Source organism: Haliotis asinina, chromosome 7, assembly GCF_037392515.1.
Source record: "Haliotis asinina isolate JCU_RB_2024 chromosome 7, JCU_Hal_asi_v2, whole genome shotgun sequence".
NCBI lineage: Eukaryota > Metazoa > Mollusca > Gastropoda > Lepetellida > Haliotidae > Haliotis > Haliotis asinina.
The window spans coordinates 15,238,055-15,358,074 of NC_090286.1; the positions used below are offsets into that span (position 1 = coordinate 15,238,055).

General features: G+C 38.9%; 2 protein-coding genes across 2 annotated transcripts; one reads left to right on the plus strand and one right to left on the minus strand.

Moving 5' to 3' along the window:
* Window positions 1-1,889: 1,889 nt before the first annotated feature.
* LOC137291797 (adrenodoxin-like protein 1, mitochondrial) lies at window positions 1,890-41,117 on the minus strand. Its single transcript, XM_067823327.1, has 6 exons — window positions 40,960-41,117; window positions 18,969-19,023; window positions 11,671-11,777; window positions 11,249-11,336; window positions 10,477-10,529; window positions 1,890-2,832 (listed from the first exon to the last, which is right to left on the minus strand). The coding sequence occupies exons 1-6, from the start codon at window positions 41,102-41,104 to the stop codon at window positions 2,729-2,731; spliced, it is 552 nt and encodes a 183-aa protein (XP_067679428.1). The 5' UTR covers window positions 41,105-41,117; the 3' UTR covers window positions 1,890-2,728.
* A 228-nt stretch (window positions 41,118-41,345) lies between these two features.
* LOC137291795 (VWFA and cache domain-containing protein 1-like) lies at window positions 41,346-115,126 on the plus strand. The gene is made up of 29 exons (XM_067823324.1): window positions 41,346-41,927; window positions 55,803-55,865; window positions 56,064-56,212; window positions 65,472-65,578; window positions 71,108-71,246; window positions 91,776-91,920; window positions 92,180-92,315; window positions 93,379-93,459; window positions 93,720-93,857; window positions 95,160-95,260; window positions 95,881-96,013; window positions 97,018-97,179; window positions 98,344-98,467; window positions 98,622-98,727; window positions 99,273-99,351; window positions 99,505-99,594; window positions 100,831-100,973; window positions 101,245-101,342; window positions 105,690-105,773; window positions 105,906-106,016; window positions 106,176-106,298; window positions 108,023-108,122; window positions 109,032-109,130; window positions 109,270-109,335; window positions 109,538-109,740; window positions 109,915-110,031; window positions 110,372-110,517; window positions 110,775-111,005; window positions 111,752-115,126. The coding sequence occupies exons 1-29, from the start codon at window positions 41,586-41,588 to the stop codon at window positions 112,165-112,167; spliced, it is 4,032 nt and encodes a 1,343-aa protein (XP_067679425.1). The 5' UTR covers window positions 41,346-41,585; the 3' UTR covers window positions 112,168-115,126.
* The last annotated feature ends 4,894 nt before the right edge of the window (window positions 115,127-120,020 follow it).

Genomic DNA, 120,020 nt, shown 5'->3' on the forward strand with positions numbered 1-120,020 from the left:
CCTAATTGTAAGACTGGACATGTACAAAGATTTTTTGATAAATGTATTGCATGTATAGCATGTAAAGTAATACTATTAACAGTACATAGAAGTTATAGTAACTTGTAACTTGTATGATGTGACACCAAATTTATGAAAATAATAACGCAACTTATTACTGACAAGAGTCATTCATTTCAAATGAGTTAAATTGTTCGAGCAATGCATCTGTCAATATCCACATAAAGACACAATATCCCAAACACCTGCAGCTATCAAATCTTTTATTCTAATATTGTTAAATATGTAAGGTGTTTCACAAGTTGTGTCTGTTTCTGGACTAGTCACCTATGTTTGTTTGAGGTCTTTCACCTGCACATAAAGTGTCACGGGTACATGTGACAACTATTTTCATAATGCCTCCTAATCTTTGATATACTTTAATGTCATTGAGCAATCAATCAATCCATCAATGATTGGTTAATCTTTTGAAGAAAGTAGGTTGGGCTGACATGGGCACTTTACACCAAGATATTCATGTATTTCATCTGTTTCAGTAAACCTACACACATAAACATAAAAACACTGTAACTGATCACTCGACAATTTATCTGTTAATAACTTTGATTATTAATAGTGTGTTAAACTCTGTTAAATTTCTCTCCTTCTATGCTTCCATGTGCAAATTACATAACACAATACATTCACCACATTAGACCTGAATGTATAACGTTGAGCAGTTACCCAACAGAATGCTTCGAGGTGTGCGTGCGTGCGTGCGTGCGTGCGTGCGTGCGTGCGTGCGTGCGTGCGTGCGTGCACAAAATGTCTGTAATATCTCAAAGCAAACAGCAATTTTATTGCGGTAACACCTTTCGTGTAAAGTATTACTCACTCACTTTGTAAATGATTTGGTAAATAACCTAATCTATATGGCTATACACATCCAGTTCCATCTCTGTAATAATCACAACAGATCTCTCACTTATTATGATTATGATATTATGATGTCTCCTTAAAGGTCACATGCAACCAAAAAATCAAACATAAATATAACACAATTATCACTTATTCATGACATATAATATACATTGCTGCTTGCAAAAAAACAAATAAACAAAATCATAAATGTACAATCGCTATTCAAAAGTGCAATATTTTGTACTTGGGCTTACTTCCCGCGAAACGAAGCCCTCTGGAGACCGAACCCAGTCGTTGCGGGTGGATGTGCACTCAAGTGTAATGATGGCTTCCGATTGGCGGGTTCATTTGCTGATAAGCTGAGGGCTCGTGTGTACAGACAGATGATATGTTTGATGTTCATTTTAGAAGTATGGTGAGTCACAAGAGAGATTCTTTATGGATAACAACTTCTTTTATTGTACTTGACGAGTCGTTTCAGTATAGAATCATATACCATTGTCAAACAAAATCATATACACTAGAAGAAGTTGTTATCCATAATGAACGTATATAGAGATACTGGCTTTTGTAAATACATGTTCTCTGAATTTCCAGTCAAAAATCATCTCAGTAGAGATGGTGAACTACTGCATGGCTGGAAACTGTCATTCATCCAAGTACAAAGCAGGACTTGAAACTGACAAGAGTTTGCACCAGTTTCTGTCAGATCCAGTCATCCGAGAAAAATGGACGTAGTTTGTTTGCTACCCACAGACATAAAATCATGTCATGTGTAAAAGTATCACACCCGCCTAATTACATAATGTGGTAGAGACAGAAGTCAGGTGCAGAAGTCATAAATCAATGGGTTTGGGCACAGCGCAGCACAGCTGTTGAAACCACTTTTTCCCCCAGCGCTGGGGGAAATTTAGTGAATCATTTGAACTCCAATTTTGCAGGCTTTTTTTTCATCACGTTTTTTTTCAACTTTACAGGTTGAATTGGCATTTTTGATGATTTGTTTCAGTAAGTGCATACCATATCAAAGGTATCAGAATCAGCAAAGTTGTGTTTTACGTTGCATGTGACCTTTAAGTTTTAGTCTAAATAAGCAGAATGTTTGGTTTAGTGATGGTTATCCCTTCCATTTCTTTTGTTACAAAATGAAGATAAAGATCTTTACCATGAAGATGTTATGTCTCATTACTTCTAGACGGTGAGATGCACAACTAGTGTTGACTGTTTGAATCAGAAGATACTACTGTATGTATTGTACATGTATAAGAAACAATAACTGAGGTTATAGTAAAGAATAAATCTCTTTTATGTATCTGTACAAGAAAAATGGATCAAATTAACTTTCATTTGCAAGTGTCAAGTTCTACATTTGAAGTTGTTATCTATGATTTATGACATGACCATGACAACAGTCTCTCCATATAGCATAGCATGGCTCTGGTCCAGTGAGTGTTTGTCAAATCATAATCCTGATACTGTTCTTCAACCAAAGACATCAGAATCTGACTCAAGATTTACACACCTCGGCTGTGAGTGTAAAGTGTCATTGGCACACACTGTTCACTGTATACAATGGCATGCTAAAAACAAGACTTGAATATTTTTAGCCTCTCAGAGGACATCTGTAAGGAATGTCCTTTGTTCACATAATTGTACCTCACAGTAAGGTACTGTCTGAAATCCTGTATTACTTGCAAATGAGATCATACCCTGAGGAAAATGTTCTTTAGTTAGTCACTCCTAGTTGGGATAAGGACACGTGAACACCTCTTGCCTGAACATCATGGCAATCAGTTTGTACAAAGTTTATCTCTTCCATATTGTGCCTTCAATGAGGTTGTGGGACATGTCCATCAACGTAGAAGTTCCGTGTGGCTTTAGGCAGTGTCAGTTCTAGGCCTTCCATTTCTTTGCTGAGGATAATCTGACAACCTGAAATCACAAACACAAATATACTCCTTCTTATGGGAAGCTGGACCTGAAACCACATATATCCTCCATCTCACAGGACACAAGACCTGAAACCACATACACAAATTTACTCCTTCTGGGACCCAGGACTGGAGATCACTTACAGCAAGACCTGTGATATCCAGACACATTTGTTTTTGTGTAAATCGTCTGGATAACAGAATATCCAGATATCTGGATTTCTGTCTTACAAGCTTTGTTGTTGAAACGGTAGCGAGCATACACTTCTGGCTTAAAATCACTTCCAAAACAGCTTGGTGACTTCAATCTGCCAATTACAATCAACTCAGTGTGAGATAGGCTTGCTAATCACCACCAATTGGTCATTAAGCCGGATTAGCAGATCTTGTCTCATGAGAAAACATATGAGGTTCTTGCACCTCACTTTACATGATCAGAGGAAGATCAAAGCTTCTTGCGAATAAGTGAGTCAATTTTGTGTTGATTTAGGTGGTTGGTTTGCAAAATTTACCATAAAGAAACGGAAACTGAATATCCATTATAGACAGTCAATTTTATAACAAAAGACATTGTTGTTTTTTCCTACGAAATTGACCAAAAGGTGAGGTTTCCAGATATTTGGGGTCCAGCTATTCGGGGTCTCACAGGACCCAGGACATGAAACCACAAACACATATATACTCCATCTCAACAACAAAATATAAACTAAAGACACATCTACTTCATCTCACAGTATGTTCTGTTTTGGAAAAATATGTATCAGTACAACATTTAAACATAAGGTTATACCTAGCTAATGTAGGAGCTTGTAAACACTCTGAAGTATATCCAAAGTTTTTTAGTGTCCAGATGACTGACATGATCTTGATGCCAAGTAAAGGAGAAAGTACTTACGTAATGAGTATAAACATTGGAAAATGGTTGTAGTTCTCATGCATTAAAATCATTATTCCCCCTTTTAAGAATACACTTTCTGGTCACATGAACCTTTAGTGGAGATCATCAATAGCTCTCCTTAGTAAAGACCCAAACCTCAAATCAATATAATAAATTATCCAGATATTGTCTTCATTAGCTGCTTGGAAAATATGTTTCACACATGACCTTCAATGTCATCTATGTTCATGAAGGACATTACTTGTTGCAAACATAGGTTGTGATATTGACTCTTCAGGAAATTATGCTAAATCAACAGAGCTACTGACACTGTATCAGAGAGATATAAATATGTAACATATATATATAAATTCATGAACTTAAGTACCTTTATGTTTGTTTATAGTCCAATGGCTTAGGTCCAATCTTAAGTTTCATCATTACATGACCGACTAAAGCATGAAACATTGCAAAGTGCTGGAGAATATCCTGATAAAACATAAAATCGATTTTGGGGAATCACTGTCCCAAAATTCAAGATGGCTGCCAAAAATCAAAGATTTACATTTCTAACACTGTTTGACTTTTCCTTGCTTCATCACAGCAGAAAACCTTGCACAATGCTAAGGTAGATCATGATCAAACAGATTTTTTAAGTGTGCCCAATTTGGGGGAGCTATTAACCTTTAAATCCAAGGCGGGCTCTAAAAATCAAAGAGAGCTGAAGTTTACCCAGAATGGTCTTCATTTGCGTCAATATGAGAGGTATATTTACTGCTCAAAGGGTATTTCTACTTTCAAGAAATCTAACAATCAAGATTTATGCTTGGTAGTAAAAGATATAATTCATCACCCAATTAATGAAAACTTTTGAAATTGCTTTCATCAGTCAATCATCACCATACTGTCAATCACTGAGGTTGAGATTTGAAAAAGCAGCAAATTCTTGAAATGGTTAGGCATGGGTGTATCCTCAAGACAATCACAGGTCTTCACATTGAAATAACCTTATGGAAAATGTCCTCACTGGACCATCATGTTCAATAAGCATTTAAAGACTGGCTGGAAACATTGGAAGTCAGAAAAGATTCCAACATCCAAATGGTGGGATTTGATTCTTCAACTTGAGACAATGTTACTGATCTTTATGAGGTCCCATGTCTCTGAATATCCAGGTAATGGAACAGCTTTTCTCTTGGCTCTTGATCTCACCAACTATGCACACTTGCTATCAGTTCACTTCAGAGATGAGAGAGCCCTTCAGAGAAGTTTCTCAAAACATCCAACACATTGTCTTCCATGCTTCTGGCTCAAGCTCATGAACAAAACAGCAAAGTTGTAAAACACTCAGGTGGTATAGTTGGATTAACAGAAAATCTGTTATCTGCCTCAGCCAGATGGATGATATCTGGACCAGAACAAGAGAGAATTCAGTAAGTTTGAGAGGTAAGATGAACAAGGTTTTGTTACACAGCAGACATTTAAGACTCAAGTCAGCATCTCCTATGTGTTACAGTTGCTTTGATTGGAAACCCTTTCCTAGAAAAGTCTCTTGAACTGATGACGTCTTGATGAGTATCACTGCGTTGGTGAAGCTGTCATAGCATCTATGTCATCAAAGGAGATAACAGGAAAAGACACATTTGGAAATTTAATTTTAAATTGTATATTTATACACGTAACCTATCTCATGATTTGCACTTCTCCGTCTTGCTTCAACGCTGAGTGGAACGAATGAGAACTTTTCCCATAGGCCTCTTTTGTCCATATGAACTCCCATAAATAAATACACAATTTATAAATATTAAATAAACATACAATTTACAGTTAAAATTTCCAAAATGTTAAACTTATTCTATCTCACGATTTGCACTTATCCCACGATTGGACAGCAGGTTGCAGATTACCCTAAGTCAAAAAAGCACTGACAGTATACCCTGTATTGGGTAATGACAATTGTAGATAGCAATGAACAAGGGACGCTGGATCCAACTGGCAGAGTAGCTATGCTAGTGATGGGTTCTCCTGAACCCCTTGGCTTACTAGGCAAAATTATTCCATGGACTGGGTGCTCTCAAGCGATGTGGTGTTCAGCCGCAACCCTTACATATGCAAGGGACTGTAAGCAAGTGAGTCATCTCACTTCGTCGCAATTTATCAGAGTACCTACGTAATTAAAGTCTCATGATTAGTAATCGGGCCTGCAACTGTTCTAAACAGCCCCCCAGACCCCACTGCAAAGAGGGAAAAAGGAAACTGAATCAGAAAGCTCACAATTTTATGTAGATATTTAGAGAAACCATTAGGAATAGCTATGATTTTGAAGAAAAAGTTTGATCTCTTTCATTCTGTACACCCACATGAAACTGGCAACCATAATCCAGAGGGAGTGTTTACGACATAATTATGGCTTTCTTGTTTACTTCCAAGACAGAAAGTGTCAGAGTCAGATTTGTTTGGTTGGACAGACCACACATGGCGACAAGTGTGGATGACACTGACAGGAGCTTCTTGAGGTTGTCAAGAACTTATCAAATATGGCTACAAGTCTCAACCTCTATGCTCAAAAAAATGCATTTGTAAATCTTCACAACTTCTATGCAAGTCATAACCACAGAGGTTTGACAAAATGATGTCACATGACTGATCAAAACTGTAACTTTTTCATAAATTGGATGATGAATTTATATATATTTACTACCAAATATAATTTTTTTTTTGTTAGATTTCTTAAAAGTATTAGGAATAGCCCTTTGAACAGTGAATACATCTCACACATTTTTTAATACTTGGCAATACATTCTGAATGGACTTCAGCACTCTTTGACTTAGGGAGGCCATCTTGGACTTGTGGGAAAATAGGCCAAAAAAATTGGGCACACCTAAACAATATGTTTTAACATGTTTTTCCCTAACATTGTGCAAGATTTTGTGCTATAATCCAGCAGGGAGAAGTCCTTTTGGCGCCCATCTTGGATGCCATCTTGGATTTTTGGGAAAATTGGCCCCCAAAATTGGGCATACCCCAAAAATATGTTTCATCATGATAATCCCTAGCACTGTGCGATGTTTTCTGATATTATCCAGCAGGGAAAAGTCATGTAGAACTAGTGTTAGAACTAGAAATCCTTGATTTTTTATGGCAATCTTTGATGCCATCATAGATTTTTTGGGAAGTGGGCCCCCAAAATCGGGCCCCCTCAGAAATATATGCTTTACCATGATATTTCCCATCACTTTGCAAAGTTTCATGCTTTAGTCCATCAAAATTTGATTTTCACCCTTTGCCACTGTGCTGTTAAGAGAGATATTGTCCTTGGAATAAATTATGTACAGGCTCTCTTAGTTTTCATAAATGAAACTTTGTAGTGACATCCTAAAGGGAGGAGGTTTTATTCCAAATGTAAGAAATGAGTTGGGTCTGACCTAATTTTGACTGCTTGATTCACAATTTGCCACTTGTATATTGATGATAAACATTTAATTTGACACCAGCAATTTTACTGGCAGTGACAACGATTTTGTCAAATTTATTTTTGAGATGAACTGAGAAAGACCTGTGCCAACAGTGGAAAATGTTAAAATATTCTGAACAAGCATTGTCACTAAGGTGACAAAACCCCCTGCCACATATCATCAAATCAAACTTAAATGAAAGTGAAGGTCATAGTTTAAGATGAAGTAAAATGTCAACAAAGACATTACTCTCAAACTCTCTTGATATCTTGTCCTGTAGTTGTTCAAACACCAAATTAGTTTGAACAGTCACTTACACCTTGACCAATGTATGAAACTCCTAAAAAGGACAGTAGCTGCGACCTTCCCTAGATAAAGCTTGGCTAACAACATAAAACGCTAAAGTCCCCTTGTGACCTTGAGATGAAGGTCAAGGTCACCAAACCTGACTGAGACCTTTCTTTTACTGTGATAAACATAAATACCCAAATGAAAACAATACTTTAGATATTCCAATCCCTCCGTACGTATGGACAACCTTCAAAATTACCTGAAGATCACCAAAATCAACTGGGCCCTCAATAAAGCTAGGCGTTGAATATGAAGAAAATCCAGTGAACAGTTCTTGAGAAATCTCGCTAACAAACTTAACATGCAGTTTACGTGGTGAAATCTTCAAAGTGTTGCCATGAAAATTAACTTAGGTCATCCAAATTGATGATCAGTCGAGTACTTACAATGTTTGCTGTGATGCAACACACACCGCTATAGCGCGGGTAAACACATTTTATTTGATATTCAATCCCATTTTCATTCATTAAAACTGTTGACAGTAACAAGAGACCCTGTGACACTGTGAGAAATGGCATTGCCTCATTCCATACATGTACAACTTCCGCTTACCACATTCGTGTTTTTCACGCCTACCCCGATAGCACCACTTTCACATCATTCCTTGCATCACAAACAGAGTACAGCCTTGTAATCCACGGACTCAAACACCCGCGCTATTGACTCACTGAAGTCATATTTGACAACATTTGTTTTTACAATCAAAGTTGCAAGTATAGTATTCCCAGAAATTATTGAGAATCATGTTGCGTCATGTAACTCATTACGTTTATTAACTTCTGGCGTTTTACTTACATAAACATGTTAAAACATCATCCTTTTACAGTCTCAGTCTTGTTTAAGTACTTTGTTAGACCTCCTTGCTCAGCAATGCATGCCTGAATACGACTAGGCACACTACCCATCAAAGTTTGTAGGTAATCGTGTGACAGGGTATCCCAATATTGGACCACCTCGGCCTTCATATCTTCAATATTTCTCAGTCCCTTTTGGTTTATTCTGTCCTTCATGACTCCCCACACATTCCCAATTGGGTTTAGGTCTGGACTGTAACTGGGCCAGTCTAAAACTTGAACATTTTCGCCCGACAACCACTGTTTTGTGTAGTGCGCAGTGTGTTTTGGGTCATTATCATGCTGGAAAAGCCAATCATCTTCATACAATGTTTGTGCTTTCGGAAGAAGGTGACGATTTAGAATGTCAACATATCTTTCTTTTGTCAAGTTTCCCGTGAAAACACACAATGGCGTCACTCCGCGAGCCGATATGCCACCCCACATGTGAAACTTCGGGCTATGTTTTGGTCGCTGGTAGATAGGTTTAACAGTACCTTTGGTCCAAATTTTCACACAATTAGGGAAAAGCCAAACAGAACTTTCATCCGAAAAGAAAACATTATCCCAATCTTGATTTTCATGAGCACGACACCAGTTTAAACGTTTTCCCTTTTGTGCATCTTTCATCAACGGCGAGGGAATTCCACGTTTTTTCACCCAATTAAGTCTCTGTAATTCCTGCCTAACTGTTTCATTGCATACCTGAGGACTTCCTCTGCTAATCATTTCATTTCTGATGTTCTCAACACTTTTCAATTTGCCCCTACTCACAATCTGCCCAAGTCTTCGGCGATCCACAACACTGAATTTCCTAGGCCGACCTGCCCCTGCTTTGTGCTCTATCCCGGTTCCTGTTTGAATATTCTTCAAAGTTCTGTATACTGTAGACAGAGGAATGCCATGTCTACAAGCTAACACTTTAGCATCAGCCTCACCCCTTTCAAAATCATCTAGAATGAGCTTTCTTTTCTCTCTTGCTGTAAATTCTGCCATGTCAACACAGGAAGCCGTCTGCTCAGACAAGGGAGATAACTCTTGACGTAATGAGCTGCCTTCTAAGCCTTCAAGAGTTGTCTCCCTTATTTAGTAGGCTTAGTGCATAGTGAAAGCCCTTTTTCCAATCTTAGCATCATTAGAAAAAAACCAAAGATTTTCTCAATAATTTCTGGGAACACTGTACCACAGGAAGTCAGCGGTGACTTGTCAAACTGTCTCCTATGTAAAATGTATCCAGACAGGTAACGGCCTGTGTTCATTGTTATGTTAAATATGTTTGTGGAAAACATGCATTATATACTAATACAATAGCAATAATAATAATCTGTTACAATAACTGCTGAATATATAAATTATTCTCATAATGGAATAGAAATTCTTTGATGTAATATTATAGGATCACCTTCAACTGAATCATCGGTACATTGGACCAAAACATCTGTGCACAGCTGATCGTTATTTCTGGTTTAGTTGAATAACAGGTAGCACAACAGGAACAACAATTAAATTATCATGTCTAGTGATTTTTTATTGCAAGTTTCTCGTACATATATATATTTTCATTTTCAAAGTTGGTTTTTCACTTTCAACAATATGATACAGTTTTGACTGGGCACAATACACAAACAAGCAGTTTTGTTATGTCCTTGGAAAATATGTTTTTACATGGCCTTTGTTCCACGTTATATAATAGGTACTACAAAACGGATGTCTAATAACTTAGGGGGTCATCAGGTGACCACAAGACCCACATTATGGCGAGGGATGACTGTATGTTCGGATAAGATAACCATCAAGTCATTTTCCACTTAAATAGCATGAAAATAAAATTCTGATAAACTTCAAATAGCAAAAGGAATATCCATGAGTAAAGATTACAGAAGTTTGGTTAACTTAGCATGTAAACTTAAAGAGATATGCTCCTGACAAAGTTCATAGCCAGGGTATAATAATATATAGAAAGAATAAAGATATGTTACTATGTATATTCAATCAACATTTCTGGAAAAGTGTGCTTGTGTGCACAAAGACTGATAGAACTTCATGGATCTATAATTAACATATAATTATACACAGACTGCATGTTTAAAATTGAGACTAGCCAATTATAGTGGCTAATGAAACTTACTTAATCGGGAGTTTGGCTTGAGAAACACAGCAAGATCCAGCATGTCTTCCTCTCTAGAACACGGAAATAAAGACAACATTAAGCTTGAAAATGTTGCTTCAGACTACAGTCAGGAAATTTCTATCTATATCATAGCATTAAATCAGAATGGATGAACAAGACAATTCATGCAGAATGATCAGGGGTTCAAACGAAATATTGAATGGTGGTCACACAAGTGTCAGCTCTCAATATATTGTAAACAGTGTCAACTTGAACGTCTAGACAAAATGTTTTTCAAAGATTAAAATGGGGGTGTCCTTTAAAAACAGCCTTGTCTAAATATAAATCAAGCAATCAAAATCTGTAAAAGGTGATTATGACATGAAGTCATCCATACTATCCTGAACATATTTTATATCATATTATTTGAGCGCATGCCATCATCCAAGAGGTACCAAATGACAGATAGTTTTTCACTTTCTGCAATGATTAAAGAAATATAATGTTTTACAGTCCAATGTGTTGTGATAACAAATGTCTTGTTAACCGCATTAACCACATATGTGAAATTCTAGATACAGCTTTGCTAATGATTCCTTCAAAATAAAATGGAAGCTTTTCTAACATTGGACATCAAGAATATAGTGAGGCCGACCACTTTTGGGACATGCCTCATACTTCTGCTTCAGTCACATCATAAAAATCATGAAATTTCATTTCAAATGAACTATATCTACAAAACAGAAAGTCCAATGAAAGCAGAAAATTTAACTTAAAAGTAGGAACTTACTTTTCATCAGGCTCTTTTAAAGTATTCATGTATTCTTCTTGAACATAGACATGACATGTTGAACAAGCCAGAGATGCCTCACAAGCTCCTGCAACATGTCCATCAGTAGACAGAGTGACACTAACATGTTTACCTCCCTTGCCACCCACCAAACACAAGTCATCAGTAGATAGCTTGACACTAACATGCTTACCTCCCTCGAAGGCATCAGTAAACAGCTTTACACTGACATGTTTACCTCCCTTGCCACCCTCCTGACACAAACTATCAACAGTTAATGTGCCGTAAACATGTTTACCTGACTATATTAAGTGCACTTTTCAGTTGCAAGCTCAGCCATGATATAACAGAAACACAAAGTTTTATTATATCAAACTTTGTCCCACGCTATTATGAATTACTGGTATGATACAAATTCTTACCTTCAATTTCTATGTCATACCTATGTGCTAAATACATGGCATTGTCGCCAACCTTTCCTCGTACAGGAATCCTCTTTCCAGACTTGTCTATATACACAATATTTACTCTGAAAACAAGAAAAATCCTTTTACACCAACAAAATGCAACACTTCTGGTCACAGACCATCTATGGCATACACCTAGTGACTACACCTGTATCCACATCTAAGATTCACCACCATCGTATTGGCAGCTAAGCTGGACATAGGATTCTATCTTGGGTTGTAAGATAGCAAACATATGACTGATGATGATGCAGGACAGTTGCTGCTTACTGATCCTACATAGAACTCAACTATGTCACATGTCATACTCTATGCACATGCTTTACAATGTGTTTTCAATTATATATGAACATGTTTTACAAAACCTGAATGAGTGCCTTGACTTGACCAAAACTTTCTCAAACCAGTGCCTTATAGTAGCAATATCAAGTTAAAATAATATCTGCATGAATGTGTTTTGAGAAATTGTAATCATAAGCTTTTCGGTGAGGTTTTCTAACTTGACTCTGATAATATTTTGACACAAGCTGAAGATTTTTCCCATGACCATATGGAAGAGGTACGCCTCAGAAGAATTGTTTCACATATCTGTAAACCTGGTTGTGAATCATACTTTTGAAAAAATAAAGAATACCACACACTCAGGTTCTCAATATTGAATATGAACAGTTTATACTTTTCCCAACTGTTGGTGGCACAAAAACATGGATTGTATGATATTTCATTACTGAGATAGTGTGGAGAGGACATGACGATGCCATATCATTCTGGTCCAGTTTTTGTTGAGCTAGTGTTTATAACATGTAATTTTCTGAATAAAACTGATATTTTATACTTATCCTGACTCATGTGTATTACGCTTATCTCCTTCCTCTATGTGAAGATAGTGGAACACTTGAAATCTGTTTCAAGCTCCCTTCTTTTGAAGCGGCCATACAATTGCACTCATCCACAGGAAGCCTCCCTGTTTTCCTTCTTTTACTGTGAAATCTTACATGCCTGCGTGGGCTGTTTGGGAGGGCTTGTCATCATGAGTCAGGTAAGTATGATATATCAATTTTATTCAGAAAATTACATATTTTTCATTATCCTGACTCATGCTTATTATGCTTACAGAATCCAACAGAAATGGCGGTGGGTCAGGCCACGATGGATTCTGATGGTTGCCATGTGAGTACGCCCATTACTTTTTCCCCTTCAGGAACCATAACAGCGGTTGTTCAGTCCTGTTCTTCCAGTATTCATTCGTGAATTGGGGGACCACAACCTGTCAGTAAGGGATCATTCCCATTATGACTACTCCCAGTTTGACTACCTGTCCAATATACAACTTGTTCCAGTCCAGTGTTTCTTAATTGCTAGCTCTCTCCCCTCCATCAATGGTAGACTGTTCAATCAATATCTTCCCATTGTGACTACTCCAAGTTTCTCATCAACATACTCTTACACATACGTTCCAACAGCACCATAAACAACTATAGCTGTACCGGGTTCATAAACATTTATTCAGCTAATTACATACGTAATTATATTTAGATACATATGTAGCTATACATGATGTACACCTTATAGTAAGTGAATTAAGAATAATGATTGACATCTCAATGAAACTTCTGGCGTCAACATTTCTTCGTCTTCAGTTTACAATTTGTTTTTACAAAAACTGTTTTGCAACACAGCCTGCTGCCCGAACAAATTCAATCTAAATCTCTGTACATTCTTTTCCTTGGTGGTACAGGTGCTCCATACTCCAGTTGGGCAATTCTTCTTCTATTCGTGGCCTCGATGAATTAAAAAATGTTAGGGTGACTGTGTCTGACGCTCTGGCTGAGCGAGTGGTGAAAACACTCGAGGTGATTATTTGTCCGTGGACCATCTGTTTCGGAATGGTTCCACAGAGCAATGGGGAAACGTGCATCATCATCAACCCAGACACTCACAACATAGTCCTTGAATGCTTCACATCCCTGGACGTCTGGTGCTTGGTCCATGGCCTCAAGCCAGGTGTCTTGGACAAGTTCAGGAGGTAAAAAGGGAAGGGCTAATGGAGATCTAAACAGCTCAGATAAGTCATCATTCTATTTGTACATTGTAACAAGCCCTAGGTCCTGAATTTTGCACCACAAGCACTGCATGTAATGACCCTCTCATAGATGTGTTAGGGAATTCATCAGAGATAGCTTTATGAACAGTAGAAGAGGTCTGCCAGTTGTTTGTTGAACAGCATTCTTCAGCGTATAAAAAAGTCTACAGTAGGTAGCACGTTGATGATAAGGCATGAGACAGAAAGCTAAGGGAATCATAGTATTGCCAGTGAGAGAGTGAATCACGTACAACTGATGCCAAAGTCTTGGACACGGAGAGAAAGTTCCATCCATGAAGAGGACATCAGTCTGCTGTAACGTTGAAAGTGCTTCTTCTGTAGAAAACACCAGCAGTTTGTCACCATCTCCGTCTTCAACAGCAAGAAAACGACGACCATCAGATGTAGTAGTCCATCTTCCGTCAAGGTTGACATCTCTACGATGTTCAGGCAATGCAGGAGTTGTCTTCCTTCTGTGTCTATACAATGCTGACTTTACACTGGACAGAGGTTGTGCAACAGCAGCAGCATCAACAGGCAGTTGGCAGAGCTCTTCATTGTACATTTGGGGCACTGGTGTTGACTCATTTCTGGCTCTTTTTCACAGTGTGCTCATGATTCTAACTGTGGCTGGATTGTTGGGCCCGTGATTGTGCTCGCCAGTAATTGCTCTGATGAACTCTCCAGTTGTTGACAAGTTGCTTCTACACCTAGGAACAACACATTTCCAGTAGTCAGACACATTTCAAGACTTGTTCAGCTTGTACCGAAATCCAGCATGCAACACTTGTTGGGCTCCTCTCTGTGATATAACAAACTCTGCTCTCTGAACACCAGCCATAGCATATGGTAGTTAAAACGTTTTATTTTTTTAATCAGAGTAGAAGGATTACCTTAGCTTGGGTTGTACAGGAGTGATCTCCAAATATGTCTGGTTTTCAAAACAAATGAGAGTATGGATGAAGCGTGAGTATCTATATCTTTGATCAGAGTAGAAGGATTATCATAGCTTGGGTACAAAACAATCAATCTGTATTTTAAATTTTCAAAGTACCTCAGTTTGGGTTGTAGAGGAGTGATCTCCAAACTGGGAATAATCAGCTATACGGGTACAGTACATTATTAAGTGCAGGGGTGGTCCATTATATGTGTATTTTAATTAGTAGTCATAATGAGAGTAGTCATAATGGGAAGATACCGTCAGTAAGTAGTGGTTAGCAAACACTGTGTTTGATTTTCAAAAGCACTCCTCCACTATAGCTGTAAGTGAGCAATTTCCATGTAGAGAAAGTGTAGATGCCAAGGCTGTTATTTCGTGTGGAATTGAGGCTCACAGAGGGTCAAGTCCTCTGCTTTGTAGGTCCTCAGTTTAACGACTCTCATCCATACTGAGATAGTGTTGCGGGATACTTTCGTTGGTGTCTCAGTAGTCTCTGTAGATATGGGGATAAATAGCTGCTCATCGCCTTGTTTTAGTTCAATGCTCTGACTGGGCATAATGATAAATCCTGTGTAATGCTGGATGTGGAATTGTCTGTACAGTTGATTGATTTTTTTTGACAACAAAATCCTATCTCAGTCCTAGATGTACAATCTCACGATGACTGGATTCAAATCGTGTACGTCCAGAGCATATATTGCTGACAACCATGCTGCAATTGCTAAGGCAAGTACAAACAGTGTTTTCTATGTTGACAGTTCAAAGGATGTCTGATATGGAGGCTCATAGATATCACTGGTGAGATGTTATAGTACAACTTTCAAATCCCAAGCTGGTGCCTTAAACCTTCGTTGTTGGTCTTCCACCTTGAACTAATGTAGCAGGGCAAGTAATTCAGGTACTTCAGTCACCTTGATCCTGGTTTTCATGGTGATAACGAAGCTGGGTGCTGTCAAATAAGGTGATGACGCAGAATGTTTCAGTCTTCTTGTATGTCTGGTGACTGCCTTTGCTAGGAGAATATCCTCAATGTTTTAAGCAGGCTTTGATTGGATCCATATGTGAAGCTGGAACAATGATGGATTGACATGAGCCTGTTTGGTATGCACATGTACGGTTCTTCTACTCTGGTAGTCCTAGTTCCTCTATGAGCACTGGGAACCAATCTCTCTCTAGCCAGTAAGGTGCGACCAAAATCAGTTGCAGCATCGTCGTCTGTATTATCTTTCCAAAAACTTTCAGTAGTAAGACTGGAGGTGGAAACACAGAAGCATTCATTCCTTCCCATGAGATGTTGAGAGTATCTGTTGCCCATGCAAACGAATCAAGTACTTGAGATACAAACATTGGAACCTGTTGAACCTGGTAGCAAATAGATCTATCTGCAGTGATCCGAATGTCTGACTGATTAGTCAAAACGCCTCTTGATGTAACATCCACTCTGCTGGAGATGGTTGTAGAGAATGTGATAGAGCATCTGTCATGACGTTGCATGCACCTGGGATGTGGCATGCCCTTATGAGCAGATTCAAGTCATCAACAATGACAAAGACTTGAAAGGTTAGGTGTAGCAGCGGGTGAGACTGTGTTCATCCTTCCTTGTTTATGCAGAATGAATACTGTGGAGTTGTCAGTGTGGACCGTCAGTGGTGTGTTTCTCAGTGCTGTCAACCAGTGTCATACTGTGTTGATTAAAGCTTTCATCTCTAACCTCATTGTCTGGGTGGGCCCTTGAAGCGACGCTTCCTGCACAGACATTCAATTCAGTGAATTCACCACAGTTGATGTGGTCTCAAGTTGTCCAGTAGGGCTATCCGATCTGAGCTGGTGAGGTCAGTAGTCAGGAACCGTTGTAATGGGCATAGTTGCAGTTGTCCTATTCTGGTCAAATCCTGCACTGAAATGAGAAGACCAAGAAGACACTGCCACTGTCTTAGTGATAGTGGAGAGAGTAGTGCTTGTTCTGTCATAGCCTGATCCAATGATCTTCCGTGATGATGATGCAGTTCAATGGTGTGAATAATCAAATCTCAAGAAATTGAAGATCATGTTGTGGCTCCAGGTCCAATTTCAGTAGATTCACAGGCCATCTGAGTTGAGTGAGCAGTCTGATCGTGAAGTCTAACTGTAGTTACACTTGCCTCATGATGAGCTTGAATGCCACTCACAAGACACCCAGTAATCTTCGTGTATGTCAGGGATCAACTAGACAAACGAGTCAATGCCATATTACCTCTACAGGAGCTGCGAAACCCTCAACAATTGATGTTTACAATGTAATCAGTTGGATGGATGAAATGCCGGAGCTGTGGTAGACAGATCTTTCATGTTGAATTCTTTCATGTTGTAGATGAGCCGAAACTTTTCTTTGGAGTTTTTTTTAGTACAAGAAAAATTGGGGAGTAGAATCTGGGCCTTGCTCCTGTAGAGGTGATATGGCATTGGCAAGTTTGTCTAGTTGATCCCTGGTGTACATGAACAGTGCTGGGTGTCTTGTGAGCAGTGAGTGGTTATGCCTGTTGGGGGATCATGTAGCCGTCTCTTAAGATGCTCATGACGTAATCGTCGTTGAGGATGCCCCAATTCCTCCAGTAGCATTGTAAGTGTCTACCCACTTGTGATGGTTGTACGGGACACAGCTGGGAGTGGAAGACTCCAGTTGTTCCAAACCTGATCTTCAGTGCTTCCCTTCCTCCAGTGCAACTGGAAGGCCTTCCTTTCCCAAGGGAGCTATTGTTTCGTCCAGATGAGCGACAAAAAGAACATTGTACTTCTTGTCTCTAGTTCTCTGTACCTTAGAGAACTTGAATTTGTAGTGGTGTGATGTCTGCTTGATGACTGTGAGTATAGAATGACTTGATTATCATCACTTTCCTGGAGTTGTGGGTTACTGTCTTAGCGACGTCCTCAATTTTTCCGCCAAAAAACATTGTGCCGACCAGGAAGCCCATAGCAGCAATTTAATAAAACTGTCTCCCCAAGATGACCCTGATAAGAAACCTTGTTGATAAATTAGATTCAGACCCACAGATATAGAGGCCAGATGTTCCGATATGAAGTGCTGAACCTTCTTCTAAGTGATGAAGGGAGAGAGGATGATCCTATCTTTTTCGGTCTCTGGGTTGCTGAACCATAAGATGAGAGCCTCGCTGATGGGCCTGAAGCAGGCGAGTCCAAAGAATGTGGTCATATGTAGCTGAGTCAGACGTCCCCCTTGTAGGAACAGTTGCATGCCTTGCTGATGAGTTTACAGTCTTCACCTACATCAGGTGCTTTTGAAAAGGGCTCCATATTATGTAAAGAAAATCATTGAGCATTGAAGGACAGGATGTGTTGATGCTGATACTTCGTCGTAGTATGGAAGGCTGTAGATAAGTTGTACTGTAGATATTTGCGCAATAGGAGGTACGGTCAATGTAGTCATTGATCATCTTGCAGGTGAGGGGGCCGTTTGACTCCTTTGGTGAAGTGAGGTCTAGACCATTCAAAATCCAAGATGTAATCTCTGAATCCGAGAAGATGACTTTTTTCTCATCCTCTGATGCAGGCTAGCAACATGTATCCCTGTCTGGTGAGTCATCTCTATCCTTCCGTGAATGTGTTCCGAAGTAGTCCAAGTAGGTTTGTTGAATGTCGTCGAACATCGGAATGATCATCAGGTCTGTGTGCATCTCTGGAGTGGTCATCATTCAGATCTGCATATGAAGTGTGATGCGTGCATGTTGTCGCAGAAGGACTTCATAGAAGAGTTGGTCCGTTGTTTCAGAGATGATTTAGTAGCTGAAGACGTAGTCTTGGAAGACATAGATGACTTAAACTTCTTTGGTTGAGACGACATCAGCTCTGCAGACAGTCTCCTCTGGGACTTGGACGTAGTGCCCATGCTATCATGGCCGTACCCCAAGGGCTTACAAAAGCCAAATATGACAAAATTTGGATTAAAGGACCGAAATGTAAAGAGAAATAAACACCATATCGGGACCCCAAGTTGCCTCCAACCGTCTCATCGGGGGATGAGAGTGATAAGCATGGCAGGTCTGGTGGGAAAACTGGGAGGCTTCCTGTTGGTGAGTGTCATTGTATGTCCACTTCAAAAGAAGGGAACTTCAAAGGGATTTCAAGTGTTCCACTATTTTCACATAGAGGGAGGAGATAAGCATATTAAGTATGAGTCTGGAAACTTCACATACATTTACCAGATAGGTTTACATCAAATTTTAAAATAATTACACTTCATCTTCAGATTTTGGATCCTGCCATTCATATTCACCAGAAAAGAGGGAACCTGAAAATGGAAAGAGACATGAGACACTGCAGTACCACACATGCATAGGCCTTAAAGGTCACATATACTCTAATAGGGTACAAATGCAAAATCACTTGCTGGCATCGTTACAAATGAAACCCCGTCATTCAAACTGCTCATTTTGATCTTTAATTACCTTAAATCGACCTTTTTGTCAACAGTGTACAATTCTCAGCCACAAACAAAATTTCAATCAGAGTCAATCAGATTGGCACGTCTCCGTGACATAATAGTGGGTATAGAAATGAGGGTCTGTGCAGAATTCATCTACATTTCAGGGGTTAAACTATTTCGTATACAGGTTTGTACAAACCTGAAATCGTGGAAAGCTGTTGAGAAAAATGAAAGCTATATGTTCTCACAAATAGTATCATTTAGTTTTTGTCTCCTGCTTTGCCCAGTTTTCGAGTTACAACCCTTGTTTTCATAGACGATTCTGTCAAAATCACTTGGTGTCGCTGGGTTGTAATCCATGTTAAGTGGTATAAACCTACACATTATTTGTCATCATTCACTTGATGCTCAGTTAATGAATTTATAACAGGTATAATTAGTGGTAACGCCTCTTAGATTACCCGACAAAGGCCCCCATTTGGCATTTCTTTGTCTGGATCGATCAAAGGATTAACCGATGACACGCTGATTGATTCATTAGTTTTATGGGGATTTAAATGGGGGATTTGTCAAAATGTAGTGTTTATGTATGTACATTTACTAATCTATACTGAATACACTCTGTCATGTCTGTGTCTATGTAAAACAACACCCTTCTTTCAAAGGATTAACCGCCAATACATTGATTGATTGCTCATTATTGGCTAACTAAATAACTTTTTAAAAAGAATGATGCACATTATGCAATTAGTTGCCAGGTGTGCTATCTTGGGTAACCAATGAAACTATACAGCAATGTAAAAAACCTGAAACGATACATCACGTTTTCTTATATTAGACTGTTAAAAGACACATCACTTGGGATATCTGCAGATGAATTATATATCACTTGTTTTTGTGGATATTGATGGATACATTCCTCGAAGAAGGTAATAGCCTGGCATTGCTCCTATAACTTTAATTTTATTATTTGCATTTTTCTTTTTAATAAGTTGTCGTAGCTTTCAACAGAATCATTGTTTTCGTAGTTAAGTGTAATGATGCAGACCACATACACTAGGGTGTGTGTGCGAATTATGATTCATATAGGAAAACTATGAAATGTCTACATATTACATTCCTGTTAAACATTCGCAGATCACTTCTTTTTATTAAGTTTCAAAATGCATACAAGTATGATTATAAAGTAATTAGGATTATGAGACAAAGTATAAAGACGTATATTGAGAAGTGTCTACATGCTGGTGAGTGAACGTTACAAACCAAGTAAATTTAGCAAGTGAAGAAATTTATCGCACAGTATTTTCACTTCGACCGCGACCTTGCTTGGGTTATGTTACAGGCTGTGTCATGCAAACTGCTTTTGGTAACAATTTCACTCTTGGAAGTGAGGTGGAGGTCAATATAACATTGCTTGCAATATAAATGTCACTTCGACCCCCACCTTGCTTCCTTGGAGGAAGTCCTTATGTTAAAAGTTGTGTCGTGCAAAATCCTTTTGGCCATGATTCAAATGCACATTTAACTACCAGTAAAAAGTAGTTTGATTTTCTAACTTGATGAGAACAAATCATAATCTCAATAATTCTAACGGACTTTAGACTGTGACTTCAGGATTTTCAAAAATGGCGGCACCCTGTCTGAGGATGAATGCTATTTAAGTTTGTTTTCACCGACTTACAAAATCAAAATTACTTTCTACTGGTAGTAAAATATGTATTTTATTGATGGACATTAGGATTTTACACGCCATTGCTTAAAACATAACAATTTCACTCTTGGAATCGGTCAATATAAGGGGTCAATATAAGATAACTCACGATAATATTGTCACTCCGACCACTACCTCGTTTCCGAGGAAGAAAGCATTATATCCGTGCAAAATCCTTTTGGTCAGCAATGTGCAGTAAGCAGTCTTAATTTTATAAACTTGATGAAACTTAAACTCCATTTTCTATCCTGGAAGTGTGGTAGGGGGCGAACCATCCAATTTAGTATACACCAAAGGCTTCCACAAAGCTCATTTCGCACACACTAACAACCAATTTAAGCACAAACTATGGAGTCTGGTGGAAATCTGTGCATAGTGACACCATCACCCGACCCCAAGGAACAATTGACGGCAACACAACAATTCTGCATGTCTTTGGTGACGTCGAGAAATGAGCAAAATGACAAGCTTCCTACACATTTTCTATACATTTAACTGGAAATTGTTCCTTGTATGACGTCATGGTAGGGCTCTAGGGACAGAGTTACGTAGCCTGTCTGCGGTTTCGTTTGTGGGCGGAGAAGCAGACGGCTTTTTAACAACTTTTAAGCGCTTGGTATTAATTAACCACAAGTTTGTTTTTTTTTTTAAAAAATGGTGTTTCGTTTATGACTAACCAGAAGTCTTTCATATGCAGTGATGAAACGAGTACCAAGAAATTGAGTTTAGTGGTCCTTTAATGTTAGAAAAAGCCAAAGAATGTTGGCAAGGCTCACTAATGTCCCTGACTGTGACAAGCTATTTGAGCTGAACAACAATTAATAATGATTTTCTTGAGAAAAATATAATACTTATACATCTGTATTGATGTTGGACTGCCCATTTCCTATAAAAATAGACCATTACCTGAATCTGAAAATAATCAATGTTTATTTATTGATGGAACAAACTTGATGTGGGACCTTTTTCCAAATTGCAACATGTTAGTGAGTATGGTTTTATGCCACTTTCAGCAATATCACAATGGGGACACCAGAAATGGGCTTTACGCATTGTACCCATGTCGGGAATCAAACCCATTTTTTTGTGCTTGACAAGAGAATGCTTTAACCAAGAGACTATCCCACTGCCCTTAAATTGTGAGTTATGGAGAGTGATCCCGAAATATGATATCCATATCCAGCACAAATGTGTCCATGTGTTGTTGGTTGAACAAAAGTTCCCTTTGGCCTCTTAGAATACAAAATATGCTAACTGATTGAATTCTTTCCAAAATAAGAAATCACAACCAACCTTTCCACTTTAGGCAAAACATACTGAAAACATATTGATCGAACAATCAAGTTACTGGTTGAACATCTTTTTTTAAGTTCACTATAATACTCAGAAGTTGTTTATGGTCTGAAAATGCTGCTAGTCTTGAACTCCTCTGTTCATGAATCAAAGCCTAAAGAATGTAAAAATATTTGAACACGTAATTTTCTGAATATAATTGACATTTTATATTTACCCTGACTCATGCTTATTATGCTTATCTCCTCCCTCTATGCGAAGATAGTGGAACAGTTGAAAACCTTTGAAGTTCCTTTCTAATTGAAGCAGATATACAATACACTAAACCATTGGAAGCCTTCCTTTCCCATAAATACGGTGTCATGACCAGCCATGCTTGGCACTCTTTCCGAATCTCATCAGCCTGACATGAGAATTACTGGGATTTCAGAGTGCCTGAGATGGGCGGTTGGGAGGGCTTGACACCATGAGTCAGAATGTAAAATATCAGTTTCATTCAGAAAATAACATGTTTTCCATTATCCTGGCCCATGCTTATTATGCTTACAGAATCCGACAAAAACGGCAGAGGGTCAGGCCACGCTGGATTCTGATGACTGCCATACAAGTACGTCCAGTACTCTCTGGAGCTATAATGGCAATAGTTCTGTCCTGTTCTTCCAATAATCATCTGTGAAAAAGTCGGATCACATCCATTCGAACTTTAAGCATCTTGAAGCATTCGTTGACTGGAATGTAACAATATATATAGATCAGCTAGCGTCCTGCTCATGTCTAATGCAACTGTATGTCAAGATTTCCAATCAAGACCAGTCGCAACTCTTCTTCATGTGCAAGTACATGTATCTTCATTACAAGTACAGGGTCATAATCACTCATGCTAGCCTGTTCAAGACGTGTGCATGGACTCTCAACCGTTATACTCCGCAAATGGCCTTGTCTCCAGAAGTCACATGAAACTCAACACCTTTTGGAACCGTGAATGCCAGTGACGTTCTCCGTGGCAATGTCCCATAGGCAGTGATTAGCAAACACTGTATTTCCATTCCAGCCTTCCATTATAGTTGTTAACGAACAGTTTCCATAAAGAGTGAGTGTCAACACCAAAGCTCTCAGTTCGTGTGGACTGGAGGCTTGCAGAGGCCCTCAGTATAACGACTGTCATCCATACTGAGACAGTGTTGCGGGATATTTCCATAGGTGTATCAGAAGATATTGGGATGAACAGGCACTAGAAACATTGTCTCCTTGTCTTAGTACATTGGAGATATATTTTCAATGCTCTGACTGGGCATTATGATAAATCCTGTGTATCATGTGACCCGAGGACTGGAGATAATGTCGGGATGTGGAATTGTCTATCTAGTTGTCCGAGCAATTTCCATGTAAAGCAAGTGTAGATGCCAAGGCTGTTATTTCATGTGGAATTAAGGCTCGCAGAGGGTCAAGTCCTCTACTTTGTAGGCCCTCAGCATAATGGTTCTCATCCATACCGAGATAGTGATGGGATACTTCCGATGACGTCTCTGTAGATATGGGGATGAATAGTATCCTTGTTTTAGTTCGCTGGAGATATATTTTCAATGCTCTGACTGTGCATAATGATATATCCTGTGTATCATGTGGCTCGAGGACTGTGGATAATACTGGATGTGGAATTGTCTGTACGGCTGACCAGGCAGTTAATTTTTGGTAATTAAATCCTATCTCAGTCCTAGATGTACAATCTCACGATGACTGGAGTCAAATAGTGTGGGACTGAAGTCAAGCACATGTATAGTCTGGTTCATAATTATTGAGAATTTTTCTTCTTACTTTGAGCTATCCTAACACCTCAACTGATTCACTGATACTTAAAACTAAGTAATGGTATAAGGGAGGTAACTCATCTTTGCCTACTGAGTATAGTACAATTAGAGTTACCTCCCCTGAATTTGTAGCAGACGTCATTTTCCTCAGCACTGTCAACAATGTCTGCTGAAGATAAAAGAAGGTTGATTTTTGAGTTGTGTAATCAAGGAATTGATGATGTAAATACATTGGCAGAGAGAACAGGAACTCCTCTTTCTACTGTGTATAGGATTAGGAAGAATTTTAAAGAGGGAAAGGATTTGGGGCACCAGAAAGGAGCAGGGAGACCCAGAAAATTGGACTTCTCAGATCGCGTCTGGCTGGGAATTTTAGCGTCTAAAAAGCAAAGGGCAAGCATCTCCAACATCTATCATGAAATGATAGAAAGGGGATCAACAGTTGTATCAAAATCTACAGTTAGAAGAAATTTGATTGATCTTGGATGGGAGAAAAAGACTGGAATTCCTTCTCCTCTCATGAAACAAGAACATAAAGACAGGCGTGTTGAGTGGTGTTTGGCACATGAAAACTTTGACAGGGAAAATGTGATTGTTACTGATGAAAGCTCTATATGGGTATATCCCAATAATGTGAAAATATGGACAAAGTCTGCGTCAGCACCGTTGTATCGACGACCTAAATACAGCCCAAAGTTTCATGTATGGGGAGGGATATCCTTATTAGGAACGCCCCCGCTGTGTGTGTTTGAGGGAAATCTGACAAGTCAACGCTACACTAACATATTAGATAATTTTCTCCTTCCAAGTGCACGTGTTTTATGGAAATGACTGGCTTTTGCAGCAAGATAATGATCCTAAACACACCGCAAAACATGCCAAGCAGTGGTTTCAGGAGAAAAATGTGACTGCATTACCATTTCCTGCATATAGTCCTGACTTAAATCCCATTGAGAACATTTGGGGGATGATGAAGGAATGTGTGAATCAAAAGGGGTTGACAAAAATTGAAGACATGAAGAGAGAAGTGGTCCGATACTGGGACAGCATAACTCACAAGACACTAACCTCTCTGATAGGAAGTATGCCTACCCGTCTTAGACTGTGTCGTGAAGCTCAAGGAGACTTGATAAAATATCAAATTGTTATCTACACAACATGAAAAGGTCAGTTCACTTTCACAATACATTCAGTTTTATCTGATTTGTTCTCGTTTAATAATATGAAATGCTTTAGCTATTCTCAATAATTTTGAACCATACTGTATTTCTGATGTCTGTGCCACTGTTGCTAGGGCGAGTAGGAACAGCATTTTCTGTGTCAAAAATTTAAGTGATGTCCAGTCCAGTGACTCATAGACATTACTCGTAAGGTGTCATAAGTACGACATACAAGTCCCAAAAGTTATAAAAATGTTTTATTTGCTGTGTGCTTGCTTGGTGTGCAGATGGACATGTAGGCTCTTCCACTCTGGTAGTTGCAGTGTTGGTTGTTCCTCGATGACTACTGGGAACCATTCTCTTGCTGGCCAATAAGATGTAACCAAAATCAGTTGTATCAGCATCGTCTGTTTTATCTTCCCGATGACTTTTGGTAGAAGTACTGGAGGGGGAAACATGTAAGAGTTCAGTCTTTCTCACAATATGCTGAGAGCGTCTGTTGCCCATGCCAATGGATTCGGCACTGGAGATACGACTGTTGGTATTTGCTTGTTGAACACTGTGGCAAATAGGTCTATTTTCGGGGATCTGAATGTCTGACTGATGAGTCGAAACGCCTCTCGATGTAGCACACATTCCATTGGAGATGGTTGTAGAGGGTGTGACAGTGCTTTGGTCATGACACTGCATGCACCTGAGATGTGACAAGCCTTTATGTGGAGGTTCAAGTTGTCCACGACATCAAAAAGTTAAAATGTCACCTGTAGAAGTGTGTGAGATCATGCTGATCCTTGCTTGTTTGTGTAGATTGCTACTGTGGAGTTGTCTGTATGAGCCATCAGTAGTTTGTTCCTCAATGCTATCAACCACTATCATACTGCTTTGATTACAGCTTTCATCTCCAGGTGGTTGATATGCCGAATGCCTTTGTTGCTCGTCCAGATTCCTGCTGCCAACTTGCTGTTTATGTAGAGATGGTTGCAGTAGACCTAGTAAATAGATACAATAGATGGTGATGATTTCCATGAATGGGAGTGTGCATACAATGCTTCTTTTTCATCTGATGGACCGATTGCAGCCGATGAACCGTCAGGGCGACTGTAGTTGTAGCTGCTGACTGGCATTTCTGTTCCTGTTCAAAATGGTAATCCATCAGTTTCATCATATGAGTGGTGAACTGTTGCATGAAGAGGCCGGTGTCCAGTGACTGCGGTGCAAGCAGCAGCGGTTGGTTCGCAGAAATATCTGAATTGTTGAAAGTAGACATTGTACATGTCTGCATAGGTTATAGACTCTCTGAAGGATGCAGCGAAGTAGACACCACTTATTGACACTGAATGCTGATGATCTGTACCTCGAGAAGTAGTAGTGGAGGTTGATCGTAGATGTGACGCTCATAGGGAAAGACAATCTCATCGCTGAAAGACTTTGAAGTATTCGTGAAGTGTTGTTTCAGTGCAGGTCTAGTAGCTGAAGACTTAGTCTTTCATGAAGAGAACTTTAACTTCTTATGTTGAGATGATCCTGATTGTGATGACATTCTCTTCTGAGATCTAGACAAAGACTCACTAGTATCTTGACCATGCCCCTATGTTAAGCCTGGCTGATCACTAAAATGATGAATGTCAGCTGTTAAAAAGAAGCAGAATCAAATGATTCAGACATGACTGGAGAGACCCTATGCTGTTTGTCCTGCTCACACCTTAGGAACAGAATATAAATATAATGCATATTCTGAATCACATAAATTCTTGCAAAGTTTACAGCAAACAGTGGAACAACAATTAGGTTTGCATGAAGGACATACTACATCCAGATACTTCATCTGGACAACCGTAATTTACACCGGGAACACAATTTCATCAACTTAAACCAAGTCTGAGTTGACTAAAAACATGTCCAAAACACAAGAAAACTTATAAATTTCACATAAAGACAACAGTAATTACAATCCAAAAACTGAATATGACATAATTTAGATTATAGGACCAAAATTTAAGCAATAACTTATCTCCATATCAGGACCCAAAAAGCCTCTAACTGTCCTCGTCAGGAGGTGAAAGAGGAGGAGTGACAAGCATAGCTGGTCATGTGACAGTATTGGCGGGAAGGCAGGCTCCCAATGGCTGAGTGTATTGTACATCTGCTTCAGTTAGAAGGGAACTTCAAGGGTTTTCAATTGTTCCACTATTTTGGCATAGAGGGAGGAGATAAGCATAATAAGCATGAGTCAGGATAAGGAAAAATAAAGGTAAGTCTTCATGATAAATATCCTACACAAGAATATGAATGTCGGTAAAACTCTTCTCCAAACACAGCCGACAGTTTGTATGTTAATAGGTACTAACAAACTCTGTTCAGGGCGACCAAGACTCACAACAAGAGTACAAGATGATTTGATATGAACTCTGGCTCGACGAAGTCGAGCTGAAATAGCCAATCAATTTGCTGTAAACTTTAATCAGACAAATGGAAAGTAAGTACATGTCACAAGATTTTGTCATATTATGTAGTGGATTGGGGGAAATATGTTTTTGCATTCTGGAATAATTTAACCATAGTTTATCAACTTGTAGTCAGAGGGTATACCAATATATATGGTTTACCAAAGTATTTTGTTGTCACTTTTTTCTTCATAGTGAAGGGGCAGTGGGGTAGTCCTCATCATGTTGAAGACCTGGATTCAATTCGTGACATGGGCACAATGTGTGAAGCCCATTCCTACTGTCTCCCACAATGATACTGCTGGAATACCACTAAAAGCAGTGTAAAACCAACCTCACTCACTCACTCACTCTACAGTGAAGTTCTTCATGATTACAAAATGTAAAAGCATCATCTTGACCTGTCTGTGTTGTCGGTTTGAAAACAATCAGATGAAAATGCTTCAGTACAAGCGGGAATTTCATCATTAATGGATCATTAAAAAAGACAAAAAAATATGAAGCACAGGTGATTCTGGAATTTTTATGAATGAGATAAAGCTTCAAAAGATGTTTAATTCTGAAATAAAAATACAAACTGCTCGCGCTGTAACGATGCATCAAACTATCAATGGATTGCAATTAATCAATGGTAGAACCGAAGAACTATTGATGCATTGATAGTATGTATGGCTATTGATAGTTTAGTAACTGACTTCTGATGATAAATACACAGCGCAAAATACAGGAAGTACTAGGTTTGTTCACTTTGATTTAGCAGTTATCCATCTATGTTACCTCTTAAACAAATATAACTGTTAACTTGATCTGGGATTTACTTAAAATTGGCTTTCATTTCATGTGAACAATATAATCATTTGGGAAATGACTTCAAATGAGACATTTCAAGGAGAGAAAAACTACTGCAATAGTATGTTGCAATATTGGTCACAATAGATCATCGCAATAGTTATTTGTCCCTCAGTCTTACTGCTGACTTTCACAATGCCAAGTATCCCTAGTGAGGTGAATATTCCAATGTAATATCTTAAGTTGTTTTGTTAATATTGTACCTGAATGCCAGCATTTGGCCTACCTTTAGAAAACAGCACCACAAACTTAAAAAACATGTCATATTACTCTTTTACGTAATTATAAGTGATTTTGTTCCAAAGCATGTTCTCAAAACAATGCCCTATGACTCTGCCATAGCAAACAAGGTAGTCAAGGTGCATATAAGCTCCACTCACTGATGTTGCATCTCTACTGGCTATATCAGTGCATAAGCCCAATGATGCTGCGAGTTTCCAGTTGTTGTTTACCAGCGGATGCACAGTTTTTTTGCAAGCACCAGTTTGGAATAGTTTTCATTGGTTTAAACAACATGCTCATATTTCTTTGTATTAATAGGTGCTGTGGTGCTATATTTTGTGTATTTTTATATTTTGCATTTTCTTCAGTTGAGTAAGAATGTGTTACACCGGTCACATTCTGCCATATTCCATTTATCAGAGTTTTGGTCAGTCTGAATTAGGCCAGAAAACATACGGCAGGCAGATCCATAAAACAAGAAATAAAATTGGTCTGGCCTTATCTAAATATATAAGCATATTTCATATTTCGGTTTCAATATAACTATGAAGACCAAATGAAAATGTAATTTTCAGAGTAAATTTGATATTTCATACTTATCCTGACTCATGCATAATTGCTTATCTCCTCTTCCCTGGCAAAGGTAGTGGAATTACCTGAAATGCCTTGAAGTTCCCTTCTAAAAGAAGTGGATGTAAAATACACTCACCCATGAGTAGCCTCCCTTTTCCTGCGCAAACGGTCAGCTGACCAACCATACTTGTTACTCTCTCCTTGTAACTTGCCCGACACGAGAATTATTGGAATTCAGCATGCCTGTGAGGGGTGGATGGGAGGGCTTTCGTCATGAGTCAGGATAAGCATAAAATATCAATTTTGTTCAGAAAATTACATATTTTTCCTTATCCTAACTCATGCTTAATTGCTTACAGAATCCGACGGAAACGGCGGTGGGTCAGGCCACGCTTGATTCTGCTGGCTGTCAAACTTACGTCAAATAATTCTCCCCCTAATGGGAACTTGTAACGGCGATAATTCAGTCCTGATCTTCTAATATTCATTGTAGATTCTGGGGGGATCACATCCAGTCAAACTTGTCTTCTGCAGAAGCTTCGTTGTCTGGAACGTGATGATATCCAAAATAACTAGCATTCTGCTAGTGTCTGATGCACTTAAATGTCAAGATATTCCCATCAAGACTAGCTGCGACCCTTCATGTACAAGTATCTTCATTACGAGTACAGGGTCATAATCACTCATGCTAGTCTGTTCAAGACGTGTGCATGGACTCTTCACCATTATACTCTGCAGAGCATCTGGCTTCCATAAGTCATGTGACAAATTGGGTGAGTGAACTCAGCGCCTTCGGGGAGCCGTTAGTTGCTGTGCAACTACTAGAGGCCCAAATTGGTGAATGCTAGTGACGTCCTCCATGACTATGTCTTGTAGGTAATGGTTGGCAAGCACAGAGTTTGATTTCCAAAAGCAGCCCTCCATTGTAGTTGATAGCGAGCAATTCCCATGTAGCGCTAGTGTAGAGGCCAAGGCTCTGACTTCATGTGGGTTGGAGGCTCGTGGAGGTTCCAATCCTGCTGCTTTGTAGGCTCTCAGTATAACAGCTCTGATCCACACTGAGATAATGTTGCGGAATACTTCCATAGGTGTCTCAGTAGATAATAATAGGGATGAACAGGTGCTTGAAACGTTGTCTTCTAGACTTGGTATGTGTGATGTATATCTTCAATGCTCTGACAAGACATAATGATAAGTCTTGCATATCATGAGGTCCAAAAATTGAAGACAAGGGCGGTATGCGGAACTGTCTGTCCGGTTGACCCGGCAATGGATTTTTCGCAATAAAATCCCATCATAGATCCAGATGAGCTGGACTTGCATCAAACCTCATTCAATTGATGTCTAGAGCATGAATTCCTGACATTTGTGCAGCTGTAGCCAAGGCAAGCAAAAACAGCGTCTTCTGAATGAGCAGTTCAACTGTCTTTCGGTCGAGTGGCTCATCACTTGAGAGATGTTGGAGTACAACGTTGAGATCCCACACTGGAGCTCTAAATCTGCTTTGTTTATCTTCCAACTTGAAGGAGCGTAGTAAGGCGAGTAGCTCAGGTACTTTAGTCAGCTTGGTCCCTGTTTCCATGGTGACAACTGAGCTGAACTGAGCTTAGAGCTGCCAAGTATGTAGATAATGTTGAGCCTTTCAGACCTCTGGAATGGTGTAGATGGCATAGACAATCTGCTATCTGAGGATGTGTCGCCTTCATCGCCGTGAATCCTTCCTTCATGGGCGTATGCCTCAAATCGTTTCCATCATACAGCGTGCGAGTGGATTTCCATAAAGCTAACATAACTGCTTTCGCTGCTTTCGCTGCTTTCGCCAAGTATCCTTTGTGCTTTAAACAGGTCTTGATACGGTCCATATGTGAAGTCGGAATGCAGACGGTTTGCCAAGCGTCTGTTTTGTGTGAGGATGAACGAGAAGATTTTTCCAATTTGGTAATTGTAGCACTGGTTGTCCTAACTCTTCTATAAGTGTTGGAAACCAATGTCTCACTGGCCACTAAGGCATGACCAAAATCAGTTGTAGCCCCTTCGTCTCCTGATTTTCTCGATGACTTTTTGGTAGCAGCACTGGAGAGGGAAACGCAAACGTGTTAAGTCCTTCCCACAGGATGATGAGAACATCTGTTGCCCAGACTAAGAGATCTTGTACAAATGACACAAAGGTTGTTGTCTATTTGTTGAACCTTGTTGCAAATAAGTCTATCTGCGGCAATCCGAATGTCTGGCTGATTAGTTGAAATGCCTCTCGATGCAGCCTCCACTCTGTTGGTGATGGACGATGAGGATGAGATAAGGCGTCTGTCATGATGTTGCAGACTCTTGATATGTGACATGCTATTATTTGGATATTCAGACTGTCGACCATGTCAAAGAGTGGAAACGTCAAGTGTAGTAGAGATGGCGATCTCAGTGACCCTTGCATGTTTATGTAGAAAGCCACTGTTGAGTTGTCTGTGTTGATCATCAGTAGGTTGTCTCTCAGTGTCATCGACCAGTGATAGGTAACATGCATCACCACTTTCATCTCCAACTGGTTGATGTGAAGAGTTTGATTTTCCTTCTTCCAGATTCATGCTGCAACCTTGTTGTTTAGATAGGCACCCCATCCTTGGAGAGACATGTCTACGTAGAGATGGTTGTTGAATGCCAGCTGTAACATAAGTCCTTGCACAGACATTCGACTAGTGGGTATGGTCTCAAGACCAACGTAAACCGTTCAGGACATGAAACCATGGCTCAGGAACTGCTGCCATATACATAGTTGGTGTCTTCGTCTGGTCATAACCTGAGGTGATGTGTGCAGACCGAATAGACAACTTCCTGACACTGGAACAATAACACCACATTCTGCGCAGGACATTGTCTCTCAGGGACCAATCAGATTATAGACGTTACGTCACTGGTGTAGCAGTCAACTGATCATCATGAAATCTTGTTCAGATGGTGATACCCTTGCTGGCATTCAGGTTTGCCGAGCATGTGTCTAGATGAGTAAAAGCGCATGAAAAAACTCACGCCGCTTAAAGCTGATGTAGACAGACTGATGTGTCAGAATTTTTCCACTGAAGATAACACCGTCATCTCTTGTGATTGGAGATGTAGTTTGCAATGGTATCTTTTAGTCATCTTGATGAATCTTCCTGATGAATTCATCGTTGAGAATTCCCCAATTCTCCCAGTAGAGTTGAAGATGACCACCCGCTTGAAATGGTTGTATGAGAGCGGCTGGGGGTAGAAGACTCCAGTCGTTCCGTACCTGATCTTCAAAGTTTACCTCCTCCTCTGTCCCTGGACACTCCAGTAGTAAACTTCTTATCTACCGATCTCTGGACTCTGGAGAACTTGGACTTGTTAGTGAAACACTGACTTGTCTACTTGAACACCGTTGTTGAGGTGTCAATGGACTTGATCATCATGACTCCTGTGGAGTCTTGGGCAACCGTCCTTCCTCCCTCTTCAGTCTTCCCATACAATATCGTGAGCGCTGACCATGGGGCTTGATATAAGGGTCTCGTGAAAATTTCACTCCATGATGAGGTTCAAAAGAAACCTTGTTGACGAAGTCGATTCAGTCCCGCAGTAGTAGAGGCGAGGTGTTCGGACATAAACTGCTGATCCTTCTTCTGTGTGACGAGTGCCTTGTATGCCTCGTCTACATCTGGTGCACTGATGAAGGGCTCCATATGGTGAAGATTGAAGAGATTAACGTTGAATGGTGGCATATGTTGTTGCTGACTTGAATGTCATAGATAACGTCTCAGGAATCGTACTGATTTGGAGCTACCGGCAGAAACATCAATGTGTCGATGTCTTCTTGTCCAGACCATTCGTGATCCATGATGTGATCCATGAGTCCATGATCGACAATATCTGCCTTCATCCATCCGTGAGTGCGACGCATTCAATGGATGTTGATGATCCTTTTTATGTGAGTCCAGGTCTGAAGGGGACGAGTGCTGACAGCTCCTTCGATGAGCTGATGAAGATCTTCTGCGTTGACAAGCAGACCTGTGAGAGCATTCACCAAAGCGAGTGTCCTCACTCATGCGAGCATAGTCACTCACATGAGTGCACTCACCCGTCCGGTGGATCTCTCTCTGAACTGCGATGGGATGACAAGGTCGACGTTGACGATCTCCTTGAGCTGGTGCGTGCATACGCCTCCTCTTCATCCCCTGGAATGAGTGCTCACATGGAGCAGCAGTCGACGTAGTTGAAGATTGTAGTCTTCATTCTTCTTCAAAATGACGCTTTTCCAAGCTCATGTAACATGAAGGCGTCTGTGTCGAATGGTTGCGTTGAGTGTAGTGACGCCTGACTCTTAGAGTTGTCTGCTGCGATGACCGAGGCTGCTGACGAAGTCTGCGTTGTCTGATGATCCTCAAAAGGGTTCCAGAGCGGTGACAATGCAGTCGGGGCAGATCTAGGTGACAACGAATGTTGTCTATGCCAGTTGACATTCTGCTCATTGGGTAGAATAAATGGCGGTTCATCGTAGATATGTCATTCCTGTAGAGGGATGATCTCGTTGCCGATGGACTTCTTCATCGAAGTATGTTGATTCTGTGACAACTACGTTACAGATGACTTTGCCTTCGACGACAATGATGATCTAGATTTCTTAGGCTGCGATGGTTCTGTCTCTGATGAAGTTCTCTTCTGTGGTCTGGAAACATGCTTGACTGGTCACTGGAATAAATTTCAGCAGTTAATGATAAATGGTTACCTGAAGCTAAATCACCCGATGTAGACATGGCTAATGAAAGTTGATGTTGTCTGTCCCTTGCACGCCTGTGAAGAAAATGAATTTATAAAGGAAATTCTGACACAGATAAATTTCTGCAAAATTCACAGCGAATAGTGGAAGAACATATGGGCTTATACGCCGGACAATCCAAGCACAGGCCAACTGCAAACACAATTTCATCGACTGGGTCTAAGTCTAAGTTCACGAAATATGTGCTATATAAACACACAATAATCACAAAATTAACAAATTAGGATATATATACCAGAGCTCCAGATAATTTTTCCAACAATTGGGCATTTACTCTCATATCTGTTTGTGTTTGAGTAATTGTATTTTCACGAGGAGTAACTAGCAGTTTGTATACTCCCACTAGTTAAAAGAAATAACACAGAGTTTCTTATCCTTTCTGGGTACTGAACTCTTCTAAATATGTAAATTGGGTACTTTACTCTTCCAAATATATAAATATAAATACATCTCAATGGACTAAAAGTTTTTAGTAATTGTCATTGCCAAACATTTGGCATCCATTTCTAAATACCCAACATGGAAGTCATGTGACTATTAAAGTAACCCTGGAGAGTGGCTATGGCTATTATAGTATATGTTTATATAAGTATCGCCTACCATCACCTAATGCTGTAGAGTTTGTGCGCCACAACGAATCATACGCAAGCCAATTTAGTCATTTGAGTAAAGTATGCAGGGTATTATAGACCAACTGGGTTTTAAGTGATTCTTACACGCTCTTTTACTCCCAGATTTGTAATTCATGGTGTAAATGTGAATTTTATTGAGTAAAATACGCAAATATATGCCTTATATGGAGCTCTGATATACATAAACCAAATACCGCATACGACACAAATTTAGTTAAAGGACCAAAATAGCTGAAAAACTTATAGCCGTAATCGGGACCCCAAGTGTCTCCAGCCGCCCTCGTCAGGCTATGAGGAGAAAGTGACAAGCATGGTCGATCAGCTGACCTTTTGTGCAGGAAAGGGGAGGCTACTCATGGGTGAGTGTATTTTACATCCGCTTCTTTTAGAAGGGAATTTCAAGGCATTTCAGGTAATTCCACCACCTTCGCAAGGGAAGAGGAGATAAGCAGTTAAGCATAAGTCAGGATAAGGAAAAATTATAAATTTGAACCAACACACATATATAGTTTTTTCATTCAGTAATTTCCATCATTACACCCAGATGGAGTTTATTAGTATTTACTTTTACAGGCAGTAAAGAATGCACTACACTGGACACGCCAGTGATTTTCATGCTGGTCGGTCGATGTACTCTATTTATTACAAATATTTCAAGGGGTTAAGGTTTGGGGTTTGGGGTTTGGGGTTTGGGGTTTGGGGTTTGGGTTTGGGTTTGGGTTTGGGTTTGGGTTTGGGTTTAGGTTTAGGTTTAGGGACCTAATCCAGTACACCATACGTAGATTCCAGTGTAATGCATGAGTACCATTTGTTGCTTTTTCCTTTTGTATTTTTTAAAGCTGTTTTTATTTCACAAACTTGGGAGGCCAAAAGCGTCAAAAGTTAAGTATCAAATGTTTAATGTTGAAATTTTGGACTAATGGAAATCGGCCTAGAACTTGCACTCCAGCCACTTTCACTTCTAGATCTACATATGTTCAGTAATGATTGGAAGTCAACTCACCCTCTCGCCATCACTAGACATGCTCATGTCTCTTTTACTCCTCAGTGCAATCCAGATTAACTTTACTGTGTGTCTGACACCTGATGTCAATAACCACTTTTAGTGTGAGCCATATTGGATCATTCCACACCACATGGTATCTTGTACACTACGGAATAGGACGAGTGCGCCAAATGGCATTAGGGTCATTTGGCAACTGTCCACAGATTAAAATCACAGGAGCACTAGGAGTAACTAGGAAGTGGTCTAAGTCAAAATGATCAAAATTTTGCAATGTAATGAATATTGGTGAGTTTCTTCCAACATGGATAAATCATAACTTTTCCCACCCTTTCTGACAGGATTCCCCTTCCTTACACTTAATAACATTACTTCCTCGATAAGTCAGTGGCACACGACCGTGTTGTTTTTAATCGAGCTCAAGAGTGGTAGTACACCTGACTGATCAAGCAGTTGGTGGATGCATATGTTAGAGGGAGAGTCTCTTCATTTAAAAACATGTCAAAATGGCCACACAACAAAATGGCCACACTGACCCTAGTCAAAATGGCCATAACTCTTCGTCAAAATGGCCATACCAAAAAGTCAAAATGGCCACACAAAAAGGTGAAAATAGCCATACATTATTATATTATTTTTCAACACTCATGACATTTGTATTATCTGATATCAAAGTGCAAAAATGACTAAAGAAGTTGTATCACACAAAACTTGGTGTTTATTATTGAGGTACTTTCCTAATTGATACTCTGAGAATGAGGTGGAAGCGAACTTCACTCTTCAGCTCACAGAAGGGGAAATCTCTACTGATGGAGTCTAGTGGATAAACCTATGTCTGAAAGGTATTTCCCCTGTTCTCAAACATGAAATGATAATATATACCATCTAGTAAATAATGGTCTTTATTACAGTACATATATTTTGTAATATAATGTTGTAAATATTATGCAAACATTCAAACATTATATGTATGATGTTATATTTATTAAATATATTTTCATTTTAGTCTTCAAGAGGTCAGAAGGTGTAATGTCCACTTATCCTCTAATTGGCTCGTTAAATACTAATCAACACATAATTAATTAATATGTCAATCTAGAAGTGCCTCATTAACTAGCTGCCATTGATCAATTAATTATCAATCCTTGAGTCTGTTGTTATTGTTCTTATACTTTTCAGGTGAAGGAAGCAGCCATGGCCAATCTTCATGAGGACTAAAGAAACTCTACCACAAACTTCTTTATATATGGCATGTTGAGGAGAGAACCAATGAACATACAAATAGCGAAGAGAATTATCATGTTTTGGCTAACACTTTGTGCAGTAATACAAGAAAAAATATTGAAAACAATCCTTGAATATCTGATGTATGATAAAATAAAAAATGACAAAGAAAATGTTTGACTTAAAAATGTAGAGGATATACTGAATAGATGCGGACTGAGTGATGTGTTCCGAAACCCACATAATTATTTTTATCAATCCAGGTGAAGTTCCGTTAATAATAGCTCTAAAGGAATATGCTATAAACTAATTGAAGAAATCCCATCTTTTGAACATTTTTACTTCTTAACAAATCATTGTATTTCCCATTTTTGAAAATAAGAACATGTAATTACAATTTTAAAGTAGAAACTGGCATATGGTATGGCCTATCCCGTGAGGACAGAATATGTCCCCTGTGTATATGTCTCTGACATCACCATTTGGCCTACCTTTAAAATACAGCACCACAAACTTTAAAGACACGTCATAATACTATTTTACATAATTGCAGGTGATTTTGTTCAATAAAATGCAGTATGATGCCGGCATAACAACAAGGTCGTCAAGTTCAGCTAGTGCCTATAAGCTCCACTCACTGTTGTTTCATCTCTACCAGCCATGTCATTACAGAAACCCAACAATGTTATGAGTTTCCAGTAGCAGTTCGCTGGTGGATTTTTCGCAAGCACCTGTTTTAAATGTTTTTTCTTTTTTGTCTAATATGCTCACATTTCTTTGTATTAAGAAGTGCTGAGGTGTTATATGTTGTGTATTCATATATTCTCTATTTTGTAAATTTAGTAAGAATGCCTTAAACTGGTCACATTTTGCCATATTCAATTATTCGCAGTTTTGATCAATTTAAATAATCTACATATATACTGAACATCATTGAAAACGCACCACCTGTAAATTTTGAAATAAGGCAATAGAATCTTTTGGAAATGGAAAATTAATGGTGGGAATTTTGATAATAACACACTAGATCGTAAATAACGCTCTACAGTAAAAAATGGATCGTTCGAACACATCATCGAACACATCACATGAAAACAACAAAATTCATGCACATCACACACGAAGGGCACAAATTGCATGCAGAAAGCATGCTGTTCAGGGGTATAAATGACCTTCGGCACAAAACCGTTCTCATTTTCGCAGTACTTTCGTAAGTAAAGTTTTTTTTGCCATGCCAAGATTGTCACCAGAGGAACGAGAACAGGCCTTGGGTATGTTGCAGGTCGGCGCTTCAAGCAGAAACATTGCACGACGATTTGGGTGTCATCATTCGACCATTCTGAGGCTTGCTAACAGATACCAACAAACAGGAACCAGCAGGGACCGGCAACGCCCAGGTCAGGCACGTGTTACCACCCCTCGTCAAGATCGAGACATTGTACGGCGCCATATTCGGGATCGAACCTTGCCCGCTGCCAGAACCGCCAACGCTGTCCAGGGTCGACGTGGTTTGATCAGCGCTTCCACCGTCCGACGCCGTCTCCGTGCGGCAGGGTTACGTTGTCGACGCCCTTATGTTGGTCCCATCCTGACTGACAGGCATCGCCGTGAATGCCGACAATGGGCTGAACAGCATCGTGTGTGGTTGTTACGACGTTGGCATGGTGTGGTGTTCTCCGACGAGTCGCGTTTTCACTTGCGAAATGCTGACGGGCGTCTACGGGTATGGCGTCGACGGGGTGAACGTTATCATCAGGATTGTGTTGTGCAAACCGATCGGTGGGGTGGAGGCAGCATTATGGTGTGGGGAGGGATAAGTTATCACCACAGAACCGCTCTGATTGTTTGTCGTGGCAGAGTGAATGCCGTTTACTACCGTGACAACATTCTTCAGAACAACGTCGTTCCCTTCTTTCACCAGCATCAAGATCTGCACACATTTCAACATGACAATGCACGAGCCCACACTGCACGTGTTTCGATACAGTATCTGGCTAACAACAACATTCCTCTACTTCATTGGCCTGCATTGTCACCAGATTTGTCACCCATCGAACACTTGTGGGATTACATCGGCCAACGCCTCGCACGTCGTCCGCAGATCAACAACCTTGGGGAACTCGACAATGCCTTGCAGCAAGAGTGGAATGCAGTGCCTAAGGACTTTATTCAGAGACTTATCCGTTCAATGAGGAGACGTTGCACAGCTTGTGTTGCTACTAACGGGGGTCATACACGCTACTGACTTTCCATTTTGACCCCATCTTTATTTCATTGTCAGTTGCATTAAATCTTCACTGTTTTGCTTGATTGTTTTTTGCTTCTTTTCTTTATCAAACATTGGTCTACACAAATATGTAAAATTTACATAGATTGCTCACTTCTGCTCTTAGAAATCCACAATTTTAGGGGTGGTGCGTTTTCAATGATGTTCAGTATATTTTATATTTCGGTTTCAAAAATAATTATTTGGAACAAATGAATGACAGATGTAAACTAATTTACATATATATGTATATATCTTTGTCATTAAGTAATTTGCACCATTACACTGAAATGGAGTTTACTCGCATATATTTTTCAAACTGGTAAGAATGCATTACACTGGACACGTCGGCCATTTTTGTGCCGGTTAAGTCAACCTATTCTATTTATTAGAATTATTTCAAGGGTTTAGGTTTAGGTTTAGGTTTAGGTTTAGGTTTAGGTTTAGGTTTAGGTTTAGGTGTTGGCTTAGGCTTAGGTTTAGGTTTAGGTTTAGGTTTAGGGTAAGGCTAAGGTACCTGATCCAATATAGTAGGTAGATTCATGAGTACCAGTTGTTTTCCTTGTGCACTTTTAATACTTTGTTCACAAAAAAACTCAAAAGACCAAAAACATCAAAAGTTAAATAAACGATAAAATGTTTTAATGTAGAAATTTGGGCTAATGGAAATCGGCTTAGAACTTGCACTCCAGACATTTTGACCTCTAGACCTACATATTTTCAGTAATGATTGGAAGTCTAACTCACCCTGATGCCGTCACTAGACATGCCCATGTCTCACTCATTCCTTAGCGCGATCCACATTATCCTTACTGTGTACCCTACAACACTTTTCTGTCACGAAAGCACCAAATGATTTGTATACAAGCACATAATTCATGCATGCACCATGGAATCAATGTCTGATGCCTGACGTCAACAACCGTTTTCAATTCATACCATATCTGCTCACTTTACACAACATGATATCTTGTAGATTATGGAATAGGACAATTGTGCCAAATGATATTGGGGCCATTCGGCAACCGCCAGTAGATTGAAAGCACATGACACCAAGTCTACCTGTAACCTTCGTAATAGTCCGTAACCTATTCCACTCTTTCCGTTCATTTCCATGACGTCACAGGGAATGATTAGCTAAATTTGCACATTGTGCAAAAAATGTGAACGTAGCTCAGTCGGTTAGCTGTCAGGCTAACAATCCGAAGGTCGTAGATTCGCGTCCGATGGATTCTCACAAACTGGTTGTCTGTATCAGTGACATATGACCTAAGGCTGAGAATGTCCTCACGAGAAATAGTGGTGCTGAATTCTAAAGGTGCTGTCACAATATACATACATATATATTTATTATTTGTATAAAATAATTTGTTTATGTGTAATGAACATCAAGTTTTGTCAGATATAACTTCTTTTCTTATTTTTACACATTGATATCAAATAATGTTATGGGTAGTAAAGCATAATAAAATAATGTATGGCCATTTTACTTTTTTGAGTCGCCATTTTGACTTGGAAGTTTTGTGGCCACTTGACGTGTGGCCATTTTGACTAGGACCAAAAATAACAAGCATTCATACGAAAAGAACTGTTTGTATTATTTTTACAGCCGATATCCCATCTTGTGGCAACATGAGGACACAGAAACGTACCCCAGGATAAGTCCATTCCGCATTGATATATTGCCCCATATTTGATCAACAGATTAAATCAAATCAAATCATCCCTCAAAATGGTTTCTATCCCATTAAAATAGAGTGGAAATGATGAAAAAATGTGGATTATGATGTAAGTCATTAGAACCTGACTCTCCTCGGAGGGTAAGTATCATACCTTGTACACTTGTTTTGAAATAACGAGGATGTAACAAGGGATTTCCTAGTATTCGTTCTGTGTGTTTGTACTCTTTGCTTCTTCGATACAATGATGGAATACTTCCAAAGCATCGTCTGCACAAAGTCATCATGGAGGCTGCCATCTTGGGGACACAGATATGTAGCCGCTTTTCGAAAGAAAGGGTTAAATATGCTGGACATTTGTCAGTTTATTCTTTTTTAAAAATCAGCAAATTTATTTTCCTGAAATCGAAAAACTATGAATTTGCAGTTTCTGTAAAAATGCGGAAATAACATCTTAACTCTAAGGGATATCTAAAGCTGTCTGTATATTTATAGCCGCTTTTACCATGCACGCTACGAAACTGTTGTGGCTGTAATCAGGTTGTAGCTTTGCGTATTAGCATTCAGTACTGAAATGTTGGTCGTCGAAGAAGTCGGAATGTAGTAAGAAATCTGGTAGGGAAATATGACGGCTTTGCAGCCAGTTTTCCCTTTGCAAGTCTGCAGACGACTTGAACGACTACTTTTACAGCTGCCCAAGATACGACGTTTGCGATAATTCAAGCTCATTGTGGAATATTTGCATTGATTACCCTTGCTACTTGGACACTGTTTTTCAACATGGCGCCTATTAGTGCTAAACATTGCAGAGGAGGGGAGTCCCTTCCCCTGGTTGTTCATGGTATTCTGTTATTCTGCTTCATTGGATTTTCTTACCAAGATGACCATAATTGGATAGGAAAATCACAAGGTGGTTCAGGGAGAATAAAACTTCGTAATTTTGATACCAAGCATCAACGAAGGACTGTTGAAATAACAGACGAAGGATATTTGACAGACAATAGACAGGAGAGTGTCAGTCCCAAACAGTTGGGAGGAATTGTCATACAAGCCGAATCTGAAAAACTGTCTGCTGGACTTCGTTGGCTTAGTAATGATGAAATTGGAATTACTAAGATGCAGGTAAGATGTAGTACTCAGGTTGCAGAAATGGATTTCACATTGCCTAAATGACATAACCTTCTGTCTGTCTTAGAGATGAATTGGACCTATACACATGGTTAAAGTGTATGCAGACATTTCTTATACAGAACTCAACTTCACTGACCTGCATTTGTAAGAACAATGACCATGCAAATATTGGAGAGCTATCACACTCATAATCATGATAATGTGAGTGAAAAAAGTTCAGTAGGCCAACAACTAATTTTGTTGAAAGTGGTGTTAATAGGACTCTTATTGACATGATTTACATACATGGCAAGTAACACAGCCTGCTGTTCACTGTTGCTCCATCATTAAAAGTGCTGTATTAACCTATCATACAAAATCAGGGTTTTGACAATGTATTAAAATGTATGATTTGCTTATGATCCCTTCTTTAGGGCGGTATGCTGAACCATATCCCAAGATGTTCATTATATTTCTAGGTTCCAGAATGTTTCCTTTGATAAAATACTTGGTCCTTTTTCGGTGTTGCAAGTTAGTGTTTGCCCTTGTGCATGCACTCATGTTTATGCATTCCTTGGTCAAAAAGCATGATAAATAGGTTGATTATTTACGCCACTGACTTGTTATCATTTAAGTTGTTCTAAAGCCATGTATTTTAGTGAAGACACTAGTTTCCTAATGCAAATCATCTCCAACCAAATCTTTGGGACTCACAATACATTTCTTCTGTTTTTAACTGTTATTTTGACTTTTTAAAAATAAACTCAATGATAGTAGATACACACCTTTTGTGAAAACAAAATACCTTTAGTAGGTAAATCCTCTTTTAAACACGTTGAGACATATAGTGATTTACACAGTTACATGACATACACTTACGCCTAATTCAGCTGACTCATTTATGAGTGCAGTTCACTGGTAAGCAATCTCTTTCTTTACCTGTACACAAAAATTTAACCTGTACAGATCTCAGCTAAATGGTGTGCACAAACTTTGAAAGTGTGAGTGTGTTTCGTCTTTTGAAGGATTACAAATTATCATGAGCATGTAACACCCAGAATATCATGTCAGGAAACCTGAATGCATATAAGGTAATGCCTAGCTGAACAGAAGATGTAGGTAAAATTGCAAATCATTGTGAAGTGATGTTTTCACCAAGTTTGTTAAAGGTCACATGCTAACAAAAAATCAAACATATTTGAAACACATTTATCACTTATTCGTGACATTTAATATACATTACCAGTGTTAGATTTGGGTGAAATTTTGAGTGGGTCCAAATTGATGAAAATAATGTTTCTGGACCCCCTCCAATGTTAAATAGATGGACAGATGTAAAATAGAGGTGGTCCTCACTGAATTTGATGAGTCAAAACACTCCAAAACCCTCTCGAGCCAACACTGCATTGCTGATTATGGAAAAAAACAGATAAACAAAATTATAAACATACAACTGCAGATCAAAACTGCAATATTTTGTATTTGGGTCTACTATGCTTGAAACGAAGGACCCAAGATATCGAACCCAGTCAGAGCCATTGGTTATGCACTCAAGTGCAAGGAAATCTTTTCATTGGCTGGCTCATTTGCCGATACACTTAGCCAGCTTTCTGTTTATGGTGCTCAAGCCCATAGGTGTTAATTGAAGTTGTGCATTGCATATTGTCATTAGTAGACAGACAGGCAGACATATAGGTGTCAATAAACCAGACATGGAGTTTTCTCTGTGTCAGAGGCTGTTTATCACAATCAACATGTTTTTTTAGATAACAAGTAGATTATTTCTTGGTTTGTGTACACAACCAAGATTAGACCTCATACTCCAGGCAGGCATACTGTTTCAAGTTCTGCAAACTTATTCACTGCATATGGGCGCAGCTCTGCATAGCTGTTGAAACCACTTTTTCCCATGGTGATGGGGGAAAATCAGTGTATCGTTTAAACTCTGATTTTGCTGTCTTTTTTCATCTCGTTTTTGTCAACTTTATAGGTTGAATTGGCATTTTTGATGATTTGTTTTGGTAAGCGCATACTGAAAGGTGTCAGAATCTGCAAAGTTGTGTTTTACGTTGCATGTGACCGTTAATATGTGGTCGTTTGTACATGAATTCACTGCATAGGACCAATGTACATGTAATTACATGCACTTTTTGCTCAGATGTGTGCTATGCCCTAGAAAATAACAATTTTTGAATAGTTGTCTGTTAAGCTGACTGTTGCATTACATGAACCCCGTGATTAGTAAAGGATGAACTGTAGTAATGATGTGTGTAGAAATATATTATCATTTATTGGTACCAAAACATAGGAAGAAGTAAATAGTTGATCAAGTGGTCTATACTTCTCGTGGCATCAACATAACATAAACATGGTAAACATCTATATTTCAATGCTTGTATGTTCATGGACAGGTTAGCTGAGTGGTCAAAGTGTTGCCTGAATGGCCCAGGCCCAGGTTCAATATCCCCACACACTTTGATATTGTTCTCATTCAAAGGCATGGTCCAAAATGATACCTGAACCTGTTTATAATCAAACTTTATTTGTCGAAGGCTAATGAATGATAATTTTATCTGTTTTGATAATGTGTATGTCAGCTAAGTTAAGGCTGCAACATCGCAATTTTCTTGCAGCAATTGTTATAAATTATAAAATCACACTAAAATTTATTGCAGCAATTTTAAATCACATCATGCTCCCTTTTAAGATTAGAAAAAATAAACTGTTTAAATTTAATTTACTGAGGCAGGCTTTGCCGTTATTTTATTCAGTGATATTCCTATTGCCTTCTACCTGTTTTTAAATCTTCGAAACATACCTATGGAACTTTGAACATCGTTACACAGTGCTGTACAAAACAATCTCCGCTGCAAGGAGTATCATTCGATGCTAAAACTTTTAAAGACTACAGATGGAAATGAAGGAAACAACTGAAATCGTTAACCTTGATGAAAACCAGAAAACATACACTAGTGGTGATGTTAGATCCACAGATTGAATTACAATCCAATTTCCAAAACTGAAATTTCAAAATAGGTGGAAAATTGGTGTGTTTGAAGTATCATATGATACACGTGACAATATCAATGTTTGTTCCTTTTCTTGTGTAGGATCATGAACAGTTAAACCTTGTAAGGTTTGAAAAAATCTTACTTTGTTGGTCCCATGTGAGATATTATCTCATATCTTTCCTGAGCCAGGATTATACCTGCCACATGTTGCCTTGGTGCTTAGAAAAAAAACAGTAGGAGGTATATACTTTTCTGAAGTGTAGAGCGTGAAGCCCATTTTTGGTGTCCCATATTGCTGGAATATTGCTAAAAACTAAAATTGCTAACTCTGACAGGTTGAATTTGTTTTCAGAGATTGATCGATTGTGAAAGCAATGAAACTAAAGCATAAAACTGTTTTGCAATACTCTTACTAAAAAAGTTTTAATTTACACACATGAAACTATTGAAAGTAATGTTACTTTGTTAATGATAATCAATCTGTATTGTCGGAAACAATAGCCTGTCATGTGTGCACCAGATTTCCCACTGAGTGGGCAATATCATGTTATGTATCAAAACTATAGGGTATTAAAAACAACTATTAAATGAGGAATAAGTTGTTTTTCATCAAGGATTTTAAGCTAACCAACAAGTCATGTGATTACTCAGGTTGAAACGTTTCTGTGATATTTTTTGCACAACAAACGAGCAGAACAACACAACCGTGCCAATAATAGCCTACTGTTTTGATTGTTGATACTGACACTTCAGTGAAGTTTCAAGTTTGATAAGTTCAAAATGGCCATCATAGTTATCTCCTATGGGTGTGTAAACGCTTTTCAATATTCTGTTGTCTACCACATACTCACTGTAGTATTCTTAGCATGCATGGCCAGGTTTCAAGACAAACTAGCTGGTTTAGCCTGCTTGAAGATCAGTATTTGGCACCATACAATTACCAGTAAAATTTCTGAGATAGGAGTCATGGGTTTCTCAATTCATTATTTTATTCACAATGTGAAAAGGATTGAGGACAAGTTCTTTCATCTTATAACTCTTCACCCCTATCTGATTTTGTCTTAAGTCCTGAGTCTGGCTGTTAAATATTGTCCGTAGCGCTGCAGTGAATAAAATAATCATTGGTTTGTCTTAGGGTATACGTATATGCAGTATAACAGAGCAGTTAATGTTTATGTCGCCCGATATTGTATTTTAGAATTCCTTCAGAGAAGAGTTATATATGATATTCGCAAAATTTGTCTGATTTTACTCTCATTGTGTTACTGTTTATTTTCAACAGCTTCTTAAATGTGAGCTACATTAACTGCTGTGTGATTGGAACTAATCATGAAAAACACATACATTTTCTTTAAAGAAAGTTTCAACTGTATACTGAGTTTGTGGAAAGCTGTGGGGAAAAACAATCAAGCTTCTGAAAAGAAGGGGTAAATATGCTTGGCATTGCCTTGAAAGTTAAGAGCAGTAGTGTGTTTATTTTGAGAGAACATCTGCATGGAGACCTTGTGAAGCTGAAAAAAGGTGAGGCGTAATTCTAGTGCTATTGATCTTAGGCTTGTGGATTTGGTAGCAATCTTGGCTGTTTTAACTTGCCAGTGCACATTTGCACAGTGTGATCATTTGTCAGTCAGGAATGAAACACATCTTGCAGATTTAAGTGTTTTTGTTAGAATAATACATATGGGAGAGACAAAGAAATTGTACGTGTAGTGATGTGTTAGGTTATCTAATTCAATACTTAAAGAATGTTTCCCTCCATCACTCACTCACACACTCCCATGCCTGTTTCTTTGCTTGTTTTCATGGCGTGCAGAGGCCAATTTCGAAGGAAGGGTCTCAATGCATTACCCTGACAGAAGCGACCAAATTATCCCGGCTAGCATATTTGCTTTGAACTGAGGACTTCCCTTGCTTTCCTACTGTTTATGGAGGCTTAGCTATGCGGGTCAGTCTCCCAGAAGCATAGACATTACCAGCTTGTTTTCTTTCATTCCGAACAATTTATTGCGCCTTGTATTAGTAAGGCTTTTTGGGCAGTGACGACAGGGTAGTTACACCAGTTCCCCTGCTATGCCCCTCTGGCTTCATAGTATTGACTCAACACAAGTATTAGGGATAGGGGAGGGGGTAAGACGGGGGAATATTTTCACTTTGTGAACTTCAGTATGACACCAGGCAAACATCATCCTTATGTCACAGACGTCTAAGTGTTTTTGTGGTTTTCTGCAACACAAATTCTTCTTTTTATGGGGACGGTTGTACTTAGTAATTATAATGAGTTAAGATTTACCAACCATGTTTTCAAATGTAGCGGTGATGGAGTCACTAATGTCCGCTAGTCCAGCCTTAGAACCTTTCATTTTGTAGCTCTCACTAAATAGTAGTTATAGTCACCAGTTTCATCCTGTGAATTGACAGGGAAGACCTTGTTTAGCAATGTTCCATTAAAATGTTTGTTTTCGTTTTCCTTATGATATAAAAGTACATTTTATAGAGATGCATGAAACACATTGATTATAATGTGTGTGTGTGTGTGTGTGTGTGTGTGTGTGTGTGTGTGTGTGTGTGTGTGTGTGTGTGTGTGTGTGTGTGTGTGTGTGTGTGTGTGTGTGTGTGTGTGTGTGTGTGAGTGAGTGAGTGAGTGAGTGAGTGAGTGAGTGAGTGAGTGAGTGAGTGAGTGAGTGAGTGAGTGAGTGAGTGAGAGAGAGAGAGAGAGAGAGAGAGAGAGACACAACAATTCTGAAAATCCAAACATGATGCAACAGTCATATATAAAGAAAAAAATATCGAGTTATGCGAACTTCAAGACATCCATCCACGGCCTATCATCACATACCACTATGGCAAGCAAAGCATTTCATATCATTTTATAGCCCACAGTCACAGCAAGCTTATCAATCACATGCTAGCCACATGATGACACAAAACTCTCATTTCATTCTCAGTATGTTTTGATTTTAAACTATAATCCACTATCGGTAGTATTTAGTCGTAACATTCAGCTCTTCCTAATTAATTAATCCTAATTAAATAAAATACAAGTGACACCTTCTACTCAGCCTTTTTTAGTTTACATTACCACATTCCTTTGATTCATGTTGCATTGCGTGTAAACATGTGGAAACAACCTCAGTTCAGAAGGATACTTCCCATGAAAGGTAGATGAATATCAACTTTCTCGGCAAATACTGTGTTAAAAGGGTATTTTTGTTTGCTGAGACCATGAAATTTTATTGAGATATCCAAAATATTGAGACATCCATATTGAGGGCTTGAATAATGATAAATATAAAGAATTATGAAGGAACGGGTGAAGCAAACTGTCTGAAAATTAGAAAAGGAATAGTACTCTAATTATAATTCTCTTCACGAAAGTTTTAGTGCTTTCACTGTCTGGCCAAAACAGTGTTATTAAAAATACATTTTGCGAAGTATATGACTGTATGCATGTATCAGTTTGAAATTTGATAATTTGCAAATGTGAGATAAGACATGTATTTCATATATTTGGATCAAGCTGTGACCTTTGACCTTCTTGTACCCCTCTTCTCATATTACAAGTGTACATACATTTTCAGTATGTCTTAAGCTACTTCAAAGATTAATGGAGTTAAAACCTCATGTAAAAGAATCCAAGCTGAAGCGTCAATAAATGGTTACAGAATTCTGATTTGACAACAAAATGTTGGACATGGTGACCATGAAAAAAATATCATTTGTGTCTTGTACCAAACATTTCTATATCTGTTTTTATGTATGAAATAAGATGCAAGTTTGTGATATGCAGAATAGCATGTATGGGTTTGGCATGTTTTGATATTTGAGAAATAACCAGTTTTTCTGCCTTTGCGACATCCTAACAATGTAATAAGGACAATGTAGCTGAAAATTTGTGTGAATAGTCTAAAACATGAACTCCATGAGTATGGTGTTATGACAGTAGGTTTAAGCATTATTCCTCTAATGTCACAGGATGGGACATCAGAAATTGGCTTCACATCTTGTGTCCATGTGGCGACTCAAACCTGTGTGACGAGTGAAAGCTATAAATTCTTGTGAAATCACGAGGCTACTTAACTGCCCCACAATTCTGATCCAAATTTAGGCATGGCCACCATTATTTCTTTGTAATTCAGGTGAGTTAAAAAGCTACAAAGACTTGTGTCTCTTTTGATATTTGTATCCTTTTCGTTTCCCTGTTTGCTTGAAATCATCTTCTGCATCTGTGGACATGTCCACTGTATGTAAACCACCCACACAAGGCCCCTTCTTCTTGAGATGGAGCAAGCACTCAAGTGAGGAAGGTAATAAGGCCCCTGTGACAAGCCTATTGTACTGCTCTCTATTGATCTGGCTGGCCAGCAAAGAAGCCATGTTTATTGCCTGTGGTCTTTTGCCTGGCTCAGTGTATGTCTCCACACAAGACATTGCCTGCCTGTGTTGGAAGCTAGCGCCTCTATAGCAGGCAGTCAGCAGTTGAGGGTTTAACACCCGATTTGGCCAAGGAAAGACTCTCATTCATCACTTTCTGTATTCAGTGGGCTATAATCATTGTACATAACCTGGTATCATCAACACACAAGCTCATGGGCCAGTAAGCAGGAATAGACAGTACGACATAACCCAAATCGTCTTCCAAATCAGAAGTGTGTTCCGAGGCACAGAATGTGTTTGTAAGCTAGAGCATACATTGATATTCATCATCACATGTTAATGTGTTCAGTTATATTTTTTAGCTTTTTTATTACACACTTTGCTCTCTTTGGAAAGGTAATTTTCTTTGAAAATGTTATTTCATTTGTTGAGCTTAAACATATTGTTTTTCACATGGCATATTTTGTATTTGAATTCTGACTTTTTCACCTAGTTTTTCATTCTCATGTTCTTTCTCCTTCTAAGTTATATGATATTTTCATGATATATGTACTGGTTTCTTCTATATTCTTTGGGGTTTTTTGACTGTAAAGTCTTTAAGTGTGTATTTTAATCTTGAATACCACAAATCATGATTAGGTACATTAAGAACAACTGCTGAAAGCAAACTAACAATTAGTGTAAGAACGATAGGTTTACGAAAGCTTTTTTGTTATCTTGGAAATGCATTTAGCTGGCTTGGCCCTTTACTTGGCAGATGTAGCAGCCAGTATAAAGCCTTGTCCCAAGTTGAAATGTCTGCTTTTCTCGTAAATCTACAGTTAAAAACTGCCATTTGCCTTTCTCATCTGTTCCCTTCACAAAGATTTGTGTGTAAGAGAGTGAGGCTTCAGTAGGCCGTCAGCCGCCATCATAAATATTCTCTTGGCCTGGAAAGCTGCTTGATCCCTGCAGCACTTTTCAACTTTTCAAAGGGAATCTCACTGCCAAAGCCATGTTTCATGCTGACTGCGTTTTATAGGTGTCTGGCAGCCGCATATAGCCTGTCTTTGTGTGAGAGTGAGGAATAACCGGCAGTAGCAGGCAGTGTGATCAGTGTCACTCCAGTGTAGGGGACTGTCTGAGTCAAACACTTACAAGTGCACGCAGGCACACTACACACACTGGTATTGCATTCAGTTCTTTCATATGGTGTGGTTCTAGTCAAGTTAGAGATATTTTGTGTGTTTTCAGAACAATTTCTATGTAACATATGCTATATTTAGGTTTCCCCAATGGGTTTCGTGCCCCCCCCCCCCCCCCCCCCCAACACACACACACACACACACAATGTTAGAATCTGTGCTTTACTGAAAAAAAGATGATCCGAAATATAACGTGTTATATTTGACCAGTTTCTTATAAGGTACAGTGTATTTCATTTCTATTTTGTGCATATCTGTTTGAATATGGTGTGGATAGAAAGTTCAAAAGTCAAAAAGACAACCAAGGGTTTGGAGAAGAATTTGCTTAGTAGGTTGATTATGTGAAATTTACTAAGAACCATTTGATTTATAAAAGGAAGATAAAGAAAATAGAAAGGTTGAGCAGCTGTATTGTTGCAAATTTGTGACCTAAGTCTGTTACAGTAGTTATAGATACACGCTTTCTGTGTAGACTTCGTGGAGCCACAGCTTATGTTAAAGTATTTTGCCATGTTGAGAAGTGGTGTGAAGGATGTAACGCTGAGTTTATGTTGGGCTGGCACACCTCTATCAGCTATCACTTCTCTCCCCTCTTCTGCCTAGCAATTACCTATACTGTCATGGCTGCCAGCCTGCCTGCCTGCCTGCCTGCCTGGCTCCTGCAGACAGTCCCTTTGAACTGAGCTGTGCCATAAAAGCCATTGAAGCATAGAGAAAGATGCATAATTATAGGCACTAAATATATTTAGTGTGATAACTGCATAGAGAAAGCTGCTGCCGAGAGCCAGGAATTTGCATGACTTACCAGCTTGATGATGATAAACATTACATAGGGAGACAGGCTTTGGATCTTAATGACATTTGAGGCACTTTGACTTTCAGTTAGGGACGCCTTTCTCGCAACAGTCTTTTCATCTGTTTTTTTTTCTAGGCCCTTTTGCAGGCATATGATGAGTGGGGAAATTTTATGTCAGCATCAAGTTGGAAACAATAAATGCTGCAGGCAACATCAAAGGCGAACTAGGAGCTTGTCTGTAGTTTGACAGACTAAGATGAAAGACATGACAAGCACTTATCTGTATGCAAGTCAGGTTTTTCCATAAGCATTAATAGCAAAAACCTTGCCAGCTTTCTATGACAATTTAATCCTTGTTTTGTGGGTAGGCCAGCCTCTTTGTGGTAGCAAACATCTCACTTTTGTTCCTACAGCAGTTAATGGTCTTATGTTATCTATTCACACTTTCCACTCCCTGCATGTGTACATAGTGTTGTCCAGTAAAAAAATCCACACTCTTCATGTGTTGTCCTTTTACCATGTCTACTCCATGCATGTTTTGGTGGGTTGTGAGTTATCCTTTCATGGTGTCTATTCCATGCATGTATTGGAGGGTCGCATGTTGTCGTTTCACCTTGTTGATTCCATGCATGCATAGGTGGGTCATGTGTTATCCTTTCATCATGTCTATTTCATGCACATGTAGGTTGGTCGTGTGTTGTCCTTTCACCATGTCTACTCCATGCCTATAGAGAGATGTGTTATTTGTTGTCCTTTCACCATGTCTGCTCCATGCATATATAGATAGGTGTTGTTCCAATCCATGATCAGCATGTATAGGTGGCATTTCTTCTTGCTTGATATGTCATAAGATTGAAACTCACGCAGATCAGTGTTTCTTGTTATGGTTTTTTTTAAGAATGACTGTGCCTACAACCTGATGGGGCAAAAGGTTGCATCATATTATTTACAAAGAATGAATTATTTAGTCACATAAAATTGATGAGATGGGATGTGTTTAGAACATGGTTAGTAGATATATACCTGCCCAAAAGTCTGTAAAACCCTCCTTTATCCCCACCCTACTCCAAAGTAAAATGGTCATCTTGTTGTACATCTGTGTTCGTTTACCTACACATACTTCTCTTATACATAATTTTGATACCAGACCTTGCCATATGTGGTTCAGACAGCAGTCCAGACAATTAAATTAGACTACTGTTTTGATTCTAGGTCTCACAGTACTATCTAGCTCTCACAGTACTATTAAAAGCAAACAATGAAGTGCAGATTCGTTAATTCCCAATAGTACATGTTCATCAAAACATAGCCCACACTATCAGCAGATAAGTAGTGGAACAACCAGTCAGGATGTCTTTGTGTGAAATTCCTCTCCTTCATCTCTCCAGATAAACAAAACAAACTTGACAAAATTGTAAACATAGCCAACAAATTTGCGGCTTCAATTTGGAACCTCTGCCTTTTCAGTATAAGTCAAAAGTTAAGAAGAAACCACTGGCCATTCAATGATATCCATCACACTTTTTAAATAAATGTTATAAAGTTATGACTACTGGTGGCCATTTCAAAATCATGTATTGCAAAACTAATAGAGCTTCAAATTCATTTGTCTGATACAGAATAAAACTTATTAATCTTCCTCAAAAATTGTAACATTGTGAAATCTATGATTAGGCACAAGTGATTATATCATATTCTTTGATTATGCTATTATTTATCATTATGTTCTGATTTGTTTGCCATTGTGTATACATACTGTAAATTATTCGTCATTAAATGCTTTGTATTGGCTCCTTGAATGCAAAACAAAATGCCCTTGCAGAACTTAAAAGTTTATCTTATTGTACAATGAGCAAGTTGAAATACAAACATGTCGGCTGAATGTCATTTTAAACTGGTTCTGTTAACTTCAGCATAGTCTCATTTCATCACATTGTGTAGTGAAGGATAACCTTAGAAAATTTATTTTCCAGGCATGCTATGTCTTTTTTTTTTGAAAATTGCTGTCATGATTCTTTGATGCGTGAGTGACAACAGTAGGCAAATAGCAACCTCCTATTCAAAACAATTTCCAGTCAGTTCATCAATAATTTCTTTTGCAATGACAGAATTTCATGCTTAGAGATAATGTTCTAGAAGACGGAAGTCTATATCTAGACTTTCTAACAAGACAAGTGATTTCTTTGGGTGATCTTTTCAGAAGAACTAATCAAAGATAGTGTTACAAACATACCTAGCTATGTTTTCGCGATTATTTCATTCTGTAGTTCATAAAGTGTACAGTTACATAGTGCCTTTCATTTGACATTCTACCCAGTCCACTTGTAACATTTGAGTACCCCTCGTATCCAATTTCTGTTAAGGTTTTCTGTGTTCCCTTTATCATCTTCAACTCCAGCAATGTTTACCCATGTTTCCATACATGTGCAAGTTCCAGTGTGCATAAGCTCAAACATTTATTTAAGAACTCAAACCTTTAAGAAGAAACATGCCAATTCAACCTATGAAGTTGAAAAAAAAAAGGCAATGAAAATTGTGTTTTCTAAGTTCAAATGAAGTGTGAAATCGGAGTTCAGACAATTCACTAATTTTCCCCCAGCACTTGGGGAAAAGTGGTTTCAACAGCTATGCTGTGCTGCGCTTATAAAGCATGCGCAGTGAATAGGTTTGCGGAGCTTGAAACAGTATGCCTACCTGGCGTATTAGGTTGTGAGCAGGAGTCTAATCTTGGTTGTGTAAAACAAACAAGTAAACTACCTGCTCGCTACATGAAAAAAATAACATGTTGATTATGGTAAGCAGACTCTGTGACAGAGAAAACTCCATGTCTAGTTTATTGACACCTATATGTCCACCTGTCTGTCTGTTAATGACAATATGCAATGCACAACTTCAATCATTAACCACATGCAATTTGAAATTAACACGTATTGGGCTTATAAGCCATAAATAAAGAGCCGGCTAAGCTTATCAGCAAATGAACCAGTGGCCAATGAAAAAGCTTTGTCACACTTGAGTGCATTCCCACTGGCTCTGACTGGGTTCAGTATTGTGACTGCTTCGTTTTAAGGGAAGTTAACCCAAGTACAACCTATTGCACTTTTGATTGGCGATTATACGCTTATAATTTTATTTATTTATTTTTTCTTAATCAGCAGAGCATTTTACATATCATGAATAAGTGATAACTGCGTTTTAATTATATTTGATTTGTTGGTTGCATGTGACCTTTAATAAAAGGGTATGTTAAAAAAAAGTCATTTCCCTAATTTGATTCACAAAGATCAAGTAAGTATGTCTTGTATAACCTATATGCAACATGTTGATCTAAGGGTGATAGTGATTTTAGAAAGTTTGCAATGCGACCTTGGTGTGTCAGCCTTTCAAAAATGACAAAATAAGATATTAATCACACTATAAGTCTTCTATTATTTTTGTACTGTAAGAGGGAGACAGATATCAACAAGTATGTCCACTGAAGGATGTAGCTCTAACACTGGTAACAGCTTAATGTCACATGCAACGCAAAACACAACTTTGCAGATTCTGATACCTTCCGGTATGGACTTGCATAAACAAATGGTAAAAAATGCCAATTTAACTTTTTAAAATGAAATATAAAGCAATGAAAAAAGCCAACGAAATCTCAGTTCCGATAATTCGCTAATTTTCCCCAGTGCTGGAGGAAAAAGTGGTTTCAACAGCTATGCTGTGCTGCGCCTATGGCATATGCGCAGTGATTAGGTTCACACAGCTTTACCTGGAAAGGCGACTGGTTCACGCACAACAAGTGATGCATGCAGGGATCATCACTACGGTTGAAGTTGGAGAACATAGATGTTTCTTGTGATTACAAACATCTTTGGTCAGCAGTAATAAATATACACTGGTCCCAGATATGCAAACCAAGTCTTCAAGAGAGTGTAGGATTAGAAATGCTAATTTCATTGCTAAAAATTGCACAGCTTGAAAACTGAAATCTTTTATTACATGCTTATGTAAACATAGAAGGCTATATTGATTGTGACAAGCTGTCTCTACCACTGACAAACTTCAATGTCTGTTTTATTGACACCTATGTGTCAGCCTGTCTGTCTGCTAATGACAATATGCAATACACAACTTCAATCATTGACCACATGCAATTTGAACTTAACACCTGTCAAGCTATACACCATAAACTGAATGCATTGATTTATGGCTCCTGCACCTGGGTTCTGTCTCAGTCACATTATGTAATTACACAGACAGGCAGGTGTGATACTTGTACATGAGATGTTATTATATATGTGTGGGTTACAAACAAAGTGCATCTATTTTTACTGAATGACTGGATCGGACAGAAACCGGTGCAAACTCAGATTTTCAGTTTCAAGTTCTGCTTTGTACCAAACCAGGGCATGGATGTCAGCAGCATTGGAATGCTGCAAAAAATTAATGATAGGTACTTGTTCAAATATCAAAACTTGCTGAAAAATGTTGTACTATCATGTATTCTGTATAGTATATTATTTCTTTTCAGGCCATCTTTGATTCTTTGCCATATTCAAAACATCCAAGCAGTGAAAAGGACAGACTGAATAAAGTAAGTATTAGTTCAAGTTCTCTGAAAAGATACCAATAAATAAGGATAAATGATAAGGAATAAAGCATCATTCTTGAAGAACACTTTAACTTGGCTGTGTTTTATTATGTGGTCTGCTGAGCTCTAAATCTAAGTCTTGCTTCTTCTTACCTTCTTTCTATTACTGCTAGAGTGTATGATCTTACATCTCTTTTTCAGATTGCTGAATTGCTTCGTTCTCGATTAATTGGGTATTTAAGAGTATTACGGACAATAAAGATAACAGTACAGCATCTATACAGCTTTCATCTGAAACAAGCCATTACCCAACGAATGGATTGTTGCAGTTTGCCCTACAGGGACTTCAAGTAAGTTGAAGAAATTCATCCATGTTTACAATTTGACCAGAACATATTGTGTTAAGCATCCCCATGTTAAGGAGGACAACCATATGTGATGCAGCTCTTAAACCTTCGACATTTTAGTGAAACCCACACTCACATTTATGGTCCTGACAACTTCACAAAATACTTGCTAAAACTGAGATTGAAAACAACTATCACTGATTTCATGTTGGCAAACTGTATTGTTTTGGGAATTTTTTATTAAAAGTATAACATATTGATGAGTATGCATCAGTGTACAAATCTGAAATTGAAATGTTTCATAGAATGATGAAGAAAACTACACACAGTCAGCAAAATTCAATTCATGTTAAACCAGGCATCACATTGTTCTTTTAGAAACATGCCTTACAAGGTGTTCTCCTTGCTGTCACAGAATATGGTTTGAAAAGAGACTAATGGATTATCATGTATCCAAAAATTGATCCTTCTCGCTTGTGAGATGCTGATGATCCCAAAATAATAATGTGTAGATGTGTAATTTGTAATGTGTCAAATGCTATCTTTTTGAAATTCTGGTTCAAATGTTCCAAAGCCATATTTATTTCCATTGTTGCAACAGGGAAAGCGTGAGACTGTGTTTTTAGCAGCATGCTAATGCATGTACATCATGATTCTTTTTAACATTAAATTTCATGGACTGTAGTACCCACTGTCTTAAAATTTGGTGGCGGCTTACACTGGGGGAATTCACAAGACACCAGTTGACTTTGCTGACCTTGACCTAGTCTTCAAGGTCACATGATACTTTGACAACATTTCAAACTTTTGTTAAAAGCTGTGTCAAACTCAATGAATATTGAATCAGTTGCTACAGTCCATGTTCTAACAAGTGTCCATTAAGCACATGTTAAGCACTCAGAAAGTTGCATTTACCTTAGAGTGTAAATGACCTCATAGTGTTGAAGTTGAAATTTTAGGGTGTTCCCATACTTCTTGTTTGTAGTATACCATAGAAAAATAGACTATGAAAGTTTACATACCGGTAAGCAGCATGTTCATCTTGAAAAGGTGATTGCATAGTTTTTTAGGGGTTTATGATAAGTTACAGGTAAAATATTTCATGCAATACATTGAAGTGTCTTTTGCAAAATATTTGAATGATCATAAGTGACATTATAGCCAAGAACTATCACTACCAGTGGCTATTGGGTACTTGTTAATCTGGTTTCTGTGGGCATGTGTGCCTCCACACAAAAGAAAAATCAGGCCTATTTATTGTTTGAAGTTCTGATTAACATAAAACTGAAGGTAAAATAGTTTCAGTTTCATTCAGCAAAGGACAACTGGCAGTTACTGATAATTCTACCATGACACTTAAGTATGTTTGATTTTGATTGGCTGTTACTAAAAAATTAGGAGTGAAATATTTTTCACTCATTTTCAGTTATAAAGGTGAACAGTCATATCGTCGGAGGCTGTTAGTTTGACCTCGGCAATTTCTTTGATGTGTTTAGATCGGATATAGCAGAAAATATTGACCCAGTCTGGTTCCAACATGAAATGACTGAACAGTCACCTAAAGTAACTCTTAAGTACCGAAGGTTTGCGTATGTAAATGTCATAATGCCCAGTTTATAATCACCGTGGAGGTATAGGGGGCCATGATCATGGGAAACCGAGAAGTTATGAGACTGGCACTGCTTCCTGTCTGGTATCTTTTGAAAATGCACGTCAAAACTCAATATACATAACACAGCATTTTTCCAGCAGCTCCATAAAAGCAGATGCGAATCTGATCTTACGTGGTTCACTTCAAAAACGCTTGGCCACAACACCTTGGAAAACATGATGAAGGCGATTTCCCATAATCATGGTCTCAGTAAAATCTACACTGATTACTGTGTATCAGTGATAACAGTTACCCTTTTGTCACATGCTGGTGTAGAATGTCGAGAAATCCCCAAAATAGCAGGCAATAAGAGAGCTTGTCATCATATAACTAAGATTCATGGAACGCTCACAAACGTCAGTATTTGGGAATTTTGTAAGGAGGTCAGCTTCAAACTGTGGTGGATTGAACAGTTAAGTCACATCACTCAAGCACTGCTTCTTCCTCAATGTTTGGTCTTTTCAAAATTGACAGCAGTCAGGTTGTCATTAATAACTACTTTTGGAACAGAGCAAAGCTCTGACAGGCATCCAGGACAGCCTCGTTTCAAAACTGGTACACACTAATGACGTCAGAACAAAGGTCAAAACAGACGATTCTATTTTTGAAGTTAGAGGGGTATTCCTTATTATATTCCATTAAAGTTGTCCACAATGAAAGAAGCAGAATGACAGTACAGATCTTGCAACTTGCAATGTATTTGAAGAAAACTTTCTTGTGGAAAGAAAGCATTTGATACTATGTAAATTGTTTCTCTTTCCTGTTTCACCCTGAGTGTGGATGAAACCATTAGAAGGCTCTGTCTGCAGTTGTGTCAAAACACTACACAAGGGTAATGAATGCATATTTAAAGTATGGTTTATTCATGCTGCATATGTAATGGTAGAATGGAGATAATCCTATTGTGTTTACAGTTTGGAAGTGGTTATAGTTGGTTGAATGCTGCTATAATCACTTCTGAAATGTTAACACAATATGGCTATCTCCTAATCATAACTTTGGTCTGCATTATCATATTGTGTACTTGAAATGAAGCACAGTAGACATATACATATAAAGAAAGTGATGAGAATACCGAGCGTAATTAGTACATATATAACAAGTAGTTTCCGAAATGATAACACGACACGGATATTCTCCGTACATTATAAGTTATCACATCGTGTCTCAGGAAATACGGGGTTTCTGATAAAACCCCGTATTTCCCGACACATTTATCTAGGTGAATGTTTCCACTAAATCAAAACAAAACAACACGCATCAAATCGACTTGTTGCCATGTTGACACCAGCTGATCGTTTGACCTCAATGCACCGCACATTACTAAAGGCTTGTGGATACATGCTTTTCTCACTTCTCGTCATCACCGAGGCGTTGCGGGGTGATATGACTTCGCAGCGGGAGTATACAACTTTTATACTCCTGCTGGTGGATCGTGATGAATGTACATGGTATTTTATCAGAGTCACATAGACCAATCAAAACTCGACATTCTTACATGAGGCTAGATAAATATATATATATAGTAGAGCTGTGACGATGTATCATGGTATCGATAATCGTGATACTTTATCAGACTATAAATATATTGATACTTTTTTTCATATCAGTTATGTGAAAATTTACATGTTACTTGATATGAAAATATTCTTTTTTAAAGAAAATAGCTAAAAATAACATATCGTGAAGTGCACCAATTCATGCAAGATATTCAAATATGTATAGTATCATAAATTTTCTATATTGTCACACCTCTGATATATATTTTATTTCTGTAAATGTCATAATTGTTGAATCTGGACAATCACATATCAACAAACTGGTATGCTTATTTCACCTCATTCCATGCACATACAACCCCAGCAGTATAACCACTCAGTATAACCTTTCTTATCCCCCGGCATTTAATGCAGGGGATATAGTCAATGCCTTGTCTGTCCGTCCGTCCGTCCGTAATCATTTTGTTTCCAGAGCATAACTCAGAAACCGTTCAGTATTTTTAGACCAAACTTGATAGGCATAATAATCTCAACCTATAGTTGCACCTTTTGCTATTTACAAAGTTTTGGCATTTTATTTTATTTTTTTTTCAATGGAATATTTTAGTGTTAGTCTAATGATGGGGTGGGCTTCGTTTCCGGAGCTGAACTCAAAAAACGATCTATGTTTTTCTGCAAAACTTGGTAGATATATCTATCAGAACCTGAAGTGGTGCCTTTTGCTATGTACAGGTTTTTGTGATTTATTATTTTCTTGGTTTCCATGGAAATGTTTCGGACATAGTCTGAAAAATGAGAGGTGTGTTTCGTTTCCGGAGCACATCTCAAAAACTTCAGCCAAGATATCTGTGGCAGATCTCAAAGTGGTGCCTCTTGCTCTTTACAGGTTTTTGTGATTTATTATTTTCTCTGTTTTCATGGAAATGTTTTGGACTTTGTCTCAAAATGAAAGGATGGGCTTTGTTTCCGGAGCAGATCTCAAAAAAACGTTCAATATTTTGCTGCAAAACTTGGTAGATATCTATCAGAACCTAAAGTGGTGCCTTTTGGTACTTACAGGTTTTTGTGTTTTCTCGGTTTCCATGGAAATGATTCAGACTTTGTCTCAAAAGTGAGAGGTGTGTTTGGTTTCCGGAGCAGATCTCAAAAAGTTCCAAATATCTGTCAGAAAAACTTATATATGTGGCAGACCCCAACATGGTGCATTTTGCTATTTACAGATGTTTTTTCTTTATAATTTTCTGGGTTTCCATGGAAATGTTTCAGACTTAGTCTCAAAATGGAGGGATGGGCTTCGTTTCCGGAGCACAGCTCGAAAACCATTCAATATTTTTCTGCAAAACTTGGTAGATATATCAATCGGAACTTAAAGTGATGCCTTTTGCTATGTACAGATTTTGGGGATTTCTTATTTTCTTGGGTTCCATGGATACATTTCGGACTTAGTTTCAAAAGTGAGAGGTGTGTTTCGTTTCCGGAGCAGAACTCAGAAAATTCTTAATATCTGTCAGTGAAACTTAGTAAATATGTCTGGCACACCCCAAAGTGGTGCCTTTTGGTATTTACAGGTTTTTATGATTTATTATTTTCTCAGTTTCCATGGTAACATTTTGGACTTCATCTCAACATGGTTACAGGTTTTTGTGATTTAATATTTTCTTGGGTTCCATGGAAATGTTTCAGACTTAGTCTCAACATGGAGGGATTGGGCTTCGTTTCCAGAGCAGAACTCCAGAACTGTTCAATATTTTTCTGCAAAACTTGGTAGATATATCAATCGGAGCCTAAAGTGGTGCCTTTTGCTATTTACAGGTTTTTGTGATTTAATATTTTCTTGGGTTCCATGGAAATGTTTCAGACTTAGTCTCAACATGGAGGGATTGGGCTTCGTTTCCAGAGCAGACCTCCAAAACTGTTCAATATTTTTCTGCAAAACTTGGTAGATATATCAATCGGAGCCTAAAGTGGTGCCTTTTGCTATTTACAGGTTTTTGTGATTTAATATTTTCTTGAGTTCCATGGAAATGTTTCAGACTTAGTCTCAACATGGAGGGATGGGCTTCGTTTCCAGAGCAGAACTCAAAAACTGTTCAAAATTTATCTGCAAAACTTGGCAGATATTTGAAGTAGACTACAAAGTCATGCCTCTTGCTATTTCTAAGTTTTGGCATATTTATTTTTCTTGGTTTCCATGGAAACAATTCGGACTTAGTCTCAAAATGGATGGATGGGCTTCGTTCTTAAAAAGACATTAAGTAACTGTCAGATGATTTGCCCTTTCAAATATGTGGGGGCTGGGGGGATATGTCATCTTCTGATGACTCTTGTTTACTCTTCCAAATTCAGCTTATCTATGGTAATACACAGTAGAATTATGACATGAGGACATGTGTTTTTTTATTCAGGATATCTTTAACCAGGATACTGCACCATATGTATACATCTAGCCATATTCTGCCAAATACTGGTGATTAAAAGTATTTGAACACAGGGACTGGCCATGTTTTCCCACCTTACTCATGCTTGTGGGTTTCACCAAAGTGGTAATCATCAGACCTGCATCACTTCAGGCTTTCCTCTCTTTACACTGACACTGCTTGATAAAATAGAATGCAGATCAAAGCAGCAGTAAACCCAACTAACTCGCCCTTGCACTTTGATGTTTTTCCCCCTAACCCAAAGTCAGTAGAGTTGCTGCTAGCACAATACATGTCAGTTTAGTATTTCATTAATTCAAAAGTGGAGTTTGAAGATTTGTCTGGTCATTACAGGTGTTCTTTGTATATTTGGGTGTATATTCTGATACCAACTCATTATGTAGTTGCCATCTTTATGATTATTCCTGTTTGAAATGTGTTTTAAGCAACTAATAAACCCACAATATTTGGATTTATTTTTCATTTAAACATGAAATATTTAAAAATAACTTCTATTCATTGCATTAAAATTCTTCCAATGAATAGCATGTAGAACAGATAATTGTGTCCAGTATTCCTATTTCATAATCTAAAGATTAATTTCATGCAACAATCTTTGAACTCTGATAATGAAAATAGCCTCACATGATGGATAAAACACATGGCTAAATATTTTCCTTTTTATCCCCCCCAGCATGCAAAATGTATAATTTTCATGATTTCCATGGAAATGATTCAAACTTAGTCTAAAAAAAACATCATGTAACTGTCAGATCATTAGTCCTTTCAAATATGTGTGGGCAGGGGGGAGGGGGGGTGTTATGTTATCTTCATATGACTTTTGCTTGATTTTATCATTGATTTGGTAATCAGCCAGCAATAACTATGATCAGCATCCTCCATTGACAGCTTCCTTCAAGACAGGAATATTTTGGTTGCTTTCGTCACAATAGATAAGCGTTTGCTACTCTGCCACTTGCACTGTCTCTTTGCTGCTAAAGAAGAATGAAATATGGCATATTTAGTAGTTTTGTTTCTTTGTTTTAACTATCTGCGGTTCCTGAATGTGAAGTTGTCAAAACAGTCAAGAGTAACCTCCCCTTGAATCATAGCCAACTTTTGTTGAAACATTTTCAGCAGTATGTATGGGAATTTATACCAATCACAAGTGAGCATTGGTGTGTTTCCGTACTGCATCGTGTGCAAATTACCCATGTGGTTTTATCATGACTTATTAAATGTCTCATGGAATTTAATTTATTCAAGAAAGTGGCTGAATGGAAAAAATGGTGACAGTGCTTGCTTAGCAACAAGGAGTTTACAAGTGTTTCTGTATGATCACCAATTTTTTCAAAAGGAAATCAGATAACTGTGGGGATGGGGCTCAGGTGAACGGTGGTGGGCATGGTGAAAGCGATCACCCACCGAAGAAAGAGGCAGAAAAAGGGACATTTTCTAAATCGGGGACGGGGCTGTCCGATTCGGTGCCAGTTGGGAACTGGGAAAAAAATGGATGAAAGAGATGAATATCGACACTGAGGGTCCTAAACTCTCAGATTTCATTCCAAGGCCATTTGTTAACCGTTGGTGGATCAGTGGGCAAAGACCAAAGCATCCAAAGAGAATGAATAACTAATATCATGAATATTAAACTTGGAATCTGAATTTATACCTATTATGTAATAAAATGCAATTTTTTAAAATGTTACTTCTTGATTTTCTGTTTAGCTTGTAACCTAGAAACTCACAGGCAAAAAAATTCCTTGTACGTTTGAAAGTTAAAGTCTAACCTTGTAGGAGAATTTGATGACTTTGTCCTCATGGTATCTTTTGGTCTCAGAGAAGATTACCTTTTGTGTAATGTAGTTATCTTGAAATAAGATTTTGAAAAATGTTGAAAATAATGTGAAGGTCACCCATAAATGTGGGTTTGTCAACATAGTTGAAGACATTGGATGCATCATCTTAGGAGTTTGAAAACCTGTCAAAGTGTGGTGACCATGCAATTAAGGTCACAGTTGACTTGTGTCTGCGTAATCCACCAATGTAGACTGTCACCAGATTTGAAGACATGTGGTACAACAGTCCATGTGATATCATGTTACAAGAATCAGGACCTGCTGAAAGCTGTATGAAAGCTGTATGAAAGCTACGGAATACATAGTCCTCCATTGTGGCAGGGGACAACTTAGACTGTGTTTTGGCAGATAAATGGTATTGCAATATATTGCAACTCTGGCACCTATACTCTCTTATGTGTTGTGACAGATCACGACTTTGTACATGCAGAGCGTGTTTTATATATGCTGAAGTCCTAAAAATAAATGTTATTCAAGAGCTAGCAGAATTCCTGAATGGAGATTTGTTTTTCATGAATTGTATTCTTTATATATAATTTATTGTATGCAAAATATGTTTTGTGAGTTAATTGCAATGGAAAACTGCTTATTATCCAATATAACAGTTCTGGAAAAAAACACTATTACAATACATATATTTTGAAAGGCACATACGATACACTAGTGTAGCAGTTATATGTTGCAGTCCTACTACAGGGAATGAGTTTTTAGTTTGTATGTAAGCACAAAAAATCAAATTCAATCACATTAAGATATCCAGACGGACACTGATGTATTTAAAGGGCTATTAATTTCTGTAAACTTGAAACATCATTACAATATATATCACTAGCAATGATTTGAGATACTTTGATTTTCATTTCTTTATACAGTTTGTAGGACAGTAACCACACACTGCATTCACATGTTTTTGTTCATATCTGGACACTGGCAGAAATCATTTAAGTATGTATGAAATACCGTATATATGAATTACCAACAACTCATTGAAATATTTCAATATTCATTCATTATTATCACCACCAATGTTGGGGTATTTAAATGCACTCTGCATCCATTGTTCTGTCTGTCTGTGCACATTTGTCTTTTCTGGAGCAGACCTCTAAAATCGTTCAATATTTCCTCACCAAACTTAGCACATGGATAGATCTGGTGGTGTCCTGGTGCCTTTTGGTAGTTTGGGTATTCTGAATAAAATATTTTTTCTGTATCCGTGGCAAATGTTTTACTTAGACTGAAATTTGTGGTAGTGCTCTTTTCCAAAGCATAACTCTAAAACTGTTCTTTATTCATCACCAACCTTGGCATATAGATTCGTCTTATGCCTTTTGGTAGCTCTGGAATTCTGAATAAAATATTTTTGGCATTTCAATGGCAACCAATTTGACTTTGACTGAAATTGATGGTAGTGCACCTTTCTGGAGCAGAACTTTTAAAACCTTTCAGTTCTCTTCTTCTGCTTTTCTATCTACACACCAAAATATTTGACATAGCCATAAGTTGTAGACATATTCGTGAAGAGTTTTTTTGCCAATGCGGGGGATATTTATGACTTCTTTTTGCAGCTTTTAACTAAAGCCAATATGGCAAGTAATCTTCAGTCAACAAAATGTTACAAATGCCAAACCAATTTACTTGTTAATGCATACTGATCTGGGTCTGGAAGTGTTGCTGAGGGCCTTTTTCTGCCTGTTCTTCAACACTCCTTAATTTTACTTGAAGTCCATAATCTGTCTTATGTATGAGACAACATTGTGCATAAGACACAATTACGAGAACAGTTAATGCCTAAATGTCTGTACACCCATCTCAAACTGATTTCCCTTGTATTTCTAGAGCGGACCCTGCTTATGGATGTCGCATATCCCGTTTAACAAGCTGTGATCTGATTCCGCCCAGTTCAGACCCTGGAGATTTTAATCCTGGCAGGAATCTTACTGAAGGTAACTGTTTACTGAATTCAGGTTCAGCATACACAGCAGTCTCAACTTCACAACAACATCCCACCTTATGCTGCCTCTGCCTCTACCTCTACCTCTACCTCTACTGGCATGCCACCATACATCCTCTTTACCCCCACCAATGTGCCACCATATGCCCTCTTTACCTAAACCTACATGCCACCATATGCCATCTTTACCTCCACCAACATGCTAACATACACTCTCTTTACTTCCACCAACATGCTAAAATACTCTCTTTACTTCCACCAACATGCTAACATATGCCCTTGTTACCTCAAACATGCCATCATACACCCTCAGCATATTGCAATCATTGGTTTTACATATTTTTGTCATATTGACTACTGACATCTCACAGTACTCCAACTGAGAGGTCTCTTTGCATGTTGCCTCAATAATTTATTTTGGTCATTTTTTAAGAAGGTATGATGGTTATTTAGTTGTGGACATATTGCTGTTTCTCAATATTTAGCATACTTGCTTAAACAAAGCATTGTATCAGGCTTTCTTATCAAAATTAACACATTTAACGTTGATGGTCCAGGGCATCTCTTGTTGATGTTTATTTACAGTTTGTAATATAACTGTGTAAGATATTTGAATGGCCTTGTTGGCTGCTGTAGAGTGTCAGCATCTTGTCACATAATGTATTACAATGCATCAAACACAGCTAGAACAATACCATGCTGGATGGGTCAGAGTCAAGAGATCCACCTTGTCTCTAACCTTCATCCTGTATCTATGGTTCCCCAACACCTTACTAAATTTTTATCCCCCAATGGATGTTTAGTGCAAAGCAGTGGATATGGTATTAATCTCTGTCCGTATGGTCGTACATACGAATGGGAATATCTTTAAAACTGTTGACTAGATTCTTTTTAAATTTGGTACCTAGGTTCATCACAGTAAGGGAAAAATCCCAGTCAGGTCAAGGGGACTTTAACGTTTTACCTTCCTCTGCAAGGTATCTCAGGAACCATTGATTGGATTTTCCTTACACTGAACACCAAGCTTTAATTATGGACGGTGCAGGGCCCAGTCTATTTTGGTTACCTTCACTTAATTTTCAAGGTTACAATGACACTTTGAAGATTTTGAGCAAGGTATCTCAAGAACAGTTCACAGGATTTTCTTTATAGACTTTCAAAACTTCCCTTGAATCTTAGTGTGTGTGTGGGTGTGGGTGTGTTTTCGCGCACATGGGTTTTTGTGCAGACTCTGCATCTCACACTGTGAGACCTCAAGGTCAGCTAACTGCAGTAAGTCTAAGTGGCTGCTTGCTGGTGGCTGGCTGGTTGCAGACAGGTTACTGTTTCAACATATCACCCTTCCTTATGGATAGGCAGCTGCTTTATGAGAACTGGGCTGTTCCCCAAAAGATTTGCCACAGTTTCAAATGGTAGGTTTCTGCCAGAGAGATCAATGAAGGCAGTAATATGGGGCTCACTACCACTACTAGCACCACCAGGGCAAGTTAGAGGTGCGGACAGCTACCTGGAGGCACTGATATCTGGAGCAAAATCTCAACTCTGCAGGAGCAGTATGTTATGTTATGTTAATTAGACACATTACCTTCTGAGCAGGACAGTCATGGTCAGGCAGATCCTGCTGTATGGGTACATTGGTTCTTCATATTCGTTCTCCACCTTTTCAAAATATTTGTCTTAGATGTATGAAGTAATGTTCATATGTGCTATCTAATCATTAGATGATTCCAGCTATTTGTTGTATACTTCTGTCAAAATTTGTGTGCTAAACTGTGGTAATAGAAGAATTTCTTGTAAAGTTACCGGTGCCTTTGAGTTTATTATAAACCAAAGCTTATTGTGATTGACTTCAAACTTAGTTAAACAGATGTTATGTTCATTTTGAGCATGGATTTATTCCTGCAATCTGCCTTATGTATGCTTGTGTTTTGACTGGCATTTGACTTTACATTATGTCACATGGTCGGTTTGAAACAATAGCCATTGCTACACAAGCTTGTGGTGTGGGGCCAGGATTCCGTATTATTTTCTCAGCTGGCTTGTTGCAAGCCCTTGCCATTTGAACACTGTCCCCAAGCAGTTTCAAAGTGTTGTTTCCACATTGTGGATACATTTAGCAGTTCCTGATGAGGGTCCATGGCCTTTTGCTGTGTCCTTGGTGAAACCAGCCTTCCCACCTTAACTTCACCTTTTGCCTTTTCTAAATGCGAACAAGATGTCGACTAGCTACAATAAAACATTCCAAACTGTTTTATTTCTCTAGTAAGAGTTTATTTTTTACTTTTCTAAATGTGTGAGAATAAATGGTCGTATTTTCTTTTCCCTTTTTATATGCGTTTTCCTTTCACTTTTTTCTTTACTTATTTCAACACTTCCTCTGGAAGAATAGATCCCTCTCTTTCAGAAAAGACGACATGCTTGTTACTTCAAAGTGGTTAGCTGGATATAAGATGACCATCATGGGCAGCTGACTGTGGACCTGGATGAAACTCTACCCTTTTTTGAATACATTTATGCTGTCAAATTGACATAAGTCTCCTCTGTGTCTGATACAAACGGACTCTGATATAATTGTAATACTACAGACATATCCTCTATCATCAAAATCATATTTGCTGAGATAGTTTTTTACCGCTTGGTCATATATAATAAACTCTTCAGGAGAGCTTTATGAGGCTGAAATAAATTTGGTAGAGCGTTGAAAAGCTTCACACTGTAAAATGGACATGTGTTCACTGGCATCGCTAGTGCTACACATCTTTCACATTGTCCAGCTGCTGTGCAGTTTGGAAGTAAAACCTAATCTACTTAAGTTCCTTATTGTCACATCAACGTATCATGTAGATTGTTTATCATGGCATCTAATGGAACACTCTAATGAGGGCGTGGTTAGAGCAGGTCTTAAACTTGTTGGATGATAACATGATCAAGTGTCAATGAGAATGAAACGTTCTTATTTCATGAATAAGCCGTGCATGTGTTGTGTGTATAATTTTGACAATTCTACATTGTTTGAACAGTCATTCTGTTTGATGCGTGATGTAACAGCAAATGTCAGGTTGAGTCCTGTGCTAGGTTACATGGTGGCAGCAGCAGCAGCAGAAGCAGTGGCAGAACTATGTCTGGTACAGGAAACATAACTCACCTGAATAGCCCCCTACCTTTGTCCAACCAGTAGTCACTCAGCAAATCTCCTAGAAACTCACTCAGGCAGACAGCACACACAAAGGGTTAATTTTTATGTTGCACTCAGTTGAACACGCTTTGATGATCTTGGGTTGTCATGACTCTTGGCGTTTTGATTGTGGTGATCCACACAGTACCAGAATGCTAGGTGTGAGATTTTACGAGACTAAATGTGCACCCGTGCGGAAAAGAATTGCAAAGAAAAGAGCCTATTATGAAAGTATGTGGGGCATCTTCTATATGTATCTACCTATAACAAATCACAGGATACTTGCTTCACTTACTTGGTTTGAGGTACTTTCTGTTCTGCTAATGATGTGCCCCACTATGTTGAATATTCACTGATTTGGTGGTATATCTGCATTACACATCACAGTACAAGCATGCTCCAGTCATACTGGTACATTTTTTGTTGTTGTAGGGAAGGTCTTCTTCAAACAATATGTTGTCATAAATAAATGAAGTGATCTTTACAAGTTACATGCGATTGTAGTACTAGTAGACATGTGCAAATGTTGGGAATAGGAATCTAGCCCCTTGAATACCTTGTTGCTATAACTGCACACAGAGGCAGGCAAACCCTGAGTTATGCTTTGAAGCTGCTGGAGGCAAATGCAAGCCATCTGGGGACTCCTTAGATGTTGTCCTAGAGGTGAGGTGTTGGCTGTAGCTAATAACTGCTACTCTCCCACCTTCTGTAGCAAGCTTCATGCTGTGGGCCTTCCATAACCATCTTCCATTTTCTCCACACCTGCTTTTTACAGTTGGAGAAGGATTTATCTATAATAGAATGGTTTCCTCATCCCGTTGCTTACACAGAAGATGCACTACCTGCCCAATTAAGTATAATTTTTACTACACGTCACATCTCCTTTCCCCTACATACTGGCTGCACCACCTGCACCTCTTTCTTCCTTGGTGCAACTCTCAAAAGTGCTAATCATATGACTGTCATAGACCATTTCGTTCTGCAATGGAGTTGTCTTAACTCTTAAACTACTTTATTGAACATGGTCCTGGCTGTACTAGACACTAGAAAAAGTTGGTCATGCTCTCAACACTATGTTTTCTGTTGCATGTAATCAGTCATTCACAGACATTGAAATGTTTTATTGTAAGTTATACAGTGGAAGCTGTCTTACTTGGACCCTAAGTAATTCGTTTTTTTATATCATTCGGACGGAATTGTTGGTCCCAACAGAAGTTAACTAAGTTATCATTACATATAGCCTAACTAATTCGGACTTCATGTAACTCGGATTTCGGACTGAAACCTCTGCCCTTCAAGGTAATTTGCTATGAAAACATCGCTAATAAACTCAGACTAGCAGGATTGTCTGAGGCGGAAGTACTTTGTAGTTAGCCAATTACCAGCTTCAAATGGATTATCAGGTGTGATGATAACCAATTATCAAAAAGGAATTAGCAAAGCAGTTCAGCAAGCTGACACGACTCACTCAGTGTCATTTTGATGGTATGCGATTTTGCTGATATCCTTCGTGAGTTCAGGTGTGACTGAGGATGAGTATGTGACTTTTGACAATGACATTCCAATGGAAAATCCATCAGATGAAGATGGGGAACGTGAAATGATTGCTTCACATATGAATGTGACAGAGTGAGACACTGGCTGATGCTGATGGCCGAGGAGCCCAATAACACAATGCTGCATGTGTCCCATGTTGATGTGCTTGAGATGCTACAGAAAATCAAGTATTTTGCTCAGACCCATGATGACTGGATGCTACAATGTGCTTTGTTGTTAGAAACAGTGACTCAAAACTTTGTACTGAATCGGCAGTTTGCACAACACAAACAAACCCACCTGAAGGACTATTTCCACAAGTAAAGCATGACCATGCTGTCAATCAAACCATTGAATAAATAAACTAATCTATACAGTACATGTTTACTTGTTCATTTATTCATTTAGTTGTGTCTTTCATCATAACAGTACTATGCATGTGTATCTCCTGGTCAAGGGAGCTAACTCTTGATTCACCAGTCCAATTCTGACTCCTCGTAATTCGGACACAAAAGTCAGTCTCAGTCAAGGCTGAATTAGATTGCTTCCACTGTATTGCTGACTCCAGCCCTACTGTTGGTATTACAACTCACACAGTTTGTTGATGCAGTACCTATCATAACAATGAATGAGATAAAGCCAAATACAGTACTGTAGCCCTGGTCCCTGCAGTTGACATTGGCATGGGTCCAGTAATGGCCTTACGATGTTTATAAGATAAGTACCTTCAAAGGTTGAACAAAGGCAAAATGCACTTCCAGTGCTACATACATGTACAATGTGTTTAATGATTTTTACTGTCTCTTGCAGTTTGGAGCTCCAATGTCCAGTACTTTCCCAGTGTCAAATGGCAGTACTTCATCTCTGTATCGGGTATTCACAATGAATACCCAGCGAATGGTTTCCGCTGGGCGGAGGACTGCCGCAATGTTCATGATACCAGACACAGGTATGTGTATACACTTGTGCATTAAATGGAAGCCTGCTCTAGAGTTGTTCAGAAATAATTGCAAGGACAACTCTCCCCATGGTGTATTCAGTCAGTGTTCTTGAGTAACTTTTTCAACATACACACCATATTAGCTTTACTACGTGTTTGTTTGCATCAAATTTTATTATGTGAGCTAAGTTTGATCTTAACTGCAAACGTGGGAAAAAGGACATTTTTTGTCAGCAATGCAATAAAATTTGAGTATTCTCCACAAAGCAACTCACACTCATGATATTCTATTTTGTAGTGAGTGAGTTGAGTTTTACGCCTCACTCAGCAATATTCCAGCTAGATGGCGGCGGTCTGTAAATAATCGAGTCTGGACCAGACAATCCAGTGATCAGCATGAGCATTGATCTGTGCTATTGAGAACCGATGAAATGTGTCAACCAAGTCAGGAACCTGACCACCTGTTAGTCGCCTCTTACGACAAGCATAGTCGCCTTTTATGGCAAACATGGTTTGCTGAAGGCCTATTCTACCCAGGGACCTTCACGGGTCCCTATTTTGTAGGATTTTGAAAGATATATCATTAACAGGTTCTGAACAAAGTGCATTAACGTCCCATACAATGGCAACAAACAGCATTTGACCATAATCAGTCGGGTTACCTGGCCAAGTACATAATGTATTTCTTTTGGTTTGTGTTACCAATACAACTACGGATGCCACAATACATTGATACTTTTTCTATGTCAGTACAATTATTGATACATTCAAACTGTGTTGATGTTTAGTTTTGAAAATATCAGTTTAAGTATATTTATGTATCATTTACATTTTGTAGTAGAAATTAACCTTATTTTCAGACAGGTCCTTTGGGTCAGTAGACATAAAAATCTACTGGCCCAAACTGTTCTTTACTGGCTCAGTAAAAAAAAAATCATGCAGTAAAAAACTCATTTTATATTAACCAGCTGTGTAGTGAGGCAAACACACTTAAAATGATTTTTATGAGGCTTATTTTATCAGTTATCAGAAGAGGAGATATAGTTAGAAGTCTTTCCATCTTTATAATCAGCAATGACACATACCCTTGTTGCCCAGCAAGCGAGTAGTAGCATTCTTCTAATTCATCCAGACAAACTTCTGCTCTCCTGGTGCCTGTGGGCGAGTGTTAATTTCTATCCCTGTTCTTAGATGATAGGAGAGCAAACAAAAAATATTTTCCATGCATAAAGATGGGAAAATAGAACCTTTTAGTCCCTGAAAATCAAAACATTTATCTTTTCATGGACAATAATTAAATAGTATGAAATATAAATGTTCAAAATGTAACTAAATTCATGCAGTAAACCCACGAAAATAGGCATCGTGATGTGTATTTATGAATATTAACATGAGTATCATGATACGTATCGATTCATGAAAGTTATGTGTAGTAACATCCTTACCTGAAAAAGGCATAATTTAGCATCACTTCTCGTGACTGAAGCTATGAATACTCATTGTCTTAAAAAGTTGTCAAATGTAACATATTACATTTGAGATTACGCTTGCTCAGTGAAGTACAGAGTCTAGTCCATTATGTTAAAAACACTTCTTACATATTTTTCATGTGAATATGTGGGTTTAATAGACTTTTGTCAAGACATTTTAGGTATATTCTGTTCTACTTTGTAAATGTAAATCTTTGTATTTGTGTGATATTTTGATAAAAGTGTGCATTTCCGTCACTGAGATACGTATTGGGAAAGGGAGACACAAGAGTGATTGATAGTTATGGTGATGTTGGAGTGTGTTACTGCAGTGAGATAACTGGGAGTGACATTCTGTGTAGGGAAGCAAACTTCTCACCAGCAATTAGACCCTAGTTAATGTCACATCGGCACTGCTCACAAATGAGATTTCTCACAAAGCCACTTTGATTTCTTTGACAAAAACATGTAACATCCTGTCCACATTTCTTTCTGTGAGGCTGATCGCAAGCCGCTGGTGAAGCTCTCTCTTTCACAAAGCAACCTGCTCCTTTCATCTTGTGACTCATAAACGATCACAACTCAAATTAGCCTGAGCTACTTGATAACAAGTTCTAATTATGTTCGTTTCTGTAGCCAGTGCACAGTAGTATACATGACAGCATGAGACCTCTGTTTGTATGCTGAATGTGACCTGGAAATGATCATTCTTTGATGTATGATGCATAGCTGTAAGTATTGAATGTCCAGTTAATGTATGTGCCTGGATTCCAGATGAGATATTGGATCTATTCTGCTCCACACACACTACGATTTCTGTTTTTCCATCGCATGAAATGACAACAGCCGCTACAACCGCATAGTCTGTACAAAAGTCAAAATGTACGCACCATCTTTGTAGCCTTTTACAGCAGGTGCCCTAACATCACATCAGTTTCTTCTTCCTTCTTTATTAAAAAAAAGAATGCTAAAAAGGCTTTGTGTGGAGCATCTTTTGTAGATCTTTTATGTTAGTGTCAACCATCGAGTTATCAGTCCTTTAGAACTATCTATCACTACCACAAAACAAACATCCTGCACACAACCACAACAGTCCTCTGCCATGCACAGTGGATCCCATACACTACTACAACAGTCCTCTACCACATACAGTGGATCCCCCACACTACTACAACAGTCCTCTACCACATACATTGGATGCCACCCACTACTACAACAGTCCTTTACCACATACATTGGATGCCACCCACTACTACAACAGTCCTCTACCACATACATTGGATGCCACCCACTACTACAACAGTCCTCTACCACATACTTTGGATGCCACACACTACTACAACAGTCCTCTACCACATACTTTGGATGCCACACAGTATCACTACAGTCCTCTACCACATACAGTGGATCCCACACACTACTACAACAGTGCTCTACCACATACAGTGGATGCCACACAGTACCACTACAGTCCTCTACCACATACAGTGGATGCCACACAGTACCACTACAGTCCTCTACCACATACAGTGCATGCCACACAGTACCACTACAGTCCTCTACCACATACTTTGGATGCCACACAGTATCACTACAGTCCTCTACCACATACAGTGGATGCCACACAGTATCACTACAGTCCTCTACCACATACTTTGGATGCCACACAGTATCACTACAGTCCTCTACCACATACAGTGGATGCCACACAGTATCACTACAGTCCTCTACCACATACAGTGGATCCCACCCACTACTACAACAGTCCTCTACCACATACAGTGGATGCCACACAGTACCACTACAGTCCTCTACCACATACAGTGGATGCCACACAGTATCACTACAGTCCTCTACCACATACTTTGGATGCCACACAGTATCACTACAGTCCTCTACCACATACAGTGGATGCCACACAGTACCACTACAGTCCTCTACCACATACTTTGGATGCCACACAGTATCACTACAGTCCTCTACCACATACAGTGGATGCCACACAGTATCACTACAGTCCTCTACCACATACAGTGGATCCCACCCACTACTACAACAGTCCTCTACCACATACAGTGGATGCCACACAGTATCACTACAGTCCTCTACCACATACTTTGGATGCCACACAGTATCACTACAGTCCTCTACCACATACAGTGGATGCCACACAGTACCACTACAGTCCTCTACCACATACTTTGGATGCCACACAGTATCACTACAGTCCTCTACCACATACAGTGGATGCCACACAGTATCACTACAGTCCTCTACCACATACAGTGGATGCCACACAGTACCACTACAGTCCTCTACCACATACAGTGGATGCCACACAGTACCACTACAGTCCTCTACCACATACAGTGGATGCCACACAGTATCACTACAGTCCTCTACCACATACTTTGGATGCCACACAGTATCACTACAGTCCTCTACCACATACAGTGGATGCCACACAGTACCACTACAGTCCTCTACCACATACAGTGGATGCCACACAGTATCACTACAGTCCTCTACCACATACGGTGGATCCCACCCACTACTACAACAGTCCTCTACCACATACAGTGGATGCCACACAGTATCACTACAGTCCTCTACCACATACAGTGGATGCCACACAGTACCACTACAGTCCTCTACCACATACTTTGGATGCCACACAGTATCACTACAGTCCTCTACCACATACAGTGGATGCCACACAGTATCACTACAGTCCTCTACCACATACAGTGGATGCCACACAGTATCACTACAGTCCTCTACCACATACAGTGGATCCCACCCACTACTACAACAGTCCTCTACCACATACTTTGGATGCCACACACTACTACAACAGTCCTCTACCACATACAGTGGATGCCACACAGTACCACTACAGTCCTCTACCACATACAGTGGATGCCACACAGTATCACTACAGTCCTCTACCACATACAGTGGATGCCACACAGTACCACTACAGTCCTCTACCACATACTTTGGATGCCACACAGTATCACTACAGTCCTCTACCACATACAGTGGATGCCACACAGTATCACTACAGTCCTCTACCACATACAGTGGATGCCACACAGTACCACTACAGTCCTCTACCACATACTTTGGATGCCACACAGTATCACTACAGTCCTCTACCACATACAGTGGATGCCACACAGTATCACTACAGTCCTCTACCACATACAGTGGATGCCACACAGTATCACTACAGTCCTCTACCACATACAGTGGATGCCACACAGTACCACTACAGTCCTCTACCACATACAGTGGATGCCACACAGTATCACTACAGTCCTCTACCACATACAGTGGATGCCACAGACTACTACAACAGTCCTCTACCACATACAGTGGATGCCACACAGTATCACTACAGTCCTCTACCACATACTTTGGATGCCACACAGTATCACTACAGTCCTCTACCACATACAGTGGATGCCACACAGTATCACTACAGTCCTCTACCACATACAGTGGATCCCACCCACTACTACAACAGTCCTCTACCACATACAGTGGATGCCACACAGTACCACTACAGTCCTCTACCACATACAGTGGATGCCACACAGTACCACTACAGTCCTCTACCACATACAGTGGATGCCACACAGTACCACTACAGTCCTCTACCACATACAGTGGATGCCACACAGTACCACTACAGTCCTCTACCACATACTTTGGATGCCACACAGTATCACTACAGTCCTCTACCACATACAGTGGATGCCACACAGTATCACTACAGTCCTCTACCACATACAGTGGATGCCACACAGTACCACTACAGTCCTCTACCACATACTTTGGATGCCACACAGTATCACTACAGTCCTCTACCACATACAGTGGATGCCACACAGTATCACTACAGTCCTCTACCACATACAGTGGATGCCACACAGTACCACTACAGTCCTCTACCACATACAGTGGATGCCACACAGTATCACTACAGTCCTCTACCACATACTTTGGATGCCACACAGTATCACTACAGTCCTCTACCACATACAGTGGATGCCACACAGTATCACTACAGTCCTCTACCACATACAGTGGATGCCACACAGTATCACTACAGTCCTCTACCACATACTTTGGATGCCACACAGTATCACTACAGTCCTCTACCACATACAGTGGATGCCACACAGTATCACTACAGTCCTCTACCACATACAGTGGATGCCACACAGTACCACTACAGTCCTCTACCACATACTTTGGATGCCACACAGTATCACTACAGTCCTCTACCACATACAGTGGATCCCACACACTACTACAACAGTCCTCTACCACATACTTTGGATGCCACACACTACTACAACAGTCCTCTACCACATACAGTGGATCCCACCCACTACTACAACAGTCCTCTACCACATACTTTGGATGCCACACACTACTACAACAGTCCTCTACCACATACAGTGGATGCCACACAATATCACTACAGTCCTCTACCACATACAGTGGATGCCACACAGTACCACTACAGTCCTCTACCACATACTTTGGATGCCACACAGTATCACTACAGTCCTCTACCACATACAGTGGATGCCACACAGTATCACTACAGTCCTCTACCACATACAGTGGATGCCACACAGTATCACTACAGTCCTCTACCACATACTTTGGATGCCACACAGTATCACTACAGTCCTCTACCACATACAGTGGATGCCACACAGTATCACTACAGTCCTCTACCACATACAGTGGATGCCACACAGTATCACTACAGTCCTCTACCACATACAGTGGATGCCACACAGTATCACTACAGTCCTCTACCACATACAGTGGATGCCACACAGTACCACTACAGTCCTCTACCACATACTTTGGATGCCACACAGTATCACTACAGTCCTCTACCACATACAGTGGATGCCACACAGTATCACTACAGTCCTCTACCACATACAGTGGATGCCACACAGTACCACTACAGTCCTCTACCACATACTTTGGATGCCACACAGTATCACTACAGTCCTCTACCACATACAGTGGATGCCACACAGTATCACTACAGTCCTCTACCACATACAGTGGATGCCACACAGTATCACTACAGTCCTCTACCACATACAGTGGATGCCACACACTACTACAACAGTCCTCTACCACATACAGTGGATGCCACACAGTATCACTACAGTCCTCTACCACATACAGTGGATGCCACAGACTACTACAACAGTCCTCTACCACATACAGTGGATGCCACACAGTATCACTACAGTCCTCTACCACATACTTTGGATGCCACACAGTATCACTACAGTCCTCTACCACATACTTTGGATGCCACACAGTACCACTACAGTCCTCTACCACATACAGTGGATGCCACACAGTATCACTACAGTCCTCTACCACATACAGTGGATGCCACACAGTACCACTACAGTCCTCTACCACATACTTTGGATGCCACACAGTATCACTACAGTCCTCTACCACATACAGTGGATCCCACACACTACTACAACAGTCCTCTACCACATACTTTGGATGCCACACACTACTACAACAGTCCTCTACCACATACAGTGGATCCCACCCACTACTACAACAGTCCTCTACCACATACTTTGGATGCCACACACTACTACAACAGTCCTCTACCACATACAGTGGATGCCACACAGTATCACTACAGTCCTCTACCACATACAGTGGATGCCACACAGTACCACTACAGTCCTCTACCACATACTTTGGATGCCACACAGTATCACTACAGTCCTCTACCACATACAGTGGATGCCACACAGTATCACTACAGTCCTCTACCACATACAGTGGATGCCACACAGTACCACTACAGTCCTCTACCACATACAGTGGATGCCACACAGTATCACTACAGTCCTCTACCACATACTTTGGATGCCACACAGTATCACTACAGTCCTCTACCACATACAGTGGATGCCACACAGTATCACTACAGTCCTCTACCACATACAGTGGATGCCACACAGTATCACTACAGTCCTCTACCACATACTTTGGATGCCACACAGTATCACTACAGTCCTCTACCACATACAGTGGATGCCACACAGTATCACTACAGTCCTCTACCACATACAGTGGATGCCACACAGTACCACTACAGTCCTCTACCACATACTTTGGATGCCACACAGTATCACTACAGTCCTCTACCACATACAGTGGATCCCACACACTACTACAACAGTCCTCTACCACATACTTTGGATGCCACACACTACTACAACAGTCCTCTACCACATACAGTGGATCCCACCCACTACTACAACAGTCCTCTACCACATACTTTGGATGCCACACACTACTACAACAGTCCTCTACCACATACAGTGGATGCCACACAGTATCACTACAGTCCTCTACCACATACAGTGGATGCCACACAGTATCACTACAGTCCTCTACCACATACAGTGGATGCCACACAGTACCACTACAGTCCTCTACCACATACTTTGGATGCCACACAGTATCACTACAGTCCTCTACCACATACAGTGGATGCCACACAGTATCACTACAGTCCTCTACCACATACAGTGGATGCCACACAGTACCACTACAGTCCTCTACCACATACAGTGGATGCCACACAGTATCACTACAGTCCTCTACCACATACTTTGGATGCCACACAGTATCACTACAGTCCTCTACCACATACAGTGGATGCCACACAGTATCACTACAGTCCTCTACCACATACAGTGGATGCCACACAGTATCACTACAGTCCTCTACCACATACAGTGGATGCCACACAGTATCACTACAGTCCTCTACCACATACAGTGGATCCCACCCAGTATCACTACAGTCCTCTACCACATACAGTGGATCCCACCCAGTATCACTACAGTCCTCTACCACATACAGTGGATGCCACACAGTATCACTACAGTCCTCTACCACATACACTGCATGCCACACAGTACCACTACAGTCCTCTACCACATACTTTGGATGCCACACAGTATCACTACAGTCCTCTACCACATACAGTGGATGCCACACAGTATCACTACAGTCCTCTACCACATACAGTGGATGCCACACAGTATCACTACAGTCCTCTACCACATACAGTGGATCCCACACACTACTACAACAGTCCTCTACCACATACAGTGGATGCCACACAGTATCACTACAGTCCTCTACCACATACAGTGGATGCCACACAGTATCACTACAGTCCTCTACCACATACAGTGGATCCCACACACTACTACAACAGTCCTCTACCACATACAGTGGATGCCACACAGTATCACTACAGTCCTCTACCACATACAGTGGATGCCACACAGTATCACTACAGTCCTCTACCACATACAGTGGATGCCACACAGTATCACTACAGTCCTCTACCACATACAGTGGATGCCACACAGTACCACTACAGTCCTCTACCACATACTTTGGATGCCACACAGTATCACTACAGTCCTCTACCACATACAGTGGATCCCACACACTACTACAACAGTCCTCTACCACATACTTTGGATGCCACACACTACTACAACAGTCCTCTACCACATACAGTGGATCCCACCCACTACTACAACAGTCCTCTACCACATACTTTGGATGCCACACACTACTACAACAGTCCTCTACCACATACAGTGGATGCCACACAGTATCACTACAGTCCTCTACCACATACAGTGGATGCCACACACTACTACAACAGTCCTCTACCACATACTTTGGATGCCACACACTACTACAACAGTCCTCTACCACATACTTTGGATGCCACACAGTATCACTACAGTCCTCTACCACATACAGTGGATGCCACACACTACTACAACAGTCCTCTACCACATACAGTGGATCCCACACACTACTACAACAGTCCTCTACCACATACATTGGATGCCACCCACTACTACAACAGTCCTCTACCACATACAGTGGATGCCACACAGTATCACTACAGTCCTCTACCACATACAGTGGATCCCACCCACTACTACAACAGTCCTCTACCACATACAGTGGATGCCACACAGTATCACTACAGTCCTCTACCACATACAGTGGATCCCACCCACTACTACAACAGTCCTCTACCACATACAGTGGATCCCACACACTACTACAACAGTCCTCTACCACAAACAGTGGATCCCACACACTACTACAACAGTCCTCTACCACATACAGTGGATCCCACCCACTACTACAACAGTCCTCTACCACATACAGTGGATGCCACACAGTACCACTACAGTCCTCTACCACATACAGTGGATGCCACACACTACTACAACAGTCCTCTACCACATACATTGGATGCCACCCACTACTACAACAGTCCTCTACCACATACTTTGGATGCCACACAGTATCACTACAGTCCTCTACCACATACAGTGGATGCCACCCACTACTACAACAGTCCTCTACCACATACAGTGGATCCCACCCACTACTACAACAGTCCTCTACCACATACTTTGGTTGCCACACAGTATCACTACAGTCCTCTACCACATACAGTGGATGCCACACAGTATCACTACAGTCCTCTACCACATACAGTGGATGCCACACAGTACCACTACAGTCCTCTACCACATACTTTGGATGCCACACAGTATCACTACAGTCCTCTACCACATACAGTGGATGCCACACAGTATCACTACAGTCCTCTACCACATACAGTGGATGCCACACAGTACCACTACAGTCCTCTACCACATACTTTGGATGCCACACAGTATCACTACAGTCCTCTACCACATACAGTGGATGCCACACAGTATCACTACAGTCCTCTACCACATACAGTGGATGCCACAGACTACTACAACAGTCCTCTACCACATACAGTGGATGCCACACAGTACCACTACAGTCCTCTACCACATACTTTGGATGCCACACAGTATCACTACAGTCCTCTACCACATACAGTGGATGCCACACAGTACCACTACAGTCCTCTACCACATACAGTGGATGCCACACAGTATCACTACAGTCCTCTACCACATACTTTGGATGCCACACAGTACCACTACAGTCCTCTACCACATACTTTGGATGCCACACAGTATCACTACAGTCCTCTACCACATACAGTGGATGCCACACAGTACCACTACAGTCCTCTACCACATACAGTGGATGCCACACAGTATCACTACAGTCCTCTACCACATACAGTGGATCCCACCCACTACTACAACAGTCCTCTACCACATACAGTGGATGCCACACAGTATCACTACAGTCCTCTACCACATACAGTGGATCCCACCCACTACTACAACAGTCCTCTACCACATACAGTGGATCCCACAGACTACTACAACAGTCCTCTACCACATACAGTGGATCCCACACACTACTACAACAGTCCTCTACCACATACAGTGGATCCCACCCACTACTACAACAGTCCTCTACCACATACAGTGGATGCCACACACTACTACAACAGTCCTCTACCACATACATTGGATGCCACCCACTACTACAACAGTCCTCTACCACATACTTTGGATGCCACACAGTATCACTACAGTCCTCTACCACATACAGTGGATCCCACCCACTACTACAACAGTCCTCTACCACATACTTTGGATGCCACACAGTATCACTACAGTCCTCTACCACATACAGTGGATCCCACCCACTACTACAACAGTCCTCTACCACATACTTTGGATGCCACACAGTATCACTACAGTCCTCTACCACATACTTTGGATGCCACACAGTACCACTACAGTCCTCTACCACATACTTTGGATGCCACACAGTATCACTACAGTCCTCTACCACATACAGTGGATGCCACACAGTATCACTACAGTCCTCTACCACATACAGTGGATGCCACACAGTACCACTACAGTCCTCTACCACATACTTTGGATGCCACACAGTATCACTACAGTCCTCTACCACATACTTTGGATGCCACACAGTACCACTACAGTCCTCTACCACATACAGTGGATGCCACACAGTATCACTACAGTCCTCTACCACATACAGTGGATGCCACACAGTACCACTACAGTCCTCTACCACATACAGTGGATGCCACACAGTATCACTACAGTCCTCTACCACATACAGTGGATCCCACCCACTACTACAACAGTCCTCTACCACATACAGTGGATCCCACAGACTACTACAACAGTCCTCTACCACATACAGTGGATCCCACACACTACTACAACAGTCCTCTACCACATACAGTGGATCCCACCCACTACTACAACAGTCCTCTACCACATACAGTGGATGCCACACACTACTACAACAGTCCTCTACCACATACATTGGATGCCACCCACTACTACAACAGTCCTCTACCACATACTTTGGATGCCACACAGTATCACTACAGTCCTCTACCACATACAGTGGATCCCACCCACTACTACAACAGTCCTCTACCACATACAGTGGATGCCACACAGTACCACTACAGTCCTCTACCACATACAGTGGATCCCACCCACTACTACAACAGTCCTCTACCACATACAGTGGATGCCACACAGTACCACTACAGTCCTCTACCACATACAGTGGATCCCACCCACTGCTACAGCAGTCCTCTACCACATACAGTGGATGCCACACAGTACCACTACAGTCCTCTACCACATACAGTTGATCCCACCCTCTACTACAACAGTCCTCTACCACATACATTGGATGCCACACAGTACCACTACAGTCCTCTACCACATACAGTGGATCCCACCCACTACTACAACAGTCCTCTACCACATACATTGGATGCCACCCACTACTACAACAGTCCTCTACCACATACATTGGATGCCACCCACTACTACAACAGTCCTCTACCACATACACTGGATGCCACACAGTACCACTACAGTCCTCTACCACATACAGTGGATCCCACCCACTACTACAACAGTCCTCTACCACATACAGTGGATGCCACACAGTCCTCTACCACATACAGTGGATCCCACACACTACTACTACAGTCCTCTACCACATACAGTGGATGCCACACAGTCCTCTACCACATACATTGGATCCCACTCACTACTACTACAGTCCTCTACCACATACAGTGGATGACACTCACTACTACTTCTCCCTGTACCACATACAGTGGATGACACTCACTACTACTTCTCCCTGTACCACATACAGTGGATGCTACACTACTGTACCACTGTATATCTGTACTACGTATTTATAATTTTCTTTCTGCACACATTTGCACTAAACCTACCACGAATACTGGAGTGTAGCATTAGAAATACTAATATCATAGTTAAAGAGTGCTCAGCTTGAAAACTGAAATCTATCAATTCATGTCTACGGAAACAACAAAAAAACCATGTTGATTGTGATAAGCAGTCTCTGTCTCAGACAAAACTCAGTGTCTGTTGCATTGACATCTATCTATCTGCCTGCCTGTCTCTCTGCTACTGACAATATGCAGTACACAACTTCAGTTATTGACCACATGCAATTTGAACTTAACACCTATCATGCTACACCCCAAATAGTATTTGCTGATTGGATCAAATGCAAATGCAGAAAAAATGAGCATGTATTTACAAAACCCAACATCTCTATGTACACACACCCAACCGTATATTGGCAAATGAACTAGCCAATGAAAGTCTCCATTACACTTTACACTTGCTCTGACTGGGTTTGGTCTCCAGAGTGCTTCATATCAGTGTTAGTAAACCCAGTACAAAGTATTGCACTTTTGATTTGGAATTGTATATTTATGATTTCGTTTGTTTTTTCCTTATCGAAAGTGTGTATTAAATGAATAAATGATAAATGTATTTTAATTATATTTGATTTGTTTTTTTCTTTTGATTGCTTATAATTTTTAAGGAAACCACTCTGTTAATGTGAATGGTTTTAAGAAGGGTTTCGAACCTTGTAGGTTTTTTTTTATGTAAGCATTGTAACATTGCTAGAGCTGATTGTTGGCAAAGGAGACGCTAGCAGATGTTGCCAGCATTGGTGTGCTGCTGCAGTGGTGAGAAGGGTTGGCAGTGCTGATTCTCCCTTTGGACTACCTCTCCCTTCAGAGACCATACTGTCTTTGATCTCACACCAAGCCTCTGGCAAAAACACAGCTTAAAACAAGAAAGATCTGATAAGAAGCACATTTGAAAAGACCAGCAAAGGAAACCCCAGTTTTGATGTTTTTCCTATCATAATGATAAATTTCTTATCTAGATCACATATCAGAGAATTTGCCTGCTTTGATATTTGTTGTAATTAACCTATCTTAGGGCAGTTTCATGAGGCAAACTTGATAAGCTGTTGTTTTGGGGTTTTTTTTCTATCCTGTTCCTAACCTTTAGCTGCCAGGCAACACATACTGGTGGCTTGATGTGCAACAGTTTTGCCTGCTTTTACTGACATTTCCCTCTGAAGTAACATTGAAAATTGTCATATTAATTTGGTTAGTATTACTAAGCATTCGCTGAGCTATCTTTATCATGTCTAATTCGATCATGATGCCCACTCTTCTTCTTCTACATCTGAAAGGGTCATTGTTGGCACAGGAATAAAAATGTACCTCAGATACCTTTCTGTGTACAGAAATACACCTTATATTAAGTGAAAATACAGACAGATACCCAGTAGTGGTGTTCCGATGAATCAAGTAATCAGTTTATTGATCGTTTGACAATGAAACTTTCATAGTCTGTTGAAAAAATTTCCAATCAATAACACAGTATACTATCTTTAAGAACAACATGAACAGTAGGTGTACCTCCAAGTAGGCTTGTGATCCCAAACGCATTAGAGGAAGTCAAGTCTGTTTATGGCTTGCAGATGGAGTGTCTTTGTGCAGGTAGAGGCTAGCAGCATGATAAGTTTCAGTGTGGACAGATATATTATTAAGACCCATGTTAAATTACATGTTTGAATATGCTAGCATTGATTAAGGTTTTGTAAATGTGGTATGTTCTGAAAATGTTCTAAAAACAATGAATACTCCTGAGAATATAACGTCATTTGAACAAAAAATTTGATTGGTTGTTGGACTGTCAATGAAATGCCTCCTTTCCTACATGTTTGCCTAGAGAAATCATTTTGTATTTGCGAAAAGCTCAATTCTTGTTGAATTCATGACCAAGGTTGGAAATAGATAGCTTTTTTCATATTTGTCACACCTACTCTGAGATGTATAGCCATTATATTCTGATTTCTGCATTGAATTTGACATGTAGATCTTGAGTTCAACTTCTCTCAATTTTCACACACACAAGTAATTGATTTACGTATCATTTAACTGTAAAAATAGTCATCTACATTTATGTTCGCTCTTAAATACTGCATGATTTTCAGTGTCTTTTAGTCTAGGTTTTTTTAATCCATTTCTAAAGAAGAATGGGTTATGGTCTTCTCTTATGAAGCATATCGCTCTTGCAAGTGATGTTGTTGCAGTCATCTCATCAGCTAATCATGTGTTCTTAAATCCATACATGGAGTCAATCATTTATTAATAACTAATCAGTTGAAGACATTGATAATCAGTTATAGTTTTAGAGGTTGATTCCCAACACTAGTACACAGTACCTTAATGGCAGGCGGCGCCATATTCCTTAATCTAAAACTGCAGCTGTGTGTATGAGGTCCTTTTCACCTTCCAAATCCTTAGTGGTATTGTGCTTCGTGAAATGTTCCTGTATGTTCAGTTTTTTAAATAATGCAATGAAATGCATGTCATTTAACAAAATGACGGTTATATCAAGAAAACGGCACAATTTGCAATGGACTCATCCTTGGATACGTTTCTGTATTCTTATTTGGGCTAGGTTATGTTTCTGTATAAAGAGAAGTACCTGGGGTATATGTCTGTAGTATCTGTACCCCTGCTTACGACCCCATCAGCTCAACTACCAGTTGATTTTGGTGACCTTGATCTTATTTTCAACAGGACAACAACACTCTTTACACTTTTTATGCCCCCACCATACAGGGGGGCATATAGGGTTACCCTCCACATCCATCCTTCCGTCCTTACGAATGAATGTACTTTACCCACTTCTTCACAAAAAAAACATTGTGGAATTCAATGAGCTTACACATGGGATTTCTTAGGACACTAATGGGGTGCATCTCATATTTTGTTTTTGTAGTTTATTGGTTTTTTTGTAAGTTCAGAGACATTTGAGCTTAGGTACATTTTGGTAAATTTCTCTTTTGATGGTAGTGTAATAGGGGATGAAGTCTATCCATTTATCCACAGAAACTGCTCAACAGAATTGAATGAACATCTAAGTATCTTTCATATGGACTCTAAATGTGTGCATTTCCCAATTTTTTATGCAATTTCTTAATTTTTGTAACTTTTACACATGTTTGAGCATATTTGAATTTTGTTCTCTTCAGCCCGTTCCATTTAATGGGGCTGTATGTTATCCACTTCTCAAATATTTCTTTATGGAATTCATTTAGATTACACATGTGCTTTTTTAGGAACTCTAAAGGTGTGCATCTCAATTTTGATTTTGTACTTTATTTATTTTTCCAATTTTAATGCCATTTGAACTTAGATATATTTTGTTGAATTTCTCTCTGAATATAGTGTTATAAGGGATGAAACTTATCCATTGCTCCACTAAAGCAGCTTAACAGAATTGATAATGCTTCTACATGTGTAAATCCAGTTTTTTAATTTTGTCGCTTCTACAGATGTTTGAACTTAGTTGAATTTGGTTCTATTCATACTCTTTCATCCCATACAACAGGGGGTGTACTTTATCCACTTCTCCTCCAAAAACACAGCACAAAACTCATTTTATCATAACTCATTTTATAGAGAATCAAAAGATTTTTGTCTTTGTATTTAATATATTTTTGTTATGTTTAGAGACTACTTAAATAAATTTTGTGGAATTTCTCTCTGATAATAGTGAAACAGGGGATCCACTTCTCCACAAAAACTGCTTAACATAATTGATTGAGTTTATTCATGTGTTTCATTGGAACTCGAGAGGTGTGTATCTCATAGTTGTAGAAATTAATCACCAGAGCACACTCAATTTTGGCTAATGCTTAGTACAGCAGTGGGGGCATCTGTGTCCCTAGACACAATTTTGTCTTGTCAGACTTATGTTAACGCGATATCTCATTGAACATTGCTACCAGTGGCTTCAGTTTGTCTACAGCCTACATTGGCTAGGTACCAGTCATTTCATGCATCTTGTGTGTGACCAAAAAGTAAAAAGTAGTGAATATGTTATAAAAATTACAGTCTTCTTTAGTGGTGGGGACATTGCCACAGTGGCAAACACTTGTATAATTGATGTCCTTTGAAAATGAAAATTTTGAAACTAACGAAACACGTATTTGTAATGGTCCACCATTTCAGCTTCTGAGTTATCAATTATAAGAAGCTGTACAGCTTCCTTTTTTTCTCCGTTAAAATCGACCACCATTTCCTTAGTTTTCTTCACATTCAGAAAAAAGAAAATTGTCTTTACACCAAGATAGAAATTGTTCAACGCCTTGATGTTAGTTATGTTCAGAGTCAGAAATTAGGTCAGTGACCGCAGCAGCATCTGCGATTTTCACTGCAAACACGTCATTTAATGGCAGGTAACAGTCATTGGCATGCAAAATGAAGAGTATGGGTGAAAGTACTTGAAAAGTACATGGAAAGCAGCCTTTTTGTCATTTATGCAGAATTTGGTTTATGTTTTATGATGATTTTAGTTCAGTCATTGGATTTGAATGGATTGTTCTCAAATGTGGGGATCACCCATATTATCTGTACTAGAGATGCAAGGCAAAATAATATTTTTAACTTAGTTAAGGAGAATTATCACAAAATACATTTTATGATCTTTGAAAAAGGTCTCATCAAATTTATTCAGTTAGTAATTTTGCCTGGATTGTTTTCAGATTCCGATAATGCCATTATTTATGGGAATGGCCAGTGCAAGGCTCAGATGGTACAAATCATATATTTTTGTCAAGAATAATTTTTAATTATTGTTCAGCTGAAATTGGCTTTTTGGGAAAGGTGTAGTAGTGAGCCTTGCTCACATTTTTGGGCTTGTACATTTTGACATTTGTAATATCTAGCATTGGTATGTAAATATAGTAAAGGTGCCACAAAGGCTTTATTTCCATGAAGTTACTCATTTGTTGTTTTTGTTCCACACCAGTATAAGAGCCCTCTCTTTCTTTTTGGTGTTGAAATGATGGGACAGATTTCTACCCCAGTTAGTCATAATTCAACTTATATAACTGTGTCACCCATGCATTGCTATTGCTGAGCTTAACATCAAAGATGAACTCTCTTTCCCACTTAAATGCAACACTTGAGGCAGTTTTTACTTCATGGGATGAGTAATCGATTTGCAGTTGTTTTTTCTACTCAACACTTATCTGTAGTTCTCATCACTTTTTGTTTATCTCCAATTGCATTCTTATTCCGTAGTAGTGAATGTAAATATAGATTACATTACACAAGTGATGACATCAAAGGTACTGCACAGTGGGCACAAAATTGCCTGCATTATTTCCTAGCAATTTACATAAGCTTCTTTTACAGCTTGGCCATGAGCAAAATATGGTTTGTTATTGAATGTTTTGTTGACTGGAACTGGTAACATTGAAACTTGATTGATTCGATTACCAACAGAGTGGGAAATGACATTTATAAGCCTTTGAAGTCTGAGATGAAATTGCTTCAACATCCATGCTACAGTGTATTCTTCTGTGAGTGAATGCCAGCAGCCAATCAGATGACGCTTGATATTCATGTCCATGTTTGCCCCTTGACAGGATTTGTATATCTGTATATATTGTGTATGTGAACAGCATCAGAATCTTTAAACTTGTTACATTGGAAAGTGGTTTGATAATACAGCTCCTTTTGTTTCATTTCTGAAACCTTTTGCCAATAGCTTGCTGTATTTGCACATGAGTTTGGTGGCCAACAAAAGATCAAAGCTATCCAAAGAGAGTGCTCAGACAAAGCTGTGTCCCTACAAAGCAAATAAATAGATTTAGGAGGCCAGGGTAATATTGACTGAATGTGGGAGCATGTTGCTCTCCTACAGGCTAGCAGCCTACAGTCATGCAGCTCACTACGGCCCACACAAAATATATTGACCCGTAATGTTTCAGCTCTGCCTCAGCTCTGCCATACAAACAAAACTTCAAAGGCAGAGGTTTTTATGGCTGCTCTGAAAGAGGGCTTGTTATTGAGAATTTGTGTGTTCGTTCGTATCCTTGCTATTTCCCTCCACCATAATCCATGTTTATTAAAAATCAATAGGCTGTAGCTTAGGGAGAAGCCCTTTTTCTAAAGTATTGCTGCAGCGACGGTATTGAAATTGGCGAAACTGTTACATTCCTCCTTGGATTGTGTTTGCTGGCAAAGGTTATAAGTGTTGCTCACTCAACACAGCCTCTTACATGATGTAAGAAGATTATTGGAGGAATCAGTATTAACATAAGCCTAGGCTGGCGTGATAAGCAGCACTTGACAATAACAACAGACGAAGAGCACAGGCGCTTTGAAGCTGCAGCTCAAATAGCCTTTTATGTTGTGCACATATTAATGGTGTATTATCAAGAGCTTGCAGATTTCCAAGGGCTTCATCATTCAAGATTTTCTACAGTACATGACTCATCTCCATGCTTGCATTCTACTCTTATGCCAGTGGAAGGAGCTAATAGTCAGATTGCGGGCAATGGGAAACTATATTTTTCTTTGTGACATATTTATTTTTCCATTAGCATAGTCTTTACTAACAAATATTCTGTTTTCAAAACAGTTTCAAACAATGGTTTAAATTTTTGTTTATCCAGGTGCTCACCAAATAATATTAAAAAAGTCAGCGTCATCAGGAAAATTATACAAATGCAGCATTTTTATGTTTTATTTTTCTACATATAATCTGTCAAACTCACCAAAATATGTAAGAAACATTCTGTATGTTTGAGCCCATTGGAGTCAAACTTAGATATTAAAGTGCATAAAAAAGCAATTTGAAACTACAATCACTTGTTAAAGTGATTTCCCCTTCACATTTGCTGAAAGGGGTTGTTGGAAGACTCTGCCCAACCCCATTTCAGATGATGTAGTCTTAAGGACATAACTTGTTCTAATGTTTTCACTAGCTCATGCTTGGTGCCAAGGGTTCAGACTAAATACTGAATGGTCACACAAGTGTCAGCTCTTAATATATTGTAAACAGTGCCAACTTGAAATTTGAACACAATGTTTTTGAAAGATTAATATTGGTGTGTCCTTATAGGACATGATTATGACGGAAAGTAGTCAAACACTATACTGATCATATTTTACACGATGATTTGAGGGCATACCAGTATCAAACACGCACTAGATGACAGATCGTTTTAATTTTCTGCAATTTTTTAAGAAATATTATGTCCCAATATGTTGTGATGACTAATATCTTGTTATACACATTACCCACATGTGAAGTTTTAGATATGGCTTTGCTGACGATTCCTTCAAAATAAAAAGTAAACTTTTTAAACATTGGACATCAAAAATATTGTTAGGCTGATTACTTTTTGAACAGCACTCGTACTAATGTCTTTTAGTCTGCTGTCAACTCATTGTTGACAGTGTTGTGAAAATAAATTCTGTATTTCTGTATTGACATCTTCTACTGACACAAATGTTTCATTGTTATTTGTGATAAGACTGAAGCAAAGTCAGATGGATGCCATGCTGTCATTCACATGCAGACACATTACACTGACAACCACACTATCTTTAGTTGATGATCTTTCACTGTGTACAACTGTCAGCTTACTTGAATGTAAGCAAATCAGCAAACAGTGCTGCCTTGGTCCATATGCAGACACTGATGTTGTTCAGTGTTAGTGAATTATATGTTTTAGGACATGCAAGTGAAAGCCTACAATGGTACAGTTGTTGCATGCTGTAAAACCTTGATAGATTATTTCTAAGTAGCTGCTGTGTTTCTTCTTGTAGGGATGTGTTCTTATCAACAATCCAACCACAACGAAAGCATGTTGTGATTGTAGTAGATCATGGCAATGCCATGAGTATCACCCAACTGCGCACAGCAAAGGCTATTGCACTGCATCTTCTGCAGTCCTTTTCTGAGAATGATCGCGTGAGTATACCTTCCACACACAGTGTTCAGAATCCTTCCTAATTGGTCAAAATATTCATGTTAAATTGTAGCTGTATGTTCAGTTTTCAATATAGCATGTATGTTATCAATTGTATATATGTAATATAGAACTGGAATAGCTTCATAACTTTTAACCTGAAAGAAACAAGAACATCTTTGTATATGGTGCTGAAGTATGCTTATTAACATCAGTATTTTCAGATAGCATGACTTAGTGGTTATGTATCTTGACATTCAGATTGCTGTGGTGGGACTTGCGGGCAAGTCAACATTTCCTCGTTCTGACAGCTGTCTACCTCATGCTTTGGTGCCAGCTACTGTTGAAACCAAATTCTACTTCAGCAAGTTTGTAGAAGATCTTGAGAAACAAGACAGTAAGTTAAAGCTTGATATAGGATGAGAATGTGTATGCTTGATATAGATGTGAATGAGTGATAACAGTATGCTTGATGTTGATATCAGTGAGTGGTAGTTAAATATGCTTGATATGAATAAGTTGTATGCTGCAACGAATACAATATGTCGCGAATATGATATGTGTCGTAAATGTTGGATAATGAATGTGAGTAATTATTCATGAATACAATATTGTAGTCAAGTGATTGATATGGAATACAGTATGGAACCCCCATGTTGACAGTGTCACTATGTCACAGCCATAACCAGTGATCTCACGACACTCAAATTTGTTAATATTATAGTCCACAGTACCATGTGCTGACGTTGTGGCCTAACATCACGTGCTACTGCAGGGTTTGTACATGTGCTATTACTTCATATCTCACTTTGACAAAAGGACATAAGGGCTCAAGTTTAACATGCTCCCTTGAAAAAATTGTAGATATTCATCAATATTCAGTTCTGGTGACCACAAATAACAAAGTTAATTCATGAAGGACTACATTTTTATTCACCGAATACGCGACTGAATCATTACAGCCTTAGTGGCAACGCAATGCTTGATGGTGATCTGAATGAGTGGTAATTAAGTATGCTTGATGTGAATAATTGGTAGCAGTATGCTTGATGTTGATATGAATGAGTGGTAAGTTAGTATGCTTGATGCTGATATGAATGAGTGGTAAGTTAGTATGCTTGGTGTAAATGAGAGGTAACAGACATGAATGAGTTGTATGATGTTGGTGAGAGTGTTAACAGTATGCTTGATGTAGACAAGAATAAGTGGTAACAGTATATTTGATGTAGTCATGAATGAGTGGTGACAGTGTGCTTGATGTCGACATGAATGAGTGGTAACAGTATACTTGATGTCTACATGAATGAGTGGTAACAGTATGCTTGATGTTGATGAGAGTGTTAACAGTATGCTTGGTGTAGACAAGAATAAGTGGTAACAGTATATTTGATGTCGACATGACTTCCTCTGTTGCATACTATCTTAAATCTGTAAAATATAATAATAATGTTTCCTTTCAGCTGCTACTAACCACACCCTAGGCTTTGAGACAGCCTTTCAGCTCATCCACAATACGTTCAGGAAAGGCAAGATGTTGTCAGGTGAGAAATGGACACAGCAAAGTGTATCTGTGGGTTAAGTCATGTATCATGGGTGTAATGGGTCTTATTCTTGTGGCTTGAGACAGAAACTATTACTGTTATTCTGGAGTATTCCAATACAGGGATAGTCAGTTCAGTGAATGTGTACAGATGCGCACTAATCAGGAATGTTCTTGAACATCATGATTATCTTCTGATTCCTATACATTTATTCACTGAATTAACTCTCCTGAGTAATGTAGCTGAGATGTTGTTTGCAGACAAAGCTCTCATCCTGTATGTGAGCCGAGGGTTGCTGTCGTCTCTGACTGAAGCCAGGGACGTTATGGACATGATTGCTATTCACAATGCCCAGATGGGACACAAGGTCATCATAAACACATATGCTGTCATAGATGGTAAGCATCATATTCCTTATCAGGTACATACTGATAAGAGAAACAACTGTGATCCAATTTTTGATGCCATCAACCTTAGATCTTTTTATTGTTTCATGTATACCTACTGCAAAATATCCCAATGTATGGTGCCATGATTGTTTGTCTCTGTAGGTACCATGGGAGTTGAATGACCTCTTCTCTAATATCCCTTTGTGAAATGGACCCATATAAATAACAGTGACAGTAGTTTTCAGTAAACCTTTCTCTTTTTAGAAACTAGAAGGTCCTTAACCCACTCAACACTGCAGGACAGCCAGGACATCATGAGTCCCAAGACATTGTAGCTGGTTATCTGGCCGTGCATTAGACTTATCAAAATGATATACATTCTTAGGAATCTACTGAAATATGATTCTTTTATATAATGTATCACTTATCACACTTGGTCCTTGAACATTCATAGTTCTTGGACAGATCTTCGGCAACAGGTCCACATGTAAATTGTCATAAAGATTTGATCTTTCACAAAATCATTAAATGACTTGAATAAAGTAATGAATATAATCAACCAAAGTTCTCATAAAAGTTGTCAAATGTACATTTTAGTTACTGTTTCCATCTTTTCATGTGATTGTGTAATGTTATTCAAGTGACATATATCAGTGTAATACGAAAGAATGGGCATGATCATGTGCATGATTTGACCAATCATGATCCTTAAAGCAGACTTTGACTAAAGAAAGGGCCATTAGAAATACAATGCCTTTTTACAGGTACAAACATGAACTAGGTTACAGTGACATTATTGATCAGAGCTTTCAATTGATACCCACCATCAAGCGATTCTTGTTGCATTTTATTCATTATTATGTGAAATAAAAATGTAAAAGAAACGGAGAGTTGATCTTATGACATTTTACTCATTAACTAATATTATTTCATGGTATATTTTGACAATAAACTATGTAAGCTTACATTTTCATCAAAAATAAACTTGTGCAGTTACAGATGTATTGTATTTGAATAATGTGATAAATACAGTTTTCATATTTATCACCAATAAAATTAGATCTTTCAAATGTGCAACATATAGGAGCAATGATGTTTTATAAGCTGGAATTTTCCTTGATTAATAGACTTATTCTATCATCTCTTAATCTCTGGAACCTTGGTGTCACACCAGTAAAAATGTCTGGTTGACTGATGTGTCAAGGAGTTAAATGATAATGAATCATTTTAATGTAGTTACCTCAAGTTAAGACAGTACTCCATGTATACAATCTTTCCAGTCTTATTACATTGTTATGTCGTATATTACAGATGGTAAGCCCATCATGTATGAGAAGAGCTTCCTACAAGATATCGCAAACCAGAACTTCTCAAAGTATGATGTCCGATACAGGCTGAAGATACCCGTTATTGTAAGTAACTCAGCCACCTGCTGGTTTTAAAGTTAAATGTATTGTCTTAAAGTTGATGCTACATATGAAATGATAGGGGTGTATTGTGGAGACAAACACTCCCACCAGGGATCTGTGCAGTCTGTTGAGTTCCTCTGCTTCTGAAGTTCCATAATTCATCACAACTTACATATTCTGTGGAGCAAATTACTCTTGTTTTACATCGTTTTTCTATTTACAACAGTCTCCATGCTCTGAAAAATAGTTCCACTTGCACAAAATTAAGATTTCATTACAGTGGTTTTATGGGTGCACATGTTAACATTGAAACAGTGATGCTGCCACATTAATAAGTAAAGAAGCATTAATAACACTGAGAGCCTCCTTATCCTGAATGTGCTTACTTAAGCATAAATGCATTTGTTTGTAAACTGTGGTAGATTGGTAAGTCATCAGTGGACTTGAATGTGCAAGACTCCGTTTGTTTCTGCCTGCATGATACTGGTCAAAACAAGATCTCATTTGACAAATATGGTTATTTGTGTATGCTAATATAGCTTTTAGAGAAATGTTGTGTGTTCTGATGGGATCTGCCTAGTAGTATGACCAGCATGTAACAAGAACTACTTGTGGCATTACAGAAAGGTGTCATGCTGTCCATCAACAACACCAGAGACCTCAGCTCCACAGTGGGAAGGTTCTATCTGCCTCTCAATCGGACAGCAAAGGAGGACCCTGTCTTTTCTCTACCCTACATAGATGAGGCTGACAGAGGTAGGTTAATCAAGCATGGGTTAGTGATGGACGTGTGACTTTGAAAACCCAACATAGACTTACTCAGCATAGATGAGTCTTATGGAGGTATCAATATGTTTACTGAACATAGATGAGTGATGAAGGTATCAGTATGTTTACTCAGTATAGATGAGTGATGGAGGTATCAGTATGTTTACTCAGCATAGATGAGTCTTATGGAGGTATCAGTATGTTTATGCAACATAGATGAGTCTTATGGAGGTATCAGTATGTTTATTCAACATAGATGAGTTTGATGAAGGTATCAGTATGTTTACTCAACATAGATGAGTCTTATGAAGGTATGAGTATGTTTACTCAACATGGATGAGTGATGGAGGTATCAGTATGTTTACTCAACATAGATGAGTTTGATGAAGGTATCAGTATGTTTACTCAACATAGATGAGTTTGATGAAGGTATCAGTATGTTTACTCGGCATAGATGAGTGATGGAGGTATCAGTATGTTTACTCGGCATAGATGAGTGATGGAGGTATCAGTATGTTTACTTGGCATAGATGAGTGATGGAGGTATCAGTATGTTTACTCGGCATAGATGAGTGATGGAGGTATCAGTATGTTTACTCGGCATAGATGAGTGATGGAGGTATCAGTATGTTTACTCGGCATAGATGAGTGATGGAGGTATCAGTATGTTTACTCGGCATAGATGAGTGATGGAGGTATCAGTATGTTTACTCGGCATAGATGAGTGATGGAGGTATCAGTATGTTTACTCTGCATACATGAGTGATGAAGGTATCAGTATGTTTACTCTGCATAGATGAGTGATGGAGGTGTATGTGAATCCAACACAGGTTGCACAAAATACCTATTGTCTAAACTTGTTGGTCAAAGGGAAGTAACTGTAATACATTATGTTTGCATGTCAATCATCATGCATTAATGGTTCTGTCCATTTGCCCTATAAATGATCAAAATGTAATGAAATGATCCTACCCCATCTTGTATGTGTACAGGCCTGACTATGAGCATCAGCCAGCCATGTTTCCCCAATGTGGGTGATACGAACCACCTGATTGGTATGGTGGGTGTGGACCTGCACATGGAAGACATCGTCCAGGATATCACCTACTACAACCCAGGAGATGGTTCATATGCATTTGTTGTCACAACTGATGGTCAGTTACACTTTGTTTACAACATACAATCATTCCATTATTACTAATCAAATTTAACACTTTAGATAATTTTAGAGTCCTTCTGATGACACCAGTCAACTCAGGAAGAGTAGATTTTTGTGCAATAGCCAAAGAATATATTTAGATGCTTCAATAATTATGCAGAATGTGACATTTTGGTGTTAGCTATCTGCAAATAGAGTGTCCTTGAAGCTGTTCTGGGATACAAAAAGGCCAAATGTTTCAGTATGGTCTCATCATTGGTTTTCATTCACAGGTTTTACATGACACTTTATTGACTAAACAAATTTGTAAAACAACCATGCAGTGCATCAGATACAACAAAGGACAATATCGTATGATGTGCACTTACAGCCCTTTCTTTATTTTGAATTAGTATTGGAATTATTTCTTTGACATTCCTTTGCATTTTAGAAGTTAAGTAGTACAATGTAGACACACTTTATTGTATTTGTGACTGCGATGTTTCAATGCAGATTCTTGTACCGTTGTCAATTCCTATTTAACAACAGTACAAGAATGTTTGTCAAAATGTGACACTCACAAAATGGAAGTAGTTGTTATCCATACAGTTTGTTCATGTTTCATTAACATGTTTTCATGACTCACAAATTTAGAAAAGGAACATTACCTGTGAATCACCAGAACTCCCAAGGTCGTTTGCCATGAATCACTATGACTGCCGTTTTCCTAAGTCTATGTAAAACACTGACAGAAGTGTTTACTGTCACTATTATGAGGTAGTTTTTGGCAGTCTTTATTGAGTTAGTGATATGTTTTACATTTGCTCTTGCAATAATTAAGAAAACAGCACATGTTCTCACTCACCTATAGCACAAGGACTGTAATACCTAAACTAAAGGAAGGTGGAGAAGGCGTGTGGTTAAAGTGTTCTCTCATCACTATGAAAACCTCGGTTTGATTCCACACATAGATATGTGTTAAACCCATTCAGGTGTCCCTGCTGTGATATTGCTGGAATATTGCTAGAAGTGGTGTAAAACGAAACTCACTCATTCACTTAAAATAGGATTTATCAAATAGTTGAGTGTAAGCAGAATCCTCTACATGAAACATTGATATACAGAAAACAACTTAATATCAATTTGATGTGCTGATTATGGCATTTTGTTTGCATTTCAGGTTTTACAATTATGCACCCATCCTTTGAGCGTCCAATCCGTACCAGTGTCCAGCCAATGCATACAGACATTCGTCACTTTGAAAATTATGAAGGATTTGAAGATATCCGAGATAAGATTCTAAAGTAAGAAAAAAATCGAAAATGGAAACTAAAATGAATATTTTCTCTGCTGAAATTATTATGCATGTTGTAATCAAAATCTGATATTGTTAGAAAAACCTCTTGCAATTACTGGAGTCTTGTCCAAGCTGTTATAAGATATGTTTTGTTGTGTCAGCCATGAGGAAGGAGAGGAGAGACTGCTCCTGGGACTACGGAACCACACCAATCTGGAGGGAGACATCATTGAGACACAGCACTTCTGCAAATACCTCTGGAAAAAGGTTGGTTATTTCAATTATGATGAGCTCTTTCCCACACCTCTGCAAGTTTACTTCATCATGTTGGGGTGGGGCACAGTTTTTTCTAAAGTGATGCAAATCACTGTCAAGATCAGCATCTCTCACCTGCCTGGAACAGACTCTCAATATTAGTGTGTTATCATTGGCTGATCATACCTTGTCCATACTCTTGGGTTTGACAGAAGTAATCAATACCTGTCTTCTGTCACCTTAGTTCTGTTCCAAAACTGTTCAAAGCAATATTGTAGCATATCTTAGGATGTTGTTTTAACTTATCCTGAACTGAAACCTGTGGATATTCTAACACTAGAGATAAATGTCGCACCAAGTTACTTTTGTGAATTGTTACTTTGCATGTAGCATGTTTTGCTTGAACATTAAACCAATGAGTATTTGGGAGGGATAACTATGCAGACAACTTTTTTAAGACAGTGCAAGAGGGTGTCAAACTTAAAATGCTTTTGGTATTGTATTTCCATATTTGTAAGTGTAACTGCAGTGTTCTTGTATACCACTCTGTTGTATAGGTGGAAAATGTGCCATACATTGTCGTCATCAAGGTGCTTGAGGAACGCTCAGAGACCCGCCAGCTCAAAAACATCCACAGTATGTAACATTTAGCAATGATTGTCAGCACTCTGTCTTGTTCACATGTTCAAATAATGTTGCTTTATATACTTTTTGTATAAACCATTGTTGGATGTACTTGCTGATAATGTGGCTGAGATTGTTGAGAGTTAATGCTGTTTTGTTGTTCAGTCCACAGCCAGCCTGACCTGGTGTATCACCGTATTGATCTGCTCCCCACAGAGAACATGTGTCTCCACCTCAAGCAGCTGGCCACTGTCGGTCAGTACCACTCACTCACTCAGCCTATCCTAATAGATATAGGTTATGAGACGAGTGTGTTTTGGGATGGGTAATATCCTTCATTGTGAATAAACATCGTGTTTAGAGAGCTAAATACATAGTGTTTATGGTCAATGCAGGAAATTAAACATCCCAAAACACATGAGTGTGATAACCTATTTATCATACAATGTCATTCTTACTTTAACATTTAAGAAAAATGTGATTTCATTTGCCCCAGATCATGAAACTAAACTTCCTGAAATCTGCCCGCATATCTATGACGTCACAAATATGTGCGTAGTAATACGTGACGTCACAAGCTCGATGACGCAGTGTTCTACTGATCACTCATTTGACTGCATTACATCATGTAGTTCCCAGTCAGCTTATATGTTAAAGAGCGTATTGTTGTAAAAAAATATTAACTTAGTTTGAATTAGGGTAAATTCAGTTAAACTTTTGAACAATAATTATAATGTTCTCGAGGCATTTTGCCAACGCACTTGTCAACTGACAAGGTGTCAAACAGTTCATTCGAGATTTTCCTGGCTGCTGTCCATGTCAATGATTGCAAGGACACCTGCGTTTCGGTGCAAGTGAAGTTGTAATCAGTCCCATCTATCTTTACAAGACAACAATTTTCTCTGATCAAGGCACTCGCAGTACCGTAACCACGGATCGTCAATCTGGACACGATCGCCAATAGATGGGCGTGACGCCATGTTTGTTTACAGTGTGAAAATAGTCCGTAAAATTTGCATATGACCTCTCTAATTGGCATCGGTATCTGTATGTGACCCCAACGGGTACCGAAAGTATCCGTTTGCTTTATCCTGCCGAGAACACTACCCATTGTATGATGAAATTGGTTCCCTGTCGAAATGAACTAGTGCCACTAGTGGAAAGCATGAGGAAAGTTTCTTCACTATTTGATGAGATGTTTCTTTTTAATGGTATCAAACAGTTGACCTTGATGTGCATCCATCTGTGATGACTTGAGGGTGATGACTTGGAATGCGTGGTCACCCAAACACCATTTCTTGTAGTTCCTGCTTATCTTCCTGGAAGACAGACAATACAACAAAACTCAATTCATGTCAGTAAAAACAATAGATGTTGATGTACCTTTGGTCAACACACACAAAGAATTCTATTGACTTTGGTTCTATTTACTAAATCATGTATTTACATAGACCACTCCCATGAATGTAGAAAGATGTTATTGCATTGCAGATATCAGCACTGTGTTCATGTCCCCAAGTAGCTTTGTAAGTCCGTTCGAACACCTCAGTCAGGAAGAAAACAAGAGAACAGTCCAGATGTATCTAGCCTACTTGAAAGATGACACAAGACTCATCACCAACCCAGGTCTTAAGGTAGGCACCAACCACCAGGCCATATTCCTTCAACATAGTACACTGGTAATCTCAGGTTCATGGAACATGTAGCACTGTCAGTCTCACATCCCAGAACTTAAAAGTACTGGCTGTCTCGCTCATACATGTATTTTGCTTAGCCCTGACGAGATTTTCGCTGTAGTATACACTAATAATGGGGTTGTTGCTAGTGATAAAAGTGTGGCATGATGGATTTTCCACATGATTAATATGTTACTGAAGTGCTGAACATTGTCATTGTCTGTGCCAGGTTGCTGTGCGTAATGATGTTGCAGCCAGCAGTCGGATCAACTCTGAGTGGATCCGCAGATACTCCACCAGTAGACTGAAGGACTACATCATCCGCAGGTGAGGAGGCAGAATGATGGATCAATTTAGAAAATAATTCATCAGTAGACAGATCATCCTCTCAAAGGGTAGCATTTCAGGAAATGTACATTAACCTCAGAATCTGGTTCTTTTAACTGAAGATTACCTGACTGATTATTATCAAACTTGGATCAACCAATCAAACATTGACTTTAGAGTAAGGAAGGTAACTTGTATTTCTTGGAAATCAAAGTCAGTGTTTGTTTTGATGGACATGAAGATATTGTTTTTATCCTTTCCATTCAGTCTTTTATGTTTGTCTTGTGTGTCAGTTTTAGCTCCCTGCAGCAACTGTGGGGACTATGTAGTCAGCAACATCTGTATATCCATCCATATGTATGTCTGTCTCAATTCTTTTAAACACAATACCTCCTGAATGACTCGACCTAATGTCTTCAAATCTGGTGACAGCCTACATTACGGTATTACACTGACACCGGCTGATTTTGGAGACCTTGACCACAACAATTTGATCACTTTTCAGACTTGTTAAGGGTCACATGCAACGCAGAACCCACCTTTGTAGATTCTTTTTCCTTTTGGTATGGACTTACAGTAACAAATTATTAGCTGAATTTGCATTTTTGATAAAGTTGAAAAAGATTGCATTAAAAAAAACCCAGTGAACTTGGAGTTCAAAAGATTCACTAATTTTCCCTCTGGACAGTGGGAAAAAGTGGTTTCATTAGCGCACGTGCAGCGATTAGGTTGGTGCATCGTGAACTAGGAAGGCAACTTGGTAAGAACACAGCAAATGATGCACTCAAGGATTTCACTTGGGTGGAAGTTGGAGAGCAAGAGATGTTTCTCTTGATTACAAGCATCTTTGGTCTGCCGTAATAAAAATACACTGGTCCTATACCTGCAGATTTGCAAACGAAGTTTTCATTTAAGTGTATCATTAGAAACTTCATTGCTCAGCTTGAAAATTGAAATGTTTTGATACATGTCTCTAGGAAACATAGAAAAATAGGTTGATTGTGACAAGTTGTCTCTGTCATAGCCAAAACTCATTGTCTGTTTCATCGACGCCTTTGTGTCTGCGTGCCTGTCTGCTAATGACAATACACAACTTTAATCATTGACCACATGCAATTTGAACTTGACACCTATTTAGCTATACACCATCATCAAAATACATTCAAATATGGCTCATGCACGGGATCTGTCTGTCACATTGTGTAATTACACAGACAGGCAGGTGTGATACTTGTACACGTGACATGTTGGTTGCAAACAAACTGCATCCATTTTCCCCGGATGACTGGGAGAAACACTGGTGGACGGAAACTGGTGCAAACTCAGATTGTCAGTTTCAAGTTCTGCTTTGGACTTAGACAAACAACAGTTTCCAGCCATGCAGTAGTTCACAATCTCAGTATTTGTTGATTGGATTGAACAGAAATGCAGAGAGTGTATATTTACAAAACCCAACATCTTTATAATACAATACAATACACTCGCCCACTGGAAGCCTCCCTTTCCCACCAATACAGTCACTTGACCAGCCATGCTTGCCACTGTGACATCGCCACGTAGGACATCACTGGCATTCATTAATTTGGGCCACTTGTTTATCACAGTAACTAACAGTTCCACAAAGGCACTGAGTTTCGCACACCCTTTTATCACATGACTTGTTGAGACCAAGACCATCTACAGAAAATAATGGTTGAGAGTCCATATGCACATCTTGAACAGGCTAGCTAGCATGAGTAATTTATGACCCTGTACTTGTAATGAAGGTACGTGTACATGATGAAGGTTGCGACTAGAAATCTTGACATACAAATGCTTCAAGATAAGACAAGTTGGACTGGATGTGATCTCCCCAATCTCACAGATAAATATTGGAAGAACAGGACCGAATTATCACCGTTATAGTTCCCAAAGGAGGGGAAAGTACTGGACATACTGATATGGCAGTCAACAGAATCTAGCGAGGCCTGACCATCTGTCTCATTCTGTAAGCATTATAGACATGAGTCGGGATAGCGAAAATATGTAATTTTCTGAATAAAATTGATATTTTTATACTTATCCTGACTCTTGGTATGGAGCCCTCCTATCCGCCCCACTCTGGAACACTGAATTCCCAGTAATTCTTGTGTCAGACTTATGAGATTCGGAGAGAATGGCAAGCATGGCTGATCATGTGACCCTATAGGTGGGATAGGGAGGCTTCCAGTGGGTGAGTGTATTGTATGTCCGCTTCAATTAGAAGGGAACTTTAAGAGATTTCAAGTGCTCCACTATCTTCACATGGAAGGAGGAGATAAGCATAATAAGCATGAGTCAGAATAGGTATAAAATATCAGAGGGGAGGAGATATAGTAGATGCCTGGTCCATCCATCCGTCTGTCCATCCATCCGTCTGTCCATCCGTAATCATTTTGTTTCCAGAGCATAACTCTCAGAAACCGTTAGATGTGTTTAGAGTTGATAGATATAATAATCTCAACCTATAGTTGTGCCTTTTGCTATTTACAGAGTTATAGCATTTTTTTAAATTTTTTTTTTGTTTTTCCATGGAACATTTTGGTGTTAGTCTAATGGTGGGGTGGGCTTAGTTTCCGGAGCAGAACTCAAAAACCATTTTATAGTTTTGTGCAAAACTTGGTTGATATGTGTGGCAGACCCCACAGTCTTTGCTATGTACAGGTTTTTGTGATTTATTATTTTCTCCGTTTCTTTGGAAACGTTTCGGACTTTGTCTCAAAAGTGAGAGGTGTGTTTGGTTTCTGGAGCAGAACTCAAAAAACGTTCAATAGTTTTCTGCAAAACTTGGTAGATATGTGTGGCAGACCTCAAAGTGGTGCCTTTTGCTATGTAAAGGTTTTTGTGATTTATTATTTTCTGGGTTTCCGTCAAAACGTTTTGGACTTTGTCTCAAATGGAGGGATGGGCTTCATTTCCAGAGCAGAACTCAAAAACTGTTCAGTTTTTACTGCAATACTTGGTAGATTTATCAGTCAGAACCTAAAGTGGTGCCTTTTGCTATTTACAGGTTTTTGTGATTTATGATTTTCTTGGTTTCCAGGGAAACGTTTTGGACTTAATCTCAAATTGACAGGTGTGTTTCATTGCCGGAGCATAACTGTAAAACTTCCTAATATCTGTCAGTAAAACTTTCTAGATATGTGTAGCAGACCCCAAAGTGGTGCCTTTTGCTATTTACAGCTTTTTGTGATTTATCATTTTCTCGGTTTCCATAGAAACAGTTCGGACTTAGTCTCAAAATGGAGGAAAGGAGTTTCTGGAGCACAACTCGAAAACTGTTTAATATCTTTCAACAACACTTGGCAGATATTTGAGGCAGACCACAAAGTGGTGCCTTTTGCTATTCACAATGTTTTTGCATTTTTGTTTTTCCTGGTTTCCATGGAAACAATCCTGACTTAGTCTCAAAGTCAAATTGGAGGGATTGACTTCGTTTCCAGAGCCCAACTCTAAAACCATTTGATATCTTTCAACAGATCTTGGCAGATATATAAAACAGATCTTAAAGTGATGCCTTTTGCTTTTTACAGATATATGGCATTTATATTTTTCATGACTTCCATGGAAACGATTCAAACTTATTCTAAGAAAACATCAAGTAACTGTCAGATGATTTGTCCTTTCAAATATGTTGGGGCCGGGGGGATATGTCATCTTCTGATGACTCTTGTTTCATAATCAGTAATGTATAATATTTCATGAATAAGTGATATTTATGTTTTAATTATGTTTGTTTTTTTGGTTGTATGTGACTTTTAACACTGTATCACTGTAACTCAGTATCTTCAAATTTGGTATCAGCTTACATTGGGTGATTACACAGGACACCACTAGATTTGGGTGATCTTGACTATATCTTCAAGGTCTCCATGACACTTTGACCACTTTTCAAACTTGCGTAAACGTGATGTCTTATAAAACATTGCAACCTATGTCTTCAGTTTTGTTGACAGTCTACACTGAGTGATTATGCAAACACAGTATGTGACTGAAAGATAAAATCTAGTAAAATATGGTGTAAATATTTCATTCTTAGGTGGCAGGAAACATTGCCATATTAGTGGCAAACACTTGTTCGGTTTTGAATGTCTTGCAAATGTAATATTGAGGTTGGTTTGTAGCTTGCTTTCTGTTTGATATTCTAGTAGTGTAGACAATCAAATTAAAAATGGCCTGATAATCTAAATTTGCTAGAATCAGTAATTAGTCTAGGTTTACCAGATTGAAAGCCCTTTAGGTCTGCACGAGCTATTATTGATCTGTTACAATAAACAAACAGGTCATAACGTGGAAACTCCAAGTAAACATTTGGATTGACTGTTACAGGTATGTGGCCACTCCAAGTGGTGTGTTCCGAATGTTTCCAGGGACACTACTAGACAAAACGTTTGACCCAACTAAACGCTCATGGTGAGTTTTTGTCATGTTTTATCTTGTCATGTATTCAGTTTAAAAGAGTATTGGACTTATAACTTGTTCAAAAATAATATATGCAAATGTTTCACTTTACGAAGGAGATAACAGCAAGTAATGTTCCTGCAGGTACACACGCGCTATGGAGTTCCCAGGGCATGTGACTCTTACAGCACCATACTTGGATGTTGGTGGCGCGGGGTACATAGTGACCATCAGTCACACTATATTTGAGGGAAAGTAAGTGCCATCCACCTCAATCTCTGGTTCATTTGCTTCCAACTGTGTTGATATAATAAGAACTGTATTCATTTTACTGACTTCTTCCCATTAATTCATGATCTATATATGTATAATCAGTATGGTATAAAAAGCTATTTTCTGCTGTGCTTTATTCAGACCTGCAGCACTGCATAGCCCCAAGGACCGTGTGGTTGCTGTGATGGGAATGGACATCACGTTAGGCTACTTCCACAAGCTCCTGTCAGAGAGCATCCCAGCCTGTGAACAACCCACAGTCAGGTGTGTATAGTCTGTCCCAATAATCATTTTGGAATATAAGCTTTATTTGTGTCTGAAATTCATGTTCAAACTATACATATTTTGCAAATAAAGTTTAAATGAGCATGTGCTCGATTATGGTTGCCAAGCCAGCTGCTCTCCAACATTAGAGTTCAAGAAATAAACATAGCAGGATCATCTCAAACTTGTCAATAGAATTTGGCAAAAGAGTTACATTTACATATATGATTCAATTAAATCACCAGTGCATTTTCATAAAAATGTGTAAAATGCATCTACTTTTATTCCTATAAAAATATACTACCAAGTAGCTAAAACCTGTGACATCAAACCAGTGATATCTAATTAGGAGGACCTTATTTCTCTTTGTTTCATCTATTGGCAAGTGTTGGGAAAGGCGACTATCGATGACTACTGAATAAACACAGTAGTAGTTAAACAGAACTAAGCCTACTAAACTGGAACTTAGATAACTGTCTATGTGTATCAAACATGGTATGGCCGGTACATAAGTCACTACACCAACCAAAGTACATTGAAAACAGAACATCAGCAAATTCACAGCTAAATATACCAGTTAATGACATTCTTATACAGTCTCGTGTTAAAACATGTTCATTGGCTCTCTGGACCTGTCTTTGTTATGTAGTTCATGAATTTTACTCAAACTTTCATTCAGTGATGTTTATATTCATTACGTCCTAATTGTGCACCCCTCCATTCCAACTTACTCACAGAAGCCATAGTTGAAAGAGAAGTAAGTATGTAATTAATTATATACTTTGATTGATTAAGTCATACTTGTATGATAACATGTCAACAAACTGATTTCATGGTAGATATATGAGGATTGCATGAAACGACAGGGCTGAGGAAAAGTTTCAGACAGTACACTTAAGTCCTGCCATCATCGTAGTTATGATTATACTTCATGTTTATCGTAGCATTGATCATTGCATTGAAATTCAGTTGGGTTTTATTGGTGTGTATGTTTTAATGTAATCACCAACAGATATGAAGAAACATGCACAGCTAATTGCCACTTCCAGCTCACTAAGCAAATACACATGGTATGTGACAATGCCTCACACAGACACATATACTGGTAACTGAAAAAGTAAATCATTATGTCTGCTAAGGGTTAATCATAAACATCACGTTTTCACTTACACTTGTTCATTCTCAACAATGAGATGTCCTTTTAGCCATCAGAAAAGAAGTTTTATGAATGCGTAACCTTAAAACAGGGCAACCCATTTCTTCAGAATGCTTTTCTGGACCTCTCTAATTGACTTACCTATAGTTGTATACAATACAAATGAACAGAAAACCAGGTCTGCTTAAAGCAATGAGCAGAAGAGCCTGCAATCACTAAAACTTGTGACTACCACATGACAAATGAGCAGGATGTATTCATCTGCAATTGAAGAACATTGTATTTGTGGACTCACAACATATCACCTGAATAAAATTAAACAGGCCTGCATGCCATTAATTGTTCAGCTGGATTAACATCATCAGTAACTTGTATACAATGAAACAAGCGATAAAATAAGACACTTCACCTAATAAACCTAGAATTATTTCATAATGTTAAGCAGGATACATGTGTCACAATGAGAGCTGTTAACTTGCAAATGGCAGTTCAGTATTTGTTTGCAATTCTTTGGATGTAGCTAGCAATGATGGTTAGCCTTCAGCTGGTTGAGGTATCATGTCTGCAGGTGCTTCCTGATGGAGGACAAGGGCTACCTGGTGGCTCACCCTGGGCTCATTGACCCCAATGGAAAAGGACCAGTAGAGCAACAGCATATCACACACAAGGTAATATTACTGTTACTTATGATATGGAATATAGGTGTCATGTAAATTGTTTTTAAAGTGTTTATTGGTTACATGCAATATGAATGGAAGTAAGAGATAAACCAGATATAATCTGTAACAAAAACCATCTTTCCATTTTCGGAGGTCTCCTGAACTCTCATATCCCAACTTATCAAATTTTTTTCAAAGCCAGTTTGCTTTTCTGCATTTCCTGGACCTTTGGTGTTATTGTACAATAGAAGTCTTTCAACGAAAGACCACTCGTTACAATAGTGCCTTGATTCTTGATTTGTAATGATGTTTCACACTATGGGTCAGTAGTTAGTGATGACAGAATGTTTTGGGGTATTTTGCTATTACAAATACAGCTTTACAAAAAAATATTTGACCCTGGAGATATTCACACAAATTACCAAGCCTATGGTTTCATTTCTATCCAGGAGTGGGTGATCTTTAATGATTGAGATTCTGCAGCAGCACCATTACTGGGAAGTCACATGGAGCACTTGACCCTTAAGGCTATGGCTTTAAGCTATTTTGCCATATGAACCAGAGGTTAAGGTTAAGTTTATTGCAGCTTTATGGGCATATAAAATTGTGGAGATGTACTGTTGGCATGTCCCGAGAACCTGTATGCTGGAAGCATCTATAGATGAGAGTGCTGGCTTCCATTGGCACATGCATTGATTCCCTGTTTTCAGATCAAAGACAAGAAGTCTGCAATATTTTGACTCAAGTCTATTGTTAAAACAAATATCCTAGTTTATGTAACATTGCTATTAAGGTATGTGCTGCATTTAAGACCTGTGCACCAGCTATTGATGTTTTATAAACAGTCTGCATTTTTATATGCCACAAGCTCAAGTTTTGAAAGTATTGTTTTGAGAGATTAATGAATCCTGTTTGCAGGAACCTTTGGTTGCAAATGATATATTGTACCACACTGGCTTTGTGCAGAAGAAAGTGTGCAACAAGTATAATGACCGGACAGTACAGAGATTTTACAATGTGAGTATGAAGTGTATAAACCATATTGACAAATAGATCACCTTTTACCTCCATTAATGTATGATTAAAGTAATCTGAGTTAATAAGATGGCAAATGTTGATGGGAGTTGGTACTAATGTGTGTGGGTATTTGTTTCAGTTCAACACAAGTTTGAATGGAGTGCTCACCAACATGGTGCATGGAGAGCATTGTGCTAGATATCAGGTATGTTCTGCTGCCACTGAGTTGTCTTTCCACTTAGTGCAGTATGAAAATGAGTAAATGTGTTATGCATGTATATTGTGGAGAAACTGTTGAAATGCACTTTTGATACCACCTTAAATCGTAACTGTTCATTGAGAAAGTGTTGGCAAATAATCCAGCAGATTTCTTCTGATATTATTGAAAGATGTTTTACCATTTCCAGATGACACACATCCCTGGAACAAATGCTTTCCTTGGTATTGTCAACCATACCTGTGAGACAGCCACAGCATTCTGTCCATGCAGTATGGTGGACCGGCTGTGTCTTAATTGTAACCGCATGGAGCAGAATGAATGTGAGTGCCCATGTGAATGCCCACTTGAGATGAACCTGTGTACAGGGGAACTGATGGACTTCGAAGACCTGTAAGTACTTCATCTCAGTGTAGCTAGTATCTGTTTGGGCCATTTAGCCCATGCAAGACTGATAATTCAAGTCAGATTGTGTAGTCTGTGTGTAAAACATTTTAAGGTGGTGCTTTAATAAGATAAATCTTCCATTGACTTTTCAGCTACTAAATATTAGAATTATTGTTATAGTAACCCAAGCTGCTTCCATGCCCCTGAAGAGGAGCGTCTGGTTGTTGCTGAGCCAGTTATTGTTGAAGATCTACAACAATGTTACCAGCCTCGATGTGACCAGCGCAAATCCAAGATGTGAGTGGCATCTACTTCAAAATGTTAAGAAAGTTGTTACCCCTAGTTTGATATATATGTTATATATCAACATGTCTGTGTGATACCATTTTCCAGAACAATTGAATGTTTCCTGTTATTAATATGTCATATATTGTTACAACCTTCACGGAATGCTAGCATTACCTACAGGATAGCAGTTTAATGATGTGCAGAGGAAGCATTCTCTACTTGTTGATTTGCAGGGACTGGATGGGTGTGTTGGACTGTTGGTGAATCTCCATAGAGCTTTTGGTTTTGCAGGGACCATATATGTGTGTTGGACAGTGGGTGAATCTACATAGACCTTGTTGTTTTGCAGGGACTGTATGGGTGTGCTGGACTGTGAGTGGTGCCAGCTACAGGCAAATGGCAATACACAACTCAAGACTCCCTACTGTGCTAGTCAAAGGGAATGTTTCGGTGGAGTGGTTGGAGCACCAACGCCATATGGAGATGAAATCAGTGGTCAGTAGACATTCTGTCATGATAATCCTTTTTTGTTTATTAAGCATACATATGAATATGGAGCACTGATTATTTTACTTGTTCTTGCTGCCCAAATATGTCTAAGAAGTCTGATTCACAGATGCTTGCTCTTATCTAGCATATTGTATTAAGACTTTCTCCTGCATGTATTTTCCCATTTGGAAGTAAAGTTCAACATTTTTCAAATCACCAATCAAGATTTTGTATACAATATCACACAAATGAATATTTTCCAGCCCTGGAACAAGAGTTTGACCCCAGCAAACCAAAGAGTACCCCAGTTGGGCCTGTAGCCGGAGGGATCATGGGCTGTTTTCTCCTAGTGGCCCTGGGAGTGTACTGTTACCGTCACCATGTGCACCGTAACTCTCACCATTACATTAGCACACTACCAGACAATCAAAACAGAATGTCCCACTACTACAATGAACCTGATGACCCAGAGCCAACTGAGGAACCAGGAGCAGGTGTGTTATACTGCCACATCGCATTCAGTTTGTAAATTATGTATGAAGAATAATTTTGTGTTTTCTTTACAATATTTGAGCTAGCCAGTTCAGCTGAAAAGTGATGTCTTTGTAAGATTTGTATCAAACTCAATGCTTGTAACATCTTGTGTTAATGGCCAAGGTACATTATAAGTTGTTCTCTGGTCATGAGGGGACCATGGGTTCAGGCTACCTCAAACCATGGTCCCTGAGGGACCAGTGAATGTGTTTATCTTACCAAACACCTCAATGTTAACTTGTTAACTGTTTGCAGCATGGGTATGGCATCATACAATTCAGCCAACCTGTATGAATCCAACGATTCTAATCTTGCTTCTTGCTCAGTTTCCCGCAGGTATTGTCTGAGTAAAATCACTTGGGTGTGCTTCCCCTACTTAATTTTCAAACCAACTACATTTGAACATTTTGTCAAAATTGATTTATTGGAATGCGGGGCAAATCTTTATGTAGCCATCGCTAGATCTTGAAGACAACGCATGAAAGAAATGGGTAATTTCCATGCATCTTGCGTAAATCAATGTTATTTGAGATGAAGAAGTACTACCACGAAGTACCGAATGAGTTGTCATTGGCAGCAGGGTACATTGCAATTTACCTCGCCTGTAAGCAAGGTACATTGAAAATAACAGAAGAGCTTTCAGTCAGTCAGAAAACTAACATTTATGCGTGAGGTACGATAATGTAATATGTCTTGTCTCTTTCAGGACACACTAACTTTGTGTTGGCATCATTCGAAAACCCAGCCAGTATTTCTCCATATCGAGTCAACACATCCTACCGCCGTCCTGCTGGTGGTGATAGTGACCATGGCTACAGTACAATGACACCACATGAAGACAGTGAGCATGCAAGCTTGCCTTGCCTAGAACCTCTTCTTATTGGCAAGGACAGATACAAGCCTCATGGCCTCACAAAGACTCCTATGTTGCCCCCTCCTCCAACAACCAGTAGGCGAAGTCGAAGCCCTACTCCACCACAGACTAGACTGTCCACATACATGCCCATACCAGAACAGACTGTCATACCCTCCGAGTCAATATTGGGGCCGACTACAGTGATTGCGGAAGCCCCACATAGTGTTATTGCCAATGTGCAGGTACACATGGTGGACACACACTGAACTGAAGGAAGCCTGGCACTAAACTGCCAACACACAGGGCTTCATTGCGACTCTAGTGCTCACAAGCTGTGCCAGTGGTGGGAAAGGCATAGTCTGAACTTCAGTAGTCAATTTCTCAGGGATACCTCACTATGGCAAATGTAGACTATGTGTGAAGGCCAATAAACGCTGGCATGACTGCCATATGGAAGAGTTATTAGTGCCAGCAGGCACCTAGTTCATCAAGGAGTACACCGGACTGGGAGTGCCAACAGACATGTAGCTGATCAAGGTGTACACCAGATTGGTGTGCCAACAAGCATTGAGCTGATCAATGAGTGCACCAGATTGGGAGTGCCATCAGGCATGTAGCTGATTGAGGAGTGCACAAGACTGGTGGGCTTTGCAACCAAGAACAAAGCATGATTATGACAACTGAATCTGATGGCTGTGTGTATTTCCATCTTTGATGTGATGATATTATTTAGTGCTGTTCTCTCACCCTTTCACCTTTGTTCACCCTCCCTTGTATTGGAGATTGATTGTTTTCATTGACAAATAGGAAGATCTGGTGAAAGGACACAGACTACTACAAAAGCAGTCACATATGGCAGTCATACTGTTTGCCAGAATTTTTTAGAAGCGGGTGTTTGTCAAAATGGCAGTGTTTGGACCAATCCTTGAGCACTAGTACAATGTGTATTTGACCTTGTACATGTGGAAAAACGGCATTTACTGTTTGCTATATTATCTCAATACCTCATTAGGTATATATGTGGCATTTCCTCACTCTCTCTTCAGTGCATGGCCCGTTGAGAGTCATATAGTCTCTTTCTTGAGATAACATGCAAAAGTGTTTAGAGACATGACTGAATAGGCTTATATAACTTTACTGACCTCTGTGTGCAGACATCCAAGTAGAGCTGGATGGGGTGCAGAAAGTGCTGAATTGTTCGCAAGTGTATGCCAGCTTGATGTGTTTGTATATTTCATCCTGTTGTATAGTGAATTAGGCAGTTGAGTGCTATTTCTTTTTCATAGCTTTACTGTGTAGCTGTCTTCCATGGCTCCTAACTTTGTTGTGTCTGCTACATTCTAAGTCAGTAGCTCTGTTCATTAGGATATTGCTACATCTATGTGGTTAAGTGAATCCCAAAGACATTTATTTATCAGATCACCATACACACATATGAGAGACTAAATGTGATGTACATCAAGAATTGATATAGCCATTACCTCCCAAAACACCTTGTTCTGTTGCTATGTTTTGTTGTTATACCAACTATATGTTTTAAGATAATGAATCAAATTTAGAAAGTATTTGTGTGTGTCAGTTTCAGACCCAAAGATTTTGTTGTTAGCTTTATCAGTTAAGATTATCAGTTACTATTTGTGATGTTTACAGAATACAGCTTTATCGTTTATATTGTTGTACATTTAGACACAGGACTTCCCATGTCTTCAAAACTATTTATCACTCAAAAGATGAAAGAAAATTACTTTCTGTGTGTAAAGTGTGGAACATTTTGTATTTATTAATACAATTTGACACAAATACAATTAATGTCAACAATGAAATGTAACCTTCTGTTGATGTGAAGCACTACCTAATAAGGTACCCTCGATGTTTGTTTGTTCCCTGAACAAACATCATGGGTGCCTCAACCCATGGTCACTGAGGGGCCAGTGAACAATGTATTTATCTTACTGAACACCTCAATGTTAATTATGAACTATTTGAAAGATGGGTATCAGATTGTACACTTTAGCCAGTCTGTATCAATCAAACAATTTGATTCTTGCATCTTGCTGTTTTCTCCCGTAGTTATTGTCTTAGTAAAGTCGCTGCGATGTAATTCCCCTTTTTAATATTCACAGGGACTGTGAATGTTTTGTCAAAATTTATTTATTGAAAAGAGGGTCAAATGTCTTTGTCATCACTAGATTTTGCACACAACTCAAGAAAAACAGATTTAGAGTTATCTCCCTTCCACTGATTTCCATTCGCAAAACATCGGTATTTTCTGTGCATCATGTGTCATTTAATGTTATTTGAGATAAAAAAAAGTAACTACCTTGAAGTACCGAATGAGTTGCTATTGGCAGCGGGGTGTATTGCAATGCACCTCGCTTGTACACGGGGTACACTGAAAATAGAAGAACGCTAAGACAGCAATATTTATATGTGAGGTAAGATGAGTAATCTTGCTTGATCTTATGTCAGCTTTGATTCAGCAGACTTGTTATTTATAACCCAATCAAATACATAGTTGATCTCACTATCACAAACTATTAGATGTATTGCTGAAAAAAGAAAGTAGTCATATTTGTGTATTAAGTGTTTCCATTGACATGTAAGGGAAAAGTCGTAATGTGTTGATTCTCTAGATACTCCACTGTTTTACCCTGTTTTTGACTACTTGTTTCGTTCAAATAGTCACATGCTTATGAAGTCAGACTTTAGGTAAATGTTCAGCATAAAGGAGGATTATATATAATATATATATATGTATATGACATTAACAGTGTGTACATCATAGTGCAAAAGTATATGTACTGTAAGTAGTTACCATAGAGTATACTATACAATTATGAAATGTACATATGTAAATAGCACAGAGGTTTTAGCTTTGTATTGTGTGACTGGTTTGCCCCCCAGTCTAGTGTGATGTAGACTGGCAACTTTAGGATTCCTCCTGCAGGCTTCCTGTCCTCCTCCTCTTTATGTGCTACACGTAATAGCAGTGTCAGTTGCTGGACAAGGGGTATGTATGTGATGGAGTAAACACAGAAACTTAGTTGACCATCACTTTGTTGATATTATGGTTTCCTCGGACATGTGCCTACCAGGGTCTTAACTATGTAGGTTATCTAGGAATCTAGGCTGTTGAATGCTAATTGTTATCAGATTTTGTAAGTTGTAAATGTGGCTAATGCTCTTTTGCATTAGCATATTTTGTAATAAAAGAAAAGAATAAAACTGGTTAAATGTTATTTATGACGTATCATATATGATACTGTATTATCACCATATGAGGATTACAGATGTGGAGCATGTTGCAAACATAAACAACTATAGTCCGTTTGGGTCAAGGTGATGCCAAATAATCACAGTCTAAGTAACAATTGGTTCATGATCAAACATTCATTTAAGTGCAGAATGTAATGAACACATCAGACCAACTCTTGAAAATAAGTCTCATAGTGTTTTTTCTAAAAATATATGTTACTTGAGCTATCATCATTTTGTTTTGATTTTTGTTTGAAGTTTTATGAGGATAAAGTAACAGTAGCATTGTTTTAGGGCAGGAAGCATGAGCAGGTTAGCAACATGAAGGGATTGTATCAAAACCTTTCGGGGTTAGTCTATAAGTTTTTTGTTACATGTTATGAAACCTTTTCATTTTTTTGACCCAGACAGACTATAGTTTCATCTGGACTGCCTATTGGAGGTCCCCTCAAGAAGCAGTTACATGGCATATTTCTTATGAGCCTTTTTACTAGCAATATTAAGGTTATATATATTAAAAAGGCTCACAAGAAATGAGTTCAGATGATAAATACTGGGACAGATCATACTAAGTCCTTTTAATGAATAAGCCAGACCACCAAATTAGTGAAAAGAACTGGATTGATTTTAATCAATCTCTTTTATAAGGATGCTCAGATTGTGTTTTATAGTTTAGTTGTGTGTTGATTCTCAAGTTGACACGGAATAGTTAAAGATTCACCCTGTAACAGAACTAGGCCTGAAACCAACAAGCAACAAAGAAATGTGCTGTAACACATGTATTCTAAAATGACCAAGTTCACAAATCAGTCCAGAAGTATCACCATGGTTGTACGACAGTCTGGCAGTACAAATTCAAAGGTTAATATAAAAGAACACTATTGATTATAGCAATATAAATATTGATGGTAATAGTCTATCTGCAACATTTATCCTCCTAGAAGCTAGGTAGGTTAGTTTGTTGTTAAACGCAAAATCTCAGCTATATGGCAGCAGTCTGTAAATAATGGAGTATGGACCAGACAGTCATGAGCATCATTCTACACAGTTGTGATACGATGACAAGGGTCAACAAAGTCAGCGGGCCTGACCACACAGTTATGATACGATGACAAGTGTCAACAAAGTTAGTGGGCCTGACCACACAGTCATCTAGACAGGAAATGAAATGATGTAAGTCTTTTTGTGTAATGGTTAGATGAGAGGCAATAGGTAACTCCCCTTATATACATAGATATATATTGCTTAAAAAATTTCAGTGCCAAGGCAGATCTCAATATAATGTTCTAGTATGAGTGATCTATAAAGTTTGCATCTTGGTGAACAGCTTGACATTTTTGTGCTGATATTCAGTACACTTACAACAGCATGCAATTCACATGAAATGTCATACTTGCAACACTTCTGTAATAAAGTTTTTACTGATAATGTATCATACTCTTTCCATCAGTTTAGATTGAATACTCAATGCCGTTAGACAGCAACTAAAAAAAGATCAAGCATTGTCAAGATTTGTTACATGTCATCAGGGACACTCTACAACAGGGATAGGTCACTCGCTTGCTTTCTTTACCATTTGTACTAATTAACGTGTGCCTCGACATGCATTAGCACACAGTGACTTGGCTCGTTCCCAGCGCAACTTCTGTTGTGTTTAACTGAACTTCAGCCAATTTATTGTATCAGTCAGAAGTTTACAATGAATGAATGAATTATAGTAAGAATTAAGAGCAAGAACTATGTGAATGAATTAAAGAAATAAAGAAAAAGAATAAAAGAACGAAGTACATATGTGAATGAATGAAAGAATAAATGATACACCGAGGCTTCCAAAACATGTTAAAGAACACAAAAGTATCGCGAGAACACGTGTTAACATCAACTGCCCTTCTACTAAAATCTACTTTGAGACCTTTTTGTTTTACATTAATAATTAATTCAGATATCTTATTGCATGTGGGGAAATGGAATGGACATTAACAAAATGTTAACTTAGACTGTCACACTGCCCTCAAAAATAAACTGTAAAACTGTCACAAAGCATTCTAAAACACCTTTCCTGTTTCGTCAAATAATATCAGCAAGAAAGAAAGAAGTTATGGAACTATAACCCTCAAGCATCAATGGCAAATCAGATCAGATCGGCAATATGTCATATTTTTCACACACCTCAAATACACCCTAACATTTTGTTTTAGATTATGAAACTATCACTATTACTTGCAAACACATTTCACCTGATAGTATATTCCCCTCATAAGATTTAAAAGTGTATGTGAAAGATGTTTTTGAAGGTTTAACTAGAAACACTCAAACAACAGCGTGTAGTATTTCAATGGCAGATCAGAGCAGATTGGGGATATGTCACATTTTTCACACAACTCAAATACACCCTAACATTCTCTTTTAGATTATGAAACTATCACTATTACTTGCAAACACATTTCACCTGATAGTATATTCCCCTCATATGAATTAAAGATATATGTGAAAGAGGTTATTGAGGAAGTAACTAGGGATACTCAAACAACATTGTGTAGTATTTCAATGGCAGATCAGAACAGATTGGCGATAGGTCATATTTTTCACACACCTCAGTTACACCCTAACATTTTTTGAAGTCATAAAACTGTCACTATTACTTGCAAATACCTTTCAACTGAAGGTATGTTTTCCTCCTAAAAATTAAACGAATGTGTGAAAAAAGTTTTATCGGCACAATTTAGTCTATCTTTGTGGTGAATCGAGAATAGAAGCCAGTGAGCTATAACATACAGACTTGAAACTTTACTTCAAATCTACTGTCCTAATACGGACACTAATACCAATTATTTGACTTAAACTGAAGTGACAAAACAGTTAACCTGCCTTCTACATGTAGGATTTCAGTTGTTAGAACACTCAGCGAACTTAATCAGCTGTTGAAAATAAGCCGGTTCAATCTTAAATACTAAGCTGCCACCATACTGGCTACACTGGTAACGACCTGAGACATACGTTCAGCGGCTTTTCGAGTTTCTTCTCTCCATCTATATAGACTCCCTGATGTCATTCATGGGACTTCAGCACATCATTAATGAGTAGTATATACAATAGCAGTTTTGGAACACCTGGCCTATGAGCTTCAAAACTGCCACCTCAACTCCCACAGCCTGAATAAAAAAAGTAGAGATTTTGTGCAAATCCAGTTCAGGACAACAAAGAGTGTCACTACAAATTCTTCGGGTAAAAGTGCACTCCAGTTAGAGATTTTGCAGGTGCATGGATATAGAAAAAATGCCAGGAACCAAGCCATCACGCAATCAGGCCTGAACAAGCACATGCTGTCAGTTCTTGTAACAGACTGCTGTTGAGGCCATCCCATGACCAGCCTTAGCTATGTTATATGCTGTGGTGTACTTCAGCATCAATCACAGGCAAACTCTAGCGCAAATGTGGTTGCGCAGTATAGAGAAAATTACCAGTATTCATATATGCAAGCCAAGCAAGCAAAGGTTGGCAACGCACTTCCCTCGCTTTGGTTCAGAAAGTATTTTTTATGTCAAAATAAAATATCACCACCATCAATGGTACACTCCCATTTCCTCACTAGGTTGTGCTCTCCGATTTCCAACCCCATATTTAATAATTACTCACGTGAAATATGTTTTATTCAACATACGCCACTCATGGTATTCAGTTTGTTCTTTCTTTCAGTTTGTTCTTTCAGTTTGAAATCTGAGAGCATAACCTTGTGAGGAAATGGGAGTGTACCATTGATGGTGGCAATATTTTATTTTGACATGAAAAATACTTTTTGAACCGAAGCAAGGGAAGTGCGTTGCCAAGCTTTGCTTGCTTCTCTCGCATATATGAATACTGGTCATATTCTCTACGCTGCACAACCCCACTTGTGCTAGTTTGCCTGTGCGTCAATATGGACCTGAAACAAGTCCTTGTGATGTTAAGATGACCGACATTGCTTGTTCACGCAGTCATGATCACATGATCATTTTCATCATGGAAAGACATTTGTTTTTATGCAGTATATAATTTGTTTTCTGTCTTGGTGCAACAGAGTAAGTTCAGTGAATCACCATCTTTGTATCTTTCAACTGTATTGTAAGAAATTATGAAAATGTCCTACATGAGGTTAATCTTTAATACAGTTTGATCAATTCCTACAGGTTATATTTAAGAGATTTCTTATATGTTGGGAAATTTGAATAACAAGTCATATTTGATATTTTCTGAGGCTGTTTTTATTGAACTGATGACAAACTTTTGCAATATTAGAAATACAAAAAACACCAATGAGCTGAACCATTGTTTACTAATGATGGTTTGTCATGCATACAGTGTCTATCATTAGTTAAAACAATCGTTAAAATTAGGCACTTAACAAGTATCCCACTCCACCCTCAGTGGCTTCAATGGCTGACTTTGTGTGCTGGCAGATAGGCACCTCGCTCTGAGTGTTGGTTCAAATCCCAGCAAAAGTACTAGAATCTGTACTTTCCTGCTAAACTTGAAATCTAAAATATTATGGCTTCTGGCTGAAGCACTGAACATTGAGTATTTATAGGTAAAATATTTACCATACTAAACAAGGAACCTGTTTGTCTTGCAAGGTTATTGATGACACAACCATGTTTCCTGATTGTGAAAACTCACATACCATTCACTCACCAGTCCTGCACCACATCTTCTCCATATTGGGGATCTTGCTTCCTCACCATTTGTGTACCAGCTAAACATCTCATTCTGCAGCATGACAACAAAGATGTGAATTTACCTGTCACTGTGTTTACAATTCCCTACCTAGTTTCTCACCACATACGGCTGCCCAAACTGCTGATGCAGCACTATGCAATTTTCACTCACT

What these genes read in the sequence shown, in the direction of transcription:
- LOC137291797 (XM_067823327.1), bottom strand. Translation starts at nt 41,104, where the DNA reads ATGGCAGCCTCCATGATGACTTTGTGCAGACGATGCTTTGGAAGTATT. An exon ending in CCAAAATCTGAAGATGAAGT is followed by an intron (nt 11,778 to 18,968) that starts GTAATTATTTTA and finishes TCTTGTTTTCAG; the next exon opens with AGTAAATATTGTGTATATAG. An exon ending in CAAGCCAAACTCCCGATTAA is followed by an intron (nt 2,833 to 10,476) that starts GTAAGTTTCATT and finishes TTGTGATTTCAG; the next exon opens with GTTGTCAGATTATCCTCAGC.
- LOC137291795 (XM_067823324.1), top strand. Translation starts at nt 41,586, where the DNA reads ATGGCGCCTATTAGTGCTAAACATTGCAGAGGAGGGGAGTCCCTTCCC. An exon ending in GGCTGAAGATACCCGTTATT is followed by an intron (nt 95,261 to 95,880) that starts GTAAGTAACTCA and finishes GTGGCATTACAG; the next exon opens with AAAGGTGTCATGCTGTCCAT. An exon ending in GACCCAACTAAACGCTCATG is followed by an intron (nt 105,774 to 105,905) that starts GTGAGTTTTTGT and finishes ATGTTCCTGCAG; the next exon opens with GTACACACGCGCTATGGAGT.